Source organism: Vicia villosa, unplaced genomic scaffold (genome assembly GCF_029867415.1).
Source record: "Vicia villosa cultivar HV-30 ecotype Madison, WI unplaced genomic scaffold, Vvil1.0 ctg.001177F_1_1, whole genome shotgun sequence".
NCBI lineage: Eukaryota > Viridiplantae > Streptophyta > Magnoliopsida > Fabales > Fabaceae > Vicia > Vicia villosa.
Window position 1 is genome coordinate 3966 of NW_026705518.1, and position 144179 is coordinate 148144.

Genomic DNA, 144179 nt, shown 5'->3' on the forward strand with positions numbered 1-144179 from the left:
TTCTTCATGGCTAAGAAACCAAAACTCCCTCACTAAGGAAGCTCACTCCTCTGCAGCTATACTGATCCATTTGCCTATAAATAGAGGCCTCATTCTCATTCAAAAAACACACCAAAGCAACTCAATTACTTGCTTTCTCTTTCTCTCCTCTTGTTCATTGTTTTTCAAAGTTCTTTGGCAAGAAGAATCGTTTTCTTCAAACCAAAGCTCATCTTTGGAAAGTGAGCATTCCAACATCTCAAGGGAGGTTATTTGAGGTGATCCAAGCACCTGGATCACTTCTGTAAGTGGAGGAACACCATTGTTGCTCTCACTTGGAAGCATTTGCAGTTGGAGGTCCATGGAGTAACTCAGGGAGTCTCAGGCCAAACCAATCATTCAGACACACTCCCTAGGTCATAGTGGAGCTAACCAGATGGCTGCAGCTCACCTGTAACTCCAAATTCAACAACCTCCATGTTCACTTGAAGCTGAAATCGAGGGAGGTCCATAGAGCAATTCAGGAGGATTCAAGCTACAATAAGCATCCAGTTAGCATCATTGAGTCTCAGGGAAGCTATTGAGATCATTCATTCAAGCCCAGGTGCTCTCAATCATCCTCACGACCTTCAGTTTCAGAGGTAAGTTTCTGAACTTCACCTCTATAATTTAAGTACTCTTTGTGAAATAGCTCGATTCTATCTTGTTCAGCATCATCAGAGGATTGAAAACCCTCTATCATCATTCATTTATCTTTCAGTATAGTCATTTAATTTGATTTTGAAATTTTAGGGTTCTTCACGATTTCTGTTAAATTAATTAGATGTAGTTAATATTAGTTCATGTTAGTTACATATTTAGAATCGTGAGTGAATTTAGAGCAAGTTTCGTGTTTACATCATGGCAAATGATTGAGAAACGAGTGAGTTCAGAAATTCAAAAAAATCATGGAGCTTGAGGTTGAAGACGAAGATGGTGGTGGCGCCATTTTTAATTTCTCAGGGGAGGGTTTAAAATATATTTAACTGAAAGCGTTTTATAAACGACTAAACAACTTGCCCTAGTGGCCACACATGCGCCTTTAGTATCATCATGCCACAAGTCTGGGGTTCGAATCCCCCTCGCCCCAGACTTTTTGATTCTTTTATTTTTTAAGGAATTACAACTTGTTTTGAAATATGACCAAGTGGAGGCAACTTACTAACACCAAACGCGCGTTGGCACAGTGGTGTTATTTTGAGTTGTTGGCTTCAAGGGCGTGGGTTCAAACCATGGTGAGGCCAAAACATTATTTTTTATCACTTATTTACTTCAATTTTCTCACAACTTCATATAATTAATTAACCTATCAAATTAATTTATTTTCACTTCATTTTTTACACACATGCTATTTAATATCTCTATTTTGTGAATAATAAAAAAGATCATAAAAATATTATTTATTTCACATGTTTTTATTAGGTTTAAAATAGTATGTTTTTAGGTGTTTTCTTAAATACTTTAATACATATTTTCACTTTGTTTTAACCTAATCATTTTTGTAAATAAATTTATGATAAAACCCTAATCACTTAGGTCTTAATTAGGCATAGATCTTCATCTTTGCTTTAATTAAGTTGACTTTTGTCAAATCTCAAAACTATTTTCAATCTCTGATAAAATCAAATGATTAGGGTTTTCAAACAACAAAACCTTGTATCATTCCAAATCATTTTTTCAAATTATTTTTATCACCAGTACTGTAAAGTACTGGGCCTCTAATAGAGTGTAAGTCCCAAAAATCTTCTCTTCTTAGCTTGTTTTTCAAAACTGTATTTTCAAAATCTTCTTTCTGTTTTCAAAACATTCTTCTGGTATTTGAAGGGCATTATTCCCGGTGAAACTCTTCAGATACCTATGTGACCTTTGTCCATCTTCACTTCTTCTGTTTTCAAAAAACCCTTAACTGTTTATCATATATATATATTCAACTGTTATCAACAAAACAACAAAATTACTGTTGAGGCTCTGTACATACTTCTTCAATGGCCTCCACTCCATCCAGGTTAGGCTTTACAAGCTTTCAATTTACAGTCTTTATTTAAATTACTGTCAAATATAAACTGTGCATATATTAGTTTAGAACTGCGTTTGAGTATAAACCTTAGGACAGTTAAACTATATATATATTATAGGAATATGACCTAGGATTGAGAATGTCTTCCCGGTGAAGGCTCTTTCCTAATTAGAGATCTGTAGTTCAAACCCCCAAGATGAATTATTCCCGGTGAAACATCTTGGCAAAAACCTTAGAATCCAAATAAATAGGACACATCCACCCAAAGAGGAATTATTCCCGGTGAAACCTCTTACCCATTTGCTTAGAGCCAAAATAAGTTCAAAACCACATAAGCTTTCTCTTGTGCTATAACAAGGACCCTCGATTAGCCTCCTCTTGGGCTTTGTACAAGGACCCACAGGCTTCTTAAAAGCATTTCCAGCTTCCTCTTGAGCTTGTATACAAGGACCCATCAGGTTTCTTATAAACATAGGAACAGGTCTTTAGTCACCTTTTAGCCTACCCTGGTGAGTTTCTTCCAATTTAAACCAGACTTTAAAACAAGCTAAGTTTGTCTCAATTTCACATTGAGTACACTTTTTGGAATGAGAGACATGGACAGTCTCTGTCACCCTTATCTTCATCAATCCTCCTTAGTAGAGTCTAGGATCTATGTTTTGGTCATCCTCAGCATTGAGTCAGCCTTCATCTTGGGCTTTAAACAAAGAGTCTCCACTAGATAATCTTTCTGCCATCCTTTTTCAATCTTAAATTCCCTGGAAAGGGTTAGCCTCCAAAGTCATTTAAAATCAATCCATTCCTTCATTTCAATAAAAACCCCTGGAAAGGGTTAGCCTCCAAAGTCAATTAATAAAAAGTCAAAAGAATAATTTCATTCTCTTAGGAGATAATTTCCCCAAAAGAGTCAAAACCCCTGGAAAGGGTCAGCCTCCAAAAAACATGATAAAGTCAGTCTTTTAACAGACAAATTCACCAGTTGAGTCAAAATCCCTGGAAAGGGTTAGCTTCCAAAGAAAAACAGTCTTTTTAATCTCCAGTAGAGTTAAAACCAACAAAAACAGTTAGCCTCAACCTTGGGCTTCATACAAGGCACCAAACAATAAAACTCCCCTGTCAAGAGTCAGCCTCAACCTTGGGCATTGTACAAGGCAGATAATAGAGTCTCCCCAGTGAGTTCTTCATCACTCAGTAGCCACAACCTTGGGCTTTGTACAAGGCAGATAAACCATATCTTTCATGTGTCAAAGATTCCTAACACTTAGGATCTTTTCCCCATATAGTCATCCATACTCAATTCATTTATTTAAGAGTCCGCCACAACCTTGGGCTTTATACAAGGCAGAAAATAATGTTTTCCCTAGCTAGAGTCAGCCACAACCTTGGGCTTTGTACAAGGCACATAAAATAAAGTCATTCATTCAATTATCCTCAACAGTCAGCCACAACCTTGGGCTTTGTACAAGGCACACAAATAGAGTCTCCCTAAACAGAGTCAGCCTCAATTCTGGGCTTTGTACAGAACACAAAAATACCCTGTAATTAACCCCCAATGGAGCCATCTCCCAGAGTCAATAACATTAATAAATCAATCAAAAAGCCTCAAGCTTGGGCCTCATACAAGCCAGCTAAAGTCAAATCTTTTATACAGTAGATAGACATAGCTTATCTCCATAGAGAGATATTTTTACTACTCTACCACATTCAAACAAACAAACATTTCAATTTCAATTTCAATCAAAGTCTCCCATTTAGGACTCTGAAAGACATGCTCTGGCACATCCCCAGACTTGTACACTTTCCCTAATTTGGACGAGCATTTTTCTTTCATTTAAGAGGCATCTGACTGGCATACTTGTACACCCAAGTAAGGTCCCCCTCTTGAATGAAATGAATCCAGTTATTCTGTCACTCCTTTAAATGTTTGTGGTAGAGTAGTACAAATACCTCTCTGTAGAGATAATTTCATATCTCTTTACTGTAAACAGAGATTTAATTCCAAGCTTCAACCTTGAGCTTCAAGCAAGGCACCAAAAAAACATTAATTTCCCTAGTTAGTTCCCCGAACTACATTAAGCTCTGACTTCCACTAGGGATATGTAGGCATGAGGTTCACAAGGAATCTCAGCGAGCTAATAAAATACCAAAAATAGTCAGTCTGTCTATCTGTCTGTCTTTCTTCAATCAATTCAATTCCTTCTCCTAACACAAAGGAGAAACTTTCCCAATCATTAGCAGCAAACACAAACACAATGACACAGAGAAGGTTCCTGTAGAGTACTACAGATATGTAGGGTGTTTAAACACTTCCCTATGTATAACCGACCTCCCGGACTCCAGAATTTCTAGTCTAGGTGTAAATCCCCACACTTAGCAAACTCCTAGGGTTTAGTTGAGATCTTTTTTCCCCTTTCCTACTCGTAGGACAAATAAGAAAGTTCGTGTGATATCGTAGGAAGAACTGAAATAAAATTCATCCCACCACGGGCGCATTCTCCTTCCAAATTTCGCGTGAAGGGTTTAGCGTGCCGTCCTCCCAAGTGAAACGGGGAGGTAAAAAAAAACGACACCACAGCATCCTACATTGCCATCCATTCACCAGAATCCACATCAAGTATTTCTGCAGGAGTTTGTCTCCTCATCCCCCGCCAAGTGCGACAACGGGATCAAATCATGCAAAGATTTTATCATCTCAGGAGCGCCCAAAATTCGGGCATTCTTTGATATTTAAGTCTCTTTTACGCAGGAGAGATCGAGATCTCAATCTCTCTCCCTCCAGATAAAAGAAACTTAAACAGGGGCATCTGTCATACCCTAATTTTTGACCCCCCTGAGATGACATATCTTCAGGATTTTCATCAAGTCAAAGTAAGTACCCAGAGCAGTCTGACATTCAATCGAGGGTGTTCAAAGACAAGAAAACTCAGGCAAAGGATCAATCAATAGGAGGATTAGTCTCTAACACAATCATGAGACTCAAGAGCTTCATTATTTCACCTATGATTGATTAGACACCCAGTCATCTAAGTACAGAATTACTCAGATCAACAGACCAGGGTTTGGAGCCTTATCAAGGACTAAAATCAGGGAACACTTTTGGGAAACCCTAAAAAGCCCTAGGGGACCATTCAAAGACATCAATCATCTTCAAATAACTCATATGACAAGATCCACTGGACATTACACCTCAATTCAAAGTCTACAGTCATCATTGTCCTCTGGTCGACAATTAGGGTTTTTGACCTAATTCCCCAAGATAGTTGACTTTTAATCAGGGCATGGATCTAAAACTCAAGACATGATCCAAGAGTCTCTATTACCTCAATATAATCCCTTTACATCATTCATTTAAGGAGAAGATCTTGTTTCTACACAAAAGTCCAAAATCTCACCTTATTTGGAAAAAGTCAACTGTATGGGATCACCATTGACTTTTGAGATTTTTGGTCAAACCATGACTTTCAAGGATCAATATCATCAATATATGGATATTAAAGTCATTTGACCAAAGAAATTCAAAGAAATTCATCAAGGAGCAAAAAGTCGGGAATTAGGGTTTTTTAAGGCATGGTGAGAACTCAAAATTTCACCTACTCAACTCAAAAAACTTCCAACATGAAAGTTGTAGATCTTGCAAAATAAAACAACATCTTACAAAGGAACTTTTTTCAAAAGATCAATCATTTAAGAGTTTTGGAAATTTTGGAGTTTTAGGTCATAAACACTTAGAAATTTTTCTAAGTGTTTTAACCTAGTTTTCTTCCAACTTTGGCCTCATTTTTCACAAATTTGCCAAAGGATTCTGAAGAAACTCCAAACTAATGATTTGAAGAAGATGTTTAGGGCTTTCCAAATTGTGTTCAACCTTCTCCAAATTCATTTTGAGCTAAGAGTTATGCTTGTTCAAAGTTGGCCTCATGAAGTGAAATTATAGGTCATGTACAATTTGAAACTTTGCAATTTTGTGCATTTTGCTTCACTAAGTGATGCTACACGACCTCTAATACATCTGAAACCATACCACACATCCAAATTCATCATTGCATAAGGATTAGAGAAGATTCCCAAAAACAAAGGCATGTGATTATGTAATGATTGCATTTTTGAATTTATGGCAAATGATGAATCATCAAGGAATCTTGTTCTAAGCCAATTAGAACTCTCCTCTGAATCAGAAATGTTCCCTTGGATCATACAAGATCAATGGTTGGGGAAGCTAGCCCGAAAATGCATCATTGCATTTAGGATCTTTTCAAATTTTCTTCTTGGCTAAGAAACCAAAACTCTCTCATTAAGCAAGCTCACTCTCTCAATCAGTACTGAACCATTTACCTATAAATAGGGGAGCATACTTCAGTAGAAAAACACACCAAAGCAACTCAATTCCTTGCTTTCTCTTTCTCTTCTCATGCTTATTGTTTTTCAAAGTTCTTTGGCAAGAAGAATCGTTTTCTTCAAACCAGAGCTCATCTTTGGAAAGTAAGCATTCTAACATCTCAAGGGAGGTCATTTGAGGTGATCCAAGCACCTGGATCACTTCTGTAAGTGGAGGAACACCATTGTTGCTCTCACTTTGGAGCAGTTGCAGTTGGAGGTCCATAGTGCAATTCAGAAGGTTTCCAATCAAGCTAAGCATCCAGGCATGTTCCATAGGAGGTAGTGAAGCTGTTCAGATGGCTGCAGCTCATCTGTAACTCAAGAATCATCACCCTCCATGTTCACTTGAAGCTCAAATCGAGGGAGGTCCATAGAACAATTCAGGAGGATTGAGGTTACAACAAGCATTCAGTTAGCATCACTGAACCACAAGGAAGCTTTTGGGATCATTCATACAAGCCCAGGTGCTCTCTATCATCCTCACGACCTCCATTTTCAGAGGTAAGTTTCTGAACTCTACCTCTTTAATTTAAGCACTCTTTGTGATAAAGCTCGATTCTATCTTGTTAAGCATCATCAGAGGATTGAAAACCCTCTATCATCATTCATTTATCTTTCAGTATAGTCATTTAATTTGATTTTCAAAATTTAGGGTTCTTCACGATTTCTGGTAAATTAGTTAGATATAGTTGATATAAATTTATGTTAGTTACATATTTAGAATCGTGAGTGAATTTAGAATAAGTTTCATCTTTACATCTTTGCAAATGGTTAAGAAATGAGCAAGTTCATAAATTCAAAATCTGAGAACTTGAGGTTGAAGATGACAATGGTGGTGGCGCGCAAATTTCAAATTCAGGGTTGAGTTTATTTTATTTTGAATGATACCTGTTTCATAAACGACTAAAACGTGATAGCCCAGTGGTAAAGAGTGTTTGTGTGTTGCGCGTGCCCAAGGTCTGGGGTTCGAATCCCCCTCGCCCCAGACCTTTTGATTTTATTTTCTTTTTGCTTCTATACACTTGAATAACATATGAGTTGCAAAGGAGTCAGTTTACTATCACCATGCGCGCACTGGCCCAGTGGTTTGGTTTTGGGTGTGTGACTTGGAGGGCGTGAGTTCAATCCCTCTAGGTGACAAAACCTTATTTTTTATCACTTTTCCCATTTGATTTCTTCACAACTTTACACAATTAATTAACCTATCAAATTAAATCATTTTCACTTCATTTTTCACACACTTGTTATTTAATATATCTATTTTATGAATAATCAAAAAAATCATAAAAATATTATTTATTTCATATATTTTTATTAGGTTTAAAATAGTATGTTTTAAGTGTTTTCTTAAATACTTTAAATGCATATATTCATTTTGTTTTAACCTAATTATTTTTGTGAATAAAGTTTATGATAAAACCCTAATTATTTAGGTCTTAATTAGGCATAGATCTTTTTTCTTTACCTTAATTAAGTTGACTTTCTGTCAATTTTCAAAACTGTTTTCAATCTCCGAATAAATCGAATAATTAAGGTTTTCAAACAACAAAACCTTATATTATTTCAAATCATTTTCAAAACTAATTTTACACCAGTACTATAAAGTATTGGGCCTCTAATAGAGTGTAAGTCCCAAACACCTTCTCTTCTTAGCTTGTTTTCAAAACTGTATTTTCAAAATCTTCTTTCTGTTTTCAAAACATTCTTCTGGTATTTGAAGGGCATTATTCCCGGTGAAACTCTTCAGATACCTATGTGACCTTTGTCCATCTTCACTTCTTCTGTTTTCAAAAACCATTAACTGTTTATAATAAATATTCAACTGTTATCAACAAAACAACAAAAATTACTGTTGAGGCTCTGTACATACTTCTTCAAAGGCCTCCACTCCATCCAGGTTAGGCTTTACAAGCTTTCAATTTACAGTCTTTATTTAAATTACTGTCAAATATAAATTGTGCATATATATTAGTTTAGAACTACGTTTGAGTATAAACCTTAGGACAGCTAAACTATATATATATATTATAGGAATATGACCTAGGATTGAGAATGTCTTCCCGGTGAAGGCTCTTTCCTAATTAGAGATCTGTAGTTCAAACCCCCAAGATGAATTATTCCCGGTGAAACATCTTGGCAAAAACCCTAGAATCCAAAAAAATATAGGACACATCCACCCAAAGAGGAATTATTCCCGGTGAAACCTCTTACCCATTTGCTTAGAGCCAAAATAAGTTCAAAACTACATAGCTTTCTCTTGTGCTATAACAAGGACCCTCGATTAGCCTCCTCTTGGGCTTTGTACAAGGACCCACAGGCTTCTTAAAAGCATTTCCAGCTTCCTCTTGAGCTTGTATACAAGGACCCATCAGGTTTCTTATAAACATAGGAACAGGTCTTTAGTCACCTTTTAGCCTACCCTGGTGAGTTTTCTTCCAATTTAAACCAGACTTTTAACAAGCCAAGTTTGTCTCAATTTTGCATTGAGTACACCTTTTGGAATGAGAGACATGGACAGTCTCTGTCACCCTTATCTTCATCAATCTTCCTTAGCAGAGTCTAGGATCCATATTTGCTTATCCTCAGCATGAGTCAGCCTTCATCTTGGGCTTTAAACAAGAAGTCTCCACTAGATAATCTTTCTGCCATTCACCAAAAGAGTCAAAACCCCTGGAAAGGGTTAGCCTCCAAAGTCAATTAATCAAAAAGAGTCACGACCCCTGGAAAGGGTCAGCCTCCAAAAAACATGATAAAGTCAGTCTTTTAACAGACAATTTCTCCAGCTGAGTCAAAACCCCTGGAAAGGGTTAGCCTCCAAAATCAGTCTTTCAAAAATCAAAGATTCATTCTCTTAGGAGATAATCTCCCCAAATAGAGTCTCCCTAAGTAGAGTCAGCCTCAATTCTGGGCTTCGTACAGAACACCAAAAACTCCTTAGTTTAAATACTCCCCAGTAGAGTTATCATTTCAATAAGTCAATAAAATCAATCAAAAAGCCTCAAGCTTGGGCCTCATTCAAGCCAGCTAAAGTCAAATCTTTCATATAGTAAATAGACATAGCTTATCTCTATAGAGAGATATTTTTACTACTCTACCACATTCAAACAAACAAACATTTCAATTTCAATTTCATTCAAAGTCTCCCATTTAGGACTCTGAAAGACATGCTCTGGCACATCCCCAGACTTGTACACTTTCCCTAATTTGGATGAGCATCTTTCTTTCATTTTAGAGGCACGATGGCTGTCATACTTGATCAACCAAGTAGACTCCCCTCTTAATGAAACATCATTTTTTTTAGCTTTTCTGTCACTTTTAAATGTTTGTGGTAGAATAGTACAAATACCTCTCTGTAAAGATGATTTCATGTCTCTTTACTGTAAACAGAGATTTAATTCCAAGCTTCAACCTTGAGCTTCAAGCAAGGCACCAAAAACAAGTAATTTCCCTAGTTAGTTCCCCGAACTACATTAAGCTCTGACTTCCACTAGGGATATGTAGGCATGAGGTTCACAATGAATCTCAGCGAGCTAATAAAATACCAAAAATAGTTTGTCTGTCTATCTGTCTGTCTTTCTTTAATCAATTCAATTCTCTCTCCTAACACAAAGGAGAAACTTTCCCAATCATTAGCAGCAAACACAATCACAATGACACGGAGAAGGTTCCTGTAGAGTACTACAGATATGTAGGGTGTTTAAACACTTCCCTATGTATAACCGACCCCCCGGACTCCAGAATTTCTAGTCTAGGTGAAATCCCCACACTTAGCAAACTCCTAGGGTTTAGTTGAGATCTTTTTTTCCCTTTCCTACTCGTAGGACCAATAAGAAAGTTCGTGTGATATCGTAGGAAGAACTGAAATAAAATTCATCCCACCACGGGCGCATTCTCCTTCCAAATTTCGCGTGAAGGGTTTAGCGTGCCGTCCTCCCAAGTGAAACGGGGAGGTAAAGAAAACGACACCACAGCGGCCAACATCTCCAACATAATTCCTACCCACCAACGTTGTTTCAGACACAGAAATAACATCTTCACTTTCACTTTCCCAACTAACACCATTATTAACAAACAGCGCAGATTCAGACACAGGAACACGAGAACCATCCAAAACGTCAACAGCTTCCCCGCCAGATAGAGAGCAGGTCTGAACCTCACCCGAAGACGATCCTGTCTTAGCTTTCCCTAATACCTCTTCAAAAACACCTTTACAATTCCCCTACCAACAGATTGAACCGGAACCTCAACATCCAAAGACTTTTCCTTACTGGAACGGAAACCAAGCACAGCGTGGTCAGAAGAAAACCGGTGAGCATAATCCACCGCACTGTCGAATAAGCCTTTACCAGGTTCTACCACAAAAGGATTTACGCGTAACGAAACATCCTTCACAGGCCCCTCCTCCTCCACTTCGGTAACACTAACCAACTCATCCTTCACAGGCCCCTCCCCCTCCACTTTGAAGACGATCCTGTCTTAGCTTTCCCTAATACCTCTTCAAAAACACCTTTACACTTCCCCCTACCAACAAATTGAACCGGAACCTCAACATCCAAAGACTTTTCCTTACTGGAAAGGAGACCAAGCACATCATGGTCAGAAGAAAACCGGTGAGCATAATCCACCGCACTGTCGAATAAGCCTTTACCAGGTTCTACCACAAAAGGCTTTACGCGTAACGAAACATCCTTCACAGGCCCCTCCTCCTCCACTTCGGGAACACTAACCAACTCATCCAACTTAACTATCTCTCCACAATTGTCAGCATGGTTTAATACCTCCTCATTCTCCACCTTCCTGCCTTTAACATTACTGTCAGACGACGATGCTGAAATAAAACGAATATCCTCATTAGCAGAATGATTATACCAATCATCCTCTGATTCCAAAGAGGAAGCAACCGTTGTCTTGATAGATTTGGATGAGGAAGAAACCATGCGAAAAGCCCCAAAGTTATCCTCCCTAATGGTAAGAGGGAAAACTTTATCATCGACGATAGCCCGAAAAGACACCGGAACAACAAAAGTTGTTGCCACCTTCACCAAAATCCTCGCCACATCCAAGAACTCCCCTTTCGACGTGTGCTCATCAATACACACGAAAGATCCCAATGAGTTTGCCAGCCCTACGAAAAACTCGGAAGACCAAGCATGCGCTGGTATGCCGTAAACACGCAACCACACCATCCTACTATCGTCTACCGTCGTTTCTTCCCATTTCTTAACCTCCGAAAACCACGTCTTCCACCATGTTTCTCCATCTCCAATAAGATCCTCGATGTAACCCTCCTCCATCTCCTCAAGCAAACAAAGATTACCTCCCATAGGTGTGACTTTAATCGTAAAAACACCTTCCATCTCAAAGTGAGTCTGAATGTTATAAGTCGAACCCGCCACGATAACCTTTCCGACATAAGCTTTGGACAACCTCGAGATATCTTCCTCCTTAGACTTGAAACGAAGAGACGGGACAATCTCCTCCACACTAGGACCTACCTTACCTCTATCCTTACAAACAACCTCCACAAAGCTCCGAGAGTCCCTCCAAGACGCCTCCCTTCTCGCCTTACTATGAACAAAAGCACCAGCTTTTTCTTTACCCTTACCTCCTCTATCCCTAGTAACATCAGACAAAAAGGTATTCCTCTGATATCTCGGTAAGTTGGTATGGATCTTCTTTCCCGCGATGATGACGTTATCCAGTCTTACCGCCAGCAATCTCTCGTCTGCCACTTCCACAAATCTAGCAAAACCAAACCTCTTGCCAACATTATTCCTCCTTGCTGCAATTGATACCTCCACCACCTTGCCAATGCAGCCAAACAGCTCAAACAGATCCTGAGCCTTAGAGAAATCAGGAAACTCAGAGAGGTAAAAAGAAGACACCACACCCTCCTTCAACGCCTTAAAATTCGAATTCCTCCCACCAAATGGAAAAGTATCCCACTTAGGTTTCCAACTCTGAAACGCCCTTTTATTCCTAACCTCCGTCCACCCACCTCCCGAGACATTGTGACGAAAACAAACACAACCAAGAAACAGATGCCCAAAAAACAGAGTGCCTTGAATAAAAACGAAAAGCGAGCGAAGAAAAAGAAGCAAACCCAGTAAACCCCAGAAGATACCTAAATCGATAACAAGCCACACCTTCTCAACAAGGTCCATGAACCCTAAAGCCAGGAATTTAAACCGAAATTGAGAAAATGGGAAGTACCTTTTCAAGAGACTCTTCAGGTTATACCGAGAAAGCACTGCTGCCGGACGGAAGAGGGCGTCGGAAAAACGAAAGCACCGGTCATTAGAAATATGTTACTAAAGTATTGGCAATCAAGTTGATGTATCTGATTAAATATTTATACATTTAATTTTTTTTACGGATAATTAAATATTTTTTATTAAAGAATATACATCTAAAATAAATGCGCGTCCCGTACCAAAACCCGTACAAACGCACGGGTTTATTACTAGTTTTTTAGGAGTAGTCTTTATTAAAAATTACAACATATTTAAAATAACTTACATTAAAAGTTAATAAAAATATAAGAAGTAGTGTGGATTTTTTTAGAAAACAAGTTGAAGTATTTTTTTAGAGTGGAAGAATAAACAAAACCAAAAAAAAAAAACCATTGTTAGTTGTTGTTCGGTTGATTTGTTTGATGAAAGATATGAAACTTATCACAATTTGAATAAAATTTCAAATGAACTATTGCTTAATTTTTGAAAAATATTTTTACTTAAAGGTGAAAATGATTTTTTATTTTATCTTTTTTAGAGTTTTATAAGGTATGAGGGCGTGGAAGTTCTAACGTAGGGGTATAAGAGAAATTACCCTCCTCAGTTATTGGGCCGAAAATCTTCACCCACTATTGCAACCCAAGTACCCAACCACAGCCCTCCCCCTTTATTTAAGCCACCATTCGCCTCACTCTCAAATACACTGCTCCTCTTTTCAGCTATAAACCCTAGCCGCCCCCATCTTCAAAACCTTCATTTATCATCGATGCAGTTAGCAGCAATCGGAATCATATAGATATTATCCAGTCTTATTTTATTGTCATTTTTTTAATTTTGAAATTTTCATTTGTTTACAATTTGTGAAGTTTGAGAAATGATGATATTAACGCTGACAGAGGCATTAGCTCTGCTGAATTATGATAATTTGCACGTCAGTCTGATCCTAAACCTTCATCTACACTATTTTTTGGTAAATATTTTCAACCATACGTATTGCTTTTTTTTTCTCTTTTGTTTTAATTCCGTGATTGATTATTTTTTACTGGTATACTGGTTCTTTAATCTTTAGACAATCTTTTTAAATAAATAAATCTCAATATATACCTTTTTTTTAATATGGAGTTATAATAATGTTAATATATATAAATTATTATTATAGTTGTTTAAACATGTTATTTAGACGTTAAGTTATTATTTTTAAAGATTATTTAGATAAAATAAATATAAAAGTTTTTATAAGAAATTTATAAATATTATTAACATGTAGTTTTAAATATTAAATAAAAATTAGAGTTTAAAGGTAGTACACTGACAGTGTAAACAAATTTTACACATACATCCAATCAAAATACTTACATTGCCATGTTATATTAGTTTATTTAAATTAAAATTGTGTTTTAATTGCATATATGGTTGTGATTGGTTGACAGTGTAAAGTGCATATCCCTTTTCTCTAAAAATTAATTGTTAATTGATTATATATTTTATAAAAAATTATATCTATGTGCATTTATAATTAACTATTTGGCACATTTATAAGTTTTGTATGTTTTTATTATTATTTAATAGTTTTAATTATATTTTTTTAAAAATTATAAAAAAAAATTAAAATTTAATTAAATTTAAGTAGACAGGAATAAATATAAAAATTAAAATTAATTATTAAATATTACAGCCAATAATGACAATTAGTATACTCCAAACCAATGAATTTAAATTTTTATATTTCTTTATGTATGTAAATTTAATTTCATTATAATTTTTTAAAAAAAAATTTAAATTTTTTTAAATTAATTTGTTATCCTTTTTTGTGCAATTTTAAAATTTAATTTCATTATAATTTTTTTAATTTGTTATCCTTTAATTAATTTCATTATAATATAAAGTAGTAATCACAAAATTAAGTAATAAGTAATATTTGATTTTAGCAATAGTTAGCATATTCAACACCATCTTTTTTCACTTTTTATTCTCCACGTCATTTTCTCTTTTTTTCACATAATAATTCACACTCATTTAATTTTTACTCACTACAATGGTTTTGTTTAATAAAATTCAACATGTTATGTTTTCAACACATGTTAATGCACGACACCGCCATTGTTAATGGTCTTAAGGATATAAATGAGGTAAATATTTGATTTTAGACGGAATTGGAACAAAATAAAATTAAGAAAGAGAATAGTGGAAAGGGATATAAATGAGGCAAATGATGATAAGTCTTGAGAAAGTGGATATTTATTGCTTTGATGAATAACAACAATCAATAGCTACTTTGATTAATGCCGCCCCACCTTTCTCTTTCTTCTTCATATAAAAGCCACGAAATTTTAAAGCTTTAAGAGCTTTAGAATATTTAAAAACACAAACAAAAAAATAAGTGTTTTGGGCCAAAAATTGACTAGTTGGGCCCTAACACATTTTTTTACAACATAATTGATTTAAAAAAATCAAAAAAGGTAGCAAGACCACATGGCATTCCCTCTTCATTAGCTTGGATCAAAATGACAAGTCTGTTAGACGCTTGGCTTACGTATCTAGAGGGTTTATCGTGGTTTTCTTAAAAGTTTTAGGCGAAAGCGTTTAGGAATCGACTTGCGTCTACTCCGAACCGTTACGGGAAGAATCGGATATGCTTTAAACACACAAACCAATTATTATGTGAAGATGGAAGTGCTTTCAGTGAATCAACACATTATTTGATAAGATAAATCGTTTAAATGTTTAACTTGAATAAACTTGTTTCCAATGAATTTGATTGATGAAAGTAAGCAATAGGAAATGATATATACTATGCAGTATGAATAATTTCCAAAGTGAGCAATATATCAAACACATGGTGTATGATAACCAAATTGAGTTATAGATCAATGTGTGGTGACTTGTGATGTGTTTGCAGATTTTATCACACAAGTTTAACACTTTGATTTGTTAATCAATTTGCAATTATAACCAGAAATAAGCACAATGTAAACGAAAAGATAAATGCGAAACAGAACACTATATTTGTTCAGGCAGTTCGTCGACCGTCCTCGCTACGACTACATATGCCCCCAATTCCAAACGGGAATTGGGATGTCTTTCATTATTGATTGAAAAGAGTTTATACAAGAAGATAACAAAGCAATAAAGATAAAACCGATTATGTTGATTCTTGTATCTTCTTCCCCTTAATCTTAAGCAAGATCAAGTGTCTTCCAAGAGCTTGTCGTTGATTCCCTTTCTGCAGTGTCGTGAATCTATTGAACCCTTTTTCTTCAACTTCTACACTCAGCTGAATCGTTGATGAAGCCTCTTGACAAAAACCCCCAAAATTCACCAATCTTGGAGGACAAAATCCGCAGATTTTATTCACCAAAAACCCCACAAATTTTCACCCACTAGGAACCTTCAATCCCTTTCCATGGACGTTATCAATCTTGATCATAAACCCTCACCACAAAAATTGCTATGTGTAATTGTGTTGGAGTTAAGAAGAAGAAAGAAGATGAGAAGACTTTGTGTATCTTTCAGTTGTTGGTGTTCACTTGAATAATTGACAGGAAATCATATATATAGGTGCTAGCAGGATAGGCTGAAGACAGAGCAAGATTTTCATAAATTTTGGCGCGATAGGTCGACCTACTAGATGCTTTGGTCGACCTAAATGAAACAGATTCAAAAGTTAGTTGATTGTCTTCAGTTACGTCGACCTGATGAAGTTCTGGGTCGACCTAAAGTCAACAGAAGCTTGTTCCTTTGATTCTCATTTGTTTTAGGTTGACCTAAGTGATTGGTTGAGTCGACCTAAATGAAGCAGAATTGAAAGGTACTTGAATCCTTCAGTTTACGTCGACCTGGGCTGAAAGTAGGTCGACCTAAATGATCCTGAATCTTCCATAAGATAAATGTAGTAGTCTAGGTCGACCTAGGCTTATGTTGAGTCGACCTAAGATGTCCAAAAGTGCCAAAAGCTTGTTTTTCCTTATGTCATTCACTTGTTGCTTGATATTTGTTCGATGAAGATGTTTGCCATGAATCAAAAACTATTGTTGAGTGTGTGCTTGCACTTACATACTCCCCCTTTTTGATGATGGCAAATATTGTTTGAATGATATAAGTTGATATAAGCTCCCCCGTACTTCAATGCGTAAGCTCCCCCGTACTCTCATATTACTCCCCCTTTGACAACATCAAAATGAAACACAGAAGGTAATAGGAGAAGGCACACAGTATAATAATCATCAAAATAAAACATACGAGATTATAATAACCATAATTAAGATAGGTCGCAATTACACGATAAAGTGATACGATGACAAAATAGGCACAATAAGGCATAGTCAAGATAACAAAAAAATGAACATAAGAAAATGAGATGACAGGCAATGCCATGAAATGATGTGATGTAATGTTCTCCTAACGTCTTCCTCTCCCATGGTAACGACCACCTCTTCCTCTTTGAAATCCTTGAGGACGATCCTCTTCGACTTGCTCGAGTAACTCAAGAACACTCCTGTTGAGAATGTTGAAATTTTGACTCAGATTTGCATGACGATTGTTTGCCGTTTCCTCAAAGCTGTTTTGTCTTTCGATAAGATTGGAGGCGAACGTTTCAAAGTCGCTTTTATGTTCTTGAGCTAGTCTCTGCAGATTTTCAAACTGGGTTTGTTGCTCAGCATAGCGCTCTTGTTGAAGTTGTTGCATGTTTTGAAACTATAGTTGTTGCGCATCGTACCGTTCTTGTTGCAGCAGTTGCATGCTTTCAAGCATAGTAATGATAACTGACTGATCAGGTTGTGGCGGAGTTGTATATCCCCAAGGGATTTCCTCTTCTTGTTGGGACGTATAGTTCCAATTTTGGATTGTCATATTGAGGAACATCCTCCATTACATGATCATCATCAATATTCAAATCCGGTTCAGCTTCTTCTTCTTCATTTCCTCCTTGTGCACCGAATTCAGCCGAATCATCATAGTTGTAAATGATCTTTCCTATCCCCTTCTGAATTAGGTAATAGACTTTCTGCATTGGGTCCCAGTGGTATCCCATAAGGGTCAATGTGGTCTGTGAGAATTCTTGAGGTGGTTTGATTCTGATGTATGTTAGCCCATCAACAATCAGACCGAAATGATTCACAATTTTCTAGATGATAGATCCATAGCATAGAGCAGTTGTTTTCTGCTTGACTTCAAAGAACTTGTTAGCCAGAAAGTGTGGCCAGTGCACACGAGTCTTGTTTTCAAGCAAGTACATTAAAATGACTTCATTCCTTTCAATTCTAGAGTAGCCACCCGACCGTAGTCGAATGATACGAGATATAACCCAATTGAGGAGCCTAGGAATTCTTTTGAGATGCCCTGCAGTGATTGATTCATTTGGTTTGTCAAGAACTGTTGGGTCCTTGAGAATTGAGCGCATGTAAGCTATATGATCATAATTCGCAGGAAATGCACCATCCGTTATACGTACTTCATCATCAGTCATAGTAAGGCCAAAGATACTCATCCAAACTGGTTTATCAACAAAATGGGAGCGTGAGCCCATCTTAAACCGAAATGTGCAACCATCGACTTTCTATAGACCGACATAGAATGCACGGACTACATCTTCATTATATTTAGTGTCACATTCTAATTGTGGACCAATATTCTGATGCTAAATTATACTAGTGGTTTCTGGGATATTCATTCTGTCGGCTACCTTAGGGTAATATACATACTATTTAATGATCTTTCTTTTTAGATGATATTTCTCAAATTCAGCCCTACAATCCGGATGAACTAGGGCAAGAGCACTTACCGGTCAAGAAGCTGACCCAGACGCTATCTCCTTTCTTTTCCTTGACTTGGGAGGCATGATGTTGAGATAGATGAAGTAGATATCTTGAAGAAAAATTGAAATTGGAGGAGAATTTTGTGAGATATGATGACAGGAGAGATTAGGGTTGTCGTAGGTGTGTTGTAGTTTAGAGAAAGAATGATATGATATGAATAAATGGGGAGAAAAGGGCATGGGCCGGGTCGACCTAAAATCCCAATTATGGGAATTTAGTTCCCGATGCGTCGACCTAAAGAGTATCTGCGTCGACCTAAAGGAAGCAGAGTGCTAATTCTTTAATTTTCATTAGGAGAGGTCGACCTAAAGTTGGGGTAGGTCGACGTAACTGAGAGTTGTTTTATTCCTTTTTATAAAAAACTTCGCCAGGTCGACGTATATGCCATTTAGGTCGACTCGACATGAATGAATTGCATTAGTTACACAAAATTATGAATGTACATGCTTGGAATACCAGATGCAGTGTTGATGGTTATGAATCTTTAACTGGACACAACTATGTGTTGGAGAATATGCTCATGATGAACAATCTATAGGAAATTGAGAAGTAATGATAAGCACATAGAATGTCACTATAAGCATGTTAATTGATTACATATTACAGAATCAATAATATCTTTGGAAGTGAACAACAAACATGTTACCGCTTTCTCAATCTCCAGATATTGTGTCATCATGATATCAGTAGAAGGATGTTCCCTCGATCAATGTAGTACGATCCTTGACAGGTTGCGTACTACCTTCACACTAGAGTAAGATGTTAGCATCAATAATGTAATAGATAGATAGACATGAATATAAATAGATAGTGTAGCAACCTGCCCTAAAAATTAGACTTTTAGAGTCGCCACCTATTCTACCAGGGCGAATAGGAAACCTTACGCAGTTAAGAGATTCGGGGTAAGTTATTATATTCGGGTCGAGGGAAGGTGTTAGGCACCCTTAACCCTTTCCTAAGGTTTTGAGTTTAAGGCAAAGGTTTGTGGCTAAAAATGTTAATGTTTAAGGTTTATAGCTAAGGAAATGAATAGGGTGAAAAGTGAGATTTTGGGGAAGGGGATTCGCCTTGGTTCTCCAAGTGCCTACATACCTCCTTAGGGAGGATCAGAGTCTATGTAGTTCGGGCAGGGTTGTACGCCTTAGATTTGATATGAACGTATTTGAAGGTATTTTGAATTACCTTATCGTAGTTTTGAAATTCGCAGTTTGCAAGGTATTCTGAATTACCTTATCGCAGTTTTGAAAATCCGTAGTTTTATGAAAGAGATGTGTTTTGAACGGCGTACAACCCTGATTTTAATTTGTTCTATTAATCGCGATGATTAATAGATTTAATCACCATAATTAACAGATTTAATAAATATTGCTAATTATTTTAACCGATAGATTCGATTATCACTATTAGTAAATTGAATGTATTTTAAAATTAAATTATTAATTTATCGTTACTCCTCGTAATCAATAGATTTGATTAAAAATAGTAACGAATTGATAGAAAAGAAATGCTAATCATCGTAATCAGTAGAATCGGTTAAAACCCTTTAGCAAAATAAGCCTTATTTAAATTTATTATTTAAATAATTAAATAATTGATTATTACCCACCACAATCAATCAATTTAATCGAAATGAATAATAATTAAAATTTTAATATTTATTATATTTTTAATTAATTGAATAAATTAAAAGGGAAGCCTAATCCTAATTAACTTAACTTTAATGATTTATCCTATTTTGACTGGACTTGTAAGAAATGGAAGCTTGATGGATACGACAGTGAGATTGTGGGACTTGGAAACTAAGACATGCTTGAAATTCTTTGCACATATGATTATGGTAAACATGTTTGAACATTATTGATTTTATAATGAAGTCTTTTTGTGTGTATCTTCTTAGATATATGTTGTTTGACATGAAATTTACTCAATTGGATATGGTAGTAAGCTGTGTTCAATTCAATCATATGGATGATGATCACTTCATTAGTGGTTCCCTTGATGCTAAGGTCACAATTGGAAACATCCCCGCGCGTCTGTGTTTCATTTTTTTTCCATTGATGCTAAATAATTTGATGTAATTGATTCATATAATCATCTGAACATGCATATCTTGCTCCCGGTGTATTTGACTTTATTCTGACTTTTTGATTTTAACAAACACACTTTCTGAAACCAAAAACAAAAACAAAAAAAGTCAGTTCTTCCATCGTATTACAGTCCTCAGGTTAATACCTGGTTAGAGGTTAACGTATCATGGGCTCCGCCACCTACACTTTAGAGTAATTATCTACCAAGAGAGGGTGTGTGAGTTTTAACTTTGCGCACCTTATTCGTATCATATCATATTTTCTTTAGAGGATATTATCACACAATTTCACCACAAAGCATTATATTATTCATATCAAAGGTATTATACATTGGGTAATAATTAATCATCCAGATTTAAGTAATATAGAAAATACTTAGTTAAAGTATCACTTAAGCTTGGTGGCGTTCCAAGTCTTGGAATTGGTTCCCTGGTTAGGTTTTCAAAGTGTATTCTCCATTATTGGTGTTGGCCTTAACTGTATACAACCTTTTCTAGTTGGTTGCGAGACTCCCATCTTTGGCGTCTTCCCTCCAACGTCCGCAAGTCTTAATACAAGATCTTTGGGTTTAAACTTTTGAGGTCAAACTCGCTTGTTGTATCTGGCCCTAGTTGTTTGATTATCGATGATGCTCATGAGGGCGGTAAATGATATCCTTTATTCTAAAAGTTTGACCTCTTTTGGATTGCATGTAAATTATCTTCCTTTGGCAAAAGGCGTATCATTTTCCAACTAAGCTCCCAGATTTTAACAAGGATGGCAACTTTAATTCCATCGGTGAGTTGAAAAGGCATCTCACAGGTTGTCAAATGAGTGGTTGTTTGATATGCCCTAAAGACATGTGGGATTTCTTGCACCCAATTTCCCTTAGCCGCCTCAAATCTTCACTTTAACTCTCTTAACAAAACTCAATTTTCTGCTTTGGCCTTCCCGTTGATCTGAGGATGTTCCGCTGATATGAAGTGTTGTTTCACCTTTAGGTCTTCCAATAACTTCATATTCTTATCCACAAACCGTGTTTTGTTATTCTTCTCGATAGCTAGAGGAATTGTGTATCTAGATAGGATATTCCTCTCAAAAACTTTAGAATGTTGGCGAAAGTGATCTTTGCCAATGCCTTTTCCTCAATCCACTTAGTAAAGTAATCCAGTGCCATAATCATAAATTTAGGTTGGCCCGGTGCTAGAGTAAATTGACTGAGAATATAAAGAAGGAGAGATGTTGTGAACATCCCCATATCCTTGAAACTGATCATACGACTTCATATAATCCTTGACATCTTGGACCATGGTCGTCCAATAGTATCTGACTCTCATAAATTTGTTTTCTAGAGATCGAACACCCAAATGTTGTCTGAATATCCTTTCATGTACCTCGGTGAGAATGTAAGTGACTTCATCCCCTTCTAATTATTTTAGTTGAGGGCTCAACAACCCTTTTCTATATAGGTTTCCCTCTATCACAGAATATGAACCTACTATTCTATTTACGAGGGCGCCCTTAATTAAATAAGTAGGAAGTGATCATTTCTCGATATATATTATAATAGGAGATGTCCAAGAAGTTTACGCGGCACCTGTTTAATTATCATTGTTATTCCTAGAGTTTTGATACTCTAGCTCCTCATTATATACTCGTTGAAGGAATGATTCTTCCCCAAGGACTTGGTTCTTACGAGTTTGGATATGACTTTGACTTTGGTATTCTACTCTCTTTGGACATGCAAGATCTTAGATAATTTAAACTTAAACACTTTTTCCTTAGATAAAGTGAGGTATTGTTGTAATAATGGGTCTTTGGTTTAGGCCTCCCCTCGGATTTGTGACACCGCGAGTTGGTAATCAATTTGCAATCTAACATTATATGCTTTATACTCGACTTAGTTATTGGTGGTAGAGAACTCAAAACATACGGATACTTTGATCACAAGGCCAACTTCCTTCTCCAAAAGAGACTAATTTCATTTCCTTGACTATGAAATGACCCTTATGTGAACAGGACCCAGGTGTGAGTTGGTTCCAGTGCGCTTGGAGTCACCCGCACTATGAAATCCACTAACAACTGGGCCTTCAATGATTTACTTGACTCAAAGGAGATATAAAACTCGGATAATTCGATGGACCACTTGGTTATCTAGACAGTGGAACACTTGCTTCAAGGGTAGGTCAATTTAGACTATTATATCATGCTTAAGGAATTACCATCACAACTTCTTGTTTGTTGTGACCAACGCTAATTTTGCATTTTCTACCTTTTGGTAGTGCGTTTATGGCTCGACTAAACCTTTAGTGGTAAAAATATTGGGCTATTGGTGGAATTTGGCTTCCTTACAAAGACAAAGCTAACAACTTCATCAAATAATGCTAAATAAAAATGCAAAACCTCTTCAGCAGCTGGTTGAGACAATATTGGTGGAGTTGATATGACTATTTTCAATGATGAAAATGGCTGCTCGCATTTTGGTCTCCATTTGAAGCATGCTTCTTTCTTCAACAACTTTTATAACGACAGGGCATGTCGATTTGACTTTGAGGCAAATAAGTTTAAAGTTATCATCATTTCATTCAACTTCATCACCTATTTCTTCTTTGTTGGGTACTCATCTTGATGACCGTATCACACTTGTCTGAGTTAACTTCTATGCCTTTTTTTTGTTAAATAAAAACATAGAATTTTGTAGGTTTTGATGCCAAAGGTACTTTTTTTTATAGGTTGAGCCTCATATTGTATTGTTGGACTCTTCAAAACACTCAAGTCAAGTGTTTCTCATGCAATTCCTCTTTGTTGGATTGAATGATTATTTCGTCCATATAGACCTCAAATGTTTCACCTATTTCTTCCTCGAATAATATTCATCATGCTATAGTATGTTACCCTTAGTTCTTCAGGACAAATGACATTACATTGTATTTATAATTGGCTTATTGATTCATGAATGCCATTCACTCTCCATTTGGATCGTACATGGGTATCTGGTTGTAATCGAAATATGCATCCATAAATGACAAAAGCTTGTACCCAGCTGAACTGTTCACCAACTTATCTATGTTTGCGAGCGAATATGAATCTTTAGGATACACCTAGTTGAGGTTGGTGTAATCAAAGCATAATATCCACTTCTTGAAGTGCTTTTTTACTAACTTGACTTTGGAGAGTCATTCAGTATATATTATTTAGTGATAAAGTTAGCATGCAACAAGCCTTTAATCGTCTTCATGTTTCCGTACATCGAGATCGACTACACTAACCTATTTATGAACCTTCTTCCTTCTCTTCTTAAAAATAACAACAGTCGCTAGGGGGTTGTTTATTATTGCCTCATGTATAAGACATGCTCCACGTATGTCAACTACAATAACGACTAGTTTTCCATAATCGTTGTGATATTTCACCTTTAAATGAACTGATGAAGTCATTGCATCCAACGTTGCCAAGAACGACCTTCCAAGAATGTTGTGGAAAACACTTTCACAAGGAATTACAAAGAAGCATACACTCACAATCCTTTCATTCTTTCCATCTTTATAGGAAACCGATATGTCTACAACTCCACATGGATGAGTAGAGGAATTATTTAATGCCAGAAGACTCATGCCTTCACACGGTTTCAAATCTTGCTCGCGTAACGCTAACTTCGTGAAGATTATGAGATGTATCAGGTCATATGAGTTTCTATCATCAATGAGAATCCCTGACCCTGTGTGGTTCGTTATGGTATAACTTACGACTAACAAAGCATTGTGTTAGAAATTTCATCCACCTTTTTGGGGCGTCAAAACCCTAAGACTGGTCTATCGCCTTCTTGTTTCTCGATATATGTTTTTGATTTGAGGGAGTTTGTGGTGGAGGTCCTTTCTCGCTAGGTAGCTCTCTTTTAACCTCATTAACAATGAAGATTAGAGGTGATCCTAGACTGGGAGTTTCTAAGGTGCTTTTGGAAATGAAATCAAAAGTCATTTTCTTCATCTTAGTGTAACTATTACAAAAATCGAGGCCTTAAATCAGAAGTGATTTTATAGTGGAAATTTGTAGGAATCATAAATCGATTTCCATATATGGCACCACTATTCTGTTGAGAAACTAGAAATGTTGATAAATTGATGAGATGAACTCTCAAAACGGCGGTGCAGATCTTCGATGCGGTTGCACAAAGATGGAACTATAAGGTTAACACTTCAATGCTTAAGAATGCCCTTTGTTTCCTGGCGTGAAACCATTAAACTGTATCCAACAGTATGTAGCATGTCATGGCATAATGCAAGCTCAAGGACAAGAATGCACTGAACAAAAACATTGAGGAAACACTCGATAATTCAAACATTAAGGAAACATTGGATAATCCAAACTAAATGTTAGTAGTCCTATATGAGTTCTTAAGAAAAATGAAACATGCTAAAAGAAAGGTAGGACGGGTCTTTACCATCAAATGCAAGACCTGTGAAAATGTGAATATGTACAAAGCTAGATTGGTAGCTAAAATTTGTATCCAAACTTACAATGTAAAATCAAGACTTTTTCTTCTATTACTAAACTTGATTCAGGTCCCATCACCAATAATATCAATATCACGAATCCGTGCAACATTATCCTCTTAAGCTCCCAAAACTCAATTATGTCTCTTATGTTGCGAATAGTCTTCCGGTAAGCAAATCTAGTCCTCATCATTGACAATATTTTTTTAGGAGTAATCTTTATTAAAAATTACAACATATTTAAAATAACTTAAAGGTGAAAATAGCTTTTTTAGAGTTTTATAAGGTATGAGGGCGTGGAAGTTCTAACGTAGGTGTACAAGAGAAATTACCCTCCTCAGTTATTGGGCCGAAAATCTTCACCCACTATTGCAACCCAACCACATTCCTCCCCTCTATTTAAAGCTTCCGTTTAACGCTTTCTCACTCACACTGCTCCCTCATCCGCCGTAAACCCTAGCCGCCCCACTTTCCAACCCTTCGTTTATCATCGATGCAATTTGCAATCGGAATCATATCGATATTATCCACTCTTATTTTGTTGTCATTTTTTAATTTTGAAATTTTCATTTGTTGTTTACAATTTGTCAAGTTTTGGGAAATGATGATACTAACGCTGACAGAGGCATTAGCTCTGCTGAATTATGATAATTTGCACGTCAGTCTGATCCTAAAACCCTCATCTATATTTTTTCTTATCTAATCCGTCACTATATTTTGGTAAATATTTTAAACCATATGTATTGCTTTTTTTTTTCTCTGGTTTTAATTCCGTTATTGATTATTTTTGACGGATATACTGGTTCTTTACTCTTTAGACAATCTTTTTTAATAAAACAATCTCAATATATACCTTTTTTTAATATGAATTTATAATAATATTAATATATATATAAAATACCTTTTTTAATATGAATTTATAATAATATTAATATATATATATATATATATATATATATATATATATATATATATATATATAAATAAATTATTATAATAATAGTTTAAACATGTTATTTTGACGTTAAGTTGTTATTTTTAAAAATTATTTATCAAATAAATGTTAATTAGATTATTTAGATAAAATAAATCATAAAAGTTTTGATAAGAAATTTATAAATATTATTAACATGCAGTTTTAAATATTAAATAAAAATTAATTGTTAATTGATTATATATTTTATAAAAAAATTATATCTAGTGCATTTATAATTAACTATGGCACATTTATAAGTTTCGTACCTTTTTATTATTATTTATTAGTTTTAATTATTTTTAAAAATAAATTATAAAAAGAATTTAAATAATTTTAAAAAAATTAAATTTAAATAGATGACAGCATTGACTACAATTAGTATACACCAAACTAATTAATTTAAATTTTTATATTTAAATAATAATTTAATTATAATAAAAAGTATTGTGATGTATATAGAAGAATATTTGAAAATATAGAAGAATATTCTAATAAAAGTATTAGAATCTTTGGAAAATTGTATATCAATGTTGAGCTGCTCGAGTTCGTCAAAGAATTGTCGAACAAAATTTAGAGATGTGTAAGCGTCCATCGGGTTGAAATTATTGATGTAATGTCGATTTTAATATATGAATGTTGTTTTTATCCCATTGCAATGTTGATTTTCTGTTTTTCTCTTTTAATTTTCTCTTTCTAATGAATACATTTTCTCTTTCTAATGAATATAGAATTGTTGTATGCATACGGAATTGTTCCGTATATGGAAGATTTTCACACAAATGTTAAAAAAGGTAAGAAATCCAATATTATGTTTGGGAGTTTGGAGGGGAGGGGAGGGGAGAGGATAGGGATGGCAATTTGACCCATCTCCAGTGGGTACCCACAAAAAACTCCATATCGGGTAGGGTAAATACCCATAAAAATGGGTATGGGCACGGGCACGGGTAATTACCCATTAAAATATGGGGTATGCAAAACTCCATATCGGGTAGGGTAAATACTCATAAAAATGGGTATGGGCACGGGCACGGGTAATTACCCTTAAAATATGCGGGTATGCACGGGTACCTTACTACCCAACCCGCCCATACTCACACTACATATTTCTATAATGTCATTTATATTATTATATAAAAATGCATGATTCTAAATTTTTTTAAAAATACATCGCTTTTAAATCATTACACATTTTAATAAAAGTGTTTATTTGTTTTTTAACTCAACAATAACATACATAATTTTTTTAATATTGTTAAAAAGACTTAAGTTACATGATGTTTTGTAATTAAACGATTTAATTTTACTATAAATGCGGGTAAACGGGTACGGGTATGGGCATTGAGGTACCCACAGAGTACGGGTACGAGCATGTATAAACTGCGGGTATGGGGACGGGTATTATAGTACCCTGCCCAAACCGTGCCCATTGCCATCTCTCCTGCCTAAACCGTGCCCATTGCCATCCCTAGGAGAGGAAGAGTGGGCTTCGAAAATTGATAGAGAATTTTTTAACATTTTTTTAAAAAAAAAGATTTTGTTTATAATGATAAAATATTGTTTATCATTAATGTATTTTTACTTTTTAAAATATTATAACAATAAAAATTATATTTGAACATTTAGTCAAAGCCCTCTAAAACTCTCTTTTAATACAAATTTTGAGTTCTCCAAATTATGAGGTTTTTGGTGTTAAAAAGAATACTAAATCCTCAAAAACCCTCCAAACTAAAATATTTCTATTCTTTTCCCCCAATCTTTCCTATTTTTCAAAGCACTCCCTTCCCCTCCAATCTTTCCTATTTTTCAAAGCACTCCCTTCCCCTCCAAACTCCCAAACACAGTCTTAGAGATTCTCTAAATTTAATCCTATTAATATAAATATATTATTATATCAAATATTCAAATCCATCTCAATATTATAGTGAACCAATTTATTATTGACTTAGGGGTAAATGTGACATTTCATTCTCTAAACCTAGTTATCTATTTCTGTTCTTCTTCACCCCCATAAACCCCAATTATTATAGGGTTTTTATTTACCTTAGAAAAACTTCTCCAGATTCAAACAATCTGATTCGAATTTCGACTACAATATCCATGTGTTGAGTTGCAGATTCGAAAATGACGCGGGCTTATACTATGAAGGGGAAGAAGCGAAAGAACAAGGAAGTGTTAACGAAGTACGACCGTGAAGAAAAGGAAGAAGAACAAATCCAACAAAAAAAACCAGCGATTCAGAATGAAGAACCAACACCAATAGTTGCAAAAACAGAGGAAAATAGTGAACTTGCGTTGAAGCGGTAGAGGGCAAGCAACAAAAGATTTGGAAATATTACTCCGAGATTTATCGTGTCCACAGAGATGGTGAGAATACCATTCAACAGTTTATATGGTTTCGAACTCGGGTTTGAATGAACAAAAGTGTAAAAACGGAAAAGTAAATATTAACACAAAAGAATTCATTCTTCGGAAAGATAAGATTTATCAAGCATTGCATACAATCTACTTCTCACAAACTTAAACTTATCGACAAGTTATACTCAACCTACGATACTCGTTTATATCATCATGTATCTCTCACATCAGTGTCCATCTCTGGAGCACCTACGAGATCAACTCACAACCAAGGTTATCTCTAACGCAAAGCTGCGAGAACATTCGTATTCTCGCGTCGGCGATCTCTCACGCGTTGCTCAAACACGAAAACATTAAGTACAGATACCCACAATGAATGTTAGCTCTAAATCTATCTCTAGAGTTCAGAAACTAATAGATAATCGTCCCAGATAAGGATTCAAGAAGTTTATCTCTAAATCAACCCAAATCCCGAGCACAGTGCAAAAATCTAAGACAAAAATCAACACAAATTTGTAAAGCAAGTTTTATATAACACCATGGGCGACATATATACATGAATTCAAAGTAAATACATACACAAAATCCAACTATAAAAGAAAACACAAAGAGGAAAAGAAATGAACCGAAAATCTCCTGGTTTGTCAGCTCTGTTCGACAATCAATCCACCTCCAATCATCCAAATGCAAGCTCCATAGTTGTTTTCTAACCTAATCTAACCTAAAACTGAGAGTTTGATGAGTTTGGAACAAATACCCCAAAACATAACCTAAAAAATGTGATTTTCCCCTTTTAACGAGCTGCTGTCTCAGGCAATCTCACTTAGCGAGCTTAGCTCGCTAAGCGAGTAGCAGAAAAAACAAATTTTGTTTTCGCCATAACTTGAGAATCGTAACTCCGAATTGCGTCCGGTTTGAAGCGTTGGAAAGCTTATTCAATGCTCTATCTAACAATGAATAAATGGAAACCAAATTGATATTTTTGTCATCCATATTTTTAGCCTATGGAAGCACGCTTGAAGGTGGCTAAGCGGGCTTCTACATGATTTTCATTTTATTGCTCCAAAACTGCGAAATTGAAGTCGTGCCTTCAACACTTTATTCCTCGAGACTCCGATATGCATAAATACCTATAAAACAAAGAAAAATTATCAAACGATACACAAAACGAATCAAAACTCAAGAATACGAATATTAACACAAAAGTTGAGATTTTATTACAAAAACCTAAAGAATAAAATCGATAAGTGCCACAATTATATACTCAAAATAACAATATTTTGGCACTTATCAACTTGTAGGTATTCCAATTACTCCTTCTGTTGAAAAAAACAGTCAGGAACCGGGTGTTATTTTTGTTCTCGAAAAAGCTTCTTCGAAAGTCGCTAAAGTTGGAAAGGTACTGAAAATTTGGATTTTGTTTTGGAATTAGGACTGTTTGGAATTTGAGTAATAATGATTTTGAGCTGTGTCTACACACTTATCAGCTTTTGAACTCGGATGGTCATGCTAATTTCCTCCAGAAAAATAACAAGAATCCTGGTAATTACAGGCCGGACATTTGTCATCAGGTTGGTTCAAAAATGTTTTTATCAATGGTATTATCGCTACTTTTTGTTATTGAGTTTTGATGTTTATGCTGCTTTGCTTGGTTGGTTTTGAAATTGTTACTCCCAAAATGGTTTAACTCTGTATGGTTGAGTCAGTCAAATACAAATTTTAAGATTGTATCTAAGATCTGTTGAACTACCTACTATCGGGATGCTTGAGTCATGAGCCAAATATCTAGTCATGGGTGTGAAGAGAGTGTGTTGAGAGTGAAACATTGGATGTGATATGATATAGCTTGAAAAAGTGCTTTATAATTGGGAGCCTAGGAGGCATCTCCCATTTTACAAGCTAGTTTTTGTAGGGTTGAGTTAGACTCGCACCGATAAAACTCTGTTAGTTTAATTATAACTCTATTTGTGTCTTGCAACTAATTTATTGATCCATTTTTATCAATTTTGTGTTCTATTTGTTGTCATCTCACTCAAAAGACTCTAGAGCAATCTTTAATTCTAGTTAGCTACAGAAACAAAATTAATACATTTTTAGTAATGAGGAACATAAATAAGACAGCATAATAGTTTTCAGGCACTTCTATCAATTTTAGATAGCCCACTAAATAAAGCTGGGAGGTTGAAAGCGCTATACGTAAGTAGGGGTGGAAATAGGCCAGGCAGATAATAGGGACCTACAGGCTAGCCTATATAGGCTCAGGCCAGACCACACATGATTTTTAAATAGAAAAGGCTCAGGCTTTTTTATAAGCCTATTTAGTTAAAAAGGCTAGGTCTTAAGCCCTAAAAAAAGTCTTTTAAACCTATCAGACCGACCTATTTAAATAAATATGAATAATTTTTTTATGATCATTATGTTATGTTTTGTACATTGAATTAAAATACATAAATAAAACTTGGTTATCTTGAAGAACTTATGAAAATAAATAAAAACACCAGATGAACATTGTTTTCATAAGTTTTCTTAAACAAATAAACTCCTAGAATGTATGCTAATAGATAGGTTAAAATAAGTTAGTCTATTTAAATATTATTTTAATTGCTTATTTACATATGTCTAAAACAAATTGGCTTTTATGTAGGGTAACAAGCTAATCAGACATTCGAAAAGGTCAGAATCAAGCCTAAAAAATAAACCTACGACGGATTACAGACCAGACTTAGGCTTCGGTTTTTTTGACAGGTCAGACTTAGGCTTGGCAAAGTCTAACTCGGCTCATCCTATTTCCACCCCTATACGTAAGGACTGAAAAAGGTGTTCTTATAGAGGTTAAGAACTATGTTCGTATTCCAAGAACATTCAAACGGTTGGCTGGTGTCATGTGTAAGTTTTACTTGGCTATTTGATTTGAATTTGTTAACTCTACTTTCTTGTGTGTGCCTACATGATTTTCTTTTTGTGAAGAAAATAAATAATCTCTCGTTTGTTCTTCTGCATTGGAACTGCTTCAAAAATTGAGTATATCTGCTGTTGGCGAGCGCGAGAAACTTATTGTGGAACATATGGTGATTTAGCTTCTATTATTGATTATTGATTCTCTATGGACAATATATTTGCTTCAAGAGTGCATTCAGTTTATGTAATATCGGAGATAGCTAGGTCTATGTGTCATATAAATCAAGAGAACTTATGTGATGTGCAAACACAAGTTTGAATTTGTAACAGCTTGTTTTTTTTTTTTTTGGTTGAATTTTTCTAGTTTTAGATTCAGCTGAATTTTTTTTTTTGTAACTTGATATTCTAAATTATGGCTATGGTCTACATTATAGGAACTCTTGTTCTCTAATAGGTACATACCTATGCATTTGGGAAAATTTTATGGTTTCAACAAAAGTAAAAATTGTGGCCACATTGAATTAGATCTGAGATATGAGGGGAGTTCCTTTTGGCTGTATGAGTGCAATGAGCATGTGGAACAATGCTTGAAGACTAAAGGGTAAAAAAAATACATAAAGGCTCTGTTTGGTAAGTCATGTTTTCGAGCTTATAGCTTATGTCTTATGTCTTATAAGCTCATATGATAATTTAGACCCGTTTGGTAACGGTCTTTTCATCACGAGCTTATAGCTTATTTTCCAGACGCTATTTCAAATAGCGTTTTAGCTTATGTCTTATAGCTTATCATTTTTTCTTCCTTTTTTATCCTTATTATTTTAATTAAAATCCATTTTTAACCCTTATAATTTATTTTAATTTAAAATAAAATAAATATATATTAAATATCTTTTATGTCATTTTACATTTATAAGTTAATTGAACCGCTAACTTTACCAAACACTTCAATTAGCTTATAAGCTATCAGTCTCAATCACCCGCTATAAGCTATAAGTCATCAGTCATCAGCCATCAGTCATAAGCTATAAGCTATCAGCTAGCTTATTAGTCAACCGTTATTTTTACCAAATAGACCCATAGACTAAAGGGGTGTATTCAAATTAGAATTTTTGAAGCATTTAAAAAGATTTTTTTTTATGATAGAACAGTTTTGTGATCTTTGATGAATTTTTTTATTTAACCTAAATAAATTTTATGTATTTAATTATGATTTTCGGAAATATTTTAAGTGATTGTTTATTAAATTGAATTTTGATGGACTTATATTTCTTTTACATTTTTTCTTCTCTTTTTACATTTTTATATATTTTTATGTTTTTAATTATCTCCCATATTTGTTATTTCTTTTTTATGTTTTCTACATTTTTTTCAACATTCTCCTTTTTTTTTTAGATTATAACTTTTCAACTTTTAATTAGTTAGGTTTTTTTTTGGTATAAGTGGGATATATAACTATGTGGCGACTTTTTGTTGGGATTATATTAATTTTAAATTTTATTTTTTTAATATCTTAATAATATTAATTTTTTAAAAATAAATTCAGTTGATAGTTATGCAGAAATATTAAATTAGATATAAATATAATAATTTTTTGAATAAAAATGATTAAATAAACTCTGTTTATAAAAGAGTTTAATTGTTATGTGATGTTTTAATGTAAAAAAATTTACACCATCACTGTATCATGACCATTCGATTGTAATATTTAAAAAAAAATTAAAATAAAAGTTACATTACTAATTTATCAACAGTTGTGATTACACTGTATTTCAATTAATTTTTTTATAAAATAATGGAAATTGCCCGTGAATTTAAGTTTTTATAAAATTATTTAAATTTTAACATATACTAGATTGTGTTATAATAATTTATTTTTAAATGTTTTGAAATGTTTATATATCTTACTAATTCATAAAATTATTTTATATTTTATAATAATTTTTAAAATTTAAATGAATAATCTACAATATTTTAAAAATTTGAAATCAATAAAAATTATCTCTTATGAAATTCACATACTTTAAAATGTAAAACAAATCATCTTATAAAATTTTAACTCAACAACTTTTAAAAAATTTAGATTACAAACAACCTCTAAGAGTCTAGAAAGACACCTTAACCCTCTCAAATATACATACTAACAATCTAGTCACTTGAGGAATACAAATCTCAAAAGATTTACAAATGATATGTTTACAATATATTGTTTCTATAAAGCAGATTGAAACATAAACACTTTAGCTCAAATGTTAACACAATCTATGAGCAGCAACTCTTGTGTTTTTACAGATTCTTAGAAACTTGATTTCTCACAAGGGAGTGTTTAGTGCAGTTTCTCTAAGATCTTTCTTTTTTTTCTCTCTTTTTCTTTTTTTCTCTTTGAAGTTTATCTACTGAGTTTGAAGATATTGCTTGAGTAGCGTTTTTCAAATTGGCATCTTCTTCAAAAGAGAGTGTCTCAAATATATAGTCACATGGGAAGATGATTGTTGAAAGAGGATAAGACAACGCTTTCCTTGAAGCAACGGCTCCAAAATGTCTTATGGAACAGTGAGCACAAAAAAATGGAATCGTACAATACGTCCTGCAAAAGTGGAAAAGGTGATGTGTTGTTGTACCATATTGCTTCTTTTGCAGGTTTTTGATTGTTATTCAGTTGTGATGTACTTCTTATCTGAAGTAGAGAGTGCAGTGAAGAGATCAAGTAACGTAGATGTTCGAAGAGAGAGAATCCTTCAGATACAGAAAGAAGTCTTTAGAGTCAAGAGCAACAAGCTATCTGAACGACGCATTCTGATTTATGAACCAGAAGCAATAAGCGTTTTCTGAAGTGAATTCTGATTTCTGAATAGTCGCTTTGCTTCAGAACATTTGTAGATCCTTTTTCGGATGAGTTGTTCAACATTCTTCAAAACTGCTGACGTCTCTTCAAAATTGAGATGAATAGTTCTTCTGATGTGTGATGACGCTGATTCTGATGATTATCTAGACAACAACCCTAATCAACCAAAATAGTGAATCTGCACAATTAAGAAACTATTAGAGTTACAAAATTGTTTTATACAAATATATGTATTGTTATCATCAAAACTTAAAGATTGAATGCAGAACCAAATCTTGTTCTAACAACCTTCCCTTCAAGTATTTAAGAGTTCCAATTGCAAGCAAGAAATTGACTATCTATATGTGCCAAACTCTCATTGATAAAATGCTTGGTCGACTAAATCATTGGTGCACTAGGTTGTTGTCTTATGCAGGTAGGATACAATTGGTAAGGAGTGTTTTATTTTCAATAGCTAACTACTGGAAGCAGATTTTCCCCCTCCCCAAAAGGATCATACATCATATTGAGGCCCTATGCAGAACTTTCATATAGACAGGCATGGAAGAAGTTTTCAAGAAAGCTCCAGTTTCATGGGAGAGTTTGTGTGATCATGTATCTGCAGGTGGAAGGAACATGATTAATCTGGCCATTTGGAATAGAGCAACAATTGGCAAAATGCTCTGGAATTTGTGTGCTAAGGAGGCTAAATAATGGATCCGTTGGATTCATATGTACTACATTAAGATAGGGACAATCTCACATCTAAGCTGCCTCATCGAAGCTTGTGGATAGTTAAATTTATGTGCAAACATGGGGAAGAGTTAAGGAATACAAAAGCTTGGGGAGAATCAAATAATAGTCGCATATACTCTACAAAGAGAATTTACAAGAGTCTGCAAGACAACAAACCGAATGTTAATTGGAGAAAGATGTTCTTTGGCAATGGAGCTAGGCCTCGGTCTATCTTCATCTTCTGGTTGGGTTGCAGGAACAGATTAATGACAAAAGATAGACTGAGTAAGTTTGGTGTGCTTACTGATGGCAATTGCTACTACTGTGAGGATAGTGAAAGATGCCAACTACTCTTCTTTGAGTGCAGAACCACGAGCAGAGTTTGAGGGCAGGTTCTACAATGGCTAAAACTTGGGCATACACCACAAGGTTGGCAACTAGAGCTGGACTGGATTTGTCGAATAATAAAGAAGAAAAACTGTCAAAGCAAAATGCTCAAAATTGCCATAGCATAAATGATATACTTAATGTGGACTGTGAGAAATCACAAGACTTTTACTAAGAAAAGTACCAAAGAGTTAACCATCCAGGAAATTGTTTAAAACATTAGATGGAGAGTTGGATGCAATGCAAAATTAGCTAACTGGGTTGTTTGATTTTTGTAGTTTCCTATGTCGTTTGAGAGCCTGGATCGTTTTTATTGGCTTTTGTACTGAACAATATTTTTTAAAATAAAATTATTTTTATTTGCTAAAAAAAAGTTAGTATTTATAAAATAATGAAAACTCTCCGTGAATTTAAGTTTCTATTCACTAATTTGAATTTTAACATATACCAGGTTGTATTATAATATTTTTTTTTTAATGTTTTGAAATGTTTATATCTTCCTAGATCATAAAATTATTTTATATTTTATAATAATTTTAAAAATAAATGAATTTAATTGGAATACACTAACGATATAAAAAAGTTTTACACTATTAGTGAATCTTAACCGTTAATTTGTTAAAATTATTTAACTTTTGTTTTAATTTCTATTAAAGAAATTCATTTAAATTTGAATGGTGATGATGTAATGATGTAAAATTTTTTGGTGAACACTTCTGTATCCATCCAATTTTATTGGGTACCAATACCCTCTCTGACATGTCCAATTTTGATAGATCCACTTATATAATTTTAATTTAAATTATTAATATTAATTTTATTTATAAAAAAATCATTATATTAACAATTATCAGACCATTCAATTAAACAAATTAAAAGATATACCAACAACCACTTTAGGTCCTCTCCATCATTTTTCTCTCCTTCCCTCTCTATCTTCTCTATCTCTCTCTTAATTTCATTCTCTCTCTTTATTATATTTTGTTTTTTAATGATGAGTGAGAGTGAGATTAAGAGAGAGATAGAGAGGATGGAGAGGGAAGGAGAGAAAAATAAAGGAGAGGATCCAAGTCCTACCAACAACTCCACTTTTTCATTTTTGTTTATTTTCTTTACAGAAATCCAATATCTCTTACTTCTTCTTCATGTAATCGGCTTTCTTCTTCATCTCCACTTTTACAAATTCAATAAATCTAACTTCACTCATGTACAAACACTATCAGTCCAAAACCAAATGACCATCCATAAACCATGAAATTGCCTCACTATAATTTCGCCATTGACATAAACTTCACAAATGCATCACAAAACCAGAACTCACATCATCACTAGATAATAAAAATAAAAGAAAAGAGGGAGAGAAAATTTCCAGAATTAAGAGCCAATTCGAAATCAAACGAACACATCATCAGAAAATTACTTGCCACAGGAAACACAATCCAACCCCGTCGTTCATAACTCATATGAAACCGGCAAATCTCCGATGAAAGCACCACCACAGACGAAGACTTCACACTCCGATCGAAAATCTGCCACTTCCAGATCCGGTCACCGCGAGTCATTCCTCCCTGCACATCCGAGACGCGTTCCTATGCACTCCGACGAATCCATCTCCGTTGAGCCGTCGTATACTTTACTACGGCAGCGAAACAAGTCAAAGAGGAGTGGGAGTCGAAGCCCCCAGATGCTTCACTTGAAGCTGAATTCAGAAGTGATTATATCTCTTTGCAAAATTAGTTTATCGGCCAAAATTATATCTATATTTATATAAAAAAATATTTAATTTTTTAAAAAATAATTATTAAATAAAATATCAATTAAATAAGACAAGTGGCGATTTCTAATTCGTTCAGTTTAATTGGGGAACAATTCTTATATGGACACAACCATAACACATGAATTTACACACAACCAATCATATTTTTTATTTATTAAAAAATTAAAATAAAATTGTCTCTCTCCTCTATTAAACCAACCACCTCCATGATAACAATTAAAAACCAAATTAAATTTTTAACAAATGTCAATTTTCTCACTTTTTATTGATTGTGCCTAAAAATATGGATTTAAGTTTGTATCATGCAAGTATTTCTCTCAATTGGGTACCTGTGCCCATTCAAAACAAAAGGGTATCTAAGAATTTGCCAATTTTTTTTTACCGTGATAGTGCATACTAAATAACCTACACTATTTTAAAATCCTTAAATCAATAAAGTTATCTCTTATGAAATTCACATTTTATAAAAAAAGAAGGGTTATATTGACTCCAAGAGTAAGTTATAATAACTTACTCCACATCTTGACCATTAATTCTTTTCAATCATGGTTAAAAATAATAAGTTATTAAATGTGAAAGGAGAAAACTATTCCTTATTATTTTTAACCATTAGATTCAAAAGAATTAATTGTCAAGATGTGGAGTAAGTTATTATAACTTATTGTCAAGATGTGGAGTAAGTTATTATAACTTACTCTTGGAGTCAATATAACCCTCCTCTTTATAAAATATAAAAAATCATCTAGATGCCAGAACTGACCCCAAATCAGGCTAAATCCCGATAAAAAAAATTATCTTATAAAACTCTAATTCAAGAGCTTTTAAAAAGTTTATCATCAGAAAAAAGAGAAAGAGGAAAAATCGAGTAATTTGTAACCGGAGAAGAAGCGGCTAAGGAAATGATAACGAGTTGTGTTGGTTGGGCACCACCGTCATCTTCGCCGTGTTCTCATTCTCAACCTAAGCTCCACCAAATCCAACTAAAACCATCTTCGTCTTCATCATCGCTTTCGTTTTCACGCTCATTTCCCTCTTTACCAATCTCAACCACTACTCTCTCTCCCGTAAACCCTACCAATTTCAACGTAAGTTCCTTCTTCCGCTTCTCCAATTCAGTTTTTCCCCCGGAGATTATGTATCTGATAGTTTCAAATTGTTACAAGATTCAGTCAATTTTCACTGTTAAATTAATCTTAGAACTTTAGAAACGGTTAAATTGAGTTTCTACAGATAGAAGAAGCAAAACTGTTTGAAAAAGAGTGTGTTGCGACACTCTATGTAGGGTAATTTTTTTTTGTGGTAACACTAATATATGGAATGGTAGTGTTCTAAACGTGAGACGACCTTCAAAGTTAGCACTCCAACATTCTAGTCAGTGAGAGAATAATGAGTAATATAAGGATGAGTGAGGATTTGAATATCTTACAATGGCGTACTTTCTCTCTTATATAGTGAGAGTTGTTAAAACCATTTGCGAAAAAGAGTGCGGCTTGTAGTGCGGACAGCCGTTCGATTGATCTGGATGGTGGGTGATGCCTCAATTACTTGCATTAGATGAGAACGGAGGAACACATGTTCCGCTTTGCCTCTGGGCCTTCTACCTTAGACCTTGTGAGCGGCCTAGAACAGATAGGTTTATACATCTGATACACGTCTCTAATAATAAAATCCGATACAAATACTCTAATTTTTCTTGGTTTAATTTTATTTAATTGCTACATTCGTAATCCCATAACTGTCTTAGTTTATATGTGCAAAAACCTTATAAGTTTATAGTTTTTTGAAGAAGACAAGTTTTTGCAAGACTGAGATGCAGAGGTTGTTGATTTTATCTTATGCGGGAAGTTTTTAGTTAGAATGTTCTTGATTATTTCAATTCTTTCTTTTTCTATGCGCACCTATCGGAAAGTTTATCCGACCTACCTGTGTAGAGAACATTTCAAATTCTGAATATTGCTTATTTCTCTTATGATTGATTACTTGAGTGAAGAAAAGTAATTCACTTTAACATCTGTAGGGTTCGTTCATTCGAGCTGCTTGGACCCGAAGATCTCGAGGTGAAGCTGAAAAGAGACCCAACAGGAAATCATGGAAGCAGAGAACTGATATGTACATGAGACCGTTTTTATTAGATATTTTCTTCTCAAAAAGATTCGTTCACGCAAAAGTGACTCACCGGGGAACAAGCAAAGTGATATGTGCCGCCACCACAAACGCCAAGGATCTTCGAAACTCTCTCCCATCCTTGATAGATCCCGAAGCTTGTAGAATAATTGGAAAGCTTATTGCAGAGCGATCAAAGGAAGCTGATATATATGCTGTTGCGTACGAACCGAGAAAGAACGAAAGGATTGAAGGTAGACTAGGAATCATCCTTGATACTGTTAAAGAAAACGGAATTCTTTTGGTTTGAGCTCATTCCTGTAAACTTATGTTGGTTTAGAAATTGACATCTTGTATGTGTTGTTACAAATTTTATTTAACTGTTATGCATCTTCTGTTATGTGCATTATGTTCCTGTGATTTTATGTTAAGTTGTTTACACTGTGGTAGGTGGGATAGAGATATAGAGATATATATTGTTTAAAGTTTGAGAGAAGAAAGGATTTTGGGATTGTTTTCAAGGTTCTAGGAATTTGCTTAGAGTGGAGTATTAATTTTGTCATCAAAATTATACAGTGCTATTAATTTGTTCTCTAAAACTATTGAATTGCAGTAAGAACTGGTGTTTGATTAAGAAGTTTGGATGGGATTAAGATTTGACTCCCCTGCTAGATATCCATTGAACCAACCTTATATTTATTTTGAATATATTTGTTAAGAAAAAGAATTATATGTTTTCAATATAAACTAGTTTTATATTGATGTTCAATGAGAGTTTGGCATTTTGCTATTATTTCTAATTTCCCGAACAAGTTTAAAACGAGCTTATGTGACTATTTGATAAACTTTTATTAAATGTTAATGTAAAATCGAGTTCATTTCTATCTAACAGACTCTTATACTTTTATTATTGATAAAATGATAAAGAAATTATTTATCTGAAAGGCTAATTAATAACCTCTCTCTTTTGAAGAAGATTAACTTTAACTTATTCTTGTTTATCTTGTATTTTTTTACTAGTCTTGTTTATCTTGTATTCTATGTTAGAATTTTGGGCCACAAATATGGAATATTATATGCGTTAGAGTTATTATTTAATTAGTCAAAATTATAGTGGTCAAATAGTAATAAGTTTGTGGTTAAAAGCATAAATGTTATGAAAGATAAAGTTATTGTGTGGATATCATAAAGTTATTGTGTGGATATCATAAGTCAATATCTAATTTGATGAGAGACCAAATTAGAATATTGAAAATTGAAAAATAATCATAAAATTATTTATATGAGTTATGATCTTCATTTGTGGAGTAATCGAAACATACGATTTATCAAGATTCCCTCTTCATCCCCATCAGAAGAGATTAAAGGAACCTTAAGAAACTCTACAAATCGGAAAATTACATATCTGCAAACCTTCAACGATTTCAATGACAAACTCACTTACGCTTTCGCTTTCATTCTCTGATTGAGTTCTGGTATAAGTTTAAGGGAAGTGAGTCGATGGCATATTTTACTCATAGGGATTAGTTTAAAGTTATGTTCTTGACTTCTATATCGATAGAAATCATACGATTATAAACAAAACCAATAAGTAGTATAGAGCCACCTATATCCGATTCTATTTAAATTTTAGAATTTTTTTAAATTAGAATTATAAAATTGGGATCCTTTTTTGGTCTTCCAATTTATATAAGGCTCATTTTTATGTTGTGAATTGTAATTCATAGATGGAAAGCTCGTAAAATCAGGGTCTCAATGCATCAGCCATATATGTAAAATTAATTTCATGTATATATTTATCTTATGATAAGGAGATCTCAGGATACAATACATATGTCTTTATAGCTATGTGTATATATGCAACGCTTGCATTCATGCGTGTTATAACATTCGTCACTCTTTCGTGTTGGGCCTGACTTTTGGGAGGAGCAAGTATATTGTGACGAGGTTTCACTACTTGAGAGAATTTGTTAATGAAGGAATATTGAGATTCGAATATTGTAGAAGTGAAGACCAAATGGCCGATTTGCTTACCAAAGGAGTCACAATTGAATTGTTCAAGAAATTGAAGAAAAACATGGATATGGGAGACTTTGAGCACTTGAATTAAGGTGGTGTGTTGTGAAAAATCAACAATTCAAGTATTGTAAACAGTTACTACATTTTGGTAACCGGATTCTGTTGTAATGTATTGTTGACTTTTGAAACAGCTGTAATCAGTTCCTTCCTTTTTGTAACTGGTTACCACTGTGTTGAAAATTAGTTTTAGAAATAGTTGTAACTGGTTACCAGAAAACGCTAACCAGATTACAGGTAGGCAATGTTATACATTATTTTCTGTTTGTTATTTCTTGTATCCCAATCAATTGTAATTTGTATAAATTTTCAAGGGATATCTCAACCAATGTTAATATGCATTCTCACCTTCAATTATACTCCCTCTGATTCTTTCATCATCTCTCTCTCCACACTCAATTACTCAATTTTCATCAACTTTATGGTTCTAAGTTCTAACATTTCATATCATGTGTCATTAGTTTGAGTGAAGGACTGACTCACTTATATCGAAAGTACTCCTCATATGGTGGTGGGTAAGAGGTGTCATGTTGAAAATGTCAACGGCGGTACAAATGTATGTGTATGAAAGAGTTTCTGTTTGAGAGATAACATTGTTGATAGACTCACACTTGAGAGGGAGTGTTGAGAAAAACAAGTGTGAGTTGGAAGGGTTGAGAAAAACATTGTTGATATCACCTTAAAGTTTTGAGTGAATATGTGGCGTGTCTCTCTCATTCAAAAAAACTCCACAATATAAAAATGCTTCGTCATGTTAACCCATAATTTAATGACCTAACAATTATAAAATTACAATAACTATATTCTAATTTTTTTTCACAAAATTATATTCTAATTTATGTGTCAACTATTTGCACGTCATTAAAATTTTTATGCAAATTCAATACAATTTTTTTTACTATAGTTTTATAAAATAAAATCTATTTTTTTTAGTTTAACAATTTTTTTTTAAAATTAACAAATATAATATAAAAATATTGAATCAAGTTATATACCTATCTAAACAATTTAAAATTAAATATCTAAATACAAGTACAAAAAACTAGGAAAATTAAAATAAAAAAGAGATTAATCACCATTATCTATTTGCATTACTTTATAGAGGTGAATAAAATAAAATTTAAATTTTTTCTAGTCTATGATTAACTTACATTGTAAAATTCTTACTCCAGTGCATTTTAATTAAATTCAATAAAAAATAAAGTATTGATGATATCTTTTATAATTATTTAAATATAAAAAAATAAATATTTTTTATCACTTTCAATTTACCAACATATTTTTCTTTTTATTTATAATTAATTCATATTATTATTCAAATAAAATATTGACTATATTTGTCAAAAGAAATTCATAATAAATTATTATAATATAAATGTATTAATTATATTATTCATCTTTTAAAAAATAGTTAAAATTCAATAAAAAAGCAGATCTTAATCTAGTTAAAATTCAATAAAAATGCAAATCTCAATCTAGTTAAAATTAGTTGAATGACATAAAAAATTGATGTTAATGTATGTCGATTAAATTCATACATTTTTATTAATATGACAATTAATATTTATAATAAAAATATTTACAATGAGTGTGAAAGGTAACTTAACTTGTTTGAAACTACTCAGTTAAATGTTTAAAAAAATTAGAGGTCAATGATCCAAATTAGTCATGATAATTAGGGGTATTCGCGGTGCAGTTTGAGCAATTTTGACGAAAAAAATAATTCGAACCGCAAGAGAAAAAATCGTGCGGTTTGGTTTGGTTCGGTTGGCTTTTAGAAAAAAATCGAACCAAACTAAATCAAACCAATGCGGTTTACTTCGGTTGGTTCGATTTTTTACAAATATTTTATTGAGTCATACAAACACGTATAGATGACAACATAACTTTGTATTTAGACATTCATAAACTATCAAATAACAACAAAACTCGTCATATTTTGACAACAACTTTTTATTTAATATGTAAAAATTAAATTAGACAAAAGTGAAATAATAAACATCAAATAATAGCACAAAACAATATAAAAATTAGTATAATGAAAAAAAATTAGAAGAGACAAGAGATTAGTGAAGATGAAAAAGAAAAAACAAAAGAGTTGAGAGATTAGAGAAGAAGATGTGCGATAAAAACGAAACTGAAATAGAGAACATTTGCATATAAATGAAAAGGTGAAAAAGAAAGAATATAAGTAAGCAGAGATTAGAGAAGAAGAGGGAAGATGTATGTGGCAAAGAAGGCGCGATAATACTATTAGAGATTTGAGAAGATCGGGACTAAAATCATATGTATAAGGATGAGAAAATTGTTTGTAATCATAAGGCTAAGGTATAATAGGTTTAAGTTTGAGTTGAATGTGAGTTAAATATAAGTTAGGTTGTAACATAATGCGGTTTGATTTGGTTTGGTCAAATTTACAAAATACAAACCGCAAACCAAACCAAACCGTACAGTTTTGTTAAAAGATGACCAAATCAAATCTGAACCAAATGCAATTTTTTGCGGTTTCGGTTTGGTATAGATTTGAACACCCCTAATGATAACGTGATGGATTGATGACGATTTTTGTCTCACCATATCAAAATTTGAATCTGCGAACATTTCTCGTTCTCTTCCCCAACCTCTGATAGGATGAAAATTAAAAATTCAAACTGTTCCAAATGAGTTCGGGTTGAGTTTGAGTATCCCTGTCCAGAGTCGTCTCAAATTTTAAAGGTCCTATATAGGTTGGCTATAGCTATATAGGTTGGGTGCAATTTACTCGATCCAAAACAAATAGAGGCTTTATTTAACTACGATTTAACTAGGGGTGGCAAAATGGGTCCGATCCGTTAAGCATGCCCGTTTTCTCGCACTTTAGTGCGAAGTGGATCAAGCGTTTAGGCCCACACCCTCTAATGTGTCCGTTCTGCCCCACCTTGATTTTTTGCAGACGCGAACATTAACATAAATTTTTGTATTTTTAAGCTGAAAAGGTGCAGTGTCAGCAGACTTTGTCCGCCCACTGTCACTTTTTTTCTAGGGCAGATCTAGGTTTTAGGGTTACACCCCATTCTTAATTACCATACTCGTCGTCGTATTTTTAATCAGAAAAAATTCAAATTAAAATTTAAGCTCCATCAAAGTGATTTTTTTTTAATCAAATAATCACTTAATAATTTATCGTTAAAAAATAGAAACATTTTGTGTATGTTTGAATTAAATGATAAATTCATTTTTGTTTTGTTAGAACGGAATATACCGGTATAAAATAATCGAAATTGATTTGTAGCGGGATAACATAAATATATGATGGTAAATTATAACCACAAAATATTAAATAATAAAAATGAATCTGATAGACACACGATAGATACACACATCACAGTCCTGCAAGAATGAAAGTTAAGATAGATAGAAGAAAAACAAATAAGCTCTTTCATGAATAATCGATTATCATTCCCGTTCTTCTTCTTCTTCTTCTTCTTGTAACTGATTCTCACTTCTATAATTGAGAATTAGTTTGATTAATTCATTATTATTATTATCATGCGCACTCTCTCATTACCATCGCCATGTCTATCGTCTTCTTCTTCTTCTTGTTCTTCTCTTCACATCAGCAATTCCAATTCCACGTTCAATAATCGCTTATTCGCTTTTCCAATTTCTTCTTCTATATTTCTAACACCGCATTGTTCTCTCAAACAAACCAAAAAACAATCTACGAAGATCAGTAACACTACTCCGTCTCGGTTAAAGCGATTGTTTAACTCCAAAGGGGAAGATGATAGGAATGGTGGCGAGAAGAATCGAAGAAGAGAATCTGATAAACGGGAGAAGGATGAGGAGGAGGAGGATGATGGTGGCACTGCTTTGAAGGGGACAATTTTGGCCGGTGTTTTGCTTGTTGGTTTTGTTGGGGGTTTTGCTTCTGTTGGTTATTTTTACAGAGAACCTATCAACTCTTTCTTGACTCAGTTCTCTGGCTTCATTGAAGGTTCTCTTTTTTTTCTTATCGGAATATGTTAAATTGTTAGGTTAATGTCGCTTTATTTATACTTAGGTTACATTTGGAAATTGGAAGTGTTTATTTCAGTTTATGTTATCATATAAGCACTTATGCAAGCAAACTTAGGGCCTGTTAAGATAATTAGCTTAGTTAGTTATTTATAGGATAACATTAGTGTTTATATATAAATGCAGCCTTATTCAAGGGTATTCACAATCTGATATTACTTACAAGTCTATTGCGGGGATTGAAATAATGAGTCGATGTTAACAAACATTTAGTTTATTTTCATAAGCTCATAGAAATAGTTTGTGTACGTTGTAGTCATATGCATCTTATGGCATAAGCTATTATGAAAACACTCTTTTCAAAGAGTTTAGAAGAGCTTATTGAAATGAATTATGATACATTTGCAAACTTAGCTTATTTTCATAAGCTCTTAGAGGTAGCGGGTGTGTGTTTTAGGCTTATGCAAAGTTTTTTCTTATTATCTCTCCGATTGTAGAGACAACTCATATGTGACTTTTTAATGATAAGTGCTTAATCAAGTTGTTTATCGACGTGTCATCTTAATCTCTCTATCCGTTCTTTTGATGAGCAGGTTATGGTTCAGCTGGATATGCATTATTTGTAGCTGTTTATGCTGGATTGGAGGTATAGGGCATCTATCACTTTTCCTTATTTTCAATACTGCATCGCTCATAGTATATCTACTATGTGATATATCTTCCCGCAACTAAGGTAGCATTTGAAGGACAGAACATATACTTACCATTTTGTCTCCATATTCACATTTTCTTACTCTCTCTTCTCTCTCAAGCAAACACCTTTTTCCCTGCTATAGATTTGTAATGTTTCAATCTAACACTACTTTATTTAATGTTGTCCCAGATCCTTGCAATTCCTGCCATTCCCTTAACCATGTCAGCTGGACTTCTTTTTGGATCTGTTACTGGCACTATCATAGTCTCTATAAGTGGAACAGTGAGTCAATTTCTTCATATTCTATTTAAAATTATGAATAAAGTAAAGTAGAAAAAAAATTGTTGTCTGCTAATATATACTAAATGTGTGTGTATGGCTGAATCTAATATTTTAAGGTATTGTAGGTGGCGGCTAGTATTGCTTTTCTAATTGCAAGATATTTTGCTCGTGAGCGTATTCTAAAACTAGTGGAAGGAAACAAGAAGTTTCTTGCTATTGACAAAGCAATCGGAGAAAATGGCTTCAAGGTTGTGACCCTGCTTCGTTTGAGCCCGTTGCTGCCATTTTCTTTGGGGAATTATTTATATGGATTGACATCTGTTAAGTTTCTTCCGTATGTATTGGGAAGGTATGACGCTTATTACTGATCAATGCTAATTTCATGTTGAATTCCATGGTCTTTTCGAAACTCGAAGCAATTCAATTTTAGAATGAGCGTTTTATATTTCAAAATAAGTTACGGAATTTATATGTTGCCTGGAATTCTTGGGTAATTCATGCCAGAAGTAGAATTTACATGTTAACCTCTTAAGCATAAGTAGACTCTAAATTTTGATGTGCAATATCTACAACTTCATCTTGATTCATAGTAGAGTTTTTGTCGTTATGAAACATCATTAATTAGTTGCAGCAAATTATGACTATAATAAAATGAAGTTAAGAATGAAACTGAGAATATTGATGTTAAGTAGTAGATCTAATTGGAATTGATAATGCAGATCGCGAGAAATAGTGGATTGTTCAAACTCCGTTAGTTACATTACAGAGCTATAGAGCTATAATAGCTACTACTTGACAATACTTTGTATTAAATAGTGTATCTGTGGAACAATAGTGACTTGTTCAAATTCCGCTACACAATAGCGTTGTTATAGCCACTATTTGACATCATTGGTTTATTTTCAACTTTGTTTAAAAATGTACAATTCTTGTAAATTTCTGATTTAAAACATAATTATCATGCAGTTGGTTGGGGATGCTTCCAGGAACATGGGCTTATGTTAGTGCAGGTGCTTTTGGAAGAGCAATAATTGTGAGTTTGTAGTTCCTTTTGCCCCAAACTTTTTTCTATGGTTGACATATTGGTTATTCAATCATTATTAGAATTTTTGGCCCTCCATTAGCTTCATGTACTTTTCCCTCTTCTTTACATCCTTTCTATGTGCGTTTTGTGATTGAAGTATGAGATGGCGATAAAGGAAAAGACGATGATGCTGAAGACATGTTGTCATTACCGTTTCTTTTAAAACTTTGGCCTTTTATATGAATGAAAGTGAATGCTGCCGGTAGAACATTACTAGGGGTGTGCATGGATCAATAACCAAACCAAATTGAACCATATATATGGTTTGGTTTGGATCTTAAAACTATTTCTTTAAAATTGGTTAATTTTTTTAAAACCGGTTTACATGTGGATCGGTTCAGTTCTAAACCGGTTTCTCATAAAAACCAGTTTTTAATAAAAAATCAGTTTAAAACTGGTTTTCCTCAAAACCAGTTTTTTATTTTCTGTAAAAAATCAATTTTTTAAAAATTTAGGTATATTTTTTCTATGCTTGTATTTGCTACAGTATTTTTAAGCATCTCATATATAAATTATATTTATCTATCTGATATACTTTTAGGCAGCAAATATTTGATAATTTGTGTGCTATATCAAATAGACAATTGCTTTTACTAAGGATATTAAAAAATAGTCATTTAAATACTTAAAAAAAAAGCCCTTCTGAAAGAATGATGAGTGCTTGCATTGAAGAATTTTTACTAGTGTTTTATAAATCAAAGATGAATACATAATGGTTTTTGATAGTGAGTTTCTTTAAATTTGTAATGTTTACATATGGCCTTGTATTCATGGTATCCCAGAAATCATTGGATTGTTACCTAATTAGGGGGTCAAAAGCTGTCACTGCAATGGCTTCTTCACAGTTTTTGGTTACTCTGTTTTTTTTTTTTATAAAAATACATATATAACATTTATTTTCAACATTTATATTTGTATATGAGTTATATTTTAAATTTAGAATTCATTAATATGTTATTAGAGAAATTTGACTTTCATATATGTATATAACATAGGGTGAATCATGAAAAAAAACAAGCATATAAATTTAATATATAATGAAATTTGGGTATCCAATAACTAAACCACATTATTATTATGGTTACCGGTTTATATTTGGATAACAAAATGGATACCCGATTTTATATTTTATTATTTGGATTGGGTTTTAAAAAGTGGAATAGTTTGGATATCAATTTGGTTATGGATAACCAGTTTTTTTGCACACCCCTAAACATTACAATGAGATGTTCTTTATAGGCTTGCTAGAGGCAGAGAAAGAAAGAAGAGAAACTCGGAGTTGGCCTAAGTTAATGTACGAAGGAAGAGGATGATAAAATTTTGGTTATGGAGTATGATATTAAAGAGAAATGGTAGGATTGTTAGTTTCACAAATTAATTTAATGACAGATATGAAATTTTTTCGCGAGGATCAAAATTATACCTTTTATAGTAGATTTCAAGAACATGAGATGAAAGAAGATTTGAGAGTGATGGTTAATAGCATGGCTGATGGGTCATGCACTCATACTCATACAATATACCTGTTGGTATGTGGAAGAACCTAGGAGGTAGAGACATTAGTTGACCCACACACTTTTTTTATCAAGATTTTTAGTTTAAAGAAAATATCATACAAGTGGAGGTGAAACATTTCAATTCTGATTTATAAAAACAAGGGATATATATATTATACCAATTATAGGAGATTAAACTTATGAGTGAGTCATACGATGAAGTTATAGAAAATGTTTATTGAGCAGAGACACTGAAGAAAAACTCAAATTATCGACCATAAATTTGGTTATGTCTAGAAGGTTGACCGTGGAAACAATTTACTTGTGAATTGTGAGGACGAGTGGTGGAGTGATATCTGAAGGATATACAATAGTTGCACATGATTTTCATTGATATGGAAAAGGCATATGGTAGCGAGCCAGAGAATGTTTACGGAGATCCCTTAAATAGAAAGATTGCCTATATTCAGGATGTATAGAATATGTATGAGGGGACGTGAAGGTTTTCCGATTACTGTAGGACAGCACCTGGGTCGACTTTAAGCCCTGTCATTTTATCGAAATAAATGGGAGGTTAGAGATTTGGGGACAAGCTTTAGAAGCACACGGCTTCCATTTGAGCAGAAGTAAGACATAGCAAGCAGATTATAAGTATAGCAAAATAAGAAACAGCCCTACCTTAAAAGGTGAAAGTTGGAGATCTTATCATATCACAAGTCACACGGTTTAGATATCTCATGTCAATTGTTCAAAACAACAGACAAATAGGGATGTAAACCAAGTGCAGGGTGAGTTGCCTCTGGGAACTGGAAGTTCAACCTGAATTTGTTGCTGAGCTTGACTCAATGTTGGGGCAGAGAAGCATTACAAAGGATGGAACTACGGTACAGAAATGGAAAGGCATCTCAGTTAAAAATATAACATGGAAGGATGATGCTGTCATTCGTAGTCAATTTCTTGAGCTCAGCCTTAAGGACAAGGCTTATTCTAGTGGGGGCAGCCATCGTTGTTATTGTTTCTTATACAATTCAGCAAGGCTCGATTGATGTCGATCAAAATTACTCCCTCCATTGTCTCATATTAAGTGTCATATTTGGAATATTTGTCATTTTAGATTAGCAATGAAACATTGATTTTTTTTATACTAATATACTTTTTTTTTTTATCGTATGTCAACACACCTAATTACTCAACTAACATCATTGATTGCCTCTCTAATGTTACTGCTCCTTCTACCTTTCAGCAAGATGAATCTGAACTTAGTTCACTTGGAGGAAACAATCAGCTACTCACCCTTGGGCTTGGACTATTCGTCACCGCATTAGCTGCTACATATGTCACGAAACTTGCAAACGTATTACGTTATCCATTTCCTCTAATTAAATAACATGTAGTTATTTTTTGTGATATTTAATATGGGATTCCAAACAAACATCAAACTTTACTCTCGTAGAGCATCGATATCGGGACATATCTGTTGCATTATTCTCTCTATCATCAATCAGACTTTCTAGTAACTCATCAACACTTCATGTCATTGTAATGCAGGATGCTGTCAAAGACATCGACGACTAGACCCGGTAGAGGGTAGAGAGAAGAGGCAACCGACGAGCATTTGCGAACGAGGGCAGGTCCATATGACTGGATTGGATTGGGGAACTGATATCTGAGTAAATAAATATAAACAATGGTAGATGAAAGAGAACCAAGAAAAATGGTAGACCCAACATGCCCCTTGTAAATTACAATATTCTTATTGATGAGAATTTGGTAGGATCATTTTGTTCCTTTTGCATAGCTTCCTTAAATTGAAACAATGTTGCAATTCAAGTGTTAGTGGTGGTTAGTCTCATGTTGTTAGAAATAATGGAAATCAACAAATCAAGTACACAAAAATGGGCAAGGAAAGTATGAGAAAACTGTCAGTACTCATGTATTAAATTTCTCAATATAAATTGTTTTTAATTTATATTATTCTTTTATTTTTAATTTTAAGTACTTTTATATTTTTTTAATGTGTTTATGTCTATATTGGACCAAATGTAATTATGTAAGTGTATGTGGACAAAAATAATAAGCTTTAACAAGATTGAAGATTTTTTTATGTTGAGTAATTCTTAACCAATTTCATGGTCATGCAAATAAAACTTAGACTTGCTGACAACATTATCAAATGAATTTTGTATAATTAAGTATTTTTATTTTTTATAAATTGAAATTGTTAAATTCTTATTCTAAAAACCTCTGAATACTTGTTATACTAAGATATAAATGTTAAAATGAGCTAAAAGTCGACCAGTAACAAAATAATTTAAAAATTGATTAAAGTTTGTATTTTTAGGTAAAAAAATAAAAAGTTTTACAAATCTAGTTCAATTTCATATCTTAATAAAGAAATATAAAATAGTAATTATAAAAAAAAGAATCATAATAACAAGAAGACAAATATATACCACTTATCCGATTGGAAGGTCATACATTTATACATTTTGTGGGATATCTAAGTGCAAATGAGTGGAAATATGTTGTGGGTTTGATGCGAAAAGGAATCTATTCTTGTAGAGTCAAAACAGATGGCCAATAGCAACGGTGTGATTTTAGGTGATGGTTGAGGAAAAAAAGGTTGTACTTATAAGATGCTCTGATGCCAAAATAAGAAAGAGAATAAAGGTACAATAGAAAGTATGAGGTTTGGATAAAGTTTGAATTACCTTGCCCTATAGATGTAGAGGGCTATTTATATTATTCTCTTTAGTGTGTGACTTGGTCAAACTATATTTTGGGCTGGGCGCGTTTCCAGGGTCCAAAATATAGGTGATAGTTTGAACAAGTCTGAATGGATCCGGGCAGCCTGAACTAGCCGTTGGCGGAGACGGGAGAGTTATCATGCTCGGATGATCCCTAGGTATGGGGAGATCGTCCTTCAAACGTGCTCGAATAATTCAACCGGAGTATGGGTATGCCAGGTCCCTCATTTTTGGGCCAGTGCTTATTGGCCGTTTTTATGCTTATGAGTGGATTGGGCCAATTTTGATAATTGGGCTGGTCCATAACAGAATCGTTGTGCGCAGAAAAGCTTATGCAGTCAAACCCCGTTGATTTGCGTAAGTGAAACGATGAACGAAATCGGGGATCCTTATGCCACGAAAGAATCAATGAAACCTTTGATATGACATCATTGAAACTGTGACTTTGGCGGTGACTGAGGTCCCGACAGTTCAATTCACCCCGTGATGGTCAGGCATACAAGATCACTTTGGTGGTGACAGAGGTCCCGATAGTTTAATTCACCCTGTGATGGTCAGGCATACAAGATCACACCGCATAGGGCATGTCTAATGGAGGAACCGATTTAGTTGGGCATATATCGATCCTACCATCCTAACACTCATATGCGCAAGAGAACAAACCCTTAAAAACCGATCGAGAAGCGAACACTTGAAAGAGCGACAAACATATGTCTAATTGATGCATCTTCCGCGGATTCACAGTCAAACTGAACCTTATATCATAGGAGAAGGATCAACCCTAAATCACCGCCTTAAGCGACATTCAGGCGAAGTACTTTAAGAAATGCACTCAATTTTTTTTATAGAGAAATGCACCCAAATTTTGTGATTTGACCAATAGTTAAATATCAATCTGAAAACATTATTTCAATTGAAAATTAGGATTGAAAGAGTTAGAAAAGAGAAAATTGAGAGAATAATTGATTAGGACTTGTTCTGGATTGGGCCGACGCTTGGCCCAAACAGCCTAAGGCCCAAATCGTTATCAGCCCATGAAAGCAATGCTCCCCGGCATACCGCTGAGGTGCCCGTCACACGCTCACGCCCGTGACTCTCGGTCGGTCGTCTCGAGTACCAACACCGGTCCTAGTGTCTCTGCCCGCTCCTTACGCCGAGGACCCTCCTCCTCGTAGGGTTTTCCCGCTCTTAACCCTCCAGATTGAGCGGAGTCCATGCGCTCCCTAAAAGACTGTGTCTCCCCTTGGACTTCGGAGTGGTTGACCCAGGATGGAGACCACATGCTGGTCTCCACTATCCACGTAGAACCTTGGCAGTCTCCGAATTGGGACTGGGCACCCAGTCTAATAGTGAGATCTTGGCCCAGCGCTGGGGGTTATAAATACCCTCTGTCACTAGAGGGTCATGTAACTTCATTCATTCTTTCTCTACCTTGTACTTGCACTCTGATTGCTCTCTCTTCTCACTTTGGCATCGGAGTACCTTGCAGGTACATCCCCCAGTTCACAGAAGATCCAGATCCTTGCAGGCCTTGAAGATCCATCTGATCAGGTACGATCAAGACTGAATCAATAAGACATATAGTTAACAAAGTTGAAATTTAAACAAAAAATAACTATGAATTAGACAAATGCTCTAGAATAAGAAAACAGATAAACGTTTTATCTAGAGCCATTAATTTTTTTATATTATTATAGATATATATTATCTATAATCTATAACAATATATAAAGACAAAACATGATTTTGGTGTAGCCTATTTTTATTCTAATTATATCCTTTTTAGTTTTTGTTTTTAACTTCAACTTCCTTTTACCAGTTGTTATAGGATAATTTTTATTTTTTTTCATTCTGTTTTTTTAATTATTTTATAAATAATTAATATTAAAATAAAAAATTAACATATAAAAATACTATTTATATTTTTATCCGTTTGCATATTAAAAAAAGGGGCAGACGGACGAGTGACACCGGATTATTATAGAGATAAACTAGTAACAAACCCAAGCGTTCGCACGGGTTCTGGTACGGGACGCGCATTTGTTTTAGATGTTTATTTTTTAATAGAAAAATGTCTAGTACCTGTGAACAAAAAATAATTGAATGTATAGAAAAATGTCTGGTATCCGTAAAAAAATATTTTGACCAGTAATTATATGTCCCGTTAATAATCAATATTTTGATCAATAATTTCATATTACCGTGTACAAATATTAGTTTGATCAATAACTACATGTCCCCGTGTACCTTAAAAAATATATTAATTGAGTTACTTCATATCCCGTTAATAATCAATATTTTGATCAAACCTGCATATAATAAGGACACAGAAGACAAACCTGCATATGGAAAGAGCACAACTGTCAACTTACATTTAGCCTTTCTTTAAGAATTCTAAGGCCATCAAGCATACTTTGTTACACGTATCAATGGACTTTCTTCACTGTCACAACTTTAGAAAGAATGCAACAACTTTAGTATTCCACGGGTCTGAAATACAAATTGAATGTTTAGAAACTAATCACAATTAGCCATTGAAGACTGTCATCAAGATACATCAAACTCTAGTGAAGACTGTCATCAAGATACAACTTCCATAAGCTCGTAGCGAACTCGCAAATTCCAGAGTAGCAGGCTGCAAAATTTAAACTCAAGTTAGCACTTACTGAATACCTTCTCGGGTTTTATATAATTCATTCAATAATAATGGATGTTAAAATAATAATGGATGTCAAAACTCAAGTCAGCTCATCCGATAGACCGGCTTCACTCCATCTGCGACGAAATAAATGAACAGTTACTGCACATACCTGTTCAATGAAGCTACATCAGTTCAATGAGTTGTGATAGGATCCAGTCGATTTCCAGATTTCCATAACCTGCATGCGTCGATTTCCAAAACCTGCAAAGTTTGTGTTAAGTCCATTTGACATATAAAAAACCAGTCTTGTACAAATAGTCCAATTGACATAACAATGCATACCACAACATAAACGAAAAGAGGAAAGAAACCAGTTGAAACATTTTGTCGAACACGTAACGCGCGTGAGTTGCAAAACGTAGACAATAATACACAATCAAAACCTAAATTGAAGTAAAATATTTCAGATACCTATGTTATTCTCCAGTCCATGCTGTTCTTTTATTAGTCTCGTTCAACCGCCATGTTTAAGCTTCAAACTAAACGAAATTTCATTAGAGCAATCTCGTTCAAAAAATGAACCACTACTGACCAACTATCTCTTGATGTTGTAGCTCGGAACCTCAATCTGACCTGAATCAATTTCGAATACATCATGAACCAAATCTTCATAGTGAATTTTTAACTTGACTGTCGACTTACTGGAATCAATCTAAAATTTCAAGAAGGAAAAACTACAGGTTAGTAAGTTGAATACATAAGATGCTATTTTGTAAACAAATTTTGTCATAACAAAAGTTAGAGATTAGTAAGTTGAATACATAAGATTAAAACTTCTCACAGAAAAATTGCAAGTTTTCCATGCCGGTACCAGCGCTGCAGACACAAATTGGGGGAAAGTAAGCCTTCAAACCTCATGACAGATCTGACCAAAAAGTCACACAAAAATCATTTCGAATCCAACCACCACCCGCCGTCAAAAAACGTGTTGCCGCTACTATAGTTTATCACTGTCAAACCGCCTACCGCCGGAAACGCCATAGCCACCGCCATAATTTCGTAGACCTGAGTAGAGAGTCAAAGATATAATCAAAGATAAAGAATCAGATCTGTTACACCTAAATCTGAAAACAACAAACACCAAATCAACACCACTAAACCTAAAACAACAAACACCAAAACACCAAATCAAACCTGTTCAGATAACCGCACCGTCAGCGAAGCTTATCCCTTTCGCGTGAGTCAACACCACCAAACTTGAAACACCAAACACCAAATCAAAATCAAAATGAAACCTATCTGAAACTCAATAATAAAAATGAATAAGGAGATGGAGAAGGAAGAAGAAGAAGATGAAGGAGGAAGAAGAATATGGAGAAGGAAGAAGGAGAGAGCTATTCAAGAACTTCTGCCAAGAAGATGACTGAAGTAAGGAAGCAGATAGAAAGAAGAAAAGTGAGAGACGGATGAGACATATGCAAGAGGAAGTAGAAACTATAGGCAAGGGGATGTGAGAAGGTGGAAAAGTAGAAGAAAGGATGGTGAAGTGTGCCACTTGTCAACCCAAAATGAATAAGAGGGCAAAATGGGGTTTTAAACAACTATGTATTTTCTTATATTATAGATGAGAGACGGATGAGACATATGCAAGAGGAAGTAGAAACTATAGGCAAGAGGATGTGAGAAGGTGGAAAAGTAGAAGAAAGGATGGTGAAGTGTGCCACTTGTCAACCCAAAATAAATAAGAGGGTAAAATGGGGTTTTAAACAACTATGTATTTTCTTATATCTACTATCTACCCAATACTAATAAATTGACCAAAGAGACTATTTTACCCTTCTGCCCAAAAAAACCACCCCTTAGAAAAGGCTAAATCGGTATTTAACAAATTGAAAAATACAACTGGCCCAACGAAAGCATTTCATTGGCCACTTACCCAAAATCTTTGTACTTTCCATCTACTTTTTGCACGTGAATGTTACACCTGTTCATTTTTTATTGGCCCAATTTAAAATTCAAATTCTAGAACAATTTATTACCCAAAACATTTCTGAACCCCTAAACTCTCTTTCTCCTTCTTTATCGTTAACCCTTTCCCCTCTCTCTCTCTTTCAAAACCCTAAATCGCCGCTACCGCTATCGCCGTATCTCCACCACCGTGTAGATCCGGTTCACCGTTCATCTTCCCAGGTTCACCAAATCGGATTCGTAAAGTCACCTTCTCCAACTGACACCTCCGATACCATCTCTCGGCTTCGATCTACAACGACCCACTTAGGAATTTCTGGTTGCAGGTTTTATATTTCTTCTATTTTTATATTACATCCACCTTTCATCTTCCAAATCAAACAACACTTCATTTGCTTCTGTAGATTGACCCTAAGATTTACAGTGTTTTTGAATCAAAACTCACATCTTAACTATTAACCTTTGATTCAGAAGAAACCAGGAGCCTGTGAAACAAATAATACTCAAGCATGAAGCCATATTTAAGGATCATGAATGTTTACTTGATAATTTTTATTCTGAGTTTAAACTGAAAAGAACAAACAAAATACTGAGGATAATCCTTAAAAAACCTATGATTTCTATTCATAGTTCCTTTTGTGTTTAAATATTGTCATGCTGCTGAATTATTGTACTTTAATGCTCACTCTGATATCTCAAGAGTATTTGTTGTTACAGTTTCACTATTTCTTTGTAGTTATCATGAATGATCCACATACGGGTCGACTCCCTTATCCATAAGGATCGACATACTTTGAAACATTTTTATAGGATTTTTAGCCATAAATAGTTATTGCTTATGGATGCTCATATATTGTAACTCCTTTGATGTTGAACTGTTTTGCAGGTGCTTAAAAGACCAACACAAGCCCACCACCGTCCCAGTACATGAAATAGAGGCTACTGGAATTCTGACTTGAAGGTAAGAACTATGTATTTTGGTTCTCAATGTACCTTGCCTTTTTAAACTACATATGTATAGTAATTTGTTGTTTTTTATACTCGAAAAAAATAGCTTCTAGATTTATTTGATGTATCATTATTAAAATTATTTTCTGGTTTAATATAGTTTGAGTTAATTTCTTAGCATGTTTTGTCAACTTTTGTCAACCATAATGCTCTCCAATTGAATGATTGCTTGGAGCTAAGACACTGCTCAAACTATTGAACAACTACTCAAGAACCTAAGAGGTAACAAAAGATCATTTTTATGGCTAATGGTAGAAGATAACCTACTGTCGATTTAAGTGCATTCATACATGAAGGTTGCTTACATTTCTCTCTATTTTGTGTTATTGTCTTTGGTATTTAATTCATTATTAATTATATAGTAAATATCATTTTCTATAACCGATGAGAATTTGAGGACAAGGAAGATGGCATAAATCTCATTTTCTGCAATAGCCTTCCTTGTGATTGCAGGATTCCCGGTAAGAAAGTACACATGGTCCATTAAAGGGAATTGGTAAGGCATTAGCTAACTTGTCAAGCAGTCATGCAATGGATTCAAATTTTGCATTGCTTTAATATTGCATGGCCTTTTCCTTTTTAAGAGAAAGGACTTGAAAGATTAGCATACATAGCTTAAGGGTACAATTATTGGAAGTGGAAGGATCATAACATTCACTATGATGTGCAAGGAGATGGACCTCCTTTTGTTCTTATTCATGGTTTTGGTGCATCTACTTTCCATTGGAACTCTGTATATGATATATTTACTACATTTCTCACTTATGTCTATTCTCATGATTTTGTAGTAATGACTTTGAATTAAAATGATTTATTGAAAAGCTATCATGTATTACTTTGTTGAATCAAGACTTTGACCACACACAAATAATACACATCAGAGCTCAATCATTTGGGCTTGAATGAGATTATTTTTTATGACCCCTTTTGATTGTATACTTACATCCCACATTTAACAAAAAATTGGATCAGTTTGTATCATCTGCATTGCATTTTATCACTTATCAGAACATAGAAGATGTGATACTAGGAGAGAGTCTTGATGTCTTCATTGATTCTATCCTTCTGAAAGAAGAAATGGATGCAATTGCAACATTTAGTTCTTCTACCAACCAAAGCCAGGGGATGAAAATTTTGCTTAATATTAATTCAATATAGTATTTATATAATTCACTTGTCATTGTTGAGTGTAAGGAGGAATCTTTATGTTTATCTTGTGATGATGAGGATTCAAACTAATTGTAAGCCACTTTTATTTAGGTCTCTTAGAATATATGTTTATTATAACAGTATGATTCCACCTTGTGTGTCTATTATAGGGAATAGTATGGTGTATTCTAATATTGTTGACGAATTCAAGCAATTTAGAGAAGCATAATACAAAGAACCAAACAAACTGTCTTCTGGAAAAAAATTGTAAAGAATTGGTTTTTCTTGAGTTGATAATACATATACTTTGTTCACTCTAAAATTTTGTAATCTTGAAAAACCTTTCAAAAATCACAGTCAGTCGGACTAAGAGAGTATGCGAATGGAAAAAATTTATATTATCAATTTTATTCTCTTATTTTTATGAAATTTCATGTTGCATCTTTCAAATGAAAATTCTATTACAAAATCAGAAATAAAAAATTTCATTTATCCTCAAATCCACTCTACCTATAAATATCTTTTCAAACTCTCTAAATGTAAGAAGTTTTAATTTTAATCTACATAAAAGTTTTCTTGGATTTTTAATATCTTCAATTTTTTTTCAATTTATTTTATAAAACTTCATTTTGCATCATTGAAGTGATTCATTTTGCATCATTTTCCATTATTTTTAAATATTATTTTTTCTTCAATAGAATTATTTATGATTATCGTTCAAAAATTTACATTACATAATTTACATTTCCTATTCAATTGACCTTGTGATCATTTTTTCTTCAAATACTATTCAATTGATCAATCTATCTATAACACACATGATTAGCACATGAATATAATAAGAAAATATTTAATCTTACGGGTCACTTTCAACCCAAGCAGGGGTGAGAATATGCCAAACCAACTAACAAAGATCTATTGCCTAGCCTATACGGGCACTTTCAACACAAGTAGGGGTGAGAATATGTCAAACCAACTAACAAAGACCTACTGCCTAGCCTATACGGGTCAATGCTAGGTGAGATTTTTTTAAGTAAAAAAGACTTAGATTTTTTTATAAGCATATTTAGTTAAATATACTAGGCCACCGACCATATAAAGATCCTTTTAATTCTTTTAATTTAAAACCTAATTTTTATACTACTAATTAATATCTTATTGGTAAAAACTTTTTTAAATGGTTGATTTTCATTTTTTAAATGTATTTTTGTCAAACTTCTTTAATTTGCAATTTTCGTATCATTCATAAAAGACTACACCATAAATAATGCACCCGGGCGACAGCACGGGTCTCTAACTAGTTATAGATAGATAGATAGATGTGCATTGTCTTAACATAGCCGTTTTCAAAAGACCATTCCCGTTGTGCGTGAGTGAAAATGTAAAAAAGGAAAATAAAATAAACAAGTATATATTCAACATTTTACCAAGGCGCCAATCATCATTTCCGGGTTTAGGGTTTTACGAACCCACCATTTCGCACAGTATTTCAACCAAGGAGCAAAACATCTCTTCTCCACAACCACATGGCATTTTGGGGTAACTCTCTCTTTCTCCTCTCATTTCAATTCCGTTCAAAACCCTAATATCTATCAAATATTCACACTGATTCTATTTGCAGGAGTTGAAATCAAACCTGGAAAGCCTTTCACTCACCAACACGATGCTTCCCGAGGACGCCTCCATATTTCAATAGTAACCACCTTCTCATCATCGTCTTCTTTTCTACGCTTAATCTTTCATTGCATGTCTTAATTTACAATCGATCATCCAATCATGTTATGAATCCAATATGCATCATTAATTTCATGTTTGGATAAACAACTTATGTGCAGCTTATAGTACAAGTCCTTGTCAAAATAAGCGCTTATGAATAAGTTTGCACAAGCTATTTTTATAACAAAAGAGAAAATAAATTTAAACTGTTTTTAAATATATTATAATTTGTTTTCATTAGCTATTTTGAAGAATGTCGTAAGCTGCGTTGATTTAGTCTCTGTGATTCGGTCGAAGTTACAAATTGTAGTTTATGTGAAACTTACTGTCAGTTTAAATATGTATCCAATCTCTTATTTCGGACAAGATTAGGGGCCTGTTTGGATAAACACCTTATTTGCAGCTTATAGCACAAGTGCTTATTTTGATAACTGCTTATTTCTGACAAGTGCTTATTTGGAACTTATAATCACTTATGAATAAACTCGCATAAACTATTTTTATAACAAAAAATAAAACAAATTTAAACTGTTTGAATATATACTATAATTTGTTTTCAAGTTCAAAAAAATTTATGAAAAATGTCATAAGCTGTTTTTGATCAAGTCTCTCAAACAGTGTCACAAAACTTATGGCAGTAGATAAGCTCAAATAGGCCCTAGATTGTTAATAGTAGTTGTAAACTTTCATTTTCAGGCCACTTTGGGGCTTGGCACTGCAATTACGAAAAGCACACTGCAATGTAATGTGGGAAATAAAAGCCCTGTTTTTCTTTGTGTTCTTTATCCTGGAAAAAGTGAGTCGTTGCAGTTGAATTTGGAGTTTGAAGAATATGGTAATGTTGTTCTCTCCGTCATTGGCCCTCGGAGTATTCATCTCTGCGGGTATTATCTTGCCCGTGGACACTATACCAATACTATGGGTGAATCGTATCCTTATGTTTTTCTTACTAATTTTTTTTAAATTTTTTTTCTTGCGCCTTTATTTATTTATTGGTTAGCATGCATTTTTAACACATTGAAATTGTTTAGGATTATGGAAACCTGATGGCATTTGATTGAAGTTAAGTTGGGATTATGTTGTAATTTATGAGTATTTTCAATTGTTTTAACTTAGACAAGTATTTGGTTCTGAACTCAGGAAAAATGCGAGTTTATAGGTGCTTATAAAGAAGTTAATTGAAAGAGCTTTTGAGAATATAGATGTGTGGGAGTTTGATTAAGTTCAAATTTGAATTATTTTGTAATTTACTAGATCTTTCAATTATTTTAACTTAAATTAGTATTTGGTTACAAGCTCAGGAAAATGTTAGTTTATATGTGCTTATGAAGAAGGTAATCAAGGAGCTTTTGAAAGTATATTGGTGCATGCTTTGATTTAATATATGCCTGGATGTCTCAAAGTCATTGGAAGATTATTTTGATTTTCATATTTCTGCAAGTGTTTGCTAAAAAGTTTATCCAAACTAGTTCTAAGAAGTTCACACAAAATTGTTTCATGGTTGAGCCCAAATCTTTACTCGGATTATGTGTCTAATTAAAGACGAAATACGACCGTATATCAATTTGTCCTTTTTCTAGGTGGGTTTATTTTTCTTGATTTCCTTCACTTCAATGGAAAGGGAATCATATGGAGAAGATATAGCTGATACAGAAACGGAGAGATCTGATCACAGTGACGAAGACGACTACGATGATAGTTTTATTGATGACGATGATACAGTTTTCCCACCATCTCCTATTTTCAATGAAGGCACGTTCAAATGTTCATATTAATCCTTCAACATGTATATCTATAGTTTGCTCCCATTTCAATCTCTTGACTATGTATCATTTGTTTGTTTTGATTGTGATGACTGCAGAGGAAGCTTCTTCTGATAGCGGTCGAAAAGTTACAAAAGGAAGCCGAAGAAGGCTGAGGAAGAAGTACCAGTTGGTAGAGTCAGATGACAATGGCGGTTGTGAAGAAAAGAAAACTATTGGTGACAACATGCATGTTGAATCGCAGAAAATTGATGACCAAGATAGTCTACCAATTTCATCTATTTGCAAGAATAAAGCCTCTGGAAGGGTCTTGGATCAGGAAATGGATGATAATGTTGATAAAGAAACAGTTGGTGCTGGCAACAAAGATGGTGAAGACCGAGAGGATAATACTATTGGTGAGTCAGATGACAATGGCGGTTGTGAAGAAAAGAAAACTATTGGTGACAACATGCATGTTGAATCGCAGAAAATTGATGACCAAGATAGTCTACCAATTTCATCTATTTGCAAGAATAAAGCCTCTGGAAGGGTCTTGGATCAGGAAATGGATGATAATGTTGATAAAGAAACAGTTGGTGCTGGCAACAAAGATGGTGAAGACCGAGAGGATAATACTATTGAAACAACGTTGAAAACTGACAATGTTGTCGTGGACAGTCAGACTCATAGGTATCTCTTCTCAATTCAATATCATTGATCGAATACATGCTTGCTTTTATCAGCTTTAGGCCTTCCTTTTTATAATTAATTTTCAATTGTTCTTGGCTGTGTTCATAAATTATGTTTGTAATGAAGCAGGGAAGCTGAACCTTCAGATCAATTGGTAGAACCCTGCTCTGTTTTGGATGTTGGGGATATTAAAAAGTCAATTAAGAAAAAGAAGGAAAAGGAAAAAGAAACAAAGAGTTCTTGTCATGACCATTCCACCGAACTAGATAATGCTGTGCAAGATGAGCCAAAAATGAACACATCTCAGAATCTTCTGGCAGGAAATGAACAGAACCAGCAGCAAGCCGATGATAAGTGAGTGTTTTTGTCTTCAGTTCTTGTTATACCATAGAAACTTTTGCTCAGTTATATTTGTTTTTCATTGGATAAAATGTTTGATTAATTTGGAAAGTTAGACCAAGTTATTAATTATTAATTATATTTAAACATATGAAGGCCAAGAAATTTTGAAATAATAAATTTAGGGCTCTTCATTACAGAAGAAATATTCAGAGTGCTTGAGTTAAAGATGGGATAGGTTGCTATTTATATCCCAGGCTGATGCCTCTTTTCAATTCAATATGATTGAGTGGATACATGCTTGCTCTTATCAGCTTTGGTCTTCCTTTTTGTAGTTAAACTTTTAATTATTCTTGCCTTTGTTTATAAAGTATATCTGTAATGAAGCAGGAAAGCTGAACCTTCAGATCAATTGGTTGATCCATGCCCTGTTCTGGAGGTTGGGGATATTAAAAAGTCAAAAAAGAAAAAGAAGGAAAAGGAAACAAAGAGTTCTGCTAATGGCCATTCCGCCGAAATAGGCAACGCCGTGCAGGATGAGCCAAAAATGAACACGACTCAGGATCTTCTGGAAGGAAATGAACAGAATCAGCATCAAGCTGATGATAAGTAAGTGTTCATGCCTTGAGTTCCTATTATATTATAGAAGCTGTTATTGCTCAGATATAGTTGTTTTTCACAGGATAAGATGTTAGATTAATTTGCATAGTTAGACCAAGTTATTACATTTATACACACTAAGGCCATGAAAATTTGAAATAATGATTTTACAATTTAGGGGTCTTCATTACAGCAGAAATATTCACAGTGCTTGATTTAATAATGGGACAGGTTTCTACTAATATCACCTTTGCTAAAATTCATTCAGAAATGTTAATGGTGGTGTTTTTCTTAGTTCATGAAGTTAAACAACATCTATGTGTCTGTTACAATTGACCCATGTATAGTCCAGTGGCAACCATGGGTTGGTTCACATCTTTGGATGACTTATATGAGTCTATGGCTACACTTGGCTTTTGGCTCTTGGCAATAGGGGTGTGCATGGATCAATAACCAAACCAAATTAAACCATATATATGGTTTGGTTTGGATCTTAAAACCATTTCTTTAAAACTGGTTTATTTTTTAAAAACCGGTTTACATGTGGATCGGTTCAGTTCTAAACCGGTTTCTCGTAAAAACCAGTTTTTAAAAAAAACCGGTTTAAAACCGGTTTCTCTCAAAACCAATTTTTTATTTTTTAAAAAAAAAAACCAGTTTTAAAAAAAGTTAAATAAAAAATTCAATTTTTAAAACCAGTTTAATTATTTTATTATTTAAAAAAAATGTAAAATGAAATTTTATTTTCAACATCAAAAAAAACATCTCTCTATAGAATAATTAAATAAGTATGTTTAAATTAATAAAAAATTTCATAAAAACTAACATGTGCACGTAAATTTTAATATAAGTTTTTTTTAAAGAATGTATTAATACAAATGACAAAATGTATTTATTTATAAAAAGTGAGTAAACATTTAATTATAAAGAAGTAGTGTCTGAAATGTGAAGCGATGAAACATGAAAAAATTTCATGATTAAATGGCCAAGGCAATCATAGCTGAAATGAAAAATAATTTTAAAACCATCCTTTTAGACTCTATATAGTCATAGCTGAAATGAAAAATAATTTTCAAACCATCCTTTTAGACTCTGTTTCTATATAGTTTCTATATAATTCTTATGTATTTTCTAATTTCCTATCAATTTCAATAAGTGATTGTTATCAATTTCAACAAGTCATTGTTGGTAAATCACGTTACGCACTTACACTTAACAGTAGCACCATGATTTTTTTTATGTTACAAAATTTAGTTTTTTTGAAATTAAAGTTGTTCATTTTTTTTTTTAAACACAAAGTTATTCATTTTGATTTAGAAAAGTTAATCACAAAACATGTGTAAACAAGTATAGAAATTTTATACAGTAAAATTAAAATTATATTATAACTTATTAGAGAAATTTAACTTTAATATATGTATATGGTGAACTATAAAAAAAAACATATAAATTTAATATATAATGAAATATGGGTATCCAATAACTAAACCAAATTATTATTATGGGTACCGGTTTATATTTGGATAACAAAATGGTTACCCGATTTTATATTTTAGCATTTGGATTGGGTTTTAAAAAGTGGAATAATTTGGATATCAATTTGGTTAAGGATAACCGGTTTTTTTGCACACCCCTACTTGGCAATGCCTCCTCAGATTAAAGAGAAAATTAAAAATGTCATCGATGAGATGGTGGCATGTTTGGCTTATGGTGGTGGATATTTTCCTACTTTGATGAGCTTTGCTTTGTTTTATATTTTAAAAATACTTGTGGATCTTTCTTACAACAGGAATGATCATCTGTCATACATAAATGAGTAGTGCTAGTGACACTTACTCTAATACCCTCTTTCCAACACTCATTCTTACCGGTGGCGGATATTTTCCTACTTTGATGAGCTTTGCTTTGTTTTATATTTTAAAAATACTTGTGGATCTTTCTTACAATAGGAATGATCATCTGTCATACATAAATGAGTAGTGCTAGTGACACTTACTCTAATACCCTCTTTCCAACAGTCATTCTTACCGGGTGAACTGCTTACGGGTCCCATTATTTTGGAACTGAGCCCCATATAAAGTGATGAGACTCAAGTGTATTTCACCAAATAATAGAGTGAATGTTGTTAGCATTACTGTACTTCAAATTAACAGGCATCATCTCTTGTATTGGTTAATTAATTAAAATGAATGCATCACACTATTTTTTTGTTTTTCTTCTAAGAGTTGGACTGGTATTCCTTTAACATTGTAGCTGAAAAATACGGGGGTAACTTTTTGTAGAAGACTAACCACTGGTTCTTTTACCCAACTTTCAACGAGATACAAAATTGAAAATGGTGTATGAAGTCCTTCACTCCTATACAAACAATTTCGCGAGTCTGACCCTTCCTAGTACTCTCTCTGCCATAAGAGGTTTCTAGGTTGACTTTGTTTTATTTTTTAAAAGTGTTGCTGCTTTAGAGATAATTATAAAAAACTGTATTTGATACAAATAATAACGTCCTCACTTTATTTGCAGCAGGTCTTAAAACTTCTCATGAATATATTTAAAATATTAAATAATATCTTTTTATTACCTAATTGCTTAACATACCTTGGCAAAGTATTTTGCACCTTGGTTCTGCATCTGCTTTCAAAGACAATGTTCCTAAAAGGAGAACTGACGATGCCTTTACAAACTTCATTTAGTTAATTTCAATGATATCTGATTTGGTTGTTGATCATTTTTGTCGTTGATATGAGGCAGGAAAGTTGAAACCACGGATAAAATACTACCTTCCTCACAGGTTGGTCAGGGACAGGATGAAAAACCAAAGAGAAAAAGGAAGGAACGGTCCAAGGAAGAGACACTTGCTTGTATTAGCAATGTTACTAATCTGCCTCAGGCTCAGGGAAATGAACACAATAGTCAGGACACAGTTAATGGGTGAGTTTTTTACCAACTTTTATTTATATGATCAGGTAATACGGTAATACTATAATAACTCTACAACATGTTGTATTTGATATGGAGATGAAGTTGTTGAAATACTCTTCATGCCCTGGACATATGCAACAGAACTCAAAATCAACTGTATAATGTATTGATGATGCAGCACACATCTAGGCTTTCCTTCCTAGTATAAGTTAGTAACAAAATATATACCTTGCATATTTCAATTTCACTGGATATTATACTGGTTAAAGTAATGACCTGGTATGGCCTATATTCTGTTACTATGCATGGCCTAATATGTATTTTGTGCTTCAAAAGTTTGTCATTTCACAATTGAATATCAGATGAAATCTCTCGAGTGCTAAAAGAAGTAAAAGCTTAGGAAGAAATCACTCTCCTTACAATAAATTTCTTTACTTAATCTACATAAAGATGCCATGTTAAGAATTGTCCATTCTCCAAAATTTTATATGATTCATGTCATTTTTACTATAATTTGTCATTAAAATTGTGTTACATCCTGTCAGAAAAAAAAACAAATCTTTGTTATCTAACACTATTTAGCAAATTAGCAGGGATGTTAAGATTTCAGACACTGTTGCACTGCCTTCCACTGAAACAGATTCTCAAAAGAAAACAAAGAAGAGAAAGAAAGAACATTTAAACAAAGCTTCACAACAGCCTGAAGGTGACAATGGAAATGGTGAAGCCAACAAAGAGACAGTAGAGTCTGATAGTCTGATTGATAAATTTTCTGAAAGGAAAGAGCAACATCCAAAGCTTACAATTGAAAAGTAAGTGCCATTATATTATGCTTTTGATACGAGATAATACCGAAACACTAGCACATGCTTCATCACTGAAACTGAATTGGTGGCAAGATAAACATTATTAAGTAGCAGAAACATTGTAAAGTATGAAACATTGAACAGGTTTAAATATTTCTACAGTAATCTGGCTAATTAAATAAATGCAAACTTGAATTGGTTCAAGTATTTTTGCTTTCTAAAATAGTTAGAATTTGATAGTATTCTTATTCTGTAAAGTAAACAGCAGCTAACAAATAAAATCCATATACCAATTTTTTTCTTCATGTATTTGAATTAAGTAAATCTTGTTAAACTTGTTAACATCAAAAGGTATTGTTCAACTCTAAGTCTCTCTTGTGGTTTAGCCTATAATTTTCTTTATCCCCTCTATTCGTTGGACTATATCTTCTATCTAATCCACCCTCCTTACCAATTGTTCTATAGGTCTTCTTCATACATAACCAAATCTCCTAAGACGATGCTCCACCATCTTGTTTACAATGCAAGTTACCATGGTTTTCTCTTTAATAAACAATCATTATCCTAACTTGTGCAACCATAATACATTGTAACATTTTCACATTTGCAACATTGGGTTTAGTTTCTTGTTGGCTCCTTATTGTCTCACATTCAGTCCCATGTAGCACTATAGATCTTATGTCTACGGTAAAATATTTCTATAAGCTTGGGTTATAATTTTCCACCGCAGGTCTTACCTGAAGTATTCTTTTGTTCTGTCCACCTTGCTTGGATCAAATGGTGTACATAAACAGCGGCCAATAGCGGTGCTGTAGTAGGATAGCGGAATGGTGCAGGAGCCATCTGCTATGAGAAGAGCCTTAGCGGTGTATAACATAATAGCGGTCGCAATAGGGAAAATAGCGGGGAGCGGAGCGGTTCCTGGCCTGGAGCGGTTTCTGGCCCACTATCTTTTCCCCTTAGAAAAACTGAAATTGCCCCTTATATTTAAAACGTAAGTGTAATTTGGGTTTTCCCATCAAATTTGAGTTCTTCTCCAACCCTAACCTTCCTTCATCCGTTTCTGCACTTAATTTCTCTCTTCGGCAGTTCCAGCATACAAACATCATGTAACATTTCCCTCCTCTTTTGCAATTCGTTCTTCAGCCGCAGCAGTCATCGTTCCTCCTTCTGCGCTTCGTTCTGCAGCCGTTGTCTCTGGCGTTCCTACCTCTGCTCTTCGTTCTGCAGCCATCGTCACCGGCGTTCCTACCTCTGCCCTTCGTTCTGCATCCATTGTTAACTTTTTTCTGTTTCTTTTTTTTTTGTTCTTCTCAGTTTCTTTGTATCCATCGTTCCTCTGTTTTTCTTTTTCTTCTATTCATATTGTTCCTCTTTTTCTTCTTTGCAGCCTTGTGCTTTGATTTATGAATCTTTTATGAGTTTTGCATGTCAATTTTGTTCTTAAAGAGGAGTGCTGTCAAGACACTCTATGTTACTGATTAAAACTTTAAATGAGACGCACTAAATCATTTAGGCCCCACATGCATTTAGTGGCCCCTATTTGAATTTCAACCAATAGCATAGTGTTGAAAAAAATGTCTTAGGGAGTGTGTTGCTAGCATAATTCTCTTAAAGATACAATTGGAATAAAATGACTTCATCATTCCTTTGGCATGCTCTTAGACCTAACAGTCTCTTTGAACAACCATGTGAGCCATCTTATGCATTTTATCCCAGCCCCTTCCTTGCCTCAATAGGTATATCATTTAGTCCAACTATCTTACTGTTCCCATTTGCAACTTCATGTTCTCCTTGATATATGTTTCATGCCGTGAGTTAAATGATCTAGCCCAATGCGTTCAATTTTTTGGCAACAAAAATAGTTATTTTGGGGAGTTGATGTATCATAATAATTCATCTTTGAGCTTATTGATGATTTCCTAACCAATTTTGTAGAAAACATGTGAAATAATTGCTGGGTAAGGGTCATATTTGGCCAGAAATAATTAACGTTACCTTGCATTTTGGAAACAACTGATAAGTAGCAACAAAAAATTCTAAAAGAATGATGATAAAAAGGAGACTCTACACATTTAATATCCTCCTCTCTTGGTGCCTAACATACTACAACTTATACTGTGCATATAATTGGTTAATATTTCTTGTGCAGCAATATGGACAACAATGGAAATCAATCTGAAGACAAGAAAGTTAAGAAAAAGAAGAAAAGTAAAAACAAAGGCAATGAAGTTGTAAATTCTGATGTGCCTTTATCCATTGAGCCAAGTACTGTGATGACGAAAGAGGATGGAAATAATACGGAGGATGCCAAGTCTTCCCAAGTCAGAACATTGTCAGATGGACTAGTTATTCAAGAGCTAGAGACCGGGAAAGCAAATGGGAAAATTGCTGCATTAGGGAAAAAGGTAGTTCTGTTGAACAATTTAAAATATTTTAGTGACTAGTAGTTACTGCCTCTATCAACACAGACATTAATTGCTGATTTGATTATAGATTAGATTTAAATAAATGGTCTTTGGCTACAGATCAGCATCAATTACACTGGCAAGTTGAAGGAAAATGGAGTGGTGGTTGAGTCAAATGCTGGTGAAGCTCCTTTCAAATTTCGCCTTGGTAAACATATCACTATTTACCAGAACCTTTTATTATTACCTGGATATGACTTGTGTTCTCACACTTGCATCTCCTTTTTCAGGTAAAGGAGAAGTTATTAAGGGTTGGGATATTGGCCTTGAAGGTAGCCATTTAAACATTTTGTCCTTGTTATTTTCTCTAATTGAGTTTTTTTTATTAAAATTTAAATACATTCTTTTCTCAGGTATGCAAGTTGGAGAAAAGAGAAGACTTGTGATACCACCGTCAATGACGTATGTGACTGAATTCATATATTAAATACATATAATTTACTTTTGTGGAATCACTATAACTTTCTCTAACATTTGCTTGTTTCAGGTCTAAGAATGATGGAGACAGTGGCAGTATACCACCAAATTCATGGTTGGTTTATGACTTCGAACTGGTTAAAGTTCATTGATTATTTCATCCAACGGATCGTGGCTGGTCATTTTTTGAGTGAAAATGAGAAATATGAAGTCAGGAGGCAGTTTAGCTGGGCAATCAAGAACCAGATTCAACTGTATGATAACAGTTTTTTGTTGAGTCTATGGTAATTTTGCCCCGGGTATAGGGAACAGTTGGTTTACACCTGCAACCAAGTCCAAAGTTTTGCTTCTTTCAGTTACTATTTACATAGCAAAAACCATTTGAGTCGAGGGTGAAAGTAATCATGGTATTTAGATATAAAAGTTTGGTTGCATTCCTTTTTGTGCTAAAACCGAAATTAATTATTTTATTTTTAAAGGTTATGAAACTAATCATGGTTGAATTGAGTTACATTTGATCACAATAATCCACAGCTTTACTGTGAGCAAATCACTAATTACAGTTATCTATAGAAAGTAAACACTCTTTTGCCTTGTTCCCCGACACACTTTCAATAGAAGAGTGTGTTATAGTGGGTTGCTAGCAGTCTTGTTCAAAATGTTTTTAGCTCTTCGATTCTAATTCCCTCAGCTTGAAATGATATTTAGTTAGACAATTTCTTTATAGACCCCATGGGGTGAAAACCCTAAAATACCCTTCGGAGATGCATTTTTGAAAAGGTTTTTTTGGATATGCATATTTGAAAAAATTGAAAATTTTGAGATATTGATTAATTCAGATATTATAAAATTGATATAATTTAGAAGTTATGAATAATAATAATAATTATTATACTGTTGATATTTCTATTCTAATTTCAATTATAAATTAAAAAATAAAATTCCTAAAAAATTTAATTATTTTTTAATAAATTTCACATTAATAATTATTAAAATTATAACTAATACACAACAACTATGATTATATAAAAAATAAATACATTAACAATTATTCAACAAAAATTTAAAATAAAAGAGATCAAGTAAGAATAAAATTATTTACTATTTTATTCATATTTTAATATAAATTTCGAATTACATAGTTTTTCAAAATAATAGATAAAAATCACAAATATATAAATTATTTTAATTATGATAAAAATATCGTTTTTCACTTAGTTTAAAAAAATTACAAAAAGATTTTGTCTTAATTTTATTTAATGGATAAATTATATATTTAATTTTATATAATTCAAAATTTACTTATTATATTGAATATTTTTCATTTATATAAGTTAGTAAAATAATTTTTAATTTTAAAATTGTTTTGGAAATTTTGTTTATATCCATTTGAGCTCAAAGTGAGGAAATAAAGGGCATTCTTCGTTGGTGAGTAAATATCACCTGTAGGATTGCATGGTCCTATATTTGCCAGATTCTTATCGAAATTACTTCTATCCACATGATTAATCTCTGCCATATAGTAACTTTGATCCGCTTTTATATTTTCAACTATTCTATCCTCCCTCCAGATTGCAATCCTCTGGTGAAGTGAACATGGAATTGCCCCCGTGCCATGAATCCATTCACGGCATAACAATAAGCTATAGTTGGCTCTCGCAGCAATTACCATAAACATGGTGGGTCTGGTGATCGAACCCATTGTCAAATCCACTTGGATAACTCCGAGAGTTTGGCCCACCTTGCCTTCGTAATTCAAAAACACCATGTTGTGAGGCTTGATATCTGTGTCAAACATCTCGATCCTCCTTATCATGAATTATGGCATCAGGTTTACTGCTGCCCCTCAATATACCAAGATCTTGTTGATCTCCACATTCTCTACTTTTACCCTTATTAATAGGGGCTTCAGGTGATTTTTCATCCCTTGGTATGGGTGTTCAAAGAACACATTTTACTCTTCGACTGCCCCATTATTCATTACATAGTAATATACAGGCTTATGTGTGGACATCTAGATCTCATCAGTTTCTTCATTCTCCCCGACCTCGGTAACTTGATCGTATTCATAGGGTAAAACTGAAACAACATTACAATTTAAGTTGAGGGAAGATTCTTCGTCTAACTCAAAATTTCCAGCCAACATGTCTTCATCCTCCATTGGATTCTCCAATCTCTTCTCGTTGATTTTTTCTTTTCTTGGGGAAAATAGTTTTCTTCCTACCGGTAACCTTTCCTCAGTCTTGTTTGGGGGAGGAAGTTGGTTACTACTTGATTCTCCCACATCTTTTCCAATAATCTCTCTCTAAGCTTTCTTTATTCTCTGGTGTCTCCGCCATTGACACATTGTCATTGGATTGTTTCCTTTGTAGTTGTCAGACTTATATGTCTGTTGCTTTGATACTTGAAACTCTTTTCGATATGCTATATACGAAGCTCTTGCGATATCAAAACTCCTTCATTTCTCTTGTTCTCGTCCCTTGTTCTCATTTGGCCTCATCCACCTGTCAGTTGGAGCATTGGACAGAGATTTGAAAGCCACTCTTCGAATTTCCTTAGGATAAGGGCTATCTGGCCTCCTAGGGACTCCTCTTTTGTCAAACATGAAACTGCTCGTTGTGTCTCTCCAATTTCCCTTGCTTCGAGCGTATTGCACTCTTTCGAAGTTCTCTTAAGCCTTTCTCCTGCTTTCGGATACACCGTCTTCATCTAATCTTCCTCTCTTTGGATGAGCCTTTCGACTTCATCCATCTCTGCATTTTGGTTCTTGTCCACCATATTCACTTTGAGGTTAGGACCATCGTTGATCTCGACCTTTTGAAATTAGATTCGAAGGCCCTCAGTAGCCTTTGTCATTTCGATACCTGCAACACAACCTTTAGTGGTCTTACCCTTGGCATCCTCGCTGATGAGGCCTTCAGTAGCCTCCTTTGAATTAACTACAACAAAATCTACAGTGGCTTTTTTTTCAACCACTTCCACCATGTTGATATCTGCAGGTTCCGCATAATTGGTATCAGCTATTGGCAAAGGGTCAGCATCCACCTTCATCTGGTTCCTGTTCTTCTCGCCAAACCTTGGGCGCCCCTCCTTGATAGCATTTTGGATGAGATCCCTGAAAAGAAAACATTGTGAGTTTTTGGGCCCTAAAAAATTATGATATTTGCACAAACCTATTTTCTTCTGTTGTTCTAATAGAGGAATTTTGGCACCATGTGGCACTATCATTTGGCCATCTTTTACTAACAGATTGAAAATCTCATCACATTTCGTCACATCGAACGTATATGTTTTCTTAGGAAATTTATCATTCTTTTCAAGTTCGACAGGGTTCTTCGCATTCGAAGGGGTTAACATTTTACAAGGATAGGGTGGTCCTTTCTTTAATTCACCCAAGTCCACTTCGCCTTCTTCGAAGGCTAAAGGATCATTATATATTTCTCGTTCGCCTTCCTCGGCTTCGACATATGCAACCCTCTCCTTTTTATTACTTCTATTCGCTCTAGCTTTTTCATCCTTCAAGCGTTCTACTTGTCGAACTATGTCCTCCAATTGGGCTATATCTCTCAGATAATTGGGATCTAATTTCTTCCTTATAGAGAAATCTAATCCTCTCACAACCATCTCAACCAATTCATGTTCAGGCACTTGCGTGAAGCACCTTGCCTTTAATAGGCAGAACCTATTGAGATACTCATATTGGGCCCATTCGCTCAGACTTATCTTTGATTGGCCTATATAGAACTGTTCATGGAATAGTCTTTCCAAACGAGGCCAATCTTGGATGGAATTTGCTGAGAGGAAGGTGAACAAAGTGAATGCATTCTTGGTTAGCGAATTAAGGAAATATTTGATCCTTAGATTTTCGTTATTCGGTATATCTCCAGCCTCGATATTGGCTATGTAGAACAACACCAACGAACCAATACCAAAAAGTAAATACGGTAGGAATTTGGTATTGGTTCGTTGGTGTTGGCTAATTTTCCACTCCTCAGTCTCATACAACAATGTTAAACAAATTGATACTAAAGTAAAAGAAAAGAAACACAAATTAATTTGTGACACGAAAACTAGACAAAGTCCCACTGGGCGTGCCAATTTGTTTACCCTGAAATTTGGTAAACGAGCGCTAGTCTTCCAAAAACAACTATGTTATGTTTACTCGTAGGATCGACTGGATTGATCCTAGGACATGTGTTTAGTTTTGAGATTTTGACGTTTGTTTGGTATACATTCTTTCGATTGTTGTGGCTAATTTATAAGTAAAAGGAATATTTAAAGAAATGCAATAAACCCAGAAAAGTAAAGACTTTGACTCGAAGGTAAAAGAAACTTAAAAGGCTTTGGTAAAGATAAAAACTAGTAATTGAAGTAAATTGTGGTGAATCATATGTATATTCTCAAAAACTCGTTTCTCGATATATGTTGGTACTTTAAGTATTGTTGAGTGTTTTTACAGAATTTAACACACTAAATCCTAATGCTAAAATTCTAATTTATACTAATTCAACCATAACGGCATTTTCCTAACAGAATGCCATGTTTGTTGCTTGCATGCTTCTTGATTTCTAAGGCTTCCACATGTCCTTTTTGGATAAGACCGATCATTTGAATTTGAATCTTCTCCCTTTCAAGGCGCCAAACAAACCAACGTGTCTGTCGAAGCCATACATCTCGAAAGCTCCAAAAATATTCTGAGTTTTATCTGCGTTTTCAGAATAACTTTCTTCGATAACATTTAGCAAGATAAAACCCTTCATAAGCTTGATATTTTTAACAAACTTCATAATTTGGTCTTGAATCTTCCTTCAAAATAACTTCTTTTTTCAAAAATCTTCATTTCACCTTAATACTTTCTTAATAGTCGAAATTCCCAGCTAATAAGAAAATGGCACAATAGAGATAACAAGATGAAGCACTAAAATATTCCTTTTCATTAATAGTTGGCTACTATTTATTTGCATCTGTAGGCACATAAAGTGCACATATGAAATCAAGTAGCAACAACACAATGATTGTGATACATCTACACAACTAAGGTGTGTAATGAACAACGTTGAGTGTTGAATTTTTTGTTTTGTTTTGTGTCTTGCCAAATGATAATTTCATGATTGGTGGATCGATACCTATAGCAAAACTTCAATCAACTTGTTTCGACGACAGCGACGGAAAGGTGTTGTCGGGTGGTTGTAACATTTTTTTATTAAAGTTGCATGTAAATGAGCACTGACCGAGTGGTAAAAAAATGTTTCTCTTCATGATAAATATATGCTTCTTGGTTCTTCAAAATTATGCCATTTAAACTTTGACTTTCCATCTCTTGATTTTCTATTGATCTATTGATTTTATCTTCTTGTAGCGGAGAAAAATTAAGATCAAAGTCATTGATTAACTTGACTCATTATTTCAATGAAAGTCACCGCCGCGCTTTATTGTTTTCAAAGGAAATGAAAAAAAAGCGAAATAAACCCAAAAAAGAAGTTTTTAAAACAAAAACAGCAAAAAGAGAGATCTTAGATACGGGTATTGATTATAGAAGGGGAATGTGTTAGCACCTCTCATATTTGTGGTACTCCACAGGAACCTTTTTGTAAATATGTGTTTCAAGAGAATTGTGAGCAAAGAAAGGGTTTTTGTTTGATTTTAAAATAAGTTCTGCAAGACATTATATCTTGTGCCTATATACCTCTTCGGTGCAATGGAGAAGTCAGAGCTAATGTAGTAAAAGCTAAGGAAAAGAACAATCTAACCAAACAAGAAGCCAACACTTGACATTAAAGAGTCAAGGACTACCATAACCTAGCAAACATAATACAAACTAGGGATCTATATGAACTTGATATCTTCGATCATAACATGCACCAAGCCTTTGGAATACACCATGAGAACTTGAGATAAAAATTGGGCAGAGTAACGGCTGTGTACAAATGAATTCCTTATCACGATGCCTTGGAATTAACCATCAAGGACTTTCAAAGAATCACCAGCATGCATAAAGAGAAATAATCCAATACCTTGGAGTAAACTCCAAGGACTTCCAGACAAACAAGCTTAATCACAATCAAAGTATCAAGAACTCAGACGAAAATCCAGAGTGCTAGGGTCAAGATCCTAATTCTAAGCCCATAAATTCATCCTCCGAGCTTAGGGTATGGTAACCAAAGTCCAAGTCCACATTAAGTCTTTTATGGTTCAAGTTGATTATTAGTATTTTAAGCATAAAAGTAAAGTATGGTTCAGGTGGAAAAAATAAAAAGAGCATAAACATAAACATATGTCCAAGTGGACAAAAGAAAAATTGCATAAATATAAAAATGGTGAATGATAAATCGTAAAATAAAAGCATAAAGCATAAAAATAAAGGCAATATAATAAAGAGCATAAAGATAAAATTAGTTGTTAATTGTTAATAGTTAGTAATTGATGATCAATGGTGAGTGAATGATGAGCTTGGGTTCAAATTTAGTGAAAACTCATCAGAAGATTGATAGAATCAAAGCAACTACACGATAAGTTTTCAAAAGTCTTGAACTAATTGTCATACAATCTCTGCAATTTTTGATCTTTTTCCGATTCAAGACAGGAAATGCAGCGCTATGTTAAGCAATCCCCAAGTAACTTATATAGAAGTCACCCTACAACGAGACCGGTCAATAAAAATTTGAGTGCTAATGCATGCGAGAGAAACGATATGTAGATCGTTTTCTGAAAGCGATGTCGCACGAAAAGAAAAGAGGTAACAGTCTAATCTTCATAAAGAACTCGAAAGAATTCCAATTATATCAAAGATTTTCATCGACCAAAATAAAAGAAATTAAGAAAAAGATAGAATCACATTAAAGGTTCCTTCCATCTTCAAGTTCAATCACTTAATATTGTAGATTAAAGCACTAAACATATCATTAACTCAAAGCATCAAGAATTAATTAAGTAATTCATCCTATGATAGATTTGAATTAAAGAATGTTTATCCAACTTCATCAACACCCTAAGTCCATTTAATTTGAAAAGGAATTAGACCTCTAAATTTGCAATTCAAAGTAAACATCAAAAGAAAGAAGTAGAAGAAGAATCACCAAAAGCAAGTTTAAAAAGGAAAAAAACAGCATTTTGTCAGAGTGAAATGGATTTACCCAGGAGGGAAATCGATTTCACCTGAAGCATTTTCAAAATCTGCGCAAAACAACTACAGGGAAATCGATTTCCCCTGTGCATTTTTCATAAAAAACAGCATCTAAAGGGAGAAATACTTGCTCAAACATATTATCAAACACCTTATGATCTTGCTTGCACTTGTGCACGAAAATATCTCCAAACCATGAGCAAATACCACCATAGGAACCACACAAATGTAACAATTAAGATCCACAAAGTAACACATCTTGAAGAATAAAAATGGATTAAGAAATTACCAATTTCAAACAACTTCTTCAAGAACAATCTCCAACAAGCTTTGATCTACCAAGAATGGATGAAGAAAAAGTGTTGGATGGAGGTTTAGCCCAAAGATTAGTAAGATTCAATGTGAATCTCACTAACTTTTTGGGAAAGGAGAGCTTTGAGTGATTTGGGAAAGGATGAGAAGAGAATTTGCAAGAGTAATTTTGGCTATCAAAAGCTTGTGAAATGAATGATAGGAGGCCTCTATTTATAGAATTGCGAGTGAGGGTAGTGGCAAATTGGTAATTGTATTTTGGAGGTTAATTTGAATTTAATTTGTAAAAGTGGGATTAAAATGGGGTTTATGAAGGAAATCAATTATGGTAATGATGTGAAATATTGGTGATTATAAAAAATGATCAGAGAAATGAGATTGGTGTCAAAAAAATGATCAAGTGGTGCACATGTCATCAAATGAGGGTGTATTATAGGATTTAATCACGATGAGGTATGTAATTATGAGATCAAGAATATTCTCCCAATAAATGAAAAATGGTGCCAAATATCACTAAGCTTGAGAATTGTTCTTTTTTGCCAAATTTGCTGCATGAAATCGATTTACCCAGAAGGGAAATCGATTTACTCCTGCTCAAAGTGAGATCCTGGCGCAAAATGCGGTATGGAAATCGATTTACTCCAGAGGGAAATCGTTTTCCTCTATGAAAAATGTTGAAAATGCCTTGTTTAATGGATGCTTTAGCTTGATACCTACAAAACACAAATATACAAAAGGAACAAAGCAATATTTTTGGTATTTTGGTTAGTATAATATATACAAGCTAAACAATCATAGGTGCTTGATGGTCCCCTTCAGAGATGAAGTGAGCACAACACCAAAAACAAAGCTTTAAGATAGAGCTCTTGATTAATGATTGAGATGCAAATGATGTATGATTTTAGGGTCAAAACTGGGGTATGACACTTCCTATTCTTTGTTCACTAGGTAAATATCTTCAATATATTTTTCTTGTCCTTTACTTTAGTTGGAAGTGGTGGGTCTTTAGCTTTTTTTGTTGCATCTTCACATTACTGCATACTATATTTTCTTCACAATGTTTTATTCCAAGATATAATTTAATGATCACTATTTCCTTCCAAAATTTTAGTTTGAGCTCACATGTTTCCAATCAATATTGGCTCTTGCAATTCATATAAAAGGTTCATCCAAAATTAATGGAATCTCTGCTTCTTCTTTAATATTGAGAACTACAACCTCAAACGGGTAAATAAAATTTCCTATTTTAACTAGCACATTCTCCATTATTCCATGATGGAATACATTCGACCTATGTGGTGATGTTAGCATCATGTTGGTTGTTTTGCTTCTCAGCCCAATTTCTTCACTATTAAGAGCGATATCAAACTCATGCTATCCCTAAATCTGTTAAGGTTCTTAGAATATATTTGTTTCCCATGGTATAGGGAATCACTTTGACGAAAGCTTCCTTTAGATGAAGAACTGCATCTTTTTTGGTAGGTTAACTATTTCATTATTTGGAAGCTTCCTGTTTTTGTTAGAAGCTCTTTTCAAAAAAAAATCATAGAAAGGAAACAATTAAAGTGTTTGAGAAAAAAGGATAATTACACGTAGCTTCTTGAATAGTGAGGAATTTATAGTATTGGACTTCTTTGGGATCACTCTTCTTTATAAGCATAAGGTAGTGATTTTGGGGTTGTAATTTCTTTACCTTTCTATTTCCCTCTCATTTTTTTTCTCTCTACTATCTTTTTTTCCTCACATTAATCACATATTAAAGCTTGTCGTACCTTGTTTATTGATAAGTGTCTAATTGTAGTTATTATTAGTAGTATTTTGTGGCACTTATTAGCTTTGTTCTTTTGGTTTTTAAGTCAAAACCTCAATTTTAATGTAAATATTAACTTTATAGTTTTATCATGTAAATATTGTATATATTAATCATTTTTTGTTCAATTTGTAGGATTTATCGCATTGTTGAAGCATTGGGCATTGGAACCACAAATAAAGCTTCAAGATGCATTTTTGGAAGGAAATAAGGAGCTTTAAAGTGGGCTTAGCACACTCCTAGCGCGCTAGCATTTTTTAGGACAGGAGCGTGCTAGTGCGCTTAGCGCCCTATTTTGGCGCTTAGCGCGCGTTAAGGTGGTTTAAGTGTTTTAAATGGAAGCGCGCTTAGTGCGCCCTGGTATGGCTTAGCGCGATATACAATTTCTCAAATGTATAAATAGAGTTCTAATCAGATTTTTTAAGGTGTGGCCCATTTTAAGGGTAGGGTTTCACCAATTTTCGTGGGGGTTCCAATTTTTGAGTGAAAACCACAATTTTGGAGGTGAGAGGCTTAGAAATCAATAAGTGAGAGTGGGTCTTGAAGATTGGAAGTTGGATTCACGTTGATTGTTGAGACATCAAGATTGAGGTTGGTTCATCTTCTCCTTTCTCTTTGTATCAACCCATGTCTTGTTGGGATTCGAATAACTTCACCATAGTTGCATGTATTTCTTTTAACCTTTGTATTGTGAACTTTGTTTTAATTCAATATAGATGTTAATCTTTGTTTTCATGTATATTATGGTTTTATTTGTATTGATAAATATCATTCAAACTATTGACCTAAGATTAATCATTTATCGATAACTAACTTTAGACATAGATTTGGGAGTTGATATTCACTCTATATTAGATCTTAACGTTTATGTGTTGTTTAATATGTTGAGACGTCTTCTATCAATAAACTGGTATAATCTCGCAACGCCTTTCTAGACATAGACAATGTTGAAGAGTGATACATGATTATAGAGATGATTAACTTTGTTCACATGCTAGCATTAGTAGAATGCATACTGTTATAGGTTTTTATTGATCATGGTGTTACTTGTAATCATTGACTGATTTAATATTGAGGGCATATTTTCCTCTGTTAGATTCTAAATTCTAGACATAGCTTTAGGTTTAACATTTACAAGAGTATCAATTCTTAATGTTGTCGTATTATTTGATAGGTTGAGACATCATCAATTAAACAATAAGGTTGAAACCTCATCAGTTATTTTAGATAAACTTTGTTGTGAGCGATACGCAATGATATTTATGAATGTTTAGATCGCGTTTTACTGATTGATAAAATGCATATTCTATGAGCGAATGAAATTCAATCCTGAAAAGTTCTCTTCTCTGTGATACTTTAATTTTCCGTTTTTATATTATATATCTTCTACATGTAAATAACTTGCAAACCAAGCTTATAGAAATTTGGAGATTATTATACAAAATTTGATCCATCGCACTGATCCACGTACCCATAATATTTTCAAACTTACTTTTGCTTGCTACTTTACCGCAACAACATTTATCTAATGGGATTCTCATTAGGGGTCGGCTAGTTGCTTGGCCAAGGAATCTAATTGCGCTTTCATTTGTTTATGTATTGCTTATAATGCATTTTAAGTGTCAAATGATTCACTTTATCTTCTTCTAACGCCTCTGTCGGATATTGATAAGTACTAATATATATATATATATATATATATATATATATATATATATATATATATATATATATATATATATATATTATTTTAAGTTATACAAAACTAAGGTGATAGTACTTGCCATTAGAAAAAAAAAGGTAATAGTATAACTGAGGGGTCCGCAAAATGCGATTGAGTTGGTTGTGTGAATAATTGTAAACTAGCTAACTAAAACTAATGGTTAACAAATATTATGATAAAAATGATTAAGTCTCTCTTTGAATATTTTTCCCTTTTCATGTGGTTAATCCTGACTTGAATCTATCACGAGTTCTCTCATATCTTGACTTGAGCCTATCACGAGTTTTCTCATATCCTGACTATTATACAAAACATGATTACACAATAATTTAATTGCCATGTAACCTACTTTGTCTGAATACGATTTCCAAATGAACATGGGGGAAAGTTGCAATTGACAAAGGTTTTATAGAATGTAAAATATCTAATGTCACGACTAATTATGTCTTATATCTAGCAATCATAAACAGCTCCACGACGTTACTTAATTCCAATATGCAAATCTATAGTTAGTTATCATTGTTATCTAGACCGGTTCTCCCAACTTCGTAGACAGGGAAAACATTAAACACAAAATAATACTTAATAATTGTAAGAAGAAATTCACTATAGAGAGAAAATCTACGTGGATCACATGTTTTATATTATTGGGAGAAAACTTATCTAAGGGGGTCTAACCTAAGAGAATTAGTTACTCATCCTTATGAGATTAATGAAAAATACAATGTAAAGAGATAGATTAGTCTTATGAATGATATAGATGATTCCCTAATGATGTTTTGGGTTTTTCCCTTCTCCCTTAGCTGCAAAATATGTCTTTTTGATCATAAAATTTGAAATCTTATTGAAACCAAAGTCGTGAACAAAATTCGACAACTGAAACCCTTTTCTTGCTTCCAATTAAATAGGCATTGAAATGAGTTTTTAGGGTTAAGAAATTAGCCCAATTTTTACATTTCAACATTGTAACAATGTTAAACTTTTACTCACTATTTTATGTACTTTTACCTTCTAAATTAAACTGTGACTTCCTCGCGAAAGTTATATCCTTAGAAATTAGTTTCATTTTCCACTAATTTCACCTCAATTGGACTTATGAAACTCCGTATATGATCAAAAATACTAAATAGAGGTAAAACGCACAAACCCGTCACTGTTGACCTAAGGCGCACCACAATTTTGAAACTTGTCTGACGTAAAAGTGTGCAATCATAGACAATGTGTCGCTATAGCTCTTGGAAGCGTTGCTCTGATATTTCAGTAGCCAAATATAGCCATGCTCTTGTCTATGGAGCGCCATTTTTTACATTACATTTGGCCAAATATAGCGCCACACTACAATAGGTGTGGCAATATGTCTTCTGATATTGATTTTTCTTCTTTCAGGCATAAATAATGTTGCTCTTGTGTATGGGCGCAACACGTTCGCTGCTTCTTTTTCAATTTCATCTCCTTTCTATCGTTCCTCGTATGCTAGTCCTCTCCTTGCTTTATCATCATAGTTTTAAGAGAAAGAACCCGTAGAATTTATCTAATTAGTATTATTTTGGCTCAGATTGGTCTTGTCCATGATTGTTTGGAATTTTTATTAAATTGTACAAAAATATGCAAGTATTAAAAGTAAATTACACTAAACAGGACTAGAATTCATACTAAAAATATGATATTACGAATTGTTATCAATTATGCATAACTGAGCTCACTAAGTGAGCATACGATGGATTATAAATTCGAAAATTACAAGGTTATATCATACAAAGCAAAATTCGCTAATCGAGCATCAATTTTGCTTAGTGAATTTTATTAAGCAAAATTCCACTTAAATCAACTCCTATATCAAATTCAAAACGATCATTTAGAGAAAAATTCAATCATTCAAAATTCAATTTTCATACTAGTAGAAGTTGAGATACCCATAAGGGAAAACATAACAAGTTGATTCAAAGTGAAATAACAACAAAAGTTCGAGGAAAAAATTTCTAATGGAATTGCATATCATTTATTCTCATTCGTGTAACTTTACCCAATGAGTAGCTAATTCTCTTCTTTTTTTAAAATATATATGTGTAATTAAATATACTCTTATGTAGAATTTTTTTACCCTAATAACCAACATCTCCAACTTTAATACCCTAATACCCATATTTCCCCCCATATTTTCCAATCTACCTATGTTTCAAACAAAAAAATAAAAATCGTACAAGACACTTAGAACCAATTATGCGCATACACTATAAATACAAAGAACACTTAAGGCCAATTGGAACATGTTCCCCAAGCATAATAGAGGCACAAATCCAATTGACGTGGCCTATTTGAGTTTCAAAGGGGCGTCAGTTGAGCATACACATGTTCTTCTTGATTTTTTAAACTTATATTATAAAATATAATTTTATTTTATTTTAATATGACACGCCAATTGAATTGGAGCTTACTTTTGACGAAATTTTATATAAATTGAGGTGTTGTGTGAATTATTTTCTCACACCTCTTCTCAATTTCTTATAAATTTCTTTGTTCATTTATTCTAAGTCGTACAAGACACTTAGAACCAATTACGTGCATACACTATAAATATAAAGAACACTTAAGTCCAATTGGAACATGTTCCCCAAGCATAATAGAGGCACAAATCGAATTGACGTGGCCTATTTGAGTTTCAAAGGGGCGTCAATTGAGCATACACATGTTCTTCTTGATTTTTTAAACTTATATTATAAAATATAATTATATTATATTTTATATTTTATTTTAATATTGTGAGATATTGGATCGAACTCTAGTATGGTCGAAGGGTAGCTTCTTGGTTCGACAGGATTAAGCATGAAGTCGAAGGTTGTTCACATGCTTGTATCGAAGATGCTAGGGTTGTTAGCATGTTAAATTAGGTTTTAGTGTTTAAACCCTAATTTGTTAAGTTAGCTTGTTTATTAAGTTGGCTTGTGTAATGGGCCTTGTGTAAAAATCCCATTAGTTAGTATGTTAGGTTTTATTATAAATAGCATACTAGTCTCTCATCATTACTAAGCTGGAAATCCTAATTTAGGGTGAGAGAGGTTATTTGTTATTCTTGTAAACTTGTAATCTTGTTTTCAAAGAGAAAGTAAAAGAATAGCAGTTATAACCAATTCTTGTGTTCTTCTTCTTCCTTGTTCTTTATTCTTCCCTTGCATTATACTTGGTCCTTGACATCGTTTTTCACAATAAATTGGTGCGGTGAGCATGGAGAAGATGTCGTCAACAAAGTATGAGATTGACAAATTTACCAAAGTGAATGATTTCGGTCTGTGGCGCTTGAAGATGAAAGCCCTACTGGTTCAGCAGGGTTGTTTGGAAGCATTGAAGGGAGAGGCAGCCATGAATGCTGCATTAACGGCAGCGGAGAAGACGACTATGATCGAGAAGGCACACAGCGCAATTTTGTTGAGCCTTGGTGATAAGGTTCTCAGACAGGTATCAAAGGAGACGACGGCATCAGGGTTATGGGCGAAACTTGAAATTTTTATATGACCAAATCGCTGGTAAATCGACTCTACCTGAAGCAGGCTTTGTATTCATTCAAGATGGTTGAAGACAAAGTGTTGGCTGAGCAGTTGGATATGTTCAACAAGCTGATTCTTGATCTTGAAAATATTGATATAAAGATCGATGATGAAGATCAAGCGCTGTTACTATTATGTGCTTTGCCTCGATCACATGCTCACTTCAAAGAAACTCTCCTGTATGGAAGGGAGTCCCTGACCTTTGAAGAAGTTTAATCAGCCCTATATTCAAAGGACTTGAACGAACGAAAGGAGCATAAACCTTCGACTGTTGGCGAAGGTTTGGCCGTTAAAGGAAAACTCTTACGAAAGGATGGTAAGTTTGACATGAAGAAAGGCAAAAGCTTGTCGAAGTCTTACAGTGGCGAAGCATCTGGCATTCGATGCTATCATTGTAAGAAGGAGGGCCACACAAGAAAGGTGTTCCCTGAACGCCTGAAAGATCATGGAGGTAAGGATAATGGCAATGCAGCCATTGTTCAAGATGATTTCGAATCATCTGATGTTCTTGTGGTTTCAAGCAGTGACTCGAGAAGAGAGTGGATTTTGGATTCAGGTTGCACTCGGGACATGACTCCAAACAAAGACTTGTTCGAGGAATTATGTGATCAAGATGGTGGATCAGTATTGCTGGGAAACAACATGGCTTGCAAGACTGCAGGTGTTGGATCTGTGAGGTTCAAACTCCATGATGAGTCAATAAGGTTGTTGACTGAAGTCATGTATGTTCCTGATTTGAAGAGAAATCTACTTTCTCTTGGTGAATTCGACAAGAAAATATATGTTTTCCAAGGAGAGAAAAGTATCCTAAGAGTCATGAAGGGTTCGAAGGAAGTCTTGAGAGGCGTGAAGAAACAAGGCTTGTATACCCTTGAGGCTGAATTTGTAAGTGGTTCGACAAATGTTGCATCCACGAAACCTTTGTCGAAGATAGAAATATGGCACATGGATTGGGCCATGTCAGTGAAAGGGGTCTGGTCGAATTAGGGAAACAAAATCTGCTTGGTGGAGACAAAGTCGAAAAGCTGAAGTTTTGTGAACCCTATGTACTTGGAAACTCTTGCAGAGTGAAGTTCAACAAAGGCAAACAAAGAACACGTGGATCCCTTGATTACATCCATGCTGATCTTTGGGGGCCTGCAAGGTGTCCATCACATTCAGGAGCAAGGTATTTTCTATCAATAGTAGATGATTATTCCCTGAAAATTATGGGTATTCATCCAGAAGACTAATGATAAAACTTTTGAGAATTTCAAAAGTTGGAAGACTCAGGTTGAAAATCAGACTGGCAGAAAGATCAAGAGGTTGAGAACCGACAATGGCCTTGAATTTTGCAATGAGGCATTCGACAGTTTTTGTGCAGCCTCTGGTATTGCAAGCCACAGAACTACTGCAGGTACTCCACAGCAAAATGGTTTGGCTGAAAGATTTAATCGAACTATTTTGGAGAGAGTCCGATGCATGTTGACTAGTGCGGGGTTAAAGAAGGTGTTCTGGGCTGAGGCTGTTTCGACAGCAACATATCTGATAAACAGATGTCCTTCGACAGTGTTAGATATGAAGACACCTGAAGAAGTTTGGTCGGGACATCCACCTGATCTCGACAAACTGAGAGTATTTGGCTGCGTAGCCTATGCTCACATTAGGCAAGACAAGGTCGAACCTAGAGCTCTGAAATGCATGTTCATGGGATACCCTGAAGGAGTCAAAGCTTATAGGCTATGGTGCCTAGAGCCAGGTCACGGGAGGTGTATCACCAGTCAAGATGTAGTTTTCAATGAAGCTGAAATGGCTTTTAAGAAAACTGATGTTGGTCAAAATGCAGAATCATTTGACGAAGAGCTGGAACAGGTAGAGATTCCTGTTGAGGTGGAGCATGTTGATGCTGAATTGCATATCCTTGATGAAGTAGAAGAAGAAGCAGAAGATGCTGAGGAAATTGAGGAAACTGTCGATGACTACCTATTGTCAAGAGATAGGTCGAGAAGAGCCATCAAGCCACCTCAGAGACTTGGATATGCAGATCTTATAGCTTATGCCTTAATCTCTGCAAGTGAGGTTCTGGACGAAGAACCTAGAGACTACAAGGAAGTTATGAGGAGTCAAAATAAGACTGAATGTCTGAAGGCCATGGATGATGAGATGAAATCTCTTCATGATAATCATACTTGGGAACTGATCAAGAAACCTGCTGGGGCTAGGTTAGTCAGCTGTAAATGGATTTTCAAAGTTAAGGAAGGAATTGAAGGAGTGACGTCGAAAAGATACAAGGCAAGGTTAGTTGCAAGGGGTTCACTCATAAAGAAGGTGTCGACTTCAATGATGTGTTTTCTCCTGTTGTGAAGCATAGGTCCATTCAAATGCTGCTTGCCATGGTGGCACAGCTCGATCTTGAACTGGAACAGATGGATGTGAAGACTGAGTTCTTGTATGGTGATCTAGATGAAACGATCCTGATGAGGCAACCTGAAGGGTATGTCGAAAAGGGGAAGGAAGATTATGTGTGCAAGTTAAAGAGATCTTTGTATGGGCTGAAACAATCTCCTCGACAGTGGAATATGAGATTCGACAAGTTCATGGCACGCATAAGTTTCATTAGAAGTCAGTTCGACCACTGCGTTTACTTCAGATTTTGACCTGGTAATTCATTTGTTATTTTGTTGCTTTATGTGGATGATATTATCATAGCAAGCAACAATGTCGAAGATCTGATGAAGGTGGAGGTTGAACTTAATAAGGAGTTCGATATGAAGGATCTAGGAGCTGCTTCCAGAATTCTTGGAATTGACATTCGAAGAGAGAGAAAGAAGTCAAAGTTATGCTTATCTCAAGAGGCATACCTACGAAAGATTCTCGAAAGGTTTGGTATGTCGAATTCGAAGCCAATTGTGACTCCGACAAACCCTCAATTCAAGCTGAGTATTGATCAGTGTCCCAGTACTGATGTTGAAAGAGCCTATATGAATAGCATCCCATATGCTAATATAGTTGGTTCTTTGATGTATGCTATGGTATGTACTAGACCCGATATAGCATATGCAGTAAGTCTTGTAAGCAGGTACATGGCGAATCCTGGAAAGGCTCACTAGCAAGCATTGAAGTGGATTTTAAGGTACATAAATGGGTCTCTGAACAGAGTCCTAATTTATGGTGGAGCCTTGGGTGAAGATAGTAAAGCAGTAATCGAAGGATATGTCGATTCAGATTATGCAGGTTGTATGGATTCCAGAAAATCTATTTCTGGATATGTTTTCACTATGTTTGGCACTGCAATTAGTTGGAAAGCAACACTTCAGAAGGTTGTTGCTCTATCAACCACTGAAGCGGAGTATATTTCCCTAACTAAAGCTGTGAAAGAAGCATTGTGGCTTGAAGGTTTTGCGAAGGAGCTGAAACTTCAAGGTCGAGGTATCACTGTTAAATATGATAGTCAAAGTGCAATACACCTGTCGAAGAATTCAGCCTATCATGAGCGAACTAAGCACATTGATGTGAGGCTGCATTTCGTCAGAGGAGTAATCGAGCATGGATAAGTCCAAGTGCTGAAGGTTTCGACTGAGGACAATGCTGCTGATATGATCACAAAGACATTGCCGAGTTGCAAGTTTTTCCATTGTATGCAGTTGATAAAGCTGCATGAAGAAAGCTAGTTTGTTCCCTTGATGTTGTAGATCTAGGTCCAAGGTGGAGATTTATGAGATATTGGATCGAACTCTAGTATGGTTGAAGGGTAGCTTCTTGGTTCGACAGGATTAAGCATGAAGTCGAAGGTTGTTCACATGCTTGTGTCGAAGATGCTAGGGTTGTTAGCATGTTAAATTAGGTTTTAGTGTTTAAACCCTAATTTGTTAAGTTAGCTTGTTTATTAAGTTGGCTTGTGTAATGGGCCTTGTGGAAAAAGCCCATTAGTTAGTATGTTAGGTTTTATTATAAATAGCATACTAGTCTCTCATCATTGCTAAGCTGGAAATCCTAATTTAGGGTGAGAGAGGTTATTTGTTATTCTTGTAAACTTGTAATCTTGTTTTCAAAGAGAAAGTAAAAGAATAGCAGTTATAACCAATTCTTGTGTTCTTCTTCTTCCCTGTTCTTTATTCTTCTCTTGCATTATACTTTGTTCTTGACATCGTTTTTCACAACAAATATGACGCACTAATAGAATTGGAGCTTACTTTTGACGAAATTTTGTATAAATTGAGGTGTCGTGTGAATTATTTTCTCACACCTCTTCTCAATTTCTTATAAATTTCTTTGTTCATTTATTCTAAGTCGTACAAGACACTTAGAACCAATTGCGCGCATACATTATAAATACAAAGAACATTTAAGGCCAATTCGAACATGTTCCCCAAGCATAATAGAGGCACAAATCTAATTGACGTGGCCTCTTTGAGTTTCAAAGGGGTGTCAATTGGGCATACACATGTTCTTCTTGATTTTTTAAACTTATATTATAAAATATAATTATATTTTATTTTATATTTTATTTTAATATGACGAGCCAATTGAATTGGAGCTTACTTTTGACGAAATTTTGTATAAATTGAGGTGTCGCGTGAATTATTTTCTCACACCTCTTCTCAATTTCTTATAAATTTCTTTGTTCATTTATTCTAAAATTAGCATTTATGGGCATGTTTTTTATTCGAGAACTAAGCCTTTTTTGGCATAATTGGAATTTTGAGAAAATTGAGACTAAATTGAACCTTTGGTTACTCTGAGAGATTAAAGATGGTAAAAGAGTTAGAAAAATAGACAGATTTGTTTCATACATATCTATTATTAGGGGTGGCAAAACGGGCCGGGGCCCGCGGGGCCGCCCGCGCACCCGCCAAAAATTGGCGGGTTGGGTTGGGATTTTAGGCTCGCCGCTCGCTAAAGCCCGCCGCCCGCCATACCCGCCCCGCCATAGCCCGCCGCTCGCCAAAAACCGCTCCTCCTCCAAAACTCACTCTTTTTTTAGTTAATTCTAGTAATTGCAATTCTTGATGGTTTATTTTATACATTTATTTATAAATATATGTAATATTTTTTAGAGTAAATTTGTTAAAAAATTACTTTTATAAAAAATTGTTTTAAAAAATAAGTGAAAAGTTTAATTAAAAGGTAAAAAAAGCATATTAATCTATTAAAAAAAATATAAATAAAAATAGGCGGGTAAGCCCGCCGCCCGCCAACCCGCCATCTTGGCGGGGCGGGCATGATTTTGATGTCCATTTTACTTGGCGGGCATGCCCGCCCCGCTCGTTTTTTTGCGGGCATAAGGCGGGGCGGGCGGCGGGCGGGGCGGGCGGCCCGTTTTGCCACCCCTATCTATTATGGATGACAATGACGACATCGAACGTCGTTGGTTGCCCGTTAAGAATGCCAATCATGTTAGGGATATGATGTCTAAAACAGATTATATTGTTTTGATTGTTGTATGTTATTAGATATTTTGCAGTGTTAAGTGTTTTTATTTGTTGTTTGTTTTGTTGTTTTAGACGCATTGGTGTTTGTTTTGTTGTAACCAAAAGTTGTAATTTATATTAAATGTGAAGTTTACAAAAAAAATTAACAACATAATTAATTCTTATATAGAACTTATTCTTACACTGGGACAATATTTCTGTGTGTGACCAATAAGACGACAATTATCACACTATCTTTCTATTTTGTCAGTCGTATCCATTTTGATTCTAATACATGTGTTGGTGGGGTGACCTTTTTTCTTCTTTCTCTTATTTTTATTGTGGAAAATTGCGTATCCTTAATATGTTGGCCAATATTCCTCGTTGGATACCAATGGGGAGTTATTTTTGTAAACACCGAATAATTTTACGACTTTGTAAATGTCAGATAGATGCAAGAATGCATCTGGGCAAACACTAGAACATGCTCCCATGACATGGGAGCAAGACAGACGAAAGGCTTGAAACTTTTTTGCAATCACACCAACCTTTATGTAGTTATACCCATTAGTATCCCATTGGTCGCCCCTCATTATGGTTCATTGTCTCCTCGTCAGTGAAGCTGTAATTTTGATGGTCAAATCTTATGACCAGATGTGTATTAGATTTGATAGTTACCTCCTTCATAAATTTCATGCAATTTTTACTGAACAATTTCCTCGATTCTAACAGTGAACTCCACTTTGAACCTCCGGTATAGAACAATGCTCCCAACCTATAATAGGTTTCTCTCACCAACGCAGTTATGGGTAGGTTTCTAGTGCCTTTAAACACGAATTTATTTGATTCTACAAGGTTTGTTGTCATGTGGCTACATCGTCGACCCTCGTCAAATGCCCTTGTCAACTTATCCACGGATTGTTATCCACCCACCTTAATGCCTCCGCATTTGAGAATCTTATTTTCTTGTGGTAGTGTCTGAATGATGGTTGGTTTAAAGCATACCCTATATCCACCACTTTTTTTCAAAAAAATTTGTCTTTGATTTCCCGCATGAAGTTTTGTACAATGTGCCTTATGCAGTAGACATATGCATACTAAAAAGTGTGAAGCAAGTACCTTAAGATACATTTATTGTCCCCCTCATCACATGCCTAACTTGAATTTGAATGAAGATGAGTCATCCTCAAATCTCTTGTACAACCCACCGTCTATGTAGTTAGAGGGTGGGTTAAAAGTGTGAAGCAAGTACCGCACAAAAGTCGACTGCGTATGAGCTATTAAAAAGTTTTACATGGAAAACTTTGTTAATTATACTGTAGATCGCACAGATGCGGGAAGGTATATGGTTCTTTGTCGTGATTAGCTTTGCATGTTTCGGCTAGCAGCGTCTTCCAAGAAGAGAAGTGATACTTGGTAGATAAGTTCTATGTGTACACCTCACAATTGCACTACCACTAATATTCTACAGGATCATCGTAAAGTAAGCTCTCAATTAATATGCCAAGATATTTGCCTCTTGTAGGCAAGGACCCGTTAGTGAAGGTGAGTATAATAATCTCCTATATCGTTACACAATTCAATTACACTGCTCCCAACATATATTCACCACTTGTTAGCCGTGACCTTAATTAGCATATTAGTTGTTATGTATGTTAACCGAAGTTGGAGTATTAACAGTGACCTTACTCGGTTAGTACTTAGTATATTAGTTGGTATGTTTATCGTTAACCGGAGTTGGATTATTAGCAGTGACCTTACTCGGTTAGTATATTAGTTGTTATATTAACCGAAGTCGGACTCTGGTCTAGCGTAGTCAAGATTGACTGCTACGATAAGAGAAAGATTGTTTTCATCACTGGCATGGTTAAGATTGAGCTTTTTGAAGTGATCTTGTAAAAAAATGTGTTGGGACTATTTGGGGTCTGTATTATTATTTTCATGTTTTTATTTATATATGAAATTACCATTTTTCTTTTAAGGTAGGATCTTGCACGTCGTGCTAACGATCTGAATTTTACAATCTTTCTCAAACCGGTCAATCCTACTTGCTTGACTACATTGTTCCGGTCTTTTAACTCCTTCAACTCCTTTAACATTTTGCTCAAACCAGTGGAACCACCTAATAGCAGTGGCCCTATTGATCTTTAACTAGATTGAAATTCCATTTTTTGGTATAGCATCTATTTTGCGATATTGTGTGTTCTATCAAAACTGCCTGAAAATTATCAGTCTCATGAGAGGCAATCCATAATTAGCGAAGAGGATGACATGAGTAATTTTCCATTCTTATTTGTGAATGTCTGTTATGAAAGCTTCTTTATACTCCTTGAACACGACGACATGAAACTGCTAGCGGCAGGTGATTAGAGCTCATAGTGTTAGATAGATTAGTTCATTTTGTTGAGTTTATTAGAGTTGGTTAATGAGTTGTTAGCTTGGTTGTTAGAGCAGTTGGATATTTTTGCTCTATATGTTGTGAAGGTGATGCATTTTGGGATTTTTTCAATTACTATATACAAGAGTTTATCTCCTTTCTTCTTCCTTAAGCTTATAGATTTTTCTTCTTTTGCATCAATGGATGACATCTTTAAGATGGTATCAGAGCTTTTCTAAGCTCTGTTGCGCATCAATCTATTGCATCAATTTATCTTCATTAAAATCTCTAATTTTTTGAGCAATTCATGTTTTAATTCTTGGATAATTGATTTAGGAACAAGTGATCACATTTGTTATACTATATCAGTTTTATATTGTGAGTTAGAATGGTTTAATATAATCATCCTTTGGGGAAAATTTTACAAATTGCTTTTTATATCAAGAATCACCGTCCTCAACAAATTTAACACAATAAATATGTAGATTTACTAGTCTTCATTTTATGAACATGACAAAAAAGCATGAACAAGGTTTCTACTTTCTACAGATGGGAAAAAAGTAGAAAAAAAAAATCAATAAATCACCATCATAAGACATAAATTGAAAATCTTCATCTCATTCTATAAATATTACAGTACAGTCTAGTGAACAGGACTCATACTCGAAGCTTCTTTCCAGGGGTGGGCTCATCTTCATATTGGCCAGCCTCATCATTCCCTTCCTTATCCATCTTCTTTCTTGAAAGTATTTTGTTGATCTTGTGCAAATCGTTGTTGAGTTTCTGGTCCTTGTTTTGCTTACGTGTTTTCCGGCCATCTTGCATCTTCACACCAAACTGAAATGCAGCTTTTGGCATTGCTTCCTTCTGCTCATTGTAAGTCGCCCATTCCTCTTCAGTTTCAAAGTCCCATCTATGAAGACGGCCCTTTGCCTGTCCAGACACAGTACATTTCAATATTGGATCTTTCAACATATTGTTTGGTTATAAGCAAGCTTACCAAAATTATTTATTTTCTCAAATAGTTATTTCGAGATAAATACAAGTATCAATGTATAAAGGTCATTATGCATTTTTTTAAAAATTTATATATAAATTAGTTTGCTGAAAAAATGACAAGATATATTGCTACTAACCCTTCCTCCCATATCCATTTTGGACAAATCAGCTTCTTCGTCACTGTCCACTACCTCGCGGTTATATTCTTGATACCCAGGATAACATTCAGAGTAACTCTCCGAGATGAAGTTAGGATCTTTCTCACGAGCATCTTGCTCCCTCAGTTGCTGAAGTCTCTGGTCATCTCGTTTAAACACTGATCCTAAACCTCGGTCCTTTTCTTCTTGAGTCATAAAGCGTGGATCTTGTGGAGCATTTAAATCTGCTTGGACATCATAAGCCTGCATATTTTGCTGAAGATATTGATCAGGGTAAGCCAGTTGTTCAGCATACTGGTACTCCTGCCATTCCCCTTGGTAGCCACCAACCATGGCTTGTGTTTGCATTACATCATATCCATTCTAAGACCAGACAATGAAATGAAAAAAGATAGGGACTTAGTAAACCATCAAACATAACTCAAGTAGAATAAATCTTATGAAAGAGAAAAGCATAAATAGTATAACTAATTTCTGAATAGTTCATGACTTCATATAAAATTTGGCTTATTTAACTATAGTCCCTACAACCATGCCATCATTACCAAAACCATGCCATCAAGATGGTTAGTTTCACAATTCACAATAGGTGTGAGACTAACATATGTAGAAGATATAGGGGTACCAAACCCAATACCCAGTCAAGACTTACACTACATTAGATGAAATAGTAGCAGAAGAGAATGCTGATGTTTATGAAGGGACCTGTGCTAAGATAGTAAGTAATCTAATGAAGGTAGGGATGATATGATAACATGAGCGAAGTTCACAACAGTGACATGTTACTGAAAGAGAAATGTAGGACTGGACAGTGGATTTGAAAATGTGGGAGGTAGTCACAGGAAAACAGGTTTTAAAAAGAAAGGAAAAAACATGAGTGATGACAATGTCTATAAAACTTAAGTGTGACATTATGTTCTCATCATGAAAAGTAAAATCTCATGATAATGTGAGAGTAGGTGCTGAACATGATGACAATGAAGAAAATGGGAATTAAGGGTATCCAATATCCATACTAAAATATTTGTTCCATCAGCATAGAGGACGTGTATGTTATATTCGTAAAAGGAGTAGGGAAACTTTTCCAATAATGTTGCAAAATAAACCAGAAATCCAAATCAAAATACACTGCATCAACTTACCGTTTCTTGCCACCCTTGATCCATCATAGAAGGTGGGACAGGACCATAAGCAGGTTCAGTGAAATATTGAGGTCTTTCTTTGTTTCTAGGAGATTCTTCCATGTCCTCAGAGACAGGACTCGGGGGAGCAGGTATTTCATAGTTAACACCTTCACCAACAAAAATGTCATCATCTTCTTCTCTAGCAACAGCTGCAACAGCTGGACCTTGATTCTCCCTTGAAATAATAGGATTTTTCTTCAAGGGGGGTGGAGGTGGAAGGATAGATTCTCTTGCTGTTTGATTCTTTATCTCCACACCTTCAACCTTTGCCAGCTTATCCTCTTTGTCATATCCATTACCGGCATCCAAAAATTTCCCTGGGTAATAAGAGAGTAAGGGGAATTTATTAACTATTAATTCTTTTTTTTTTAAGTAAAGTGTATATAAGATAGGACATAATGAATGTTATCATTCATTATTTCACTCTTATTTCTTTAACATTGAAAAGAAACAAGGGAGATAGGTGTTTCACATCATTGATCTATGCCACTCAAACTAATCAAAAGCTTTTCACCCCACATAAAAAAATGGTCATCACAAACCATTGTAATCTTCTACAAAAACCAACAATAATGCACCTAACAGAAACATACTTTTGAGTAAAACTATGAGTTCAATATTAACATGCATGCATCTAGAAGATAATAACCATAATTCCCAAATAATCTTCCTAGAACAATACCTTTAGTATCTTTTTCCTTTTTCTTCTTCTTTAGGACCTTCCCAGAAGAACCAAGACGGAGGTATGACATGATTTTAGCAATGCGATCTAGAACAGATCCATCAACATTAACTGTAACCATTTCCTATCCCAAATAAAAGCAAAGTATATCAGTAAAATGCAAGTATAGACAAGTTGCGTAACACAAAAGAGTAAATTCATGATTACAAACCTCGGGCACTGGACAATCAGCTTTACTACGGTGCAAGGTTGTAGGAATATCATGATGGTATCCACCCTCCTACCAGATTAAACATAAGTTAAGTCAGATAATTGATTTCAGAGAATTTAAAAAGAAAAAAAAAAAAAAGTAGAAAGTTTATAAAAAGACTGGATCCACCAGTCTACAAACACGAGTTTTTACCCTGAAACTCGCAAATGATCTTTCTTGTCATTACTTTGAGTATTATAATGTTAAAGTATCACTGAGATGGCAATGCATAGGGTACTGTAATACTCATCCCCATACCCCCATCAGAGTTGTTAATCCCGGATAGCGGAGCGGAGCGGCCAACCTCCGGGAATGGGAATAGTGGGAATAGCGGCATCCCGGATAGCGGGATAAATTTTTGTATACTAATAATTATATAATAATCTATAAACCACTCATAAAATATTTATAAAATATAATGTGAAACAAAGAATAATGCTTAATTAAGATTCAAAACATAAAGATTCAAATTAAATTTAATTTTAATAAATAAGTTAAATATTTAATAAATAGACTCAAAAAATATACAATTTGTTTATATATTTTCTTAAGATAATAGATAGATACAAAATTAGTTATAAAAAATAGGAAATAGTATAAGATATGATTTTTTTGAATAAATATATAATAAGATTGATACTTAGTTAGTACACTACCACTACCCGTCAAAAACATATACAGTATGTTAACCTAATTATCTCTAACTCCACGGCGGCACAGATCTCACTTATTCAACCAATCAACCCTAATTCACTTCTTCTTCAGCCTCTCTCTCGCTTTGCGTCTCTCTCTCATTCTCAGTCTATGAATCATATCTTGGGAAACCCTAATTCACTTCTTCTTCAACCTCTCTCTCTCACTCACTCTCACTCTCTCTACGAATCAGATTTTACTTCTTCTTCAACCTCTCTCTTGCACAGGGGTGTTTTGTTAATTTTGCCCAGAAAATTGTAAAAAAAGAACCGGAGCCGCTCCGCCCGGGAATTTTCCACGACTCGGGACCCGGTATAGCGGCTGAAGCGGCCGCTTTCTCATCTCCTGCTCCGCACCCTTCATATCGCGCGGCAGGGTGCTGCTCCGCTACGGAGCGCCGGGATAGCGGCCGGAGCGGCCGGGATTAATAACTCTGACCCCCATTAGAAAAATATATGTACCTGCTGAATACCTAAGTGCTAGTACTCATACCCATTACTTGCATTTTAACTATAAGAATAAATCAACAAATAACCCACTAAAAACAAAATCCATAAGTGACAAACTATCATTAGAACTCGAATAAAACACCATTCAAAAATCTTCAAAGAAGTGGTTAAGTGGTATTGGTTGGGACAATGAATAGTACTCTGAAGGAGGTCTAGAAATTAACCAATAACAGTAAGTCTGTAAAAAAGACCATTCAAATATCATCAAATTGAAATCAAAACATTTTACTTAAAACATCCAAACCAACAAATATCCAAAATATTCCAATAATAGCAGATACTCATAAGGTCTTTTCTTGATCTATTATTATAGATCCCTATAGAGTCTTGTACAAATTTCAATGTTTATGCAAATGGTTTGTTCCTTGGTTTGACTCAATCCACATGGATTTTTCAACTAGATTTTTTGTTGTTTGGGCTACGGAACAATATTACTTGAGAAGACGAACAAATGAAGAGGCAGAATCGGGAAGATAAAAACCAGTGTGTTTGGACTAGGTTCGGGACGTGTGGAACAGCTAAATCATGTAAAATAATTGAGATTATGAGTGCATCTTAGTGAATCTGATTTATAACTTACAACTATTTAGCTATTTTAGCAGTGTGTTCATATTAGAGTATTCAGTAGCATAGCATTGTAAAAGCAAGCCAGTCAGTTTAGACTGACACCTGGCAATTGTAATCAGGGCTACCTGCTACAGCAGGTCACAGCTTGACTCTATATAAAGCAAGCTGTGCATCTTTTGTAACTAACTTTACAGATCTACAACAAAGAGTTGTAACTGAAATACAAAAGTTCATCTATCTTTTCTCTTTCTAATATGGTATCAGTTTAGCTTCTCGATCCATGGCCTCACCGTCAGGATCACCGTCTTCCGCTCAAGTTACACCGTCTTCTACTCCGCCGCCGGCGGCGGTGGTGGATGAATCTCGTCGTCTTCAGTTCGCACTGAAGATCGCTTACAAACTTGATGAAAAGAACTTTCATCTATGGCGCCAACAAGTGGAGCCGTACATCAACGCGCACAATCTCACCGATCTCGTCGTCTGTCCTCGTATTCCGTCAAAGTTTCTCTCCGACGATGATCGTCGCTCCGGTTCCGTCAATCCGGCGTATGCGTCGTGGCTTCAGAAGGATCAGTTGCTGTTATCGTGGCTTCAATCAACGTTATCGAGCGACATCATGTCCAGAGTTCTCGGTTGCACTCATTCTCATCAACTTTGGGATCGCTTGTTCAATTACTTTCAGAAGCAAACTCGCGCGCGTGCACGCCAACTCCGTGTGGAACTACGTGCTGCGATGCTCGATTCACAGTCTATTTCTGATTATCTGTTGAAGATTCGCACGATCGTTGATGCCCTAGCCTCGATTGGAGATCCTGTTCCAGTTACGCATCACATTGACGTCATTCTTGAAGGATTACCAAGTGAGTATGCCTCTGTTGTTTCTGTTGTAGAAAGTAAGTTTGGAGATATGGATTTGGATGAAGTTGAGATCCTGCTTATTGCTCATGAGTTACGATTGAACAAGTTCAAGAAGCACACTACTCCAGACATTGCCTCTCTGAACCTCACTCATGCTCCTACTCAAACTTCATCACCTTCACCTGATGTGTCCAAGCCTGACATTCCTTCTGCTGCTCCTGCTACACCTTCGCCTGAACCTGACTATGCTTCCTTCAGAGGAGGAAGGTCTAATAGAGGTGGTAGAGGTGGCAGAGGTAGAGGTGGCAGAATCTCTGGTGTTCAGTGTCAGCTTTGCACTAAAGTTGGACATTCTGCCTTGAATTGTTGGCACAGGTTCAACCAACAGTTTCAGCCTCAAGGTGCATATGCCAACACTCCTTATACTTCAGCTCCATGGTCCACTCCTCAGGTTGCCTATGCTCAAAGTCCTGCTAATGTGTGGATAAGACCTACTGCTACTGCTCAAGCCAGGCCAACTGCTTATGCATACACTCCTAGCACTTTTGTTGTCAATGCTGCACCTGTCCAAGCTGCTGCCACCTGGTATCCTGACTCAGGTGCCTCATTCCATGTCACAAATGATGCTGCCAATATTCAGCAACAAGCTCCTTGTGAGGGACATGACCAAATCTTTGTAGGAAATGGTCAAGGTCTGCCAATTTCCTCCACTGGTTCTAGTACCTTTTTCTCTACTTGTCAACCTCACACATCTCTTTCTCTCAATCATCTTTTACATGTGCCTTCAATTACTAAAAACTTAATCAGTGTTAGCCAATTCTGCAAAGATAATCATGTTTATTTTCTCTTTACTGCTGACTCTTGCCTTGTCAAATCTCAGGTGTCCAATGATGTTCTTCTAGTTGGCAAAGTTGGCTCAGATGGCTTATATGAATTTCCTCATCTTGCTGTTTCCAAGTCTGCTAAGTCTTTAGTCAGTTCTAATAATGTTGTACCTAGCATTAATGCTACTGCTGTATCTTCTTCTTTGTCCAATATATGGCACCTAAGATTAGGCCATCCCAATGTCAATACTCTTAAACTTGTATTGCAGAATTGTAATATTCCTATTCATAATAAAATGCATGATTTCTTTTGTACTGCTTGTTGTGTTGGCAAAGCTCACAAACTACATTCTCCTCTTTCTCATACTGTCTATAAGTCTCCTCTTGAACTGTTATATTGTGATCTTTGGGGTCCTTCACCCCAATCTTCCACTCAAGGGTTCAAATACTATATCTCATTTGTAGATGCCTTTTCCAAGTTTACTTGGCTCTATCTGCTTAAGACCAAAGCTGAAGCCCTTAGTGTCTTTAAACAGTTTAAGGCACTTGTTGAATTGCAGCTTGGCTTCCCCATCAAGGCTATTCAGTCTGATTGGGGTGGAGAATTCAGACCTTTCTCCAAATTTCTTGCTGAACTTGGTATACAACACAGAATTATTTGCCCTCATACACACCATCAAAATGGAGTGGTGGAGAGGAAGCATAGACATATTGTTGACTTGGGTCTAACTCTGCTGAGTCATGCATCTCTGCCTATTTCTTACTGGGACTTTGCCTTCTGTACTGCTGTTTATCTCATTAACAGACTTCCATCTGCATCTGTTAAGTTTCAGGTACCTTACACACTATTATTCAAGTCCTCTCCTGATTACAAGTTTCTGAAGGTGTTTGGTTGTGCCTGCTTTCCTCTTCTCAGACCATACAATGCCCACAAGCTGGAGTTCAGGTCTCATGAGTGCCTTTTCTTGGGGTATTCAGCTTCACACAAAGGGTATAAATGCTTGTCTCCCACTGGAAAGTTATACATATCCAAGGATGTCCTGTTTAATGAGTCCAGGTTTCCTTTTCTGGAACTCTTCCCTAACCCTCCCACCACCTCTACATCATCTACACCTAAATCTTCCTCTATTTCATCTCTGCACCATCTGCTGCCTCCTAGTGCAGCCTCTCCCTTACCTATGCCTAATCCCATTACAGCTGTACCCTTCTCTTCCTCAAAATCCTCTAATTCTTCTTCCACAGATACATCCACTCCCTCACCTCCTCCTACAAATAACCTCTCACCCTCTAATGACCTGTCCAATTCTCTACCCTCTACATCCCCTACTGCTACTTCAGCATCCTCTCCTTCTATGTCTACAGGTGCTGATTCTTCTTCTTCTATCCCTCTCAATGCTGTCCCTGTTGTGCAGAAGCCAAATAATCATCATCAGATGATTACTAGAGCCAAATCAGGCTTTGTTCAACCAAGGCTTCAACCTTCTCTGTTGCTCACACAGTCTGAGCCCAAAACAGTTAAACAGGCCCTTGCTGATGACAAGTGGAGGTGTGCAATGCAGGCTGAATATGATGCCTTATGCAAAAACAAGACCTGGTCCCTGGTACCTCTACCTCCCAACAGACAACCTATTGGGTGTAAATGGGTGTTCAGGATCAAGGAGAATCCTGATGGGACAGTTAACAGGTATAAGGCACGACTTGTGGCCAAGGGGTTTCACCAGAAACAGGGGTTTGATTACAATGAAACATTCTCCCCTGTGGTCAAACCCATCACCATTAGACTCATTCTCACTGTGGCTTTATCAAGGCATTGGTCCATTCAGCAATTGGATGTCAACAATGCGTTTCTGAATGGTCTTCTTACTGAAGAGGTTTACATGGAACAGCCCTCTGGGTTTGTTCAGTCTGACTCTTCTCTAGTTTGCAAGCTGCACAAGGCCCTCTATGGTCTCAAACAGGCCCCTAGACAATGGTTTGAGAGATTGCAACAAGCCTTGCTTCAGCTTCACTTCAAACCTAGCAAGTGTGACCCTTCTCTCTTTGTCTTTAAGTCTCACAAGGATACCATTTATCTCTTGGTATATGTTGATGATATTATCATCACTGGCAGCAACTCACATTTGCTTCAAGATGTCATCACCAAGCTCAATTCCTCCTTCTCTCTCAAACATCTTGGTGCCTTGGATTATTTTCTGGGCATAGAGGTCAAACATGCTTCTAATGGCTCCATGCTCCTCACACAGGCCAAATACATCAGGGACTTGCTCCACAAAACCAAAATGACTGATTGCAGTCCTGTCAACTCTCATATGCAAACCTCTTGCAAGCTCACTAAGGCTGGTTCTTCTGCTCTTCAGGATCCCTTCATGTACAGGTCTGTTGTAGGGGCCCTCCAATATGCCACCATTACCAGACCTGACATAGCCTATTCTGTCAACAAAGTTTGCCAGTTTATGGCTCACCCACTTGAGGCTCATTGGGTTGCAGTGAAAAGAATCCTCAGATATCTCAAGGGTACTCTCAACTTTGGTTTACAACTGTCTTCTCTACCTTCCACTCAGCTGCCCTCCATTAGAGTCTTTTGTGATGCAGATTGGGCTTCAGATCCAGATGATAGAAGGAGCACCTCAGGTGCTGCTATTTACTTTGGCAATAATTTGATCTCATGGTGGTCCAAGAAACAGCTAGTGGTTGCTAGATCCAGCACTGAAGCTGAGTACAGGAGCCTTGCCCAAGCTACTGCTGATTTACTATGGCTGCAAACCTTGTTCACTGAGCTTGGTATCTCCACTCTACAACCTGTTGTCTTGTGTGATAATCAGTCAGCTGTTCTACTGGCTCACAATCCTATCATGCACACTCGTACCAAACACATGGAAATTGACCTTTTCTTTGTCAGGGAGAAGGTGCTGGCCAAGAAGATCTCTGTTGCTCACATTCCAGGAGTAGATCAAATTGCAGATGTCCTTACAAAACCTCTCTCCTCTCCTAAATTTCTGGAATTTAGACACAAACTCAGGGTTGCTAGCTCCCCATGAGTTTGTGGGGGGGGGGGGGGGGGGGGGGGGGGGGGGGGGGGGGGTATTAGAGTATTCAGTAGCATAGCATTGTAAAAGCAAGCCAGTCAGTTTAGACTGACACCTGGCAATTGTAATCAGGGCTACCTGCTACAGCAGGTCACAGCTTGACTCTATATAAAGCAAGCTGTGCATCTTTTGTAACTAACTTTACAGATCTACAACAAAGAGTTGTAACTGAAATACAAAAGTTCATCTATCTTTTCTCTTTCTAATAGTTCAGAATTGAGATTATAACCACATGTCTATGAACACAGCAAAATAAAGGCACAAAATGAGGTACAAGAAAATGGCTATGCCATCAGATTTAGGTACGGAGAGATAAGCAAAAATATTTTATTGATATGATATCAACTACACATTAAAAAAAAAAATAGAACTATTTGATATTTTATTGAATAATTTCAATTGATCATATAATAAGTTTTGAATTTATATGAAACTGTGTGTTTGACCGTTAACAAAATATGATGATAGTCGATGGTTGGATTGGTGAAATTCATTGCTTTAATGGATTATCAAGCGGAGTAACTCAACTCAGAATTTCTTCAAGAGTAAATCTAGGTAAAGTTACTCCACTTAATAACTCACTATAGACATTAAATCTTACGAATCCAACCATCAAAGTAAGAATTCTTATTGAATAATTAAACTCCAAAAAATTCATAACAATTTCATACTTCATCAAATAATTAGATGTGCTCATATTCTTACTCATAATGCAGGGTTTCACCCTACATACCCTACTCATCATGGATATCTTTTGTTGGTACCTAACAGGTCCAATATCCATTGCAATGTATTATGCACATCCCAATCAAAATAGAGACAGATGAAATATGTACTACAACTAGCCGCTAGTTAAAATATCAAGTCGTATGATCATAGGATGGCTTTTTAAATTAAGTCACATGACTTGATGGTTCAATCTTGAGCCTTCTTTGTCCATACAAATATAGTCAAGATTCACTCTCATTTCTCAAATAATTATAAGATTAGGTTTCTACACACAAACAGGAGCATTTGAGGATACCTGTAAATTGCACATGGCCAAATGTTTCGTATCTTGGAGCACAAGTATACACACACATACAGCTGCCAGACTGACTATACAAGCTAATTCTATGATACTACAAGAGTAAGCAATCATATGTTCCAGTAAAATACCAGAGCTTTGTCAGCAAAATGGAAACACTCACCATATTATAAATGAATGTCATTCGACCGGGAAGGAACATCTCATTCGTCTTGCTAATGGTCTGAGGCTTGACAATCCACTGATAAACTGACTGAAACAAAGATTAAACGAATCACTACCAACGGGTGACCATAATTCTCAAGCTTGGAGCTTCAATCTCAACTTAAATTGTAAAATAATTCTCCAGTTCCTATTCTATACAAATTTACAAAAGAACCTTAGCAGTTGCTGTGCGAATTGACACTTGCTGGTCTTCCTTGGGTACTCTGTCAGAAAAATACAAACATAGCAATTTTTACTTGAAAAACTTTAAAGGACAATAGAATGCTTTAATCAACAGCAGTACAACCACATAGCTACAACTAATGGCTCAGTCACCTAGGTTTCCCGTCCCCGTCATCCCCAGCATCTGGCTTCTTAATCTCACTCCTTACTTTGTTTAGTAAAGCATAATCCAAACCTTTAACCAAATGCGTATGCTCCACATCACCTGAACAATATAATTAAAGCAAACAAGATAAGTTATTAACATAAGAGATTCAGTTAGGACTTAAATTTTTAGTTACATAAAAAATATTTACATGTATTGACTCCACAGTCATGGAGGTGATAACTAAGGGTGTGCATGGTTGGTTATTTTCAAAAACCAAACCATAACCATTTTAAAATCATTTAAATGGTTTGGATTTATAACTTTAACCACATTTTAATCAAAACTGGTTATATAACCGGTTATAAATTTGGTTATGATTATATAACCGGTTTTTTTAAAAAATCCAGTTTTACAAATTATTTTTTTTGAAATTATTTTTTTCAAAAAAAAAAATTTATTTTGACAATTAAAATATTTGGATTTGGATAATAACCGGATTATAACAGAATCCAAAATAATTTAACCGGTTAATAACCATTTAATTATATCCGGATTATATGAATGGATAACCAAACTATTAATAACTAAACCGGTTAATAACCATTCAATTATATCCGGATATTTAAAACTGGTTTAGATTTAGTTATGGATTTGGACATCACAACCGGATATTTTGCACACCCCTAGTGATAACAGAGACAAAGACAAACACTCTATCATAAAGCAAGCATGTCAAAATGTAATAAAAAACATAAGAACATAAACCTGAATAAGAAAAAATTATTAGAACATTTAGCATAGGGAATTCTAAACTCCAAGTTAACTTATTCACGCAATATTAGGATCTACGATATCTGGAAATTAGAGATCACATCACAACGGTTTAGGTTTACCATTATGCCTATGTGCATTACAAAGCTAGTCTTAATCCCTCTCCTAAAAATAAGGAGGGCGGTGTTAGACAATTAACAAACATAAAACTTTGTTGAGACTTTACGGAACATATCTGTGATGATTTACAAAGAGGTACAGAATTGCTAGTTTCAAGGTGAAAATTGGGGAATGTATTTTTGTAAGTATCATGGTTTAGGTATATTGGGTCTAATTCACAAAATAACGAAGAAATAGAAGCAGCCAATCACAAGATCCAACCAGAGTAGAAGAAATGGAAGAACGCTTAGGGGTAACATTCTGATAGAAAAGTACCACTCAGAACTTAGGGGATAATTTTATCGCACAACTACAAGATTGGCAATATTGTATGAGACTGAATGTTGGGTAGTAAAGATCCTATGAAAAAGGAAGCTTAGGAGTGCACAAATAAAAATGTTACAACGGATAAAGTGGTCACACAAAGCAAGATAAGAGTAGGAATAAAAACAATAGAGGAAAAGTAGGGGTAGCTCCCATTGTATAAAAGATGGTAGAGACCCTGTAAGATGGCTTGGGGATTTGTGGATGACAAGAGAAATTAGAAAATAGTCCGGTAACTAGAGATAAAAGGGGACTATAGACAAAATCATTAAGAGAGCATTGCAGTTAAACAATCTATTATATATGATTTGCGATAAAGAATTACAACTTTGCTTGATACATGTAGTGAATCACATCTAATGAGAAAAGATTCCAATTTTTGTTGTTGAACTATAGTCATGTTGAATGCACCAAAGTAATAAACCCTCCCAAAAACAAATCTTTATAACAATTAATAATTTTTATGCACTTGCAGAAGAGACCTAAACCTTCAATAGTTAGCCAAAAGGGGGGAAAAACTAACATTTAGATAGTGTGTCAATTGTGGATCAAAGACAAAGATCGGTTGGTTCCAATGACGGTTAGTTCCAATTTCACTGCATGCAGTGCAATAGCGCTGCTACTGCTGCGATTTGACAAGTGACAACACCTTGTACTAAATTGGGTATCACATAATACTATAATGCCGCTATAGTGGGTATTGAGAACAATATAACAACAACAACCAAGTCTTATCCCACTAAGTGGAGTCGGCTACACGGATCAACTTTCGCCATAATGTTCTATCCAGGATCATGGTTCTATCCAAATCGTTAATCTCAAGATCTTTCTTAATAACTTATCTTATAATCTTTCTACGTCTTCCTCTTTCTCTAGTTGTTTGACTTCTCTCCTTACCACATTCTGGTCTTCTCTCTACATGCTCAAACCACTTATGTCTATTTTTCCCCATCTTTTCTACTATAGACGCTACCCAACACTCTCTAATATTTTCATTTCTAATCCTATCAGGTCTAATCTTACCACTCATCCAACACAACATCCACGACACTATAGTGTCGCTATTTGACAACACTGCTTTTAGATTAAATATTTCTTTGCAAACCAAGACCGCCATTGTTCAATGTAGAACAAAAAATAAAGGTAAAATACGAACCTCCAAGGTACTTGCTCTTCTCAATAGATAATTTATGCGCATCAGATGACCTACAAAACATTATAACCATTAGAAAAGACTAACCACTGATACTGGGTATGCTGCAACAACAACAACAACAACAAAAAAAAAAAACTGTTTTTTTGTGCTGCATGTTTGATTAAAAAAATATGAAACGAGAAATATCATGGTGAAAACCTTACGTAATATCAACAGTGCCAGGAGGAGCAACAGCATGAAACCCAAGTTCAGTTTGTTCATAATCAGGATTTTGATCTTCTCTACGTTCTTTAGCTCGATCTCTGTATTTTGGCAATTCTGGTTCTTCCGGTTTCTCTTCCCTGTACAAATTCCACTATCATACAAAATTTCACCCACGCATTTTACTATCTGCACCTCCCCCTCCATGAAAAACTGAGATTCCAGAAAACTTACTTGCGGCGAACTGGTTTGTCTTTGTGGTTTTTCTTCGATGCAGTCATGTTGGAAACTCGGGTTGTGAATGAAGTTTGAAGTTAGTAATGGCGGAACGTGAGATTGAATTTTTCAATTGAGATTGTTTCTGGTTTAGGGTTTTGCGAGGGAACGAGGAGAGAAGAAAGGTTGGGAGCCACGTTGGTCACTGCCTCACTGGTGAATGAAAGGGGGGATTGAAGTTACGGAAATACCCTTCACATGCCACACCAAAAAAAAAAGAAGAAGAAGCAAAATCACCTTTTTGATACATTATCTTTCTTCACCTAGGTTTTTAATATGCTCTAACTAAAAAATTATAATGTTAGTTTTTTATATCAAAGCCAATAACTTGTATGCTATTGTTTTTTTAATTGAAGTTTATTTGCAGGATCGGCTATAAAATTTTAAAATTTAGTATTAAGTTTGAAAAAAAATTGTGTTTGAATTTGGTATTGAGATGGGGTAAAAACGAAAGAAATGCAGATAAACGAAATAAAGCAAAGCAATTTGACAAAGTAAAATGAGCATTTAAAAATAAATATTGAAACATAAATTGTTTTGAATTAAAAGTTGAATGCATGCGTACATTTTAGAAGTTACATGTTTCTCTCTGAATGCGGATATTTTGAGTTTTTCTTACAATGTTACGAATGTGATCCTTAAAATAGAAAATGACATCTGCTTATATAGACAAACAAAAAAATAACCGCTACTTCTGGGTAACCAATCACAACCTGACATGTAACTACCCCATGCAAATTGCTCTTGACCACTTTCCCACGTTTTCTACGACTACTTGCCACGCCTTTTTCCATTATCTCACTTGCAAATCCAGTCATTGGAAGATTTATTGAGGACTTGTATGTTGGAACAAGGAGGTGCTTAGGACAACCACTTGCCATTAATTGAATTTACCTATAATAATAGTTTCCATTCTAGTATTGGGATGGCGCCATATGAAGCATTATATGGCCGAAGGTGTAGAACTCCATTGTGCTGGTATGAGTCATGCGAGGGCGCAATTCTCAGACCTGAAATTGTGCAAGAGACGACTAAGAAGATTAAGATAATTCAGGAAAGGATGGGAGCTTCTCAGAGCCGTCAGAAGAGTTATCATGATATGAGGAGGAAAACACTTGAATTTCAAGTGGGAGACTGTGTGTTCTTGAGAGTTACTCCGAAGACGGGTGTTGGTAGAGCTTTGAAGTCCAGAAAGCTCACACCGTGTTTTATTGGTCCATACCAGATTCTTGAGAAGATAGGTAAAGTAGCCTATCAGATTGCTTTGTCGTCATCGCTTGCTAACCTTCATGATGTGTTTTGTGTGTCTTAGTTGAGGAAGTACATTGCGGATCCTTCTCATGTGATCTAGGTGGATAATGTACAGGTGAGAGATAACCTGACTATTGAGGCATCACCCGTATAGATAGAGGATCGAGAAGTGAAGCAGTTGTGCGATAAAGAGATAGCCTTGGTGAAGGTAGTGTGGGGAGGGCCATCTGGTGAGAGCATGACTTGGGAACGCGAGGATCAGATGAAAGAGTCTTATCCATTTCTGTTTTTGTCATGTAATTTTCGAGGACGAAAATTATTTTAAGTGAGGGAGAGTTGTAACACCCCAAAAATCTAAATTGATTATTTAATTAGTTATTTGATTAATTTAGCATGAATAGATGAAGTATTTAATTTTATTACCTTTTAGTGGTTTATGCGATGACTTGATGATTCCGATGAATTACATGATGTTCTTGTGTGTTTGGGATTAATTAGAGTATATTTAATTAAATTATGGAGTTTTGTGATGATGCGTGATTTTTATGATTTTAGTGAAGAATTGTGATTTATGTGATGTTTAGAGGTGTTTTCAGAATTATGGGACAGTTTAGAATAATTATAATTATTAAGTTAGAATTATTTAATTAGAGAAAATAGAAAATATTGGAGTTGGATGTAGTAAGGGATATTGGTCTTTAGCTAAGAAAAAATGAGGGTGGATTTGGAAAACCATAATAAGGATCCCTTTAAATAGAGAAGTTACGGTTTTAAGGAAACATTTTTTGTGCCATACGTAGACATTGAAGAGTAACTAAAAGAAGGGTGTGAGGCAAAACTAGGGCTTTGAGGAACACAAAGAAGAACCGGAATCAAGCGATCAATCTAAGGTAACGGGTGTGAAAACATTGTTATTATAATTGATTTAAGCGGTAGACCATTGTAGAATATTTGGCATTTGATTTTGGTTTGATTGGGAGTTTCAATTTGATGAACTGGTGATGATTTTTAAGATAACTGTCTGATGATCGGTAATGGTTTTGTTAATTAAACTAAGGGTCAAATTGAACCTGTATTGATCAATTAATTGATTATAGGAAAAGTTATGGGGATCGTGTTTAGAAAATACAAAAAAAAACTAGAAATCGAATTGGAGTAACAAGTGCGACGAACGCCCCCACTAAGTGGCAGGGGGCCACTTTTCATAGAGGCAAGTGCCACTTGCATGGAGGCAGACGTCACTCTCCTAAGTGACAGACACCACTTCCTCCCGTTTTGCCACGGTACACTTAATTTTTAGCGGTCTCATAACTTTTGAACCGTAACTCGGTTTTAGGTGTGGTTTGAAGCATTGGAAAGGTCTCACAATGATCTACACTCTAGTAAAATAATATGAATCATAGGATGTGTTCACCTAGTGACAGTGTCATGATTAAATGACAAGATTTTATGTTGAATCAATCGTATGTGTGTCTTACTGTATAAAATGTTATGTTTATGTTTTGAGCTGATCTGTTTGATATTTGTTATAATAAAATGATGTTGTTTTGACTATGATGTATGTGTATGAAGCATGTAAAGATGACATGACTATTACGATAAATGATGATGCGTTTGACTAAATGCAGTCGTCTTTTATGTGTTGTTGCACATCATGCATTCATAACATTGATTAGGACGAATAGTCCTGTGATGTATTGCAGGATAATGATCCAATGATGTTGTAGGACTTTACGGTCCAGTGATGGCCTTAATCCCATAGTATGGATTAAGTGCAATTTGTGACGTACTCCGGTTCCAAGCAGGAATCGATCATATGGTGGGGATCTTTGGAGAATAACGATGACTAAGTCATTAGTGATGTTTTTGGTTCCACATGCATTGAGTCTAATAAGGTTGCATTTCATTATTTGTGGCATTTCATAATGGTTGCTTTAAGTGATGAGTTTGGTTAATTCTTGAATTATGACGTTGTGGTATGAAAACTTGTGGTTGTTGTTATACGGTATAAGAAGTACATAGTGTTATATGTTGTTGTCGTTTATTTGTTGTAACTACTGTATCTATTTCTTATGTCTTTTATAATGATTATGATTTACTCACCCTTTTTGCTTGAATGTTACCTCTACGTGGGTAACGCGCAGGTAATCAAGATTAGTGCGAGAAGTTTAGAGGATAGTGTGTTTATTTGCTTTCGATAGAATAAAGGGAGTCTTGCTCTGATACGTAACATCGGGGTTGGGATCGTTTGACGTTGCGAACATTTTATGTTATGTTATTTTAGAGTTTTATGTATTAATTGTGAATTGTTTATTCTGTTTCAGTTTATGATGTTTTGATGGTTGAACTACCATTTTTCGGTAGATGGAATTAATTGGAGATTTGAAACATATATATATATATATATATATATATATATATATATATATATATATATATATATATATATATATATATATATATATATATATATATATATATATATATGCTAAAAAGTTTTGAAGTGAATTAAATTAGTAGTATTAAAAATGCTATCATGTTATAATTATGTTGCAACCCGTGTTACGGAGCAGGATTATTGATTATATCATGTTTTATGAATATGTAACATCCTTGGGATTGTTTTACGTTTATTTGATTTATTTAAATTATTCGTGAAAAATCGTGGGGTTTTAGAAGGGTGTTACAGTCAACATCCATCTTACATTTGTAATCGCACATAAACTCATAAAGTATTCTTTTTAACCTTGGTTCATCGTCATTCAGGTCGTCTCCCTTATAGATGTATGTTTCACAACTCTTAGCAAAATGATTTTAACACCAATTGGAAAACTTATTCACATATTTTGGCTTGTCAGTAGAGCTTTCAGCTTTTTACTTATTGCTCACACGGGTCTTGAAGGAATCATTGGATATGATGACCTATGATCTATCTCTATGACTCTCCAAGTTATGTTCCATATCCCCCTCATTTGTAAATGTCTCTTACGTGATCTTACAACTTGTCTTGTGCGAGGCGCAATTAAGGGGCACGACAAAAAGGAATTTATTTTTGAAGTTCTTAAATTAATACATGTATCCTTCAAATAATTTACTACCTTAATTCCATGAGCATTTTATGTAAGTAATTTTAACTACTATTTCTTCTACGTTATTCCAAATTGCATTCATTCCTGCTCCTATATAAACCTTATAAGTTTGTTGTTGTGAGTATGCATTGTTTCTCTTTTGATATTGTAAAAAATAATATAAAATCTTCATACAAAGTAATAATGATAATAAAAATAAAAATATTAGAAATTAGTAATCTCGTTATTAATGTTAAAATAAGATTCCTAAATACTTGTCGTATTAATTTTTTTGGGAAATAAAAGGACTTGAGCCTAGAGAAAACAAAGGGAAAATACCCTTTTTCATCTTTTAACTTTGGCTCGGGGTCCATTCTGGTCCCTTAATTTTGAAAAAGTTCAAATCAATCCTTTAAGTCTTAAAAATGGAGCACGTTGGTCCCTTTCGTCGTGCAAACGGCCGTTAGAATCTGCATACGTGGCAGATGACATGGCTCCTCTCTTTCATTCTCCCTTGTTTATTTAACCTAAACGTCTTCCCTTGTGTTATTTATATACATTCAGAATTTGATTTAGGGTTAACATGAATAGATTTTCCAAAATTTAAGATTAGGGTTCATCCTTCTTCCTCCACGAAATCAAGTTTCAATTCATCCTCCATGAAACAAATAAGTGAAGAAAGTATGAAGTCCAATTCTTTCACGAGCTCGAATCTTCCATGGAAACTAAGTTGTCACTATGGAGATACAACTATTCTTCGTAGGTCTTCAACGGCGAAGAGCTATGGAAAATATTTTTGGGGTTGTTCTCATTTTAAGGTATGTTTGTGATTTGTACAAGCTTTTTATCTCCATTGTTACTGTTTGAGTGATCCTTTATAAAATGCATGGAACAAGGCAACCTGGGTGTGGGTTTTTTGAATGGTTTATCGAGGATGTTCAAGATGACAAAGGGCAAATTATAATGTCCAGATTGAAGAAGTTATCAAAAAAATGGATGATGCAACAATGGAGATTGAAAAAGTAAAACTGACAAATGATGAATTAAGGAAGGAGATAAACAAGATTTTGAAGTTGAAAAAATTATGGATGTTGTTTGTTATTTTAGGTGCAGCATTTGTGATTTTGTTCCTGATGAATTGAAATGCTTAAGTTGCATTGTAATTGGATCCTATTGTAATGTCTAAGTTCTGATTAACTTATAATGAAATTGGAATTTTTGCTACCTTCAGCTGTTCAATTAAACGAGTTCAAGTTTATCAAAACAATTGTTAAATTGGTGAAACTCTTAATTTCAGTTTAATTGTTGTAACATTTCACCACCTAATTTCAGTTCAATTGTTGTAACATTTCACCACCTAATTTCAATTCAATTGTTGTAACATTGCAAAACACATAAACTTGTAAAGATATTTCTTCAAATGCTAAGAATGAGGGTTTTGTTCACAAATGTTAAAAATATAACATTTAAATGCCACGTAAGACATCAACCATGCCACATATGCACTTAATCTGAACCCTCACTAACGAAGACGGACAGGAGGAGAAACGTGCTCCGTTTTTAAGACTTAAAGGATTGATTTGAACTTTTTAAAAATTAAGGGATCAAAATGGACCCCGAGCCAAAGTTAAAGGACGAAAAAGAATATTTTTCCAAAAATAAACTACAAATAAATCAATTAAGGAGTCAAAACTTCAACACTATTGACTAACAAAAGTGAACTAAACGACCACGAGCCTCCTAATTCATCAAATTGAACTCTCTTTCTCTTTTCATGGTTGTCAAAGCATGAACGCATCTATCTTGATTCACAAACACATTACACACCTTAATTTTCCAATCCATTATAATAAGTTTACTATCTTTTTTAATTAACCTCAATTTCATAATCTATAACTATATATATAAAGAGGATAGATCTTTTTGGGCTGACCTATATTTCTTCCAAAATTACCTTTAACTATTTATTAATTGTTTATTTTCTATAATTTATTATCTCTTAAGAACTAAAAATAATATACACATGTTAACAAAGAGAAGTTAAAACTAGACTGGTTCATAGAAAAAGAAACCAACTACATATTTCTTTCTCTCACTTTGATTTGTTTCCTAACCACCCACTAACTTTTTATAACTTCATATCCTCTAACTCTATTTTTTATTTCAAACTAACTTACATCTCACAAAATTTTAGATTCACTTTTTTTACCATTTTCATTTAATTTGTATTTTCTCATTCCTATACCTCAAGTGTGTAGCTCCATTATATTTGGTTAGTTTACTATAACAATTTTTTATACTCTTAAATTTTATCTATTCTCAATTTCTATTTACTACTACAGAAAACAGTTTTTGAAGTAACAATGAAGACATACCGTTTCACTTCAATTTTTATATTGTTGGTCAAAGAGTAACAAAGAATAACAACAAATTTGAAGTAACAATATCATAACAACAATTTTTTTTGAAGGAACCATACTGAGAGAATGAGTAATCCTCTGCTAGGGTTTACGCATGCAGATCTGAGAGCTGACGACGAAGAAGATCCGAGAGACCGAAGTACAAGGAAAGTCAAAGGGAAAGAACCAGAGATTGGACCAGTGCTTTTTCAGGCAGGCGAATTTTCAAGGGAACACATTCAAGGAGCGGCTGATGGGATCACAGGCGAAGTCGACTCAATCTCCCTTTCACGAAGATGTTGAAATCCAAGATTCTGATGTGATTGGAGAAATGAGGATTGAAGAACATACCATTGGAGATTATGATTGCCCAGATATTATCTTATCGGAGAAAGAAGAAGAAAGAATTGCTGAGCCTTGGAGGAAAGGAGTGGTGGTCAAGATGCTAGGGAAACGGATTGGCTTCAAAGCTTTTGAGAATCGTTTGAATCAATTATGGGCGAAACAGGGATCCATTAGCATTGTGGATCTGGGCAATGATTTTTTCACTGTTTCATTTGTCAACAATGAGGACCATTGCAGGGCATTATTGGAAGGACCTTGGATGATTTATGACCATTATCTCTCTGTTAGGGAGTGGAAACCTAACTTCTGCCCATCAAGTGACGCAATCGAACAAATTGCAGTGTGGGTCAGAATCTCAGGACTCCCTCTTGAATATTATGATGCAAGAGTCTTGGCCTTCATAGGTAACGGAATAGGTTCAACGGTGAAAGTGGATCGTAATAAGCTGAAAATCGAGAGAGGTAAATATGCTAGGCTATGTGTGCAAGTTGATCTTACAAAACCACTTCTAGCAATGTTTTCAATCAAAGGGAGGCATTACAAAATCGAATACGAAGGACTTCACCTGCTCTGTTTGCGATGCGGGCGTTTTGGTCATGGCAAGGATGAATGTGGGATAGCAACGCTCTTACAAGGCGAAATGGTCAACGTTCTGTCAAGAGGTGACAGAGAGGAGTCCAGTAAGGCAAATATGAGTAAGGAAGAGGGGCCGTGGGTGGTGGTCCAGAAAATGCGACGAGCAAGGAAAACAAAGCTACAAGACGACAGAGACTCAGGCAGAAACACCATGGTGGCGCCTATCGGAAACTTACCGGCGACTCTAAATGGCATTAAAGGAGGAGAGGGATCCACGGGATCTAGATTTAATGTCCTTAATGGCAATGCTCCAACTATGGAAATTTTAGATGATCTAAATAAGGAAGATGAAATTAGAGAGGAAACAGAGATTAATGAAGGAAGAAAAAACGACACTCTAGCGGGAAATTCAAAGGAGAGATTGTCAATGGGGCCACGCAATAAAAACAAAGAGAAAAAAGCGAGATCTACAAGAGTGGTCATACAGGCAACACGTGGCATCACAAAGGAAGGCAAAAGAGGAGGAATTTTTGGTAAAAACAATAATGCATATGAAAAACTCATCGAGAACGAAGGAGTTGCAGAAGTAGTAGCAGGCTTAACCCTAGAAGACCACCCAAGAACTAAGGGTTCCCTTCAATCCAATGGGCCTTTTAATGGGCCTTTTCAAATTATGAAGCCTACTGGGCCCGAGAAACAACTTAAACAGAAACCTCCAGAAGAGATACGTGATTTTCTCTCACCGAGTCATGAGGTGATCTCCCCAAAGGAACCACCTGACACGAACGTGGCTGAAAGGGAAGATAGCGTTGGCGTCGAAAATGAAGAAGAGGGGTGCTCTGAGAAAGAGAGCTCTGATATGGAGGTGGTGGAAGAAACGCCAGCACCAGAGGTTAGTGGCGACGGTTTCACCCTCTAATCTGTTTTTATGGTTAGTCAGCATATTCATAAGATCATGATGTGGAACTGTAGAGGTGCTGCGAGCAGAGAATTTAGGAGAGTCTGTTATAATTTCTTGAAACAGATTAATCCTAGCATTGTGGTGATAATGGAGACCCGTATGAACCCTCTTAATTTGGCCAACACTTTCAGAAGTATGGGTTTTGATAAATTAATGGGAACGGACGTTCAGGGATTTGCGGGAGGTATTGCATTGGCGTGGAAATCTGACATCGTAAAAGTGGAAATTCTGAGAAAGCATTTCCAATTTCTCCATCTGCAAATCAAGCTGAATACTGGGGAGGAATTCCTTTTCACCCCAGTTTACGCTAGCCCTAATAGAAGCATCAGGGATGTTTTATGGGAAGAGCTGACTCAGATTTCGTTTCAATTGAACCAAAGTTGGTTAGTTGGTGGGGATTTCAACGACATCCTTAATAGCACAGAGAAGAAAGGGGGAGCACCTGTTGCCCAGCGCAAGTGTGATATATTTAAAAACAGAATTGAAACTTGTAATCTTTTTGATTTGGGAGCTGTGGGGCATCGTTTCACTTGGAAAGGACCTATTTTCCATGGGAGAGGTAGAATATACGAGAGATTAGACCGTGCCTTTGCCAATGCTGCTTGGAGGATCTAGTTTCCTCAGGGTTTCGTCAAAGTCTTACCTCGGGTGAACTTTTCAGATCATCACCCGATTGTTCTTCAACTTCAGGATCCATCCATGTCTAAGAAGAATTGGAGGTTCCGATTTGAGAGTGCTTGGACGCTAGAGGAGCAGTATCAGGAGTTTGTAGGAAGAGTGTGGAACATTAATAAGCAAATTCATGACAAACTTCAGAATTTCAGAGATAATGTTAAAAGCTGGAGTAATGTGTCGTCAAGAAATCTGGAATTAAAAAAACAGCACCTAATGGGCCGTATCAATGGGATTCAACAGACTTTATACGAAAGTGGAGGTAATGAAGATCTCCAATTTTTAGAACTAAACTTGCAAAAGGAGATAGCAAAAGTCTTGCATCAAGAAGAGCTTATTTGGTTCCAACGGTCGAGAGCAAAATGGCTGATGGACGGGGATAGGAATACTCGATACTACCACCTAAAGGCTACTCAAAGGAGAAGACAAAATCAGATTTCTATGATTAAAGACGATTCTGGCAGTTGGGTTGAAGATGAGAAACAAGTTGGAGATCTTTTCAAAACCTTCTACCATAATCTTTTCACATCAGACACGGAGGTGAAGCTGTGGAAAGATACCCTTCATATCTATCCTAAAATTACGACTGACTTAGCCAATAAATTAGAGGCTAATGTGAGCGTGGAGGAAATCCGAAAAGCTACTTTTGATATGGCCCCTTGGAAAGCTCCTGGTCCGGATGGCTTCCCGGCAGGTTTCTACCAGAAATCTTGGGTGTGTGTGGCGGACAGTTTTTGTCATTATATATCTGACCTGTGGAATAATCCTGAGCAAATAAAAGAGGTTAATCAAACAGACATATGCTTAATCCCCAAAGTTGATAATCCGAGTCAGGTTCAACAATTCCGTCCCATATCTCTTTGCAATTCCATCTACAAATGTCTGAGCAAAGTTATTGTTAACAGGTTGAAAGACTGTATTGATGAGCTGGTTGGTCCGTTCCAAGCTGGTTTCATACCGGGACGGAATATTCACGAAAATATTGTCCTTGTTCAAGAATTAATGCACAGCATGAATAGGAAGAAAGGGAAGGCTGGAAGTTTTGTTATTAAAGTGGACCTTAAAAAGGCCTATGATAACTTGAGCTGGCAGTTCATCCACAAGGTTTTATTGGAAGTTGGGTTCCCGCAACCGTTAATTCATATAATTATGCAAGCTATATCCTCCGTTTCCATGAGTATCAACTGGAAGGGACAACAAACCCAGTATTTCAATTCAGAAAAAGGAATCCGACAAGGAGATCCTATGTCCCCTTACATCTTTGTTCTGTGTATGGACAAACTCTCCCACTTGATTCTGGACGCAGTTAATGACGGCAGTTGGATAGGGATCAAGGCTGGAAGGAAGTGCCCGTCTATCTCTCACCTTATGTTCGCAGATGACTTGCTCCTCTTTGGAAAAGCGTCTGAGAACCAAATGCTTTGTGTTAAAGATGTTTTGGAGTCCTTTTGTAACATTTCAGGGCAGAGAATTAACAGCGACAAGACGAGGATTTTGTTTTCTGATAATACTCCAGGGAGACTGCGTCGTGAGCTCATTCGTCTTTCTGGTTTCAAGGAAACAAAAGAGTTGGGTAAATACCTTGGGATGCCTATTACAGGGAGGAGCCCAAAAATGAAGGACTTTCGTCACATCATCGAAGGAATTAATTTAAAACTAACAAGCTGGAAAGCGAATTTACTTTCTTTTGCAGGTCGAACGACATTAGCGAAGTCAGTATTGGAAGCTATGCCAACATACTCAATGATGACATGTGTTCTACCAAAGGAGTGCATTAAAGAAATACACAAGATTCAGAGGAATTTTATTTGGGGCGATAGAGATGAGAATAAGCATATACATGCCGTCAAATGGAGCACCATTACTCAACCGAAGGAGCTGGGAGGTCTGGGGCTTCACAGCCTTAGACACATGAACCAGGCGTGTATTGCTAAACTTGGCTGGAAGCTGATGGAAGGCAGTGACGCCTTGTGGTGTCAGGTTATTAGAAGCAAGTATGGAAGAGATAATGAACATAGCGACTCAGTGATTGCCAAAGATTATGATTCTCACCTTTGGAAAAATATTGTTAATATTTGGCCTATGCTTAAAGCTGCGAGAGGCTGGGACATTGGGAACGATCGTCGAGTCAATATCTGGAACGATTGCTGGCTAGAGTCGGGCCTGATTCAATCAACTAATAATCGATATGATGGTGATATATTGCTGGAGAAAGTGGCTGACCTTGTTGATAACAACCATTGTTGGAATTTGCCGCTCCTCCAACGACTCTTTGATCAGCGCACTGTTAGAGAAATCATGGTCATTCACCCACCTCAAGATGAGATAGGAGAGGATATTTGTATTTGGAGGTTTGATAAGAATAACGTGTTTTCCGTCTCGAGCGCTTATAAATTATTTACTGGATTACATCATGAGATATATGAAGCAGACTGGATGCATATTTGGAGACTGCAAGTCCCTGAACGTGTTAAGGCCTTCCTTTGGCAATTGAAACATGGAAGACTTTTAACCAATCAATATTTGCAGAGGCTGACATTAGGGGAACCTTGGTGTGCTGAGTGCAAGGATTCAGTGGAGGACATTCTGCATGCAGCTAGGGACTGTAAAAGCGCAGCAACCATTTGGCGGAGGCTAGTCAAGAAGGATGATTGGATAACTTTCTTTTCTATGAACTTGCAGGAGTGGATTAACAGCAATCTGGAGCAGCAATACCGCTCTGCAGGGAATACACAATGGAGAAACATGTGGGCCATAACTTGCCACACTTTGTGGTTCTGGAGAAATAAGAGGATTCACGATGACTCCTTTGTACAGCCGACCAATATCCATGAGCAAATAATGATGAAAACGAAGGAATATGAGGAGAGTGCTTCACTGCATCGTGTCTTTAATGCACAACAGCATGTTGTTCACAAGATCAAGTGGACTCCTCCTCCGACTGGGTGGGTTTGCGTTAATGTGGATGGAGCCGTTAAGCAAAATAGGGAGGCAACCTGTGGTGGTGTGATTAGAGATGATAAGGGCGGCTGGATTAAAGGTTTTTCTAAGTATATTGGTATGTGTAATAGTGAGGATGCAGAGTTGTGGGCAGTGTTGGAAGGGATTAAAAGTGCCTTTGAAGAGGGATACAGTAGGATTGAGCTTCACTCAGACAACAAGAACATCGTTGCGAAGCTCAATAGTTTGAGTAAACACAATGGAGCAGCCCATGGACTGCTTAGAAGTATCAGAGTTCTTATCACAGGAGATGTTACCGTGACGTTCACCCATGTCTTCCGTGAGGCTAATAGGTGTGCTGACGCTATGGCGAAAAGGAGTTCGACTTATGATCCTGGACCCCATATCTTTAGAACGTGTCCTGATTTTATGCTTTCCTTGTTAGCTAGTGATATTTCGGGAATCCCTACTTCTCGGGTTTCCTATTTGTAGTTGTTCTTTTTGGGCTTAGGCCCTCTATTATTTCAAAAAAATATATATATATCATAACAACAAAAGTATATTTTTTAACAATGAATTTGAATGCTATACTCTAAAATTTGAAATAATTTCTCAAACCGTTACAACATTTTTTAAAGTTATATTACATAGGTATCGTTAACTAAGTGATGAATTTGTAATTTTATTATTGTCTACGCTATTATAAAACAAGTCATTGAATATATCCAATAGTAAAATTATGTTTTTTCGTATTATGGATGAAAAAATTGTTGCAGCTTCCCACTCTTAACGACATCATCTACTTAATTTGTTTCTTTTTATCCGCAATCAAGGAAGGATATTAAAACAAATAAGACATTTTTTATATTAAAACATTTTCATCAAATTAATTTTTATAACAATGTTTATATTTTATTTTAGTTTGAGTGAAAGAAAATTGAAATTTAAAAAGGAAAATACATGAAAAAATTATACAATTGCATATATTCATTTTATAATAACTTAATTCTGCTATATTAGTAACTTATCCTACAATCTAATATAATAACACTCGAGAGAGATTGTAGGATAAATGATAATAAGATGCATCCCTTATTTTACCCTTTTCCTTTTCATCATTTTTAAGGATATAAAGTTTTGTGTTGGCTTTTGTTAATTCCAACAATAACCCTTAAAAATAGTTTTCATGTAGATTTATAGTTAACCAATGAATAAATTTAAAAAAAAAAACAAAAGTGTCAAATATATGTGGACGGCATTCAAATATGGAGGCACTTACTTCAATTGTTTAAAAAAAATTATATTTAGGAAAGTTGAAATCGAATATCACATGCAAATTTAAAGCTCGTCAATGAAGAAATTAGTAAAAATAACAAACAAACTACCACACTCATATCAATGAAAGTTATGGAGTAGTTATTGCAATTAAAACATCAATATGTGACACAATCATTATCAAAGAAGAGGCAGTTTAAAAACATTGCATGTATACTTGCTTTGTTCATATTTATATGTTTCAATAACTTCTCCATTATAGTTTTTTAATTTAAGATTTATGTTGAATGTCTCATTAATGTGAGCTTCATGTCATTAAAAATTATCTTAAGATTTGCAGGAATTAAAATCATTAAAATACAAAAATAAAGGGATTAAAATTCTAGATTTTAAAATAGAGGGACCAAAACCCCAAAAAAATAAAATAATAGGAGTACCAAAATTGCAATTAAACCATTTTTTAAAAATCTTTATTTAAAATTTAAAAATCTTTATTTGAAATAATTGATGATCCAATGCTTACTAATTTGGACAAAATTTTAATCTATAACTATTCATAAAATGAATAGAAGATTTTGGACTGACTTTCTTTTATTCCAAATTTACCATTCACTTATACTTATATATTTGAATTTAACATAAAATTAACTTACATGCAATTATCTCTCTTCCTTAACTGCTTCGTAAAAACTATCGCATAAACAAGTATGAGAAAGTTTAATCTTTATAGTTTCTTCTTCACGCGAGAATGAAAGCAAATATAATGACATCAACATGCAATTGATGAGAGAGAGATAAAGAGAGGAAGAGAGAGAGGGAGAGAGAGAGAGGTATGGAATGAGAGTGGGAGAGAGGGAGGGAGAGGAAGGGAGAGGGAGAAGGATGGAGTGAGAGAGAGAGAGAGAGAGATGAAAGTAGAGAGGGAGGGAGATGTAGGGAGAGAGGGGGAGAGGGAGAGGAAGGGAGTGATGGAGAGAGAGAGGGGGAGGGAGAATGAGAGAGAGATAGGGGGATGAAGATGGAAAGGGAGAGGGAGAGGGAGAGGGAGAGAGAGAGAGAGAGATATTGTATTTCACAAAGCTTACACACACAAAACTATTCATTTATATTTTGACGTTGTGCGCATTTAAAAAGCGGACAAACGGGCACGAGAGTTCCCGTTTGAACGGTAGTACTATCATAAACCTCATCACAATTTTGACCACTCATAAAATAAAATATATTAACAATACATTAATTAAATAAATAAAACAATAAAATGACTATTAAAAAGAGTAAATAAAAAAATAATACTTTGTGAAATTAAAAATTAAGAAAAAAAGAGGAGTGTATTGAGTAATAAGGGATGTCCAAATAACTCATATCCAAATTCAACAAATAAAAGGAGGAATTAAAATGACACCCCTATATTATACATGCCACCCCTTCAAGGGGTACGTTTTTACCATATTATCCCTGTAAAATATCGGATTTTTTTAAATTTTTGGTTCCGTACCGGAAATTTCACATAGATACCAGAAATTTTGTTTCATTTACCGCGCCAGATCATACATACCAGGAATTTAAAATTTTCGGTACCAGATATTAGAAATTTCTGTATGTTTCAGAAGTTAGAAACATGCAGGAAATTTAAAATATCCGGTACCGGAATTTTGAAATTTCCGGTGTGACTCCAGTTTATAAAATTACCGGAAATTTAAAATTTCCGATAATTGAAAAATATCGAAAAATTTCAAATTTTCGGTAATACTGAGACTTAATTTTTTTTAAACTTGAATAAAATACACGGTTAAATAACAAACCGTCTTAATATATAAATAGATTACATGTCATACATAGATGCAATACAACAAAACTACAATTTTTGCATCATTAGAACAATTAATCCCAATATCTGACTTCCTAAACAATTCTTCCTAGTGTCTGAATTGACCCGCATATGTTGATTCTCATGCTTTTGCATTATTAGAACAATTCTTCTTCTAACAATCAGTGATAGGAGACAGTGGACAATCTGGTCTTAACTTTACTTGAACCCAATGATTACGGTTGACAAAACCAACAACAATGATTGTATGTCAACTTGTGTATAGGGATAGAGCTATGAGAAGCGGGAAAAATGTTATGTTCATTAACATGGAAATTTCCAAGGTAAAGGTGGTGAATTCATAATCGACAAGAATGGTATAATGAGGTTTGGTGATCGGTTTTGTGTTCCTGATGTTTTTGAGCTTCGAAAGAATATTCTAGAAGAAGGATACCGTAGTGAATTATTGGACTATGACAATATTAATGAGTTTGAGTGCAAACTCAGAAAGGACACTATTATGTAGTAACGACAGTTTATGCTTAAACATGGTTGTCGGCTATCTATTGATAAATTGAGGACTTGATCACTCTTAATCTCTTGTTGATAGTAGACGGAATCATATAGATGGGATGAGATTGTTTGTTACCTTAATGGTATAAGGTGTGATGAATACTAAGCCGTGAGAATAATCACTCACTATGTTGTGTGAACTTATGAAGAAGTGAAGATGAAAGAGTGCAACATATTGGACGATGACTTAAGACGAATAATCAGAGTCGCACAATGAAAGTATAATATGGAGTAGTGTTATGAGTACTACTCGTGGGCAGTGAGGAATTAATATGTCGGGAGCCTATACGTAGAGAACATGTATTGATCTATATGTTGGATTTAGAATTTAGTGGATGTAAGGATGTTGCACCGGAGAATTAGAACCCTTTTGAATAATTGTCGAGATGATGAATATGTTATTGTGGTTGTACATAGTTAACGAGTATGTATTCGACGAAGTTAAGACGATGAGTTGATACTATATGATGCTATAATAATTTTGTGCTGTTGTAAGGTGTTATTGTAGATTTCCAGATATAATGAGGGATTATACTCTATGAAGGACGAAGTTGATTTAATTCTTAGAGAGAAGTGGGACTCAGTTTGAGCTATTTTGTAAGCAATGGTATATTGAGGCTGATGAGTGTGATTATAATTACTTGTGTGTACTCGTTCTGATGGTTATAATGTTTAAATAGAGGAAGTAAATCAGGAATTTGTTTTTTGAGTGCGAGTAAGTATTGCTAAGTGGTAGACTAGTACCATGTATGATAAAGAATGATTCTTGAATGAATGAGTAAAGAGAGCCAGAATCGGGTAAAACTAAGAAATCTAATTGGTGATGATGATTGTAATGAGTAATCAGAATAGTGCAGAAAAAGCAAAATGTAACATATTGGACAATTGCTGGTGTGACTTGAGAGGAGTCAGATAGTTGAAATTCAATGGTATAAGAATATTATTATTGAGTTTCTTGAAGGAAGCAGTTGGTGAAAAGTGTAAGTATTATTTTATCGCTCAGATGGAAAAGTGTGTCTAAGGTTGGTACGTTTGGTAGATGGAATGCATTACTGCAGTGTTGATTAGGTGTGGTCATACCATGGTTGTGTAATTATATTATTCAGTCATTGGGCGTATTGTATGGGTCGCAGCTCGACGTTTCATTGTTGTTAACCTTTTGGAGATATAACGAGTGGTACACCTTTGGGGTGGTCGAATGCGACGTAAGAGTTGAGATTTGAATGCATGAGACATGCTTTCTGTTGGTTAGTTAGATGAATTTTGAGGATCGACTAGGAAAATGTTACCTGGGAACGGGAGAGTCAGATGAAGGACTCATATGCGAAACTCTTTGATTGAGGTATGTTTTCAAGGACGAAAACTCTTTTAGTGGGGGAGAGTTGTAACACCCCATATTTTCTAATTTTAATTTAATCGGAAATTAAATTATTATTTAGAATCATTTGGTATTTTCGTTGAATTATTTGGAGGAATTATGAAATATTGGTCTTTGGGCCAAGTGTGGTATTTAGTAATGACGGGGTGTTAAGTTGTTGAGCCATTACTAAATTATGTTATGTTTTCATAAAACAAGGAAATAAGAGGAAATTGAGAAATAGAGGAGGAAAACCTAAGAGGGAGAGAAGAAGAACTCATGGACAAAACTCATTTTCGTATTCATGGTGCAGCCCTCATAAAATGAGTCATAACTTTCTGCTCATAGCTTCAAATCAGGTAAAGATTTAGATTCTACACAAAATTTCCTTCGATTTGATATATTTATCTGCGTCAGGGAAGTTCTTGATGAGGGAGATAAACGAGTTTGAAGATTGGAGATTCTTGCTGAATTTGAAGAAAAAGGGCTTACGAGTTTGATGGAGAAGAAGGGGAAAAGTTCAGATTCTTGGCTAAGGTAAGGGGGGACTCTTCCAATTAACCTCTATTATCGGGTTGTAGATGATAAGATTGATATGGTATGCTATTGATTCGACAGAGAAATAGATTCTAGGTTGGGGTTTTGATCTTTTAGGTTCAAATTGATAGATTATGTGTAACTACATGTTTTGTGATGTTTGATGATGTTGGATGTGTTGTTTGATTGATGATATAACATGTATTACTTGCGAATTGATTCTATTTTTCGTGTACAGTCAAAATGATTCGATTGGGTTGTGTTTAGGCGAAAATAAGTTGCAGTCAAAAGTGCTTTTTTCTGTTGCAAGCTAATGTAACCGGTTACGGTCGGGCTTGTAACTAGTTACGGTTGTGAAAATGGGGTTTTTGGGCTGGTTACGAGTTCGTAACCGGTTACGGTGTTGTTCGTAACTCGTTACGGTCACATAAAAATAATAGCGAATAGAGTTACGTCAAGCATAACCGGTTACGGTGTCCTTGTAACCGGTTACACTGAAGATATTTTCGAAAAATTGTTTTTTGTAACCCGTTACGCTTTTTCTGTAATCCGTTACGCTGAACCCTTTTTGAAAAATAAATGATTTTTATCAGGCGTAACCCGTTACGCTTTTTCTGTAACCCGTTATGCTGCAGCTTTTATGAAAAATATTTACTTTCAAAAATTCGTATCTTTTGAACCGTAAGTCCGTTTTGGGTGCCGTTTTAGGTGTTGAGTCAATAATTCTATTTTCTATCTAATAAAATAGCTTAAAGAGCAGTAGCTTGATTTTATTTTAAAGACCCGGTATTTGTGGTGGTGAATTATACTTGTATGCATAAGTGATAAATGTATTTATGCGGCGGCATTGCGATAATGTATTTGCTATGTTGATGTTGCGATTGGTGTGATGTAAGTATTACATGATTGTTGAATGGTGTTAAAATATGAATGCACTATTCGGTGTTATGTTGGTGAGTTTATGCATTGGGTACATAGGGGTGGCAAAACGGGTCGTGGCCCGCCAGACCGACCCGCGCACCCGCCAAAAAATGATGGGTTGGATTGGGATTTTAGGCCCGCCGCTCGCCAAAACCCGCCGCCCGTCATAGCCCGCCCCGCCAATGCCCGCCGCCCGCTAAAGTCGGGGCCTCCTCCAAAATTCCCTATTTTTAGTTAATTCTAGTAATTCCAATTCTTGATTGTTTATTTTATATATTTATTTGTAAATATATGTAATATTTTTTGAGTAAAATTTGTTAAAAAGTTGGTTTATAAAAAATTATTTTAAAAATTAAGTGAAAAATTTAATTAAAAGGTAAAAAAAACCTATTAATCTATTAAAAAAATTGAAAAAAATATAAATAAAAATAGGCGGGCAAGCCCGCCGCCCGCCAACTCGCCATCTTGGCGGGGCGGACATGATTTTTATGCCCGTTTCACTTGGCGGGCATGCCCGCCCCGCTTGTGTTTTTGGCGGGCTTAAGACGGGGCGGGCGACCCGTTTTGCCACCCCTATGTGTACATATATTGATAAATGTGGCAATGTGGACGTGTTATGACAACATGTTTATAATGAAATGTTGTGTTCGGTGTGAAATATATAATGTAATTGGTTGGATTATGTTGAGGTGAGAATACATTATCCATGATTGTTGTTCGGTGTTAGATTATGATAATGTTGTTCATATGATTGAAGTGGTGATTAGCATGTGATAGATGATGCATGCAATTTCGTAATCATATGGTGGCTGAATCCCGAGGTAGATGGATCAGTGGTTGCTAATTCCCATTGTATGGAATTAGTGAGAGAAAGTAGCCGTATCTTTGATGATGGTGGATCGGTGAGATGAGTAAAAACTCATGATTGGTACCTCATGCATATAGTTGTATTTGCATTAGGTGTATGAATGATTATAACATGAATGGAAGGTTGTCCAATGTTATAATGTTGTGTGTTTGAATTACTGTTGTTTTGTGGATGTGTGTATAATCTGAATGTATTTGCTATTGGGTGAATATTATACTGTTGATGTTCTATCATTTATGAACTGATAACATTGTTTAACTATGAATAAGACTCACCCTTACTGTTGATCATTTTCAGATTGAAGTGTAGCGGCCTGATTTTGGTGAGGATGGCTGATAGGCTAGTTCATTAGTTCGAGTCGGTGTCATGCTCTGATATTGTAACACTGGGGGAACGCTAGCATAGAGTTTTGATTATAACTCTATCTATTTGTTTTGGATTTATTTTGTGGGATATTGCATAGATGATGTTATGCTTATCCGTTGAAGAATGTTCCGCTGTGTAGAAACATGATTATGATAATTTGATGATTTATTCCTAAGTGTAGCATGACAATTGACTTATGATAAATTGATTTATTTTAATTGTGGCACCCTTGTCATTATGTTTTACTCTGAATATTATATAATTGCCGCGGGGTTTATGAGGGTGTTACAGATGGCGATTGACTCCCACTTGGTTGTATGCATGATCTCTTCGTAGTCTGACTCTCATGCGAAGCATCAGCATATTCCCACTGACTTGGATCACGATGCACATCACTTTTCTCATATTTTATACTCTTCTTAACTCCTCTCTTTGGCTTGTATTTCACCGGCGGTGGACACATTAAAGATGTGGATGGATAGGCAAGATCACAAACTTTTTTCTTCAACGCCCTTTGACCCACAATATCCATAGTACTGAATTGTCGCTTCAACTCTTCACACTCCTCTTCTAAATCTCACTTGCTCTCGTCAAAACTCACCTCATATTCTGAATTTGCAATTTCGTCCAAAACACATGAATAGTTTCCAAAGGTATAGGTATGCTTAGAATCTGGTAACCGGTGAGCTGAAATGCACAAGATAACCCATGTGTTTTTCTAATGTAACAACCAGACCTCTCCTTGCCCGCACCAACAAATTTGACTCTTTATTGTCCACTTCCAATGAGTTATATACATTGTCTTGAAACAAAAATGTGCAATATAGAATATAATGGAGTGTTATATCGATGCTCAATGTTGACGATACTTTTTTGAAACGATACTCTTAAGGAACCTAGCTGTAACTTCAACATTATGTTCATAATATACCAGCTTGCACATAAATCCCCACGACTTGTAGTCAACATGTTCTTCAGTCTCCAATGTGCAGACTCCACCCTAAAAATCATGGACACATTAAATAAACAACTCACAAATAGAAAACATATTTTTTGTTAGAAGAATGTACCTGTTTCTTATTGTGTTCCCTAAATGAGCGACTCGATTAGTCCATGCAGCAACAAATCTTTCTTTATATGGTGTTAACCATGTCTCTTTCATATACTTGACAAATGATGGAATATCACCACATACACTCTCGAAGTGGTTGAGATGTACATCAAATTCGTCTTCTGTATTTGAATACATCATGTTGTTCCGTTGATCCATGACATGTTCTTGTCTTTCTGATTTCACATACTATTTACATTTCATGCTAATGTTTTTTGAAATATAAAACGTACACAACAAATGAGACGCATTTGGATACACAGAATCAATGGCATTCATTAATGCAAGTTCTGGTCCGTCACCATGACATCTGGTAGCAACTCCTCAGAATAAAACAACTCTTTAAGCTTCTCTAGTGCCCATGCAAAGTTCTCCTCCCTTTCATGTTCCAAAAATGCAAAAGCAACTGAAAACATTAATTTTATTGATGTAACACCAACAATCTCAAGCAGTGGTAGCCGGTACCTGCACGATTAAAAAACGCATTTAGCAACCAGCTCACTCAACATATTTTTAAGATGGGAGAAATTAAAATTAAGATTCTTACCAATTTGTTTTGTATGTGCAATCAAAAATCAACACCAGAGGAAACATACTCAACAACTTGATAGAGTTAGGGTGTGTCTAGAAGATATCAGCCACAATATCTGAATTCTCCTTATTTCTAGACCAACATATGTATTTCTCTTGGTGAATAAGGCTCACTAACATTTGCATTTCTGTCAGTGCACCTCTCTTGCCCAGTCTGTATGTTACTCTAGCTCGGTATATTTGGGTAATACTCGTGAGATTTTCTGGGTATTTGTCTTTCAAAACAGACACGATGTACCTAGGTGCCATATTGTACTTCGTCATGTCATTCACAAACTTTCTTTCATCATATTTTAGACGGCCCAAGATGTCATGACCTACCAAATCCTTATCCAGTCTATGATTATGCATCCCACATTTAACCACCACCTTCCAACCAATACCACTCTGAACAAATCTCAGCCTAAATGTGCATCTAAGCCTCATAGTAGAATTGCCATCAGATGGGGCCGCAACTTCATTTTTCTTTTTGTAATTCCTTCCCTTGTCCATAATCAATTTATACTTTCTCCATCACATTCCATTAGCATAATCTGATCGGATTGTAACAACAACAATACCATGACTTTTTCCAATTGAATGTGCCCATTCTAGAACCTTATCTCGTGATTCAAAAATCTGACAATCACAAAAACATACAATTAGATAACTGCATCAACTTATAAAGTAAACATACCGTATCTGTGACGAAGTACTGCGTAAGATCACTACATGAATCCGTAAAAGAAACTGAAATTTCCGGTACCGGGTTTTCTACCAGAAATTTGTGAAATTTCCGATACGGGGTAATGATTTTTGTAAAATTACCAGAATTTTTAAAATCTCTGATAAATCGCACCAAAAATTTAAAATTTCCCATAAATAGATACTAGAAATTTGTTAAAATCAAATAATTTTCACCAACAAAAAGTACTGAAAATTTGCTATGTATTTGAAATTTACTTTTTGAGTAATTTTCTCCAACAATAATTTTTTAAAAAAAAATAAAAATTTTAAATTGATAGTGTCAGATATATTTTAGAAATAATGCAAAATCAGGAGTGACATGTTTAAAATGAAATGAGGGGTGGCATGTGGAATCCCCAAATAAAAGCCCAAACCCAAAACACATCGTCGTATAACGAGTTCATTCCTGCGAATGGCGTAGAAGCTATGGGAACATAGAAAAAACAGAAAATCAAGTATTGGTGCTGATTCATTTTCATGGAGGCCACTAAAGAAGAAGCAGCTCCAACATCAGAACAAAATCCAAATCCAAATTCGAATCAAAATCCAAATTCAAATCCGAATCCAAATCGAAACCCTAATCCTCCTCGTACGACGAAAGCAAAATCGTGTAAGGGATGCGCTTATTACTCATCTGTTCGTAGAGCCAATTCTCAAAATCCAGCTTGTTATGGATTATCAAGAACACTAGAGCAAGGTTACTTTCTCTTTTATTTTTGTTGCGTTCTGTTTTGGTTTGATTTTTGTGTGAAACGCTTGAATTGAAATTTGTTATTGAATATGCTGTGTTTTTTTTATGAGATAGGAAATAGTTTCGATGCATAATTTGTATCTTTACGGTCGCGGTCGGTGTAAAGGCTTTCACGATTTCGGTCAGTGTTGTAACCGTGATTATGGTCGTCGCAGTGTGAATTAATCACAATCATAAAAACGGTGAATAGTGGTATCGGTGTTTACACCTTCTGATACAGTTTTGTCGCGGTAATGCACTGTTTTTGAAAACCTTGTGAGGGACTAAAATCAATTGTGTGTGATGTAAAGGGAATTGAAGGTTGAATGTTTGGAATAGCCTTGCATTTCACAGATTATTCTTTGGTTTCACTATAGCGTATTATTCTTTGGCATCTTTGTAAGTATTTGTAATCATCACAGACTAGTCCTCTTTTTATGATGAGATTGCATTCCTTGTTTTGTGTTTGGTATACTTGGTTGTTAGCTTGTATTTGAGAATGTGTTGTCAAATAGTTGCTACGGGCTATTGCGCTATTAGTTACATAGGGAAATTTGAACAAGCCGCTATTGTTAGCTTGTATTTTGAGAATCGTCAAGAATAATTCTTGTTGAAAGAATAAGAGGGAGACTAGCCTTCATATAGATAAAGAGAGACTGAGCTTTTGAAACAAGTCTGAGAATGAGCAAAATGTAAGGGAAATGTTTGTGAGGATTAATTGGTAAACTTGATAAAACTAGGGTATAGTTGTCCGTTTTAAATAATTAAAACTTCAGCAAAAATAAGTCTAGTCTAATTTGAAAGGATGTTGAATGTATAACTCACTTAGAGTTAGATGGATTTCCAAATCAAATCAATTACCAGTTCCGTGTTATATTACGACTCTCCAAATAAGGAATTCCATTTATCCAGTTCCTCATTTTTGTTTTTAAGGTTTAGAAAAGAAGGATTCTAGGTTTTAGTTAAGTAAAGCATTTTTAAAATCAAAGCCCAACCTGATTAAGAAGTGATCAACAAAACCTGAAGCCCAGCACGATTTCCCTTTACGATCTTTCATGAAGATCTCAATCTTGACCATATGGCGCCAGAAAAAGATCTTGCCCTTTGGTTTCCTTTTACGATCTTGCATGAAGATCTCAATCTTGACCATAATGGTGCCAGAAAAAGATCTTGCCCTGATGTAGCACGTTGGGAAATCATGACACGTAGAATTGTATGATCCTGAGACCCAACACTAGATCTTGACTACATTGTTAATAACTTTTGTACAAAGCTACCGTGCGTGCGATAACAGCACTTTATACACTTGAAACCTGTTTTTTTGGAACTTTGGTGATCAGATAGATGCATAGTGTTTTGTCGTGGACATGGTAATACTTATACTTTTTTGTCTGTTAAGTTTTTTGACCTTGTATCTTTATTATGTTTGATTTAATTTTACTGTCAATTCGTTAATTTTACTCATTCAGTTCACTAATTACATCCACTATTGTCCTTATGGTGAACCTTCATCCAGATTACATTTCTATTTTGTTATTAATTAATCATTTTTTGTAATAGATATTGCTTACTAAATTTTGTTTCCTTTATATTGGTTTTATATTCTAAGATTTGCCTTATTTGTGAAAGTTTAGTCAATGTTTCTGTTAATGCTTATAAAGTTTTGAATTTTGATATTGATGTTCTAATGCTTATAACCAGTTCCCCCATATGTCGTGGGAGAAACCGAGTTGGCAGCTTCTAAAGAAGGCCGCAAACTTGTAAACTTCAAGTATGCTTGTATTGGATACTCTGTCTACTTAGACAACAAAGATTCTCCACCTGACTCGCAGGACAAGCAAAGAAAATTACCCTTCTGCGTTGGTCTTGAGGTCTTACATCTCAACCTTCTTTCCCTTGTTTATGCTTTATGAAAAACACTGTTTATCTGGTTTCAAGGGTTATGTTGGGAGTTTGGACATATTTTGTGTAATTTATTGATTTATACATCAGGAGGAAGCATCAATTTGATATGAGGACCAAATATTTATTTTGAGGCTATGAGATAAAATAAAATTAAAAAATGGAGGATGCGGGTTAGGGGGGAGCTTTTGTAGAAGCAGGAACTTCAACTGTGTTCCAATAAAATATGGTCCAAGTTTCTGACAGTATTTCACATGTTTCAGGTGGTCTCAGAGGTGAATTCTTCTACTTCACCTGCTAGGGATGTTCCCGCTCATGCTCGTAAAACTAACGGTATTAAATTTATTGGTTTTTCTTCCATTTACACTTACAGTCCCATATGTTATTTCCTTCTTTTCAATCACTCCTCATTAGCATTCTCAACTCAGTTCTTTATGGTGTGTGCTAAACGACTTAGACAATGTTTATTATCAAGATAGCAAGAATTTGCTATATAAATATCTATATTATCTTTTTAAAAAATGAAAAGGATCTTTTTTTTGAGAGCATCAGTCAGTTTTCCAATGTTGAAGAATTTTTTAGTTGAATCATTTGTTCTTGGTAGTATGCATCAAATATTTTCCAGGACTTCTGCTAATCAATTTTCTGTGCTTATACTACCATTGGACTTTTCCACTCTTGTAATGGAGCAATTGATATCATGAATGCTAACACATCACTGTCCTATATACAACTGTATTGTGTAATTATTCCTTCTGTATCTGTGCTTTCCCATATAATTGTCGTTTCTTTTCTTTTCTACTATGTGCGTGTTCCTAAATAATTGTCATTATCCATTTCACATGAAATAAAAACCAACAATAAACTCTTTCACATAAAGTAAATGAAGGATTTTGCATGGATCTCTATGCCAAACAATCATCTTATTGTAGAGGCTGATATTATGTCGGAGATTTCTTTTGTGGTTGAATCAGTTTCTTCTTCTCTTCCCTTTTTTATTCGTACTTGTTTCTTTAAGTGCTTTTCATTTTGTGGTTTTTTGTCCTTTGTCCAGAGCGCGAACATGCAACCCCTCAACCACGAATCGGTAAACCTACAAATACTTCAGCAGAAGAATTCTTAAACAGGCAAGCAGAGGTTTTCAAAAACCCATTTTGTTAAAGATGTGGTCTGAATATTAGTGATTATAACACCTGAATATTCTGCATTGCAGGTTTCAAAAAAATGCTACCCTAGTGGCAAACGGCGTTGTAAAAAACTTGAACAGAGTGGGTAACTATGTAAAAGATACTGTAGACGACATTCTATATCGGCGACCCAAATGAAGCTGGCCATTGCAATTTCTTTGCAAGAAATGATTTCAAATTTAGATACTGGTCATTTTGCCAATTAATTGTTGTATTCTGACAAGTTTTGGTACTTACTAGTTACTATGTATACTTTTCTGAACAATCATAATAATAAAATTACATGACCATCCCAAAATTTATAATGGGTCTTTTTCATTTGTTTGTTCTATAACTTCCTGGTCCTGATAGGTGACCCATAGTTTCTGAGTGAGTTGATTATGAGTTAATTAAGGCCTTACTTAAGAGAAGTAAGGCATGTGCCTGTAAATTAGAGGACAAATTTGGAGTTGAGCATTTTTTTAGTGGCATGGTGCACATTGAATCTCTACGGCAAAGATGAGAGGGTGAAGTTGATGTATCAACTCCTTGTGCTATTTGTGCCACTGTGGGAAGGCCATGTATTGGGCCAAATTGTGACCAGTATGAGTCACACTATATTTATGATATTGTCCAAATCATCATCATACCTCTCACCCTTACAAACTATAAGAAATAACTTAATTAGTTTTTTTTTAAAAGAATTAAAATTGGTCTTATCTAAAAGTAAGTTTTGAAAGTAAAATGATTTATATTTGGATAAATATTTACATTGTAAGTTTTAGTATAGAACTCATGTTTAACAAAAACTATAAATTTATCTTCATATAGAATCAATTATGGAGAGCATAATCAATTATATTTGAGAGTAAAATTCAATTTATACATTTAAAATCAATTTGAGTATTTCAAACACTAAACCAAATATTCTAGCAAAATTTAATTTTAAATTTCTACGAATTCTTGCAATCTCAATTCAAGTTCATAGGAATAGAAATGGGTTTATAGGCAAAACGAATTTTTGAATATTCTGGAACAAATACAACATCTAAACATCTATCGTTCATCCGCCGAATGCTACGTATCAGAGCAACAACACCGACTCGAACTCACGACAACTAAATCTTCATCACTGCAATTACCTGCACGTTACCAGTATAAAGGTAACGACGAAACAAATAAAAGGGGTGAGATATCAAACCATATAAACAGAGTTATGATAAACAATATATATCCAGTTTCAAGTTATAACATTCATCACTAGGCGGTATAATCATTACCGTCTAATTTACTTCGCTATTTCAATCACAACGACACACGTCAAAAATATTACACATAAACTCATATTCAAGTCACGATAATTCACATAAGTTCATACATCGAATCACACAAACTCATAATCATCCAAAATGGAATGTGACTCTAACAAATGCACATGCATGTGGTACCCAGGGCTTCAGCCCCCATCGCCAATTATTAGAGGCATCAAAACAGGCATAAGCCTTCGTCACTATTTGCCAATCCAGGCCGTCACAAAAATGAAATCATGCGACTCGATGAATGTATCATCACAAAATATTCACCACAAAAATCGTAACGAGGCATACACCTATATCACAAATAATTACCAATAATTAGAGGTAATTTCATCGTCACTTTATATCCTGCACTTCACAATAATTCACAAGGTTCATCGCATCATAACATCGCAACATATTTACAACAACAAATCAATGACAACAATTCACCAATAATAAATCAATCACAGGTAATTCATGCAAAACATCGCATTACTTCACAAAAACACGTCACGTCGCAACATCACAAAACAACAGTTTACGGGCTATTCTCGGACACCTCGAATATTATCCTAACCGCTATATAATTTCCGTCTACTATTTATTTATGCTACCCAAATATCTCTGTTATATAGAATAATTTTGTTAACCATATACTGCTAACACTCTGTTATTATACTTCACCAATACTACTACGGTCAATAGAAGTGTCTTCTATTATTTTATTAAATCTACCACTGTTTCCATTTGTTTCCAATTATACTAAAAGTTCATCACAGTTAGTCCGAATGTTAATTCTGCCAGATACTTGCAGTATATGCTAACTCTCCCCAAAATAATTATACACTTAATTTAATCCTTCTCAAATACATATGTTTCAGCAATTTTCTAACACCCATGGCTATAAAAAAATGCACTATCACCACTGGGGCGCCCATCCCTAAAGGTGTGGCCTCCGTCCCATCATCACAATTCACACGTCCCAAAGGGACTCTCCAAAGGCAAGGGCGCCCGCCCTAAGGGCAAGGGCCGCCCGCCCCACCATGTGGGGTCTTCCCACTTTTTCTTCTCTAAGGACGTCCGTCCCACCTTATGACTCCCGTCCCTACTTTATTTTCTTTCCTTCCCAGAGTCATATTTCATTTAATCCTCTTCAGTGTTCAACCCAGAACAGTTTAGTTTCCAGAATTTCATCGATTCAATATCACAAGATTATTCGCCACACAGAAGAATATTCATCAATCAATTTATCAGGGCAACTTCCATTCATTCAACAAATCACAAGCAGCACCATTATTCAATAATTAACATAGCAGCAAATTTTTCACAAATGATTGACAAAGAAATTCACACAGTAACAACACTAACACCAAAAATCATACCAAAGTATAGAGACAATATTAATTCCCTAAACCCCACATACAATTCATCATATCCCCGTTTATAGAGAAAGAACCCCATCCTTACCTTGGATTGGCGGTTGCTTTACGACTTCCGGTCGAGATTCCCAACTGCCGGCTTCACATAATTCTTCAATTCCCTCCTTCCGGCGAAACCCACGTATCACCACCAATACCGTGTGCCTCCATGCTTTCTCTCGTATTTCCTCTTTTCTTTCTTCTTTTCTGCCCCAGCATCCCAAAAACCTAACCTTTTTCTTATTTCTTACTTCATGAAAATAATAATAATAATAATACCATTATTATTATTATGCTATTTATCTTATTGGGCTTACCAAACAACACCTCCCAGTTACTCACACCAACCAAACCAACTCAGTTAAATAATTATTCCAATATAACAATATTATTTCTAATGTCATTTCTCCGATTAAACGGATTAATTAATCCAACTTTGTACTTAACAGCTCCAAATCGACATATTAATCCAATCACGCCTCTTAAAATCATACTGATAAATCTCAACTTTGACAATATCTAATAATTAAATCCTTAATTAATTTAATTAACCAATTAATTAAGTTCGGGGCGTTACACAGAAGCCTGAGGAAAAAACTACACCAGGATCAATCTAAGAACAAAGACTCCTAACATATCATCCTCTAATAACCCAGTAAGAAAACTAGGAGTGTAAATGTATTCAACAAAATTGCAATCTAGATTGCATCCTTCATTTGCCAACACATCTGCACACTTGTTAGCTTCTCGATAAGAGTGGTGAATTTGAACATCATCATGAAGCTCTAGCAGCCTTGTGATTTGCCTTAATAAAGCACAGTCTTCAAGGCTATTTGGCGCGCGATTTTTAATAGCATCCATAACTACCACATAATCCACATTCACCTCTACCATCTTCTTCCCTAATCTGAGCGTATAATTGAGGCCTTTTAAAACACCCAACAATTCCGCTATAAAAGTATAGCACACGCCGATGTTTTTTGTAAAGCCACCCATTCAATCACCATTGACATCTCTGACGATACCGCCACACCCAAAGATTACCCTTTCCTTACTTGCTCCATCTGTGTTTAGCTTGACGTAGTTGATTTGAGAAGGCTGCCAACAAATCATAGTCCACGCCTTATCCACCTTAGTAGTAACTGCAACCTGAGCTTTTGCTATAGAATAATCTCTAACCAAGTGTGAAATGTGCTGCGCCGCATTTATATGGCGGAAAAAATCTTCATCATCCGTTTCTTTATTCCTACAAGTCCAAATACAATGGCAAGTTACTGCCCAGAAATCCCACCAGTTGGTAGCCTCTGTGTCGTTCGCTTCCAGATTAAGATTCACCCAGTCTTGTAATCCCACCTGCAAAAATTGACTAGTTATACCCGATGGGATTCTATTGGACCAAACTTGCATTGCATAGGGGCAATATTTGAACACATGTAATTCAATTTCCACCTCCTCCCCACACGTTTGAAAAACATCTCTGCTGATTCCCATTTGGCTCATTCGGAGTTTTGTAATTGTAAGTAATCTATCATGAGCCAACAGTCACGTAAAATATCAGATACGTTCTGAAACATTAAGCTTCCAAATATTCTTCAACAAAATGTATGTATTGTTGATATTAGCATAAAAAAGCGTGTTGTAATTGGATTTGACAGAAAACTCGTCCACACTTGTTTCGACCGTTATAAACTCATCTTCCCCATACAAATCATTTGGAGGTGGATGGGCTTTGATTCTACTCTGAATGTCCATGGGCAGCTAACCTTGCAGTAACTGGAAATGCCACTCGCCATTGGAAGCCACAACGTCGCATAGTTTAGCTCCATGCAATTTAGTAGGAATCAGAATTTGAAGTTTTATATTATATATTTATTTGTAAACATATGCAATATTTTTTTTAAGTAAAATTTGTTAAAAAGATGCTTTATAAAAGATTGTTCTAAAAAATAAGTGAAAAATCTAATTGAAAGGTAAAAAAGCATATTAATCTATTAAGTAATGGAATAAATAAATCGACGGGCAAGTCCTCCGCCCGTCACCTTGGCGGAACAGGCTAGATTGTTATGCCAATTTCCACTTGAAGGACTTACATGTCCCACTCATTTTTTGACGGACTTAAGGCGGGCAGAGCGACCCGTTTTGCCACCTCTACTCTCGTCCATATTGATGGAATATGGGGATAGGAGTTACAAGGGGTATTATTCTTAAACTTGGTCCATGTGTAGTATGGAAAGAGTAACAGGTTAACTAGAGATTTTTACCCAGCCACTTCCCCACTCATATATGACACCTCACAAATTTTCATAATGCCCAAATTATTTTTGTCAATTTTTTGTCAAAAAAGAACGAACAAAAAAATTGGTATTGCATTTTGATCCGCTGTCGCGCGCGGATCAAAAACGAATATTTTGAAAATGTAATATAGCGACAATGGCTCGAGTCATATCGCAAGGATTCTTGTAATAATCAACCAATCAAAATAGATTTGGGGGGGGGGGGTGGTTTATGGTTCAGGATCGATTTATGAAAAAAAATAGCAAATAAGTGATTAAAACAGGTTAATCTACCGGTTCGATATCCAACTTATCATCAGTCAATATAATTCCAATTCCCTTAATGATTTCAATTCCTATTCGATTGTAATGTTGAATAAACAAGCACAATTCATACTACAAGATTGTAAATTCCTAATTTTCGAATTAAGCAAAAGCATTAAAGTATTGTGAATTAAGCAAACACAATTGCGCAGATAAAGCAAATGCGATTAAATTATAGGAATAACAATCATCAAATCAAATCAATAGTTATCCTATGGAACTTGAATTAAACAAACAAGACATAGAGCATGATATTGAAAGGAATGAGCAATTTAGTTGAAATTGATAAAAAACCTCAAAGTATTTGGAATTCGACTCCGGCAGATTTCACCTTCGGATTAGTTCTCCATTACACGATCGTACAAAAGCTTCCAAAATATTTTTGTGAATAGTAAAACGTGACAATGAACAGTGGCGGCCAGCCCTAGGTAAAAATGGGAGAAACAAGAATTCGGGTCATAACCCAACTGGATCAAACAAACATAACCCAGACCCAAAACTAACGACCCAAAACTAAATAAAACTAATGTTGCAGCTTCAAGCGAAATTCTGGAAAATATGCTCTCCGAATCTAACTTTGACTCCAACACAAAAGTTGTAGCTCTTTCTCTTAGCTTTCCAGCGATTATTAGAAGGCGTCAATCAGATTCACGGAGCTCTAGTTATGATTGTTTTAGTGCAGACTGCTAATGCTGAAAATAAAGTGCGAAAATGAAATTAAACCAAAAATGAACTAAATTAGAGAAACATTATAAAATATAAAAATAAGCAAAGCAAACCATAGAAATACCTAAATGCAAACATAAATAAAGTGCATCAAAATGCACTGATCATATTCTAAAATTTTAGTATCCATTTTTATCGATTTAAAAAAAAACTGGTGGGTGGAAAAACATATCGGTTTTACAAAAAAATACCATGTTGTATAGGATTTTTTCCAAAGCGTTGAAAATTTTGGTAATGTAAAATCACTGGTTTTTTAAAAAAGCTTATACATTTACCAAACTTTTAGAAGGACTAGAAAAAAATCTGATAATGTAGTTTTCAATGGTTGAAATTTTGCCGACAGTTTTGTACAGCTATGATTGCACTAACAGTTATGTATGGTCTAGAATGATTCCAAATTTGTATAAATAAGGATCATGTGTTGTTAAAAAACATCTTAAAATGTCTCACTATTCATTTTCATTTATGGCACTTGTGTACTTCTACGGGGTGAAACCTCCTGTTGATTTTTAGCTCCCGAAGGACACTACCTGTCTCGCTCTTCTGAGATCAAAATTGGATAATATGTTGTTTGACACCAAGAATAGAAAGGCGAGTAAGATCAATTTTTGTGTACCATAGATTGATACTGACAGGAAGGTGAAATTCAACCAAATTGAGTTAAAGACTGATGAAGATTTGAAGCTCGTGTGGAAAACATATCACCGTAGGCCAACAAAGGGACCGATTGAGAATGATGCAACAATTTATGGATCTATCGGCGACATGATCAGGATGTTGAAACATCCAGAATCTTCTAGTAATTTCTAAGTTTTGTTATTTATTATTGTTTTGTTAAGTTGTGTAATTGTCTATGTTAAGTTATGTTAATTGTTACGTGTTAAGTTATGTTAATCCTGCAATAATGAAAGCGATAAAGTATTATCTAATAAATTGTATGATGCAAATGTCTTAGTATTAATATAAAAAATACAAATAATACAAATATAATAGTAATGTCTACACAGGTCCCCCACGAGCTATGTGTGTTGGATGCGATGCCAAAGTAAAAACCTCACCATTTGGATATACCAAACCCATGAAGTTATCCATAATGACTGATATCGTCTCCAGACATTGATGGTTAGCCACACTAGGTGGAGACGGTGGGCGTCATCAGAAGGTCCTATATCATCGGAAGGTCCAACACCATTTTCATGCTTAACTGGTGGGATGATGCAAAGGTGTGATATAATAAGGTACCACCCTAAATAATCATCCACACATTGTGCAGGGAACTGAACCTCCACTGCATGTTATACAATGGCACATGCAACGTTGATAACGTGGCACATAAACCATCTATCAATACCATTATATGGAATAACATGGGCTGGTTGTGGGATGTCCTAGACATACCCAAACTGGTGCAAACACCTCTTAAGTAACTGTCTAGCCACTAAGGTCTCCCATCCCAGATAACCAAAAAAGGGAAGTATCATCAAACTTGCGATGCACTATATGGTCTACGTAGGGTGTCCAAATGACATCGTCTATGGTCATCATATTAATCCTCTTCGTGTACTCCAGAAGACTTCCTAAGTGTGCATGACTGACCTATCATTTATTGCTTGTGTGGATCCAAGAGTGGTAGGAATAACACGCTTCTCAAAAATGGACGAGAAATGCTTATATATCACACATTGCGCAAGAACATAAGCAAATCAACTAATATCATAAATAAAAACTAAATTATAAAGAAATATTTTTTTACCCTTGAAATAAACTCATATAACCAGCAAGCTCCCTGGTCTCAAAGACAGTCGCCTCTCCAAATGAAACATATAGAACAGTCAATGCAACACACCCCATGCCCAATAGACATGGTCAAGACTACTAAACAGTCACATGTTCCTCGCATCAATATATACATGAGACTTATCTGCTAAGATAGTACGTTCTACAAGATGTATCATGTATGTCCTAGAGTTAAGACAAGTGAAAGTTGTAACGCCCATTTATTTAATTAATTATTTTATGGTTTGTTTGTGAATTATTTGGCATAATTATGAGATAATTTAGTATTATACTATGTTATTAATTAATTATTAGTAATAATACAATGAGGCTATTAGCATTTGGTCCTAAATTATAGTTAGTAGTAGTATTAGGGGGTGTGAGGTTAAGCCCATTAGTAATACTAGAGGTTAGTAAGAATAATAAAACAAAAGAAAATTTAGAGAAAAAAAAGATTGGAATTTGGCAAGTGTGAAAGAACGTAGAAACAAAGGAGAAGAGAGAGCTAGGGCAATCCCATTAGAAGCTTAGGGCAACCTTCAATCCAAGGTAAGGGTGAGTTTCTTACATTATAAGGTTGTATGATAATAGCTTATGGCGGGTATTTGATTTCATGCTTGTATTATTATATCCATGTTTGTATAAAAAATTGAGTGTTTGGATGTGTTTGTGATTGATATGAATGATGCATGATTTGTTGTACAATTGATGAAATTGGAGTGTGTGTTTGAATAGTTACATGATACTGATGTTGGACCTGAAAAATTATGACTTTAAACGATTTTTCGATATGTGAAAGTAGGATTTTTGGGGATAAAAATCGTAGCAGAAAAGTTGCAGATTTTTGGCGCTGCAACAGTGAAGTAACCAATTACTTGATTATGGTAACCATTTACCTCGTGGAAAAATTATGTATTTTGGTATTTGAAAATTGAAGTAACCGGTTACTGGATTTGAGGTAACTGGTTACCTGGAACTTTTTTTGAAAAATAGGGCTACTGAAATTGAAGTAATCGGTTACTGGATTTGAGGTAAACAGTTACCTGGGACGTATTTTGGATAAATTGGGTAAGGTTACAGTTGAGTAACCGGTTACCAAATTTAAAGTAACCTGTTACCCTGTAGCTGACAGTACTTTTGTAAAACTTTGAAAATTCGTAACTTTGCAGAAACAGCCGAACACTGACGAGAATGCTAGATCTCGTAGTTTGGTGACTCTCCAGAGGGAGAATCCGCCTACCTTCAAGGGTATGTATGATCTTGATGAAGCATTGACTTGGTTGAAGGAGATTGAGAGAATCATCCGTGTGATGGATTGCACTCCAGCACAGAAGGTTCGATATGGAACTCATATGCTAGCAGTCGAGGTTGATGAGTGGTGGCTAGAGACTCGTCAGAGATTGGAAACTGCAGGTGAAAAGATCACTTGGGTCGTGTTCCGTAGAGAATTCATGAGGAAATATTATCCTGAAGATGTTCGGGGAAAGAAAGAAATTGAGTTTCTCGAACTGAAGCAGGGAAATAAGTCGGTTACAGAGTATGCTATGAAGTTTGTTGAGTTGGGCAAGTTTTATTTGCACTATAGTGAGGCGACTTCTGAATTTTCAAATTGCATCAAATTTTAGAATGGATTGTGCTCAGAGATTAAGAAAGTAGTTGGATACCAGAAGATCCGTGTCTTTGTTGATTTGGTTGATAGTTACTAGATTTATGAGGAGGATAACAATGCTCATTACAAGATCATTAATGAGAAGAGGAGCAAGCACCAACAGAATCGTGGTAATCATCATCTCACCAAATTGTAGATGAAAGGAAGATGTCTTCGTATACCATCGCCTAACAAAAGATGACAATAATGCAAAGTCGAGCATAGTCAGCAAATAGTCCACCAATGAATGGATACCGCAATTATCGACAGTCGACATAACCTTTTGTGGCATTGAGGCATCTAAGAACTTATTCAGCTTCGTCCAGTGGGTGGCACATTTAGTGGAAGTCGGTCGTGTAACAAACAAAGTAAAAAACATCAATTATTTTTAACGTATCATTAATAAATAAAATTAAGTTAAACATAACATATATATACCTCTCTGTGCCTTAATCTCAATTCCATATGATTGACAAATTCGATGAGCACAAAACGGTCACAAAACCCTCCAAGAAACCCTTAATCAATGTGTACATATGGCTGCCTCAAAGTTGGAGTAGACACCTCTGTATCAACCGAATGTGTAACCTCCATATCACCCATAACCAATGCCTCTGTCTCAGGGTGATGTAGAGATGACTCCTCCAAGGGATATGGAGCACTTCTATCTCAGCCACCATCTACTTGTCATCTTAGGCCTCTATGTAACGCCCCAGACTGCTTTTGGGATTATTGACTGACCCCACAAAGCAACACGGGTCTTTTCAACATGATATATCTTCACTCAAACGCTTTCCAGGAAACTTCTTAAGAGGTCACCCATCCCAAAATTGATCCAAGTCAAGCACGTTTAACTATGAAGTTCTTATGGAACGAGCTACCAAAAAGAAGATGCATATTATTGGTATGGGTAGTACACATAAATCCTTACAAGCTTTCCTTCCACCATGCAGTATTATACTTGCACGGCCTCAGGATCCCTCTCATTCCGGTGTGGCGACCACTCCTTGCCATATTCGGCCTCGAGTGTTACATGCGGTGCAACCACCCCTCGCCTTCTCCGGTCTCAAGTGTTACAAGCCCACCAACTTTCGTATGGTTCATCCTCGAACCACATCGTACTGAGAGAGATCTGACTCTGATACCATTTGTAACGCCCCAGACTGCTTTCGGGATTATCGACTGACCCCACAAACCAACACGGGTCTTTTTTGCACGATTTATCCTCACTCACACGCTTTCCCAGGAGGTCACCCATCTGAGAATTGCTCCAAGTCAAGCACGCGTAACTATGGAGTTCTTATGGAACGAGCTACCAAAAAGAAGATGCATCTTGTTGGTATAGGTAGTACACATAAATTCTTATAAGCTTTCCTTCAACCATGTTGTCCTATACATGCACGACCCCAGGATCCCTCTCATTCCGATGTGGCGACCACTTCTTGCCATATTCAGCCTCGAGTGTTACATGCGGTGCAACCACCCATCGCCTTCTTCGACTTCGGGTGTTACACTCTACATCAACAAGTTTTGTTTAAACATCGTCAATAGCCGCAACATCGTGCTCATCAATAACATCTCTAGTCCATCATCAGCTCTAGCTCGTCTACATGAGATACTGAAGGGTGCACGAGCCTGCTCAACCGTCTGCCTCCTGTGAAAACCGGTCGGGGCTACTCTCTCGGCCCGCATATGCGAGTCCTTGTTGTTATTTATCGTTGCACGAGCCCTCGTTGCAACTCTGTCATGCTGCCTAAAAGCAATTGTCTTGTATGATCCTCTGGTTCTCACTGCAAATAAAAAAAGATGAAATGTAAATTACCAGGTTTTAAAAAAATTCAGAAATCAACATTGAAGGATAGAAAAACACTTAGAAAGAGGGGGGTTTGAATAAGCGTGACTTTAAAAACTCTTAAGATAAAAACAATTGCACACTGATTTTTATCCTGGTTCGTTGTTAACGAAACTACTCCAATCCACCACCTTAGAGTGATTTACCTCACCTGAGGATTTAATCCACTAATCAATCTTGATTACAATGGTTTTCCACTTAGATACCTTCTAAGTCTTCTAGATTATTCTGATCACAACCTGATCACTCTAGGAACACAATGCTTAGATACCC

General features: G+C 35.1%; 10 protein-coding genes, 2 long non-coding RNA genes and 2 other non-coding genes across 17 annotated transcripts; 11 read left to right on the plus strand and 3 right to left on the minus strand.

The window, feature by feature from the left end:
• Window positions 1-13511: 13511 nt before the first annotated feature.
• On the plus strand, window positions 13512-13593 carry LOC131633801 (small nucleolar RNA Z122). Its single transcript, XR_009293401.1, has one exon. It is a non-coding gene; the product is annotated as a small nucleolar RNA Z122 (small nucleolar RNA).
• Window positions 13594-25613: 12020 nt separating this feature from the next.
• Window positions 25614-25695, plus strand: LOC131633800 (small nucleolar RNA Z122). The gene has a single exon (XR_009293400.1). It is a non-coding gene; the product is annotated as a small nucleolar RNA Z122 (small nucleolar RNA).
• Window positions 25696-28117: 2422 nt separating this feature from the next.
• Window positions 28118-31854, plus strand: LOC131633777 (ribosomal RNA small subunit methyltransferase mra1-like). The gene is made up of 7 exons (XM_058904463.1): window positions 28118-28287; window positions 29651-29750; window positions 29818-29922; window positions 30488-30539; window positions 31145-31236; window positions 31351-31419; window positions 31684-31854. The coding sequence occupies exons 1-7, from the start codon at window positions 28118-28120 to the stop codon at window positions 31852-31854; spliced, it is 759 nt and encodes a 252-aa protein (XP_058760446.1).
• Window positions 31855-37792: 5938 nt separating this feature from the next.
• LOC131633785 (uncharacterized) lies at window positions 37793-39478 on the plus strand. The gene is made up of 2 exons (XM_058904471.1): window positions 37793-38054; window positions 38987-39478. Exons 1-2 carry the CDS (start codon window positions 37869-37871, stop codon window positions 39380-39382), a joined length of 582 nt encoding a protein of 193 aa, XP_058760454.1. The 5' UTR covers window positions 37793-37868; the 3' UTR covers window positions 39383-39478.
• A 5032-nt stretch (window positions 39479-44510) lies between these two features.
• LOC131633787 (uncharacterized) lies at window positions 44511-50669 on the plus strand. The gene is made up of 7 exons (XM_058904473.1): window positions 44511-45124; window positions 45738-45790; window positions 46028-46120; window positions 46246-46469; window positions 47087-47153; window positions 49944-50054; window positions 50249-50669. Exons 1-7 carry the CDS (start codon window positions 44677-44679, stop codon window positions 50273-50275), a joined length of 1023 nt encoding a protein of 340 aa, XP_058760456.1. The 5' UTR covers window positions 44511-44676; the 3' UTR covers window positions 50276-50669.
• Window positions 50670-53889: 3220 nt separating this feature from the next.
• On the minus strand, window positions 53890-55014 carry LOC131633792 (uncharacterized). Of its 2 annotated transcripts, none has more exons than XR_009293397.1 (5): window positions 54930-55014; window positions 54722-54800; window positions 54560-54627; window positions 54258-54349; window positions 53890-54082 (listed from the first exon to the last, which is right to left on the minus strand). It is a non-coding gene; the product is annotated as an uncharacterized LOC131633792 (long non-coding RNA). The 2 variants fall into 2 exon arrangements; XR_009293398.1 differs by having other exon boundaries at window positions 54910-55012.
• A 1138-nt stretch (window positions 55015-56152) lies between these two features.
• LOC131633797 (uncharacterized) lies at window positions 56153-57832 on the plus strand. Its single transcript, XR_009293399.1, has 3 exons — window positions 56153-56382; window positions 56943-57017; window positions 57183-57832. It is a non-coding gene; the product is annotated as an uncharacterized LOC131633797 (long non-coding RNA).
• Window positions 57833-59594: 1762 nt separating this feature from the next.
• On the plus strand, window positions 59595-70383 carry LOC131633798 (peptidyl-prolyl cis-trans isomerase FKBP43-like). 3 transcript variants are annotated; one of them, XM_058904483.1, is made up of 14 exons: window positions 59595-59752; window positions 59835-59908; window positions 60626-60858; window positions 61551-61681; window positions 61791-62364; window positions 62491-62718; window positions 63091-63312; window positions 66052-66231; window positions 66816-67034; window positions 69181-69436; window positions 69557-69644; window positions 69727-69768; window positions 69850-69898; window positions 69984-70383. In XM_058904483.1, exons 1-14 carry the CDS (start codon window positions 59740-59742, stop codon window positions 70063-70065), a joined length of 2391 nt encoding a protein of 796 aa, XP_058760466.1. In that variant the 5' UTR covers window positions 59595-59739; the 3' UTR covers window positions 70066-70383. The 3 variants fall into 3 exon arrangements, with proteins under 3 accessions (XP_058760466.1, XP_058760468.1, XP_058760467.1); XM_058904485.1 differs by having other exon boundaries at window positions 63094-63312; XM_058904484.1 differs by having other exon boundaries at window positions 62494-62718.
• Window positions 70384-92578: 22195 nt separating this feature from the next.
• Window positions 92579-106639, minus strand: LOC131633788 (suppressor of mec-8 and unc-52 protein homolog 2-like). Its single transcript, XM_058904474.1, has 11 exons — window positions 106408-106639; window positions 106176-106313; window positions 105973-106022; window positions 103568-103679; window positions 103407-103455; window positions 103191-103280; window positions 95425-95493; window positions 95214-95337; window positions 94490-94848; window positions 93327-93710; window positions 92579-93123 (listed from the first exon to the last, which is right to left on the minus strand). The coding sequence occupies exons 1-11, from the start codon at window positions 106452-106454 to the stop codon at window positions 92848-92850; spliced, it is 1698 nt and encodes a 565-aa protein (XP_058760457.1). The 5' UTR covers window positions 106455-106639; the 3' UTR covers window positions 92579-92847.
• Window positions 106640-113420: 6781 nt separating this feature from the next.
• Window positions 113421-115007, plus strand: LOC131633778 (uncharacterized). Its single transcript, XM_058904464.1, has one exon. It carries the CDS (start codon window positions 113421-113423, stop codon window positions 115005-115007), a length of 1587 nt encoding a protein of 528 aa, XP_058760447.1.
• A 36-nt stretch (window positions 115008-115043) lies between these two features.
• LOC131633779 (uncharacterized) lies at window positions 115044-115664 on the plus strand. The gene has a single exon (XM_058904465.1). The coding sequence runs from the start codon at window positions 115044-115046 to the stop codon at window positions 115662-115664; it is 621 nt and encodes a 206-aa protein (XP_058760448.1).
• Window positions 115665-127030: 11366 nt separating this feature from the next.
• Window positions 127031-128559, minus strand: LOC131633780 (uncharacterized). The gene is made up of 5 exons (XM_058904466.1): window positions 128186-128559; window positions 127779-127941; window positions 127436-127665; window positions 127262-127365; window positions 127031-127167 (listed from the first exon to the last, which is right to left on the minus strand). Exons 1-5 carry the CDS (start codon window positions 128557-128559, stop codon window positions 127031-127033), a joined length of 1008 nt encoding a protein of 335 aa, XP_058760449.1.
• A 619-nt stretch (window positions 128560-129178) lies between these two features.
• On the plus strand, window positions 129179-132930 carry LOC131633789 (uncharacterized). Its single transcript, XM_058904475.1, has 5 exons — window positions 129179-129490; window positions 131225-131394; window positions 131689-131758; window positions 132480-132552; window positions 132639-132930. The coding sequence occupies exons 1-5, from the start codon at window positions 129271-129273 to the stop codon at window positions 132748-132750; spliced, it is 645 nt and encodes a 214-aa protein (XP_058760458.1). The 5' UTR covers window positions 129179-129270; the 3' UTR covers window positions 132751-132930.
• An 8243-nt stretch (window positions 132931-141173) lies between these two features.
• LOC131633782 (uncharacterized) lies at window positions 141174-142031 on the plus strand. The gene is made up of 2 exons (XM_058904467.1): window positions 141174-141290; window positions 141576-142031. Exons 1-2 carry the CDS (start codon window positions 141174-141176, stop codon window positions 142029-142031), a joined length of 573 nt encoding a protein of 190 aa, XP_058760450.1.
• Window positions 142032-144179: the final 2148 nt, after the last annotated feature.

Coding starts and splice junctions, on each gene's coding strand:
- LOC131633782 (XM_058904467.1), top strand. CDS start 141,174: ATGACTTTAAACGATTTTTCGATATGTGAAAGTAGGATTTTTGGGGAT. Junction 141,291..141,575: donor TAACCAATTACTTGATTATG/GTAACCATTTAC, acceptor GTAACTTTGCAG/AAACAGCCGAACACTGACGA.
- LOC131633788 (XM_058904474.1), bottom strand. CDS start 106,454: ATGACTGCATCGAAGAAAAACCACAAAGACAAACCAGTTCGCCGCAA. Junction 103,680..105,972: donor GAAGAGCAAGTACCTTGGAG/GTTCGTATTTTA, acceptor TATATTGTTCAG/GTGATGTGGAGCATACGCAT. Junction 95,338..95,424: donor CTGATTGTCCAGTGCCCGAG/GTTTGTAATCAT, acceptor TATTTGGGATAG/GAAATGGTTACAGTTAATGT.
- LOC131633787 (XM_058904473.1), top strand. CDS start 44,677: ATGCGCACTCTCTCATTACCATCGCCATGTCTATCGTCTTCTTCTTCT. Junction 45,791..46,027: donor CTGTTTATGCTGGATTGGAG/GTATAGGGCATC, acceptor ATGTTGTCCCAG/ATCCTTGCAATTCCTGCCAT. Junction 47,154..49,943: donor CTTTTGGAAGAGCAATAATT/GTGAGTTTGTAG, acceptor TCTACCTTTCAG/CAAGATGAATCTGAACTTAG.
- LOC131633798 (XM_058904483.1), top strand. Junction 61,682..61,790: donor ATCTCCTATTTTCAATGAAG/GCACGTTCAAAT, acceptor TGATGACTGCAG/AGGAAGCTTCTTCTGATAGC. Junction 69,645..69,726: donor TCCTTTCAAATTTCGCCTTG/GTAAACATATCA, acceptor CTCCTTTTTCAG/GTAAAGGAGAAGTTATTAAG.
- LOC131633778 (XM_058904464.1), top strand. CDS start 113,421: ATGGGATCACAGGCGAAGTCGACTCAATCTCCCTTTCACGAAGATGTT.
- LOC131633785 (XM_058904471.1), top strand. CDS start 37,869: ATGATAACGAGTTGTGTTGGTTGGGCACCACCGTCATCTTCGCCGTGT. Junction 38,055..38,986: donor TAAACCCTACCAATTTCAAC/GTAAGTTCCTTC, acceptor TAACATCTGTAG/GGTTCGTTCATTCGAGCTGC.
- LOC131633780 (XM_058904466.1), bottom strand. CDS start 128,559: ATGGACAAGGGAAGGAATTACAAAAAGAAAAATGAAGTTGCGGCCCCA. Junction 127,942..128,185: donor GCACTGACAGAAATGCAAAT/GTTAGTGAGCCT, acceptor TTAATCGTGCAG/GTACCGGCTACCACTGCTTG. Junction 127,666..127,778: donor AGTTGCTACCAGATGTCATG/GTGACGGACCAG, acceptor AAATGTAAATAG/TATGTGAAATCAGAAAGACA.
- LOC131633777 (XM_058904463.1), top strand. CDS start 28,118: ATGACGCGGGCTTATACTATGAAGGGGAAGAAGCGAAAGAACAAGGAA. Junction 30,540..31,144: donor TAAAGCTGGGAGGTTGAAAG/CGCTATACGTAA, acceptor TCCTATTTCCAC/CCCTATACGTAAGGACTGAA. Junction 31,237..31,350: donor AACGGTTGGCTGGTGTCATG/TGTAAGTTTTAC, acceptor TGTTCTTCTGCA/TTGGAACTGCTTCAAAAATT.
- LOC131633779 (XM_058904465.1), top strand. CDS start 115,044: ATGATGTGGAACTGTAGAGGTGCTGCGAGCAGAGAATTTAGGAGAGTC.
- LOC131633789 (XM_058904475.1), top strand. CDS start 129,271: ATGGAGGCCACTAAAGAAGAAGCAGCTCCAACATCAGAACAAAATCCA. Junction 131,395..131,688: donor CCTTCTGCGTTGGTCTTGAG/GTCTTACATCTC, acceptor CACATGTTTCAG/GTGGTCTCAGAGGTGAATTC. Junction 132,553..132,638: donor GCAGAAGAATTCTTAAACAG/GCAAGCAGAGGT, acceptor TCTGCATTGCAG/GTTTCAAAAAAATGCTACCC.